The sequence below is a fragment of the Malus domestica genome, chromosome 11 (assembly GCF_042453785.1).
Source record: "Malus domestica chromosome 11, GDT2T_hap1".
Lineage (NCBI taxonomy): Eukaryota > Viridiplantae > Streptophyta > Magnoliopsida > Rosales > Rosaceae > Malus > Malus domestica.
The window spans coordinates 28,823,573-28,967,751 of record NC_091671.1 but is presented as its reverse complement, the minus strand read 5'-3'; the positions used below and the strand labels follow the sequence as shown (position 1 = coordinate 28,967,751).

General features: G+C 38.4%; 5 protein-coding genes, 2 long non-coding RNA genes and 1 pseudogene across 12 annotated transcripts; 4 read left to right on the top strand and 4 right to left on the bottom strand.

Annotated features, from left to right (window-relative positions):
- Positions 1 to 35,936: 35,936 nt before the first annotated feature.
- Positions 35,937 to 41,550, bottom strand: LOC103448356 (uncharacterized). 4 transcript variants are annotated; one of them, XM_029088878.2, is made up of 7 exons: positions 40,735 to 41,550; positions 39,742 to 40,135; positions 37,807 to 39,611; positions 37,567 to 37,680; positions 37,100 to 37,254; positions 36,660 to 36,783; positions 35,937 to 36,150 (listed from the first exon to the last, which is right to left on the bottom strand). In XM_029088878.2, the coding sequence occupies exons 1-6, from the start codon at positions 41,185 to 41,187 to the stop codon at positions 36,735 to 36,737; spliced, it is 2,970 nt and encodes a 989-aa protein (XP_028944711.1). In that variant the 5' UTR covers positions 41,188 to 41,550; the 3' UTR covers positions 35,937 to 36,150; positions 36,660 to 36,734. The 4 variants fall into 4 exon arrangements, with proteins under 4 accessions (XP_028944711.1, XP_070664297.1, XP_028944713.1 ...); XM_070808196.1 differs by having other exon boundaries at positions 40,759 to 41,548; XM_029088880.2 differs by lacking the exons at positions 35,937 to 36,150; positions 36,660 to 36,783; positions 37,100 to 37,254 and adding an exon at positions 37,373 to 37,474.
- A 7,899-nt stretch (positions 41,551 to 49,449) lies between these two features.
- On the bottom strand, positions 49,450 to 57,961 carry LOC103448461 (serine/threonine-protein phosphatase PP-X isozyme 2-like). The gene is made up of 8 exons (XM_008387723.4): positions 57,554 to 57,961; positions 56,752 to 56,904; positions 51,859 to 51,921; positions 51,695 to 51,780; positions 50,874 to 50,949; positions 50,507 to 50,775; positions 50,344 to 50,422; positions 49,450 to 49,945 (listed from the first exon to the last, which is right to left on the bottom strand). Exons 1-8 carry the CDS (start codon positions 57,692 to 57,694, stop codon positions 49,895 to 49,897), a joined length of 918 nt encoding a protein of 305 aa, XP_008385945.3. The 5' UTR covers positions 57,695 to 57,961; the 3' UTR covers positions 49,450 to 49,894.
- A 78-nt stretch (positions 57,962 to 58,039) lies between these two features.
- LOC103448355 (NADH dehydrogenase [ubiquinone] 1 alpha subcomplex subunit 2) lies at positions 58,040 to 60,433 on the top strand. Its single transcript, XM_008387606.4, has 3 exons — positions 58,040 to 58,181; positions 58,274 to 58,380; positions 60,120 to 60,433. The coding sequence occupies exons 1-3, from the start codon at positions 58,096 to 58,098 to the stop codon at positions 60,221 to 60,223; spliced, it is 297 nt and encodes a 98-aa protein (XP_008385828.2). The 5' UTR covers positions 58,040 to 58,095; the 3' UTR covers positions 60,224 to 60,433.
- Positions 60,434 to 61,373: 940 nt separating this feature from the next.
- On the top strand, positions 61,374 to 66,021 carry LOC103422962 (syntaxin-52-like). Of its 2 annotated transcripts, none has more exons than XM_070808834.1 (6): positions 61,374 to 62,049; positions 63,366 to 63,584; positions 63,897 to 64,099; positions 64,201 to 64,301; positions 64,423 to 64,467; positions 65,689 to 66,021. In XM_070808834.1, the coding sequence occupies exons 2-6, from the start codon at positions 63,370 to 63,372 to the stop codon at positions 65,818 to 65,820; spliced, it is 696 nt and encodes a 231-aa protein (XP_070664935.1). In that variant the 5' UTR covers positions 61,374 to 62,049; positions 63,366 to 63,369; the 3' UTR covers positions 65,821 to 66,021. The 2 variants fall into 2 exon arrangements, with proteins under 2 accessions (XP_070664935.1, XP_070664934.1); XM_070808833.1 differs by lacking the exon at positions 61,374 to 62,049 and adding an exon at positions 62,076 to 62,218.
- Positions 66,022 to 66,818: 797 nt separating this feature from the next.
- Positions 66,819 to 67,986, top strand: LOC139189704 (uncharacterized). Its single transcript, XR_011573557.1, has 2 exons — positions 66,819 to 67,123; positions 67,621 to 67,986. It is a non-coding gene; the product is annotated as an uncharacterized lncRNA (long non-coding RNA).
- A 259-nt stretch (positions 67,987 to 68,245) lies between these two features.
- Positions 68,246 to 105,393, top strand: LOC114819778 (transcription initiation factor TFIID subunit 6b-like; annotated as a pseudogene).
- LOC139189703 (uncharacterized) lies at positions 89,980 to 90,496 on the bottom strand. Its single transcript, XR_011573556.1, has 3 exons — positions 90,352 to 90,496; positions 90,183 to 90,263; positions 89,980 to 90,081 (listed from the first exon to the last, which is right to left on the bottom strand). It is a non-coding gene; the product is annotated as an uncharacterized lncRNA (long non-coding RNA).
- Positions 105,394 to 110,106: 4,713 nt separating the features above from the next.
- LOC103448353 (ent-copalyl diphosphate synthase 1-like) lies at positions 110,107 to 136,514 on the bottom strand. Of its 2 annotated transcripts, XM_017335491.3 has the most exons (15): positions 136,289 to 136,514; positions 135,681 to 135,758; positions 135,489 to 135,601; positions 135,089 to 135,401; positions 134,765 to 134,948; positions 131,933 to 132,147; positions 129,829 to 129,949; positions 118,735 to 118,847; positions 112,372 to 112,598; positions 111,993 to 112,108; positions 111,723 to 111,821; positions 111,417 to 111,632; positions 111,033 to 111,156; positions 110,641 to 110,847; positions 110,107 to 110,536 (listed from the first exon to the last, which is right to left on the bottom strand). In XM_017335491.3, exons 1-15 carry the CDS (start codon positions 136,380 to 136,382, stop codon positions 110,318 to 110,320), a joined length of 2,439 nt encoding a protein of 812 aa, XP_017190980.2. In that variant the 5' UTR covers positions 136,383 to 136,514; the 3' UTR covers positions 110,107 to 110,317. The 2 variants fall into 2 exon arrangements, with proteins under 2 accessions (XP_017190980.2, XP_070664823.1); XM_070808722.1 differs by lacking the exon at positions 111,723 to 111,821.
- Between the last annotated feature and the right edge of the window lie 7,665 nt (positions 136,515 to 144,179).

Below are 144,179 nucleotides of genomic sequence, written 5' to 3'. Positions count from 1 at the left end.
ATGAAAAAGAACCGACATAGCTTTTTATGTTGATTCCCACAGACGGCGCCAAATGTTGATGCACAAAACCGGAGGTCTTAGAACAACGTAAATTCGACCGTGAATCTGCATGTAAATAACACAAGATGTATCGTGGTTCACCCCAAGGTTTGGGCTACGTCCACACTGATTGTATTGTATTTCTCTGAGAAGTGAGGGAGAGAGAAAGCTCTGAAAGTGAGAGCGTTGAGAGGGTGAGGAGCCTTAGGAATTGGCCCTCAGAAATGGCCTCCCCTAATTGTAAGGGTGAGGGGTACTTTTATAGAATAAGGACTCCTCACTTATTACATATTTGCCCTTTCCTTTACCACATAATTACATTTAAGTCCCTCGAGTATTTATACGAGGTCTAAATACGAGGCCCTAAATATGGTATAAACAGTTTTGTTAGGGTAAAAGTATTAATGTAAATTCATACTAACGCCATGAACTTCGTTGTCTATAGGGATATTATGTGTGATTAGCGATTGGTGGAGAACGATTTAGAAGGTATTTTCTTCATTTTATTTTTTAAAAATATAAAATTAATTAAATTATGTTGAAATTATGTTGTTATGTTTATATTGTGTTGTGAAATTATATCTATAATATGTTGTTAAATTTGTACTTAACGCATAAATATGTGTTGTGATGTAAGGAGTTAATTGTAATTAACTTCGTACTTGTTTTTTTTTTTTTTTTAGTAAAACTTAGTTTCCCGTTCAAGGATTAGTTGGATTTTGTGCATGGATGCGAAAGCATGACTGCAGTCCAATTGATTCTCAAATTTTCCCATTATTTGGATAGTTTGGGAATGCACAGTTATGGCGTGTAGTTTATGGTTGAAGGATTAGGTTTCGATTGTGGAGATTTTAGTGTCATCTTTGTACGTTCTTCGGGTGGCACATAGGTATTTCATATCTACGTCATCCATTTGAAGAATTGTACGGAGATGCTGCCGAAATTCCTCCACGTCGAAATCTAATTTGATGTAGCCATAAATTACGTGACATAACTTTGCATTCCTGAAAGGGATAAGGCCCTTACCAGAGGCATAAAGTGACAATATCATTTGTATGAAGTTGTTGTGATTGTTGTACTGTTATTATGGTTGCAGGAATTATGAACAAAATGTGGATACAAAACCCAAATAGATGCATGGACGAAACTTGGATGGAATCGAGGATTTTATTGACTTTGCACGTACACCCGAGTGCAACTAGAATCCGGTGTCCTTGTAGGAGATGTAACAACACATTAAGGGACACAATTGAAAATGTTCGATTTCATTTAGTAAGGAATGGAATGGTTGAGACAATAATTGGAACCATCATAGGGAACAATTAGACAATAATTTGTCTTCAAACGCCACAACAGTGGGCAATGTTGAACCTATTGTGGATCCTAATGAACAAGTCATGGATATTATAAATGATGCTTTTCTATTTGCATCGACAAACACCAATCAGGAAGGGGAAGATGAAGTGCCTACACCAATGGCCAGTGCAGAGTTCGAACAATATGAAAAACTATTAAAAAATGCCAACCAAGAGTTATAACCGGGTGCAAGAGCTTTTTGGTTCTCACGGCCATTGTGGAACTAATGCATGAAAAAAAATAAAGTATCATATGTCGAACCAATGTTTTGATTACTTTTTGGAGGTTTTCAAGAGAATGCTTCTAAAGGACAAATGTTTGCCGAAAGACCATAGACATGCGCAAAAGGTGTTGAATGGTTTGGGATTGGGTTATGAAAACATTCACGCTTACAAAAACAATTGTATTTTATTATACAAAGAGAATAAAGCATTGGATAAATGTCCTGTATGCAATGAGTCGAGGTTCAAAATGACATCTTAAAATAGAACGACTAAGATCCCACAAAAAGTCATGCGTTATCTGCCTTTGAAACCTAGGTTGCAGCGATTGTATATGTCAACACATACTGCCATTGACATGAGATGTCATAAGGAAAAACGGGTAGACGACAATGTGATGAGGCATCCTGCATATGGGGAGGCATAGAAAGAGTTCAATCGAACATTCCCCCAGTTTGCTGCTGATTCTTGGAATGTTAGATCGGGACTTGCCACTGACAGATTCACTCTGTTCGGGGTTCTAAACCAACACCACAACATTTGGCAGATTTTTGTATTTCCATATAATTTGCTGCCTTGGAAATGCATTGAAAAATAATACATAATGATGACTTTTTGATAACTGAGGATCTTGGTAGGTCAATCGATGTTTACTTAAAGTCGTCGATTGATGAGCTAAAGGATTTATGGACAAACGGTGTGGTGCGCACGTACGATAAGTGTACAGGGAAGATGTTCACTTTACGGGCAGCAATTATGTGGACTGTGAACAATTTTCCCACATATGAAATAATTTCTAGATGGAGCACTGGTGGTTATATGGCATGCCATGTATGCAAGGATGATGTAACATTTGGTTGGCACGCCAGAAAAGTTTGTTACCTTGGTCACCGGAGATGGTTGCCATGGGACCATGAGTGGTGGGAAAAGGATAAAGAGTTAGACGGGAAAACAGAGCATCACCTCAGACCTAGAGAATGGTCTGGTGATCAGATTTGGAACAACTTAACCGTTTGGATTTTGCTCTGTTCAAGAAAACAGTGAGTGGGACTAGACCTTCTACACATATGAACTAAATGCACATGTTTATGTTTTTTGAGCTCCCGCATTGGTCAAAACAAAAATTGAGACACAACCTCGATGTTATGTGTGTTGAGAAAAATGTATTTGACACATTGGTGGGCACCATTCTAGATATCAAGGGCAAGACAAAGGACACGATTAAAGCTCGTCTTGATTTGGAAAAAATGGGCATACGGAGGGATTTATGGATGAATAGGGTTAGTGATAAAGCCAAAAGGGAGCTTATGTTTTTTCCATGAAACCGAATGACAAAAAAAGGGTTTTTAAAGTTTGTATCGTCGATAAAGTTTCCCGATGGGTATGCTTCTAATATTGTGCATTGCATGAATGTTGACAGGGTAAATTTGTTGGACTAAAGAGTTATGACTACCATGTGGTTATGCAACACCTACTTCCTGTGGGTATTCAACACCTATTGCCGGAAGATGTTGTGAAGGCAATCATGTTGTTGTCCAGATTTTTTTCCTAACTGACGGCAAGAACATTGCGGAAGACAGACGTTAATCAATTATGCCATGACATTGTCCAAGTCTTATGCAAGTTTGAGATGATATTCCCACCAGCTTTTTTCACAAGTATGATCCACGTGATGGTTCACTTGCCGGAAGAGGCATTACTTGCTAGTCCTGTCAACCATCGCTAGATGTATCCAATAGAAAGGTATATAACCCTCATCATTTGTTTATTCATCATTAACCCATGCTTACTAATTTCTATCATATCATTTTATTTTGGCAGGCTTTTCAGGGAGTTGAAAAAAAGTGTTCGCAACAGGGCAAAGTCTGAAGGATTAATTATAGAAGCTTGGGTTCAATCTGAGTCGCTTACATTTTGTGGAATGTACTTAAAATATGTGGAGACGACTTTCAATCGTCCTCAGCTCAATAATGACGAGAGTGTGAGAAAGGAAAAACTTTTTGTTTTTGCCTAATGCGCACAACCCTTTGGAGATCCTATACGAGGCTAGTCGTTTTCCAAAAAATGACATGGAGGTAGCATATTGGTTCGTGCTGAACAATTGTGATAAGACAATGGCATACTTAGATGAGCATGAAGAGATGATGAAGCGAGAGCATCCATCACATTTGTATGCCAAGAAACACCAAGAATTGTTTCCGCAGTGGTTTCTCGAATATGTAAGTTATAAGTGTTTTGTATTTGACATATATATTGTAGCATTTAATTTTCTCAAACTAACAGGTGTATGTTTTTGTATAATGTTAGGTGAATCAATTGAAAGCATCAAATTCCCCCACTTACAAGTGAAGAGCTATATAACTTGACGTTCGGCCCAATTCGCGCTGAATTGTTCTTGGGTTGCCACGTTAATGGTGTCAAGTTTTTTAGGGCTGCACAAGATGAGAAGTTACGTACACAAAACAACGGTGTCCATATCCGAAGTAGAGGCGAAAGTACGAACATTGATTTCTATGGCAAACTAACAAGTATCGTGCAATTGCTTTACAAAGACCAATGCCGAGTGATCATGTTTAAGTGTTGATGGTTTAATACAAACCCAAATAGGCAGGGAAGTGTTAAAATCGACCATGACTTACTATCTGTGAACACTAATAGAACTTGGTACGATGACGACCTTTACATTTTGACAAACATGGCAAAACAGATTGTGTATCTAGATGGCCCTAAACCCAGGAAAGGTTGGAAAGTTGTTCAGAGATGAATCGGAGAAATGTGTATGCTATACCAGAACAAGACCTTATTGACAATGACGTCAACAATGTCGCTGACCAACATTTAGAATCTTCAATGGAAAATACTGCGGAAACACTTCAAGATACAAATCTTATTCAATACAAGGAGTGGCTTCAATCGAAATACTGATTAGTCAATTACAATTGACCTCGGTAATCTTCCGTGATACGATGGTGCAGTGGGCCTGAACGACGATGGTGACGTACCTATCAAGGAGGAGGATTGGGAGACGGAAAGTGATGATAGCGACGATAGTAAAAGTTATTATAGTTCGGATGATAAATAATGCAATTTATTTGTGACTTGCTTTGTAAAACATATTAAATGATTTCTTTTGTAATTTATTTATCTTATGTTTTAAATAAATTATTTTTATTTGAATAAATATAAATTAAAAAAAATTGACCCAGGTAAATTAAATTTTCAGCTCATTTTGCGACGAACATGAAGATATTCGTCACACAAATGCTATTTGTGTGATGATTAAATTCCTTTTTGTCGTGCAAGGAGTTGAAAATTTGACTTTCTTGGCGGGCACGAAAATAATTTCGTGAAAATTTGAATTTTTTGCACGACGAATATACTTATATTCGTCGTGCAAGAACCTCGGGATTTAATTGAAATCGCAAACACTTTCCCCTCACCTCTTCCTCCGACGGCCCTCTTTGTAAACCCTCTCTCCCTCTGACAACCTTTCTCTCACTAAATCTCTTTCACCCTCTCACCCTTTCACCCTCTCGGCCGCTCGCCATCTCAGACTCTCTCTTCTTCCTCCGACAACCGTCTCTCTTCCTCCTCCGATAGCCGTATCTCTGAGGTATATGCACAATTTTAGGAGTATTTCATGCTTTGATTATAATTAGGGTTCTAATCTACTTTGATTTTGTATATGCACATGATGGGAATGATTATTGACCTAGATTAGGGGTCTGTGCAATAAAGGTGCAATAAAGATCGAGATACCCTAACAAAATCGACCTAGATTAGGGTTATGGCACATTGGCCTGAATTCTCTCTGTTTGTTAACATCTATGTTTTTGTTTTCAAGTTTTTTTAGATGAATAAGTTCATCAGATTGTTCAGAAAAAATAAGAGGAAGAACATTATTATTTGTAAGTACTAAATCAGAAGGATATGCAAACAACATCATGTCTAAAAGAACAAAAATTGTTCACATCTCATATAAACCAAATTTTTTTTGTAGTAATAGTATATGTATGCAGTGATTATTCATTTTCCTATTCATACGTGTTGCAACTTACAAGTGTTCTCTATAGGAAACAAGTTCAGAAAATCTGCTTTATACTTAGAAATAAACCAAAAGGAGTGAATTGGGTAAAATTACCATATTCTGTATTTTCAGATTATTTGTAAGATAGTTGACTAACTCAACTCTAGAGACCCTATAGTCAATCTCCTATCTATATCTCCCAACTTGAGAAAATATTTAGTAGCTCTACTTGACTAGGGCAATTCTCACACGAGTGGAATTGCATAGGTATAGGTGCCTAAGTAATGACCAAGTCGTGCACTCCTACCCTCCTACTAATGCTATATGTGCTTGTTTCCCCTCAATTAAGAGTAGGATTTACTTAGAACTGGTTCGCTGCCACGCTGACATTTTGATATATTCACTTTGAAAATGAAAAAGCATTTCAAATAGTTTATACATTTCCCCTCCTTTCTTCTCTTGGACTTAGAAAGACAATTGAGCCTTTAGCTTTGATCACACACAAACATATAACCTTTAGGCAGTAAATAATATAGATAGCATTACCATTAGGCAGTAAATCCCCTTGAAACAACTGCTCATCGGATTCAGGCCTAATTTCATGCTTTGACCCATCGATGGCTCTAAATGAGACATAAGATTCTGTAGGGTACAAGAGGGTAAACATTGGGTGTACTCTCAGGCAGACCAGCCTGCAAAGAAAAAATTACAAAACAAATTATGCACGTGTATATAACTTATATATTGTTTTTAAAAGGAAACCAAATTTTATTGCAAATGACAATAAATTAAAAGGCATACAACTAAGAGGGGACAATGTTTACACAGTTTTTACTGGTTATATGTTTGTGTGTGATTAGAGATAAAAGAAAAGGGATGGGAAAGGAGGGGAAATGTATAAACTATTTGAAATGCTCCATGACCCAGGATTTCATAATCAGAAGGATATGTGAACTCATATGAATTTGAGAAAAACTAGTGAAGGATATGTTGCTTCAATATGAAGCATGTGTAATCACTTATGCCACTACGGGTTCTTTTGTTTGGCTTATCTATTTAGGGGTAAAAGCTCCAGTAATATATGCTGACACTCCATAGATCTCCAATTCAGAGGAACAGTATTGACCTAATTGGCTCTAAGTAGCGTATTTATTTGGTGGCTTATATCGGGAGACACAACCCTTTCCACAAGGACCACATAACATAATGGAGACTTTATGGAGAAGGTTTGGAGGCCTACACAAGGCAGCTGCTGCCCAAGCCAATTGGGTGGGGTGGGCTAGGCTACACTCAAATCCTTGTGTTTACATGTGTCACTGTGATTTGGCCATCTAAATATGTCAATCCAATTTCACGTGTCAACAATATAATAGTTTCTAGTTTTTACTTACGGGATGGTAATAAGTTTTCACTTTAAGGCTGAAGATGAACGATCATTGTGCTGTTTGCCACAGATAAACTTAATATATTTTTGTTTTCTTTTTGTTTAATTGAATGGGGAAATGCATATAGGTCAGTGGACTGGTTTTTTGTTTCTCCTTTAATGTAATGCATATATGTCAATGGACTGGTATTTTGTGACTAGGTCAATATTCCCAGTTTTTTTATAACAGAGAAAGAAAAAAACATATGATGATGTTATGGTTTTATGGTTTAATTGTCGATTTTATGCTTGATTTCAGATTTAGGGATTTAGGGATTAATTTAGTTAATGTTTAACAGTATATATATGGTTCAAATGCTTGATTTAGTTATGCATGGGGTTGGTGTGAGTGATAGTGATATGCCACATAATTAGGCATGTGATGGGATTTATGTATACTTAATGAATTTTTTTGTTTTCTAATTGTGCAGATGTAGCAGCTTATTAGAACTTGTAAGGCGGTGATGACTGCACCTCGTTCGATTCCCCCACCTCCAACTTCAGCCACCACTGCTTCAGTAGAAATGGACCCCAGGCTGGTTAAACCAGTTGTTCCGGTTGGTCCCCGTGTCTCCCAAGCGCAGGCATCATCAGCCTCATCAGTGGCGTTACATGTTAGCGCCAAGCGTGGTCACCGCCGCCCCCACATGCCCAACACGACATCAACATCCACTACTAATGCCTCGGGGTCACTACAAGGTAAAGTTAATTAACGCCCCGCACGCTGATAACTGTTTTTTTTGTAGTGTCTTGGCAATTTCTCCATATAGACTATTCTATGTGATATTGGATTGCCTAATGATTCTAGGAATGTGGTCATTAGTTCTTTGTAGGGAACGTGTCTCTGAAAATGTTTGTTCAATTTTTCTGCTTAATTACGAGTTTTACTAGTTTAATTTTGTTCAAAAATTGAGCTAGAGCTACTTTAAGTTCAATCTTTAGTTTGTTAGTTATGTAAGTTTTCTCTGCATGTCCTTTATATAAAGGATTCTCATCTAAATGATCATGGTAGGCGTTAGGCCGTTAGTCTTCAAGTATTGAAGCAATTCATAATAGCATTTGAATTTGCTGCTTAAATTCCCAAGTTCTACTATGTAATATTTCACTTGGCATCCACTATTGAAGCATTCAACTATTGTGATTGTTGTTGGATATCATATATTATTCATTACAATGTCCTGGGTTTGGGAATTGTTATAACTTTAGGGGAGGTTCTGCTGAAATTTCGATATAATTTGTAGTGTTTGTTTGACTATTTTTTATTTTTATTTTCAACAAAGAAAAATACCCAGTGACCTTGTCGCCGGTTGAAGACGGTGAAGGTCACCCGGGTGACCAACAGATGTATCACGATCGGATACAACGACCAGCATCAGGCTGCACCAACGCCAAACAGCATAGCACATTGGCCCACGACATTGGTCACATCGTTCGAACCTATTGCCCTATGCAATGGAAGTCTTGGAAGGCGATGCCAGACAAGATGAGGACGAAGGTGCACGTTTATTTTTTGGTAAGTATCCTGCCTTTTTATTGCTTTTCCTTTAAATTTTATATATTTATATTACTTAATGTATGTAATTAAGTTGTTACATTGTAGACGAACTACAATTTCGATGACATCAACAACAATATTTTGGCGTACGTCAATAGGCTTTTTGCTGAACGGAACAAGCAGTGGAAGGGCGACCTGCACCAATATTTTTAGACATTTGATGATCCGCAGGTCGCTCTTGAGGAGGGTTGCCTTAATGAGTTTGAGGACCGGGAATAAATTGGGTGTGGCTCTACAATCATTTTTAGGAGCCCGGCTATGTGGTACGTTTTTTATATTAAATCTAAAAGTATTATATGTTTCTTACTAATGTTTATTGATTTTTTTATATTTCATTTAAATTAGAACTAATATGTTTATTTTTTGTATAACAGAAGAAGGCGAAAGTCAACAAGAGCAATCGGGAGAAGAAAACTCTTTTCCACCATTCGGGTTCGAGGCCCTTCTCATATAGGATAGAGGCGCGGCGGCAATTAATAATAAAGCTTTTCATATTCAATGTTTAATATGTCAGTAATATTATTTTTTTTTCATACTAACATTTTTCTTATCTTATTCTATTCAGGGGGGGTTCAAAATTCCTAAAGATCGATGTCTTTGGAGATGTTTATGTTCGACCTGGGGATGAGTTGGTCGAATCCTTTCATGTAAGTATCCTGGGACGTATTGTAGAGGGATGGGGAATGCCTGGCAGAGGGAACCTAGAGCCTCTTCATTCTCGCAGTCGAAGGGTGAGGTGATAGCTTTGACAACAAATGTGGTCGACCTTAGGACTAAGCTCACCTCGATGCCACTGATTGTACAGGCCCTCAGTCAGTTCGGTATTCGTCTCCCAAATATTCGTCCCCCGTCGACGTCCAAGCCCCTCTAACCCGAGCATGCCCAGAACTTCGCCCTTTCGACCTCTGAGCATGTCCTCAACCCTGAGCCCTTCTTGCCCCAATCTTTCCAGCAGTATGCGAATGATGACCCTGTAGATTATTCAACCTTTTTTTATTAGTTGTTTAGTCCCTCACTTTTAAAACTTTTTCCTTGTACATACATTTTATTTTTATTTTAAATAAATTATTTTTCTCTTCATATTTTTTTATTTCAAAATTGAACCTAGAACAAAAAATATAATTTTAAAAAAAAATTTTGCGCGACGAATAGCTTCGTCGTGCATACTTTTTTGCAATAACTCACTTTTGTTACGCAAAGTTTTTAGAGACGGATATTAGTCGTCCCAGGTTTGTATCCTGGCATTTTGTGCGACGAATGGGGAACCGTCGCGCCTTATTTGCCGCAATCAAAAATCTTTCTTCACGATCTTTGCACGACTGATTCTACGTGATTAAGTTTTTGTCGCGCATACATTTACGCGACGCTATTAAGCTTTGTGTAACCAATTTATGTTCATCACGCTAAATTTTAAACGTGGTAGTGAGAGAGAGGGGCAAGGATTAGAAAAGAAAGGGGTTGAAGAAGATGGATCTAGACTCTGAATCATGAAACAAACATGATTTTGTTATCCTATGGCCTACAAAGCTTTGGAGCTTATCAAAGTAGTGGTTTCTTGTGTTATTATTACGGAGCAATATTTTGGAAATTAGATAAGGGAAATACGACAGACTTTTACATAAATTAATTTAATTAAATTTTGTGGAGTGCTATATTATTATTGATATTTGACTGACTAATTGGGATTGGTGACGAAGGATTTTGGCAAGATGACTAACAAAAAGGAAAATTGGGGTGATTGAGTTATAGGGGATTAATTCGTATAATAGAACATCTTAACCACCACTGCATAGGTAAATGCATGGTATGTGATTGTAGAAATCGAAATTTCAGGGAAATAAATGTTGATCAATAATTAAAATTTCAACGCTCATCTGTCACATAAATTTTACACGTAGCATGTGACTCAACAAAAAATCGAAAATCATCAAAAAAGTCATTAAATATGACACGTGTCAATACCTGGCAGAAATGATTTATTTCATCTAATTATTTATCCAAAAATCAAGTTTTGGAATTCTATAAATAGGAAGCCAAGGCATTCATTTTGATTCACCAATTCACATTACACCAAAACCTTGAAGCTTGAAACTTTAAAGCTCCCAAGCGAATCCCAAAGGATCAAGAAAATTCTCTTCGTTCTTCGTCAAATCTTCCTTCAAAATCAAGCCCCGACGGCTCTTGAAGAACTTCCACCAATTCAATATCAAGCTCCGACGGCCCCTTGAAGAAAGTGTTCATCATTCATCGTCCGTTCATCCTAAGATCAAGCCCCAACGACCCTTTGGATCAACAACATCAATAAATCCACACATCCAACCGTTCTTCAAGATCAAGCCCAAAAGCCCTTGAAGATCCGTTCACCCATTAACCTTCAAGATTAAGCCCAAAGGCCCTTGAAGAAATCCGCACAACCCTTTCTTCAAGATCAAGCCCAAAAGCCCCTTGAAGATCCGTTCGTCAACCTTCAAGATTAAGCCCCAACGGCCCTTGGATCAACAGCACAATCCATAAATCTACACATTACGAAGATCGAATCAGAGGCTAAATTTGTAGAAGAGATTGTAACCCCTAAATCATTAATACAAATATTATTTTGTATACGTGTTATTGTCTCATTCATTGCAGGAATTTCAGTGCTTACAAATTTGGCACGCTCGGTGGGATAATCTCTACCTCTCATCTCTATCTGTAAATCCATAAAAAGCACAAATGGCATCAATGAAGGCTCAAGTTGTTCCCGTAACCAACGTGAAGAACAAGAGCATCTTCGCCGCAGGCAGTGTCACTTCGAGCATCACAATCCGAAGCAAGGCAAGAGCTATTTCTGCCGTCTCTTCCACCTCTGCATCAACTCTGCCGAATGAACACAACCTGAGGCACAAGCCAGTGATCACCTTGGCCTCGCTAAGGGCGCCAAGGAAGGAAAGCCCGAGGAAGTACTCCGAGTCTTTGCTTTCCGATGCCGACTCGAGCGACAGCACAGCCATGCAAGTCATGGCTACCGAAGCAACTTCAATTGAGGAACAGCTGGCTCAAATGAATGAAGCGATCGCAAAACTCATACGGACTGTGAAGGAAAAAGACTTGCAAATCACCGCACTTGTCAACCAACTGGATGCAAAGCCCGACGTGAAAGTCGACCCAATGGTTAATCCATTAAAGAAAGAAGTCGATGAAGAAGAAGAGCCTCCAACAAAGAAAGTCGAAGAGAAGCTGGAGCCAGACCAAGCAATGGCATTCATGGGATTTCTCTCTATCCAGCAGCTGCAATAGATGATCAACAACACCATCAAGGCGCAGTACAAAGGAAGCTCGCATGACTCCATACTATACTCAAAGCCCTACTCTAAGAAGATTGACGCTTTGAAGATGCCGAGAGGTTATCAGCTGCCAAAGTTCATGCAGTTCGATAGAAAGGGAAACCCAAAGCAACATGTCACCCATTTCATTGAAACCTGCAACAATGCTAGAATGGAGGGAGATTACCTCATCAAGTAGTTCATGCGCTCACTGAAAGGTAACCCCTTTGACTGGTACACCAACCTCGGGCCCGAGTCTGTCAATAGTTGGGATCAGCTAGAAAGGGAATTCCTCAACCGCTTCTACAACATTTGTCGCACTGTAAGCATGTTGGAGCTAACCAATACGAAACAGTGGAAAGATGAACCTGTCGTCGATTACATCAATAGATGGCGTTCATTAAGTCTGGATTGCAAAGATCGGCTTTCTGAAACATCTGCTTTTGAGATGTGCGTTCAAGGCATGTATTGGGGTTACATTACATCCTCCAAGGTATAAAATCAAGAACATTTGAGGAGCTGGCAACTTGATCCCACGACATGGAGCTAAGTATCGCTAATCATAGGAAGGAGCCGATCACAGACTTCAAGAAGGATAAAGTGTTCTCTCCAAATGTAGACAGAACTGGAAAAAAAAACCTCAAATGAAGCTTTTACTGTCAACACCGCACCATCAAGACCTCCCCCGTGCCCATCAAGACTTCCTCCGCGCCTATCAAGATTCCTCCAAGACTAAAGCAAAGGAGATAAAGAGAGGTGAGCCTCCTTGCACCCAAGACAAGTACAAAAACACCTTGATGGAGCTGGAGCAAAAGACGTACCCTTTTCCTGACTGAGACATAGATGCAATGTTAGACGACTTACTGGAAAAGAAGGTGATCGAGTTATTAGAATGCAAGCACCCTGAAGAGATGAATCGCGTAAACGATCCTAAGTACTGCAAGTACCATCATATTGTGAGCCATCCTGTTGGCAAATGCTTCATCCTCAAAGAACTTATCATGAAGCTAGCACAACAAGGGAAAATCGAGCTCGACCTTGAAGACACGGCCGCAACACATACTCCTACAATTGCATTTGAATCCTTCGATCCTGTGCCCCTCTAAGTAACACCCGACAATTCCCGTCAATGCTCAAACTGCACGACACCTTCTGCACAACCATCACTGGGGGCAAGCGACCAAGATGCACATACCGATGACGAAGAAGAATGAACATTGGTGACCTACAAAAAGACAAGGAAACCAAAACCACAAGCCACAAGGCCAAAGGTGGAACAAGGGAAAAAGCATAATCGTCGCAATAGTAGGAAGCCCAAAAGAAACGTAAAAGCTGCTAAGTCAATGTACGCTGGGCAACCTATGGAGCAAGAGCCACGTATTCCTGTTTCCTTGCACGAGTACTTCCTGAATGACTTCTTCCAACGGTGCACTATCGTTGCATGTCACATGGTCGAAGTAAAAACTGAAGAACTTTCAAAAGGTAAAGTCATCGCCATCGAGGGAGAAATTACCCTCACACCCAAAGAAGGCCTGCCGACACACTTTAGCATTGAGAAAGCGCTACGATTACCAAAGAAGATACGAAGAGCACTAACAGCGGTCTTGGCAAGTCCTGACGACCATGAAGTGCAAGAAAGCAAGGACAAAGGCTTGAAACTTCGATCACATGTGTATGCCACTTGTTGTGATACCCAAGACACAATCCATTTCACCGATGAAGACTTGCTGCTAGGATCTAAGCCTCATAACCGTCATCTCTTCGTCTCTGGGTACATAAGGGAACATAAAGTTAATTGCATGATTGTGGATGGTGGATCGACCATAAACATCATGCCGAAGTTAACAATGACCACAATCGATATCAAGGTGGATGAATTATCCCTAAGCCGTTTACCAATCCAAGGTTTTAATCAAGAAAGACAAAGAGTGATGGCCATGATTCGAGTAGAGATGACCATTGGTGATTTGAGTAGAGATGACCATTGGTGAACTTAAATCAAGCACAATATTCCACGTGATTGATGCAAGAACTTCCTACAACCTGCTTCTAGGAAGACCTTAGATCCACGGGAATGTAGTAGTGCCATCTACCCTCCACCAATGCTTAAAATTCTACCGGGAAGGGGTAAAGGTAATCCAAGGTAATACCAAGCCATTCACCGAAGTGGAATCACACTTCGTAGACGCCAAGTTCTACATGGATGAAGACATAGTGCCTGAAGCTCTTCCAGAAAAGATCAAATCCACAGGCAAAGCAGCACCTAAAAAGCAAGAATGGCAATCTGTGCCATTTTTAGGCAAAAACGATAACGAGCCTGTTAAACTTGCAACAACCAAAGGGAGTAGGACGCCTTCAGAAGGACCGAACACACCCATATTCTGATACATCCCGATGTCAAGAACAAAGAATGGTCAATCCCCATTCAAAACTGGAGCAAGCAAAGCCAACACACAGTGGCACAAGGATAATGTGAAGTTGCTCAAGATGAATGCAGTTTTGCCTCTGACACAGCTAGGCAGTACTAAGGTTGCAAGACTACCACAAAGCTTCATAAAAGCTCTGCCAAAAGGGATGGAACCAAGCTTTCTTCCAACCAAGAAAACCGAAGAAGGTTTTGATCCAAACGCCTACAAGCTCATGTTGAAAGCTGGGTATAACTTCGCTTCCTCTTCGAATCCTGGAAATAAGGTTTCAAACATCATCAATGACAAAGAACATAACCTCACCAAGACTCAAAAGAAGTTGAAGAAGCATGGTTATGGAGTTGACAACAACAAAGCTGGGCTTGGCTTCACATCAAATGCACCCGTGAAGATTTTAAGCATAGCGAAAAACGCTAGCACTCAACACATCAGCGTGAGCGTTGAACAAAATCAAGAGAAGCCTAAGTTCGCTCATCGGACGTCAATCTTAGATAGGATGAATTGTTCAAGGCCTAGAATTTCGGCACTTGATCCCATTGGTGGTCAAGACCAAACCTCCGTTCTCAAGAGGCTTAACACACCAATATCCCAAAGCTCTATTTTTGAAAGGTTGTCAAAACCCAAGCAACGAAGCAACACGGCTAGCTCTCTTTCGCAATGGTCAGCGTTGGAAAGACTTGAAGACAACAAGAAGCCTTCTAGAAAGAGGGAAATGATGCCAAAGGAAGAAAAACTCAACAGTATAGCAAGAAAAATGATGTTCGAAGCTCTATTCCTTCAAGGATAAAACGCCAAGCAATCTTGAAGGTTGACACAATTGGATCACTGAAGGTGAGAAGGCGCACCATCATTCACACTGGCCAATCTTCACACCAACAAGCCCGAAAGGACAGCACTGAAGAGGAAGTCCAAGATGTCTTCCACATCACGATCCAAGAAGGCAAAGAGGACGAAATCCCTGAGGAAGACGTCACTGCCGCAACACCACAACTGAAGGATGGGAGGCAAGCCATGGTTGATGATCTCAAAGAGCTCAACTTATGCACAAAAGAGGAGTTGAAGCCTATCTTTGTAAGTGCGCTGCTAAGTGCGGATGAGACAGAAGAGTATTACCAACTGCTACTAGAGTACAAAGACGTCTTTGCTTTGACCTACAAGGAAATGCCCAACCTTGACCCTGTCATTGTTGTGCATCATCTTACAGTCAAGCCTAGAACGTGACTGATAAAGCAAACTCAAAGGCGATATCGATCGGAGCTCATCCCACAAATTGGGGCTGAGATTGACAAGATAATCGAAGCAGGCTTCATTCGAAAGGTGCAATACCCCAAGTGGATCTCCAACATTGTCATCATCCTTAAGAAATCTAGACAAATACATGTTTGTGTAGACTTCCGAAACATCAACGATGCTTACCCGAATGACGACTTCCCCTTGCCAATCATCGAAATCATGGTGGATGCAACCACTGGCCATGAAGCATTGTCATTCATGGACGGCTCTTCTGATATAAACAAATTCGCATGGCTCTCGAAGACGAAAAACTAACAGCCTTCCGCACTCCAAAAGGTATCTACTACTACAAGGTGATGCTCTTTGGTCTAAAAAACGTTGGAGCCACATATCAACGTGCAGTGCAGAAAATCTTCAATGACATGCTACACAAAAACGTAGAATGTTACGTAGACGATGTGGTGGTCAAAATAAAGAAAAGATTAGATCACTTAAAGGATTTACGAATAGTCTTCGAAAGGTTGCGAAAATACAACCTTAAGATGAACCCGTTAAAGTGCGCATTTGGCGTCACCTCTGGAAAGTTCCTCAGCTTCATTGTCAAGCACCGTGGCATTGAAGTGGACCAATCAAAGATCAAGGCCATTCAAAGCATGCCTGAACTAAGAAACTTGCACGAGCTGAAGAGTCTACAAAGACGACTAGCCTTCATCAGGCGTTTCATCTCCAACCTTGCAGGGCGTTGTCAACTGTTCAGTCGACTCATGAAGAAAGATGTTCCGTTTGTATGGGACGAAGCATGCCACAATGCTTTTGAAAGCATAAAAAAGTATTTATCAAGTCCATCTGTTCTGGGGGCGCATATGCCCGGAAAACCGCTCATATTGTACATCGCCGCTCAGGAAAGTTCAGTTGGAGCACTCTTAGCACAAGATAATGAATCCTAGAAAGAAGAAACGTTCTACTACCTCCGCCGAACTCTCACAGGTGCTAAGTTGAACTACTCCCCAATATAAAATATGTGCCTCACCTTGGTGTTCGCCATCCAAAAGCTCAGGCATTACATGCATGCTTACACCATCCACCTGGTTGCTAAAGCTGACCCAGTTAAATATGTCATGTCCAAACCAGTCTTGATAGGGTGTCTAGCTAAATGGGCATTGCTTCTCAATCAATACGAGATCATCTACGTCCCAGCTAAAGCCATCAATGGACAAGCGCTAGCAGATTTCCTTGTCAAACGACTTACCTGATGAGGAGGTGTTCTACATCGACATCTTCCCAACATGGATGATCTTTTTCGACGAATCTGCACGAACAGACGGAGTAGGGGCAGGAGTAGTATTCATGTCACCACATAGGCAAATATTACCTTATTCTTTCCAACTAAGCGAACTATGCTCCAACAACGTCGCTGAGTACCAAGCACTGATCATCATGCTCCAAATGGCGATCAACATGGGAATCATAGCCCTTAAGCTATATGGCGACTCCAAACTCATAATCAATCAACTCTTAACTGAATATGAGGTGATGAAAAATGATCTCATCCCATACTTCCGACTGGCAACCCAACTGCTACAAAAGTTTGAGATTGTGACACTAGAACATGTGCCAAGAAAAGAAAATCAAATGGCAGACGCTGTCACCACCCTAGCCTCGAGTATGACACTAGGAGAAAACGAAGTTGCAGACGTGCCAGTTTGCCAAAGATGGATAATTTGCTAGTTATTGAAATGATTTTGGATGATACAAACGTCATCTCGGTACTTCCAGTTGACGTTGAAGAGTGGAAACAGCCGCTGATCGACTACTTGAAGCATGGAAAGCTTCCAGATGATCCTAGACACCACTTTGAAATACGTCGACGAGCACCTCGCTTCCTCTACTACAAAGAAACACTCTACCGACGCTCTTTTGAATGAGTACTTTTGAGATGCCTAGGCGAGGAAGAAGCCAATCAAGCCATGGAAAAAGCATACTCAGGAGTATGCGAAGCACATCAGTCTGGACCAAAGCTACATTTCCAGCTCAAAAGGATAGGTTACTATTGGCCAAGCATGGTGAAAGATTGCCTGGAACATGCCAAAAGGGGCCAAGCCTACCAATTCCACGCCAACTTCATACATCAACAGCCTGAACCATTACACCCTACAGCTACCTCATGACCAGTCGATGCATGGGGATTGGACGTCATAGGACCAATTACGCCAAAGTCATCTGCAAGAAAAGCTTACATCCTAGCATCAACAGATTACTTCTCCAAGTGGGTTGAAGCCATACCTTTAAGGGAAGTCAAGAAGGAAATTGTCGTCCATTTCATCAAGGAACATATTATCCACCGATATGGTGTGCCTCGCTACATCATCACTTACAATGAAAAATAGTTCTCTAACCGACTTATGAACGAGCTCTGCGAGAAATACAAGTTCAAGCAGCACAAGTCTTTCATGCATTATGCTTCGGCTAACGGTCTTGCGTAAGCACTCAACAAAACATTGTGCAACCTCCTAAAGAAGGTGATCGGCCGAACAAAGAGAGACTGGCACGAAAGAATAAGCGAAGCACTTTGGGCATATAGGACAACACATAGGACTCCTACCCAAGCTACGCCTTATTCTCTCGTATATGGCGTGGAAGTTGTTCCACGGCTTGATAGTCAAATTCCCTCACTAAGGATAGCCATACAAGAAGGCTTAACGACGAAGAGAATGCAAAGTTATGCTTTCAAGAGCTGGAAGCGCTGGATGAGAAAAGGCTCGAAGCTCAGCAACATTTGGAGTGTTATCAAGCATGACTCTCCAAGGCCTTCAACAAGAAAGTTCGCCCTCGTTCTTTTCAAATGGGAGATCTCGTCCTTGCATTGCGTAGGCCTATCATCACAACTCACAAAACAAAAAGCACGATCAGATTAAAATGGGATGGACTTTATGTAATACAAGAAGTCTACACTAATGGCGCATACTTAATCATGGCAGAAGATGTCTTGAAGATCAGCCCCATCAATGGCAGATTCTTGAAGCGCTACTACCTCTAAAACAAACACACCAAATGCTCATTGCCCGCAAGAGCATAAATTGCGTACGACAAAATAAAAATAAAATAAAATGTATTTGAACTATGTCATGATTTGATCCCTCATCAACCGAGGGTATGTAGGCAACTTGAAACTTCAAAACTTCAAGTACAGTCACATCATCAATAAAAACGCAAACACTTTGAACAATAAAGAGCAAATTCAAAATGTGAATACTTTATTTCTTTAAAATGAAGGATTTGGCTACAAAACTTTATTACAATGATCAACAGCAAACAAGGCTTAAGGAAGATAACTAGAGAACTATGTCTCTAAAACTACGAAAACGATCCTCAAGCAGGCCTTCCAAAGTCTTCAAAGTCTCCACATCGGTGGGAGACAAGGTGGGCAACTCCATAGCCATGCCTTTCTCTTGCTCTAAGCATGACATTTCCTTCTGGTACTGAAAAATTGTAGCTTCCTGCTTCGAGATAACACCTTCAAGTCGTGATGCTTCGATTCCCAACTGCTCTCGCTCCTACTCCAACTCTTCTAGACACACTCAGATGGAAGCTAAAGAGGTCCTTGTAACTTAATAATCTTTCGAAACAGCTTGCTGAGAAGATCGGACTTGGGCAATTGATAAATCCATTGCCGCAAGTTGTTGAGCTCTAGCATCTGGACTTAACTTCTGCAAGGAAATAGCACGCAAGGAAGAATACTCAGTCGAGGTGGCCATAAGTTCGATAATCTGGACCCTCAAAAGCGAGGAATCAACGTTAAGGTTGTCAATCGCAGAAACAAGTTTCAACAAATCTTTTTTAAGCAACACAAGGTCTTCCCATGGGCACTTTGAAATCCTCTCCTCAATATGGCTTTTGACATCCATGGCTGCATTAAGTCTGATGCGATGGATAAGCTGCTCAGTACCATGAAGGTTCGGCCCTCTTAAAGAGACCTCAGAGCTAGCTAGCAAAGGTGTTGGATGCATGACGGGCCCTTGCATACCTTCACCGACACATAGTAAACTAGGGCAACTTGGCGGATTCGAAACAGGCTCTGCACCAGGCGGATTCCCAATCTCCCCTTCTGTAGGTAAGTTACCTTTAAATAGCATCTCCATATAAGAATGAACGCCTGTGTTCGCCAAATCAAAAGAACAAGAAGGCCCAGCCTAAACAAGACAAAAAAAGATGTTAGAAATAAAAGCTAAAACAATGAAAGCAAAAAAACAAAAAATATAAAAAAAACAAAAAAAAAAGTCACAAGAAAGAAGGAAATATGTACATCTTTCTCAAGTGACACACGACCATCAAATTGAGGAGGTCTAAACACTTCTTTCTTCTTATGATGAAAATTGACGTCGCAATCAGCATGAGCACCTTCAAGTGGTCGCTTGTTTATAATTTGTTGACGCTGCTGCAAAGCAAGTCCATCTTCGCACGAATCAACTTCATCACCCGCCTCTTCATAAGCATCCAGATGTTGAGGAGACAAGCATGGGCGCTGAGGAGCTAGAACCACAAGTCTATCTTGTAAAGAAGCTGCACTTGCACAGTCAAGAGGTACCAGCTGTGCAAGAATCACAGAATAACCTTATCTCAACGCATCTTTACGTGAGTAAGCAGAATTGGTACCACTTGTTATCCCCAAGTTTTCATAATGTACCTTTGACCACCAATTTATGTAAGCACAGGTCACTGGATTGTTCTTGAACTCATCATTAGCTGGCAAGATGATAGAAGCATTTGTACATGCACGGGAACAAGACTCAAAATGCGTATACACGGCTTGTAGAAACTCTGACTGGGCGTTTTCTTTCAACTTGCCTGGCACATGTTGGACAAAACCAAATTGTCTATTGAAATGGTGAGGACTATACGGCTAAATGATGCATTAGTCTCCTTGCCGCAAAGAAACATACCTTGAGCAAAGACTTATAAGATAAGACAAGACTGAGAAGCAAAGACGCGAATCATCTATGATGCCTCGCCGAGCCGAGTTAACTCTCGCTAGGTAGTCCATCCTCAAGCCTTCACAACTTCTGTATAATGCTTGCGTCTGCGAATCGTCGAGGCTCTTTGCAGAAAGCACACCAGAATACTTCGTCATTAAAGGCCCCAGCTTGACTAAAGTCAGTGAAGAAAACCTGGTTTGCCTAAAGTTGACATAGAAAAATGAGTGCCAAAGTACTCACCTAACCAACCATACACATAATGGTAGGGAAGTACCGCAGCGCGATCTTCAGTACTTGCCGAGTTCGAAACAACACTCAAGCCATAGTAAATGTTGGCTAAGACCGAAATAGCAAGGCTAAAAGATTCTCCTGCAACCATCTTGCTGCCAACTTTGAAGACTCCGGGGCAAATAAAGTTGACATAGTCTTTGGGGAAAAGAAACTTACAGAGCCAACAAGCTAAGAAAGCGGCTAGGTAAGATTCTTCCAAGTACTCTGATGTTATGCCAAGATCCTCAAATACCCTCAACTCGGCAGGGGTACAGTGTCCAGCTGGACCAATGACACCGGACGGATCCGAGTTTCCCTTAGGTGTGGTTATCTTGATGCGGCCACTTTTCTTCAAAGGTCTCTTGTACTTTATGACATCCCGATACCAAAATCGGATCCATGAGGAAATCTTCAGACCTAACTTACTCTAAGACTTCTGGAAAAGCTTATGGTATGCCCAAAACAAATAGCAACAGCTCGCAGGCAACCCTCGGCTGTTGCAATGAGAAAACTCCTCCGCGCTAGGAACAACCTCGTCATAAAACTTTCCTTGGATCTGCAAGCCTCCTATCTTATGGAGATCCTATAGTGAAATCAACATCTCCCCTTGAGACGTGTGACGTGTATTAGTTGCTGGACACCAATGCTCAAAGAATGCACGAAGGACGGAAGGATGGCGATCATAACTAAACAAAGACGCATAGACAGCATGATAAAGGCCCACATTGGTAAGTACATCTTTGGAGTGGCTCAAGAAATCTTCAAGCCACTCCCAGTAAAACTCAGCAAAGGCAGCTCCTCCAGTAGTCGACAAGGTGCTACTCCAAGTCACAGCTCCGTTGTGGATACGATCACCAAGAAGCTCAAACAAAGCCGAAGAATCATCACGCGTATGGTACGAAGAGTTCAAGATGAGAGTTCTCGATGTACACACATTTTTCTTTATATTTGGTCAATAAAAAATTGTCACCTCCCAAAATACTTCAGAAGACCATGACTTGATATGCATCGAGTTGTCTTTTGCATAAAGGGTAAGCGCCTTAGAGCCCATCAACGATGCACAAAGCTTCAACGTCGTTCCCCTATCTTGTGAATCACCTTCATTCACAAGAATGGTGATGGTGTTGCTCTTAAAACACTTGAAAAATACCATGGCTGCAACGGAAAGATCAGCCACAAAAATTGAGCAGCGCAACAATGAAGACTGCAACAAGCTCCAAGTAGCAGCAAGGGGCACGATGAAGTCACCACCGAGGAAAGTCGTGACCAAAAAGCACTACACATCATAAACTCGCTGTTGTCTTTTGCACAACCCCACACGGTAAAAGTGATGCACTGCAACAAGCTCCAAGTAGCGGCAACGACGAAGTCACCACCGAGGAAAGTCGTGACCAAAAGGCACTACACAGCATAAACTCACTGCAGTCTTTTGCACAACCCCACACAGTAAAAGTGATGCACTGCAACAAGCTCCAAGCACGGGCAAAGGAATCTCCGTCAAAACAGCAAAGAAAATCCACCAATGTAGTAAGTACCTAAAAAAAAATTAAAAAAAAATAGTCAAAATCAAAAGCCACGTGAACCATGTGTATGTGTGTGTGTGTGTGTGTGTGTGTATGCACACATGACTAGTCAAAATCAAAAGCCACGTGAACATATACATATATATATATATGGCCAGTCAAAATCGAAAGCATGAACTCTGTGTGTGTGTGTGTGTGTGTTTATATATATAAACATAACATTCTTTCGGTGCCCAAAAAAAAAAACAGCACAGTAAAAGGTGGTCAATGGTGGTCGTAGCACAACCTAAGCACTCTGCAACTTGAAGGAAATGGAATGGGGATCAAATATCTGTTAAAACCTTGCATAAAGGTCTTTATACACAACGGGAATTGAAGAACTTGATATCTGGCACGGCAACAAGCATCTGCTTTTCTCCAATGCTAAAGCATCTACTTTTCTCCCCAAAACAAGGAACATGGTCCCTTTATCATTGTTTTATTTATTAACCAAACGGAGTGGGAAACCGAAATTAGATTTGGAAATGTCAATTAAAAAGGTTGATATCCTAAAATGAGCAAACAAGACGGGGGGGCCTTGCTTCCATACATTTGGAATAAGTAATGATGGCATGTGGAAAGCAAATAAAATATATATATATATATATATAATAAAAATTAAAATTAAAAAATTAAAAAAAAAAAGAGTTGAAAGTAAAGAAAGTAACGATGGACATCATTACTTGAAAGATGGTGCCATGTGTGGATATATTTGTTATATACAAGTTGTAATTTTGTGGAGTTTGAAACTCACATGGCGCCAGTCGCATCGGCAGCTTAAAAAAAAAAAACAAAAAGTGATGGTGCCGCTATTGGATAGATATACCTTGAATCAAATAAAAGCTCATTTACTGATATCTTTGAAAATTTACAAAAAAATAAAAAATAAATATAAATAAATAAAAAGGAAAGCAAACAAGGAGCCTTCACAAAGGTTGATCAGGTAGTGCCTAATCACTCGGCGGAACTCCAAGAAGAAAAGGCGCCGGAGGTTGATTGTTTGGAGCCTTAATACTCGGTAAAACTCTAGAGGACGAAGGCAATAAGTGCCTCTGGAGTAAAGCCACAAACATCTGATGGTCACTCTGAATCAGACTTTCAGATTCCTGGAGTTGGTCAAGCTTTCTCTTCATACTCGTCGAGTAACTATTGGCAAGCATGTGCAACTCTCTGTTCTTGTGCCGGAACCCTCTAATCTCTTGCTTAAGACTCGCCACATCAGCCATCAGTGACTCAACTTGACGAGTTCGAGCAAGAAGGCGTTGGCCAATGTTCGATACAGAGCTTGCACACTGAACACTAAAAGCCAAATAGTCTTGAACAGCCAGCTCATCAGACCACTTGGAAAGGATCCTGTTATCCTTGGGGGTAAGAAGATTTCTAGTAACCACCGTGGCGATTATGTCGTTCTTCATCACAAAGTCCCCAATTGTAAGAGGACCGTTGGGGGATACGAAGGATGGGTGCCATATGTTCTCTTGAGAAGGCATGTTGGCATCTTCCCCAATATTCAAATCAAGACGACGGTCAAATAGGCAAGCCATTTTTAGAGATGTTGAAGGAAAAGAAGAGGTCAGATAGATCAAGATCTTAAAAGTGTAAAAGGGGAACTTCTACAAGCAACAAATCTCAAGTGTGCTTTTGAAACACAATTGTTGCCTCTATAAAAAAAATAAAAAAAAATAGGGGGCAACAGGGTTGTTTATTCAAAAATCAAAGAGGCGCTTGTTCAGAAATCGAAGAGGTGCTTATTTAGAGATCAATGAGGCACCGCTCTCCGAATTTCAAAAAGACCGGCTTTCCCGGATTTGTCAGCACCTTTCACACGCAACCTCAACTTTACAGAAATCACGGGCAACTTTGTCAAAAATTTCTGACAAAGTTGAAAACTCATGAATCTTACTGTTTCAATTACCCAGCAGTTGATGAAAAAAGTAAAGGAATAGTGCCACTACTGGCTATTGGGAAATTCCTATATATGTCGACCTTCTTCCTCCATAGCAAGGCAAACCTACAAAAATGCCCAACCCTTCCTCACCTCCGATAGTACACTCCCAGCAGAGCCTCTTGAAATACTCAGTTTTCTTCCTCTTCGGGAATACCTCTACAAACAAATGACACCAAAGCAAAAGTATCTCATATCACCAGGGTAGAAAGCAAGAGTATCTCATATCATGCTTTTTCCCTGTCTTTTCCTTTACCCTTGCCCTTACCTGCAAGATAAGGAGAAAGAAAGCAATCAGTCGAAACCTGAAATCAAACTTTCGATCTAGAACTGATTGCCCGGAACCTTTGCCTGGTTGCTTACCTGGCATTGCTCTCGAGTGCTCATCGCCGCTGAGAAGTAGTGCTCTGAAAGACCATTTAAATGCAAAGGTTGCATTCCAATCCTGCATCGAGGGCAAATACTGCAAGAGATTGAAGCAGAATGATCAATGATGAGCCAAAACATATCACTATAGCACGACGCCCTTCCCTGCAGAACCGTATAACCCAGATGGAGAAGTCTAAATCAAAGCTAAGCTCGGCATCATTGCCCTAATCAAAGAGCTCGGGAAACTTCAATAGCCTTTCGCTGGCACCTTCGCCGAATCCCAAATGATCAAGAAACCTCTCTTCGTTCTTCGTCAAATCCTCCTTCAAAATCAAGCCCCGATGGCTCTTGAAGAACTTCCACCAATTCAAGATCAAGCCCCGACGGCCCCTCGAAGAAAGTGTTTATCGTTCATCGTCCGTTCATCCTAAGATCAAGCCCCAACGGCCCTTTGGATCAACAACATCAACAAATCCACACATCCAACCGTTCTTCAAGATCAAGCCCAAAAGCCCTTGAAGATCTGTTCACCCATCAACCTTCAAGATTAAGCCCAAAGGCCCTTGAAGAAATCCTCACAACCCTTTCTTCAAGATCAAGCCCAAAAGCCCCTTGAAGATCCATTCGTCAACCTTCAAGATCAAGCCCCAACGGCCCTTGAATCAACAGCACAATCCATAAATCTACACATTACGAAGATCGAATTAGAGGCTAAATTTGTAGAAGAGATTGTAACCCCTAAATCATTAATACAAATATTATTTTGTACACGTGTTCTTGTCTCATTCATTGCAGGAATTTCAGTGTTTACAATGATATGCAAGCCCACGTGTTTTATTATATTAATTCATGGGTAGAGACGAAGAGTATTGTGTTGCATTCATGCATTGTTATTGATAATAAGTTGATATTTGGTTATATGATTTCATGACACTTAATTTAGTATTGTCAATTTACAGTGGTAAGGTTATGTTTCTACTGAGTTGTTGAAGCTCTCCCCTCTATTGTTATGCAAGTTTACAATTTAAACAGTCAAAAAGGTAGGCAGAATGAAATGAACTAGATGTGGACTAGAATTTGTATATATTTATTTTAGCCTTGTAAAAAATTCTTAAGTTGTTTTTACAAGAGGAAATTTTATTTTTCACTATGCTATTTCAGTTTCTTTATTTATTTAATTTTTAGCTCACGCATCGGATTGGGGTTCGAATTTTTCGCCAACCCCGAGTCCGGGGTGTGACAGGAACATATAAGCTATTTCATGGATGCTTTGGTCCTCATGCTGGTGACTACAACATTCGTCATAAGGAGTTCTACCGAAATTTAACATTCCTCATAAGCTACAAATGCTTGCAAGAATCAACGAATTATAATCATCAACATTTACTTTTACTAAGCAACTATACTATAAAACTAAATTCCAACCCCCTAAGGCCACACTTGACCTCTTCACACCACCCCCCCCTCCCCCCCCCCCCACCCCGGGGCTCCCAAGCCCATACCCAACCCAAAACCACCTCGACTCCAAATCTGACCCCAAGATCCACCCCCACCCCATACCTGACCCCAAACTTCACCTCATCCCCACTCCAAATCCGACCCCAAAATCCACCCCGACCCCAAACTTCACCCTCACCCCATACATGACTTCAAACCCAAAATAAACTCCAAAAACAAATATTAATGAAAACAATTTAAAAATTAGGGAGAATAATACCTTTTGGCAAGATTGAGAGAGAGAGAGAGAGAGAGAGTGAGTGAGAGATAGAGAGGGAGAGAGGATGAGAGAGGGGGGAGAGAGGTAGAAGGTTAAATTTGGAGAGAGAGAAAGACAGAGGAGAGGTGAAAGAATAGAGAGAGACATTGAGAAACTTGTGAAGGAGTTAATTTGGTTTCCAAATCCGTAGCACTTTGTGCGACAAAAGATTTATCGCACAAAAGGCAATACAACAAGTCATGACTCATGAGTAATAGACAACAACTTTGCACAATGTCGATCACATTGTATCACTTATACGTACAAGAACTTTAACATATAGTGCCATAACATTGGATATGTGAGATCAACGATTCCATATGCTCGATAGAGTCATTTGTAGATGTTAATAATTAATTAGTTGAATTATAATATATCACTTATACGTTCAACAATTTCATAAATAAAAATTTGAATTACACCATCCATGTCCCATCTAATATGCACTTGTATTGTCTTGAAGGTCATCCATGAAAAAACATCGTGAAATTTTGAAAATAAAAGAAACAACTTTATGTTATCAATATGTTATTTTTTTCAAATTTTTTTTATTTTCATAAGTTTTGAGACAAATATTAGAATTTCACCGCACAAAGTGTTTAAAAATAATAAATAATTCTTGTTTAAAAATAAATAATTTAATTTTGTGCGCCAAAGTATTTCAATTTTTTCCACAAAAGTTTATAAGACAGAAATAAGAAATAATTTTTTTTCACAACTTAAAAATATAAAATTAATTGCGACAAAAATTGGAGTTTGTTCGCACAAAATATTTAAAAAATAATAAAAATAATACTAATAGTTTTTGTTTACAACTTAAATATAAAATTAAATAGAAAAAAAATTTACTTTGCAACCCAAGTATTAGAATTTCTTACTGCAAAGTTTTACATAAAAATAAAAAATAAGAAATATTTTTCGTAAATTAAATAAAAAAGAAAATAAATTACTTTGTGTGACGAAAATCTATAGTTTCTACAACAAAAATTTTGTTATGCAAATTTTTATTGCATAGGAGAAATTAGGTTCTCATCCTTATTTTTATATTTTTATTGATTGAAATTTTATTCATTTTTAATTTGTAATCAAGGTCCTTTGATTTTTTTTTCTACGTCACTATTTCAATAATAAACTATTTACATGTCAGTGTATTTAGTTTTTATTTTCCAAATATATCCATTTGGTGTTAAAAATACATTTGGTATATTTATTTTTGTGGCTAAAATTTGTGTCATATATTTCTATTTTCAATTTGCAACCATTTTTTTTAATGTACCATTTTTCTTTCTAGTTTTAATTTGTACCTATATATTTATTTTATTTTTGTGACCATATTTTTAAATTTTTATTTGTAACATCTCACATCGCTCAGGGGAATTATACTTAAATTGATCCTTAAATGTATATTCACATCTCTACCTAGCACGAGGTTTTTTGGGAACTCACGAGCAACTTCCCAATGGGTCACCCATCCTAGGAGTGCTCTGACCTCCTTCTCGCTTAACTTTGGAGTTCTTACAGAATCCGAAGACAATGAGCTCCCAAAAGGCCTCGTGCTAGGTAGAGATGTGAATATACATTTAAGGATCACTGGCTTTTAGGAGCTCACTGGCTTCAGGTTCCGTAGGAACTCTGAAGTTAAGCGAGAAGGAGGCCAGAGCACTCCCAGGATGGATGACCCACTAAGAAGTTGCTCGTGAATTCCCAAAAACAAAACTGTACGGGAATGGTGAGCCCAAAGCGGACAATATCATGCTACGGTGGTGAAGCGGGCCTGATATGTGGTGGACTCGAGCAGGGATGTGACAAATGGTATCAGAGCCAATTGACGTCGGGCCCCTAAGTTGGGTGGATTGTAACATCCCACATCGCCTAGGGGAGTGATCCTTAAATGTATATTCGCATCCTTACCTAGCATGAGGCCTTTTGGAAGCTAACTGGCTTCAGGTTCCGTAGGAACTCCGAAGTTAAGCGAGAAGGAGGCCAGAGCACTCCTAGGATGGGTGACCCACTGGGAAGTTGTTCGTGAGTTCCCAAAAACAAAACCGTGAAGGAATAGTAAGCCCAAAACGGACAATATCGTGCTACGGTGATGGAACCGGCCTGGGATGTGACAAATGGCATTAGAGCCAATCCCTGGCCGGAAGTGTGTCGACGAGGACGTCGAGCCCCTAAGGGGGGTGGATTGTAACATCCCACATCGCCTAGGGGAGTGATCCTTAAATGTATATTCTCATCCCTACCTAGCACGAGGGTTTTTAGGAGCTCATTGGCTTCGAGTTCCGTAGGAACTCCGAAGTTAAGCGAGTGGGAGGCCAGAGCATTCCTAGGATGGGTGACCCACTGGAAAGTGGCTCGTGAGTTCCCACAAACAAAACCGTGAGGGAATGGTAAGCCCAAAGCGGACAATATCGTGCTACGGTGGTGGACCTGGCCTGGAATGTGACATTATTTGTACTCATAAATTTTTAATCCTTTACTTATGCCCCTAATTTATTTATAATGTACCCATTTGCATGAAAATCGTCACACTTTGTTATGTAAAATGTACCCAATTTTTTTTTGATGCAAAATGTACTCTTTTTTAATGTAAAATCTATTCACCTTTTTTTACTAAAATGTACCCATATTTTGTAATTAAAATAAAACATTTTATTTTTGAAAAAAATAAAACATCTTATCCGATTTCACACAGTTCAGATTTGAGGAAAATTTAAAAATCCTCATATGGTATAAACTTTGTATGATTATAGGGAGGAATTATAAATTTTCATTCTTAAATTTCTTAATTAATATTGAAATTTAACATTTTGTCTTTCAATCGAAGTATTCAAATTAATAAAGTTTCAATCCAAGATTTTTGTCAACTAGAAACCAGAACCAAAGTTTCTCTTTTTTTTATATACGTTGTGTGACAATTTTAAAAATCTTGAAGCGCAAAGCCACTTTGCGCAACGATGTGTGTTTTGTCGCACAAAGTTTTTTTTTACTAGTGTAAAGCCTAAGAGGAGAAATATATATATATGTATGTATGTATGTATGTAAGGTTCCATGTAGAGAACAGAACCACAACTCTCACAATTTTTTTCTTCTCTCTCTAAATTACAATATCTGGATATTTTTTATTTATGAGGATGTAAGAATCCTATGTGGACTCAACTAGTTAAAGATAAAGGAGAAATAATATGTTGGTAGTAAGAGTTTGGATACGTGGAAAGCTACATCATATAATTGAGGGGTATACTTTCATCGTGCATTTGAAAGTAAGCACTGATCACAACCACCTCTACACGATCAGGATTTGAAGAAATGGGAAAATAACCAACCCTCCACGATAGATAGGAGTTGGCTGTCATTGCTTCTATAAGTGCAAGAGTTCCCTGCTCACAGAGAAATACGTTCAGCGTTCTTGGCCCTATCACCATGTGAACATAAGGTCTCTTAGTGGGTAGAAGAAACTACTTAACATCCCTGGCTTCTCGAGGTTTGAGACTAACGATGTATATATAAATATATATGTATATTGAGAATTGTGATTAGAGTTTCTGTTAATTTACTTAAATTCCAACAGAGGAAAACCACCACTAATCTTGTATTATTCATCTCAACATCAAATATTCGAAAAACAAACGTCCAAAATAGAGACCCTGGAGAGTATTACCCCCAGAAAGGGAGACCATAGAAATTTGTTGAGCTACATTTTCTTGATACGCACTCTAAAAGAGAGTGGGAAAGCCAGGCACAATTTTCACAAAACGTAGTGTAATTAATCTGTAGGTGACCCTGATGTGCCCCTTTTTAAATTTGACTCTGAAGACCCGGAAACTGCTCTTGCTTTTGCTGATTGCTCTCTCAAATTCTACAACACAGCGTGATGGTCGCCGGTTGCCAGACCATTTCTTCTTCTTCTCCATCACCTTTATCTTTAACTTCCCAATTAACTACCCTCTTCTCTATATTTAACATTATATTTATAGCCATACATAGCTTTTGCTTTTATAATCCATAATTCACATTCCTCCCAATTAAGCCATGCAATATGTCCATACAAAGTGATTACGTACCCTCTTTTTTCTATCATGATAGTAAATGGATGTGGATATGACTACTCTTAATTAGTTTGAACTGATATTTTCCGTTGGATGGTCGGGTGACCTTTTATATCAATGGAGTAGTACTTGAATTAGTTCATTGTTATCTTGGGGGGTTTTTGAAGAAATGGGTGGGAAAAGTTAACATGTAGCTGAGTAAGAGTGGTCAAAAAAGAGAGGGCAGTAATTTTCTTTTGTTCTTGTGTTGTGTGTCATGAGTTTTTGGCTGCTATTCGCTATGGCCCCTCATATTGAGAATAGATCTTAGAAGAGGGTCTTTCGTGTCATGTTATCTTCAGTATTTTTCTGTCTAATATATCTTGTATAGGTTAAAATGAGTCCATACGAAATCCAAACGCAACCCTTTATATGTGTTGTAAGTGACAAATAATGTGACGCGAAAGTCTCTTAAAAAAAATCTCTCAACATTTAGATCTCGGTCTTTAGGTCAAGGCTTTAGAAAATAAGGAATTTTAACGAAAAGCTCCCGGTACTGTTCATTTTAACAAAAAACCACATTTTTACTCTAAAAAGTCAATCATGATACTATTCACTTACAACACATTTTTGTCCTTTTCGTTAAAACTCAAAGTTTTGAAGTCTTTTTCATTAGTTTTCCTTAGAAAATATGATAAGTTTATGATTGTTGCTTAAGGGGCGGCTCGTCTCCTACGGGAACAGATGGGACCAGTAATCCTATTGCCATCAATATAATATTTTCCCTTGCAAATTCATCCTGTACTTGATATATAGACACACACACAGAGCCTGCAGTTAGTGAGGGGTTTAATTGACGATCAGTATTAGCGTAGGTGGAGGACTTTCAACTGTTGTTGCATGCATGTGAATTGTACCGTCGTAACCAACAAGGATTAGCAATCGTATATGAAATATGAAGGTTCCATATATTTTTCTTCGCCAAAACGAGAAAACACAACCAGCGCTGCTACCTGAGCTTCTTACAAGTATGTCATCAAACATCTCATCTCTACTTTAAAGATAACATCAAAATAGGTAAGGCAAATTATGACAAGAAGTTGTTGCACGGGGGAGATAGATCTCACTTCTTACAATATATAGATCCGCCAGTGCATCCATGTACGTGTGAGCCTCTATCGTTAGCATATGTTTAATTGTGATTAATCGTAGTTAGGAATTAAGTAGTTAGACACTAGTTTGGGGTGTTTGAAGGAACTCCATTATATATTTGTAGGTAGATGATAGAGCATGAGAGCCTATAGAAACATTGGTAAAGAGGGCAACAATTTCTCTGCCAACAGGCAAATACAAACTAATAGTTAATTAGCTTCTAATTAGGGATTTGTTTATAATTAATAAACTCTCGAAATGTGATTTTGGTAATAGGCATGAGACGGCTACACATAAGAGGGAGTGCCACTGAAAAATGCTTATCCATTTACACCACCTTATCCAAGAAGCATAATTTTGTAACTCAATGGAGGAACAGCCTTCCCACAATCATTCAAACAGTCATATCTTGGTATTAATTTATGAGGCAAAATCAAACATGGTGTAGGGTTATATGACGACAAAGATAAGCCTAAGAGGTAGATATATATTCAATAGACATTTTATTCTTTTAGATTTGATTTCTCAATTAGTTTTTAATATGTTACAAATTCTAGAGTGGGACTTTTGCAATGCTTGATTGGTTTACAAGATTTAAAATGCACATCCCTATACACGGTTTTTCCTCCGATTGTGTGTCCATATAAGAAATAAATTAATATGGTTGAGAATTAGGTCAAGTTCCATATGATTTTTCTGTAAGGATAAAAGCGGCACCAAATTCTAATGGCACTAGCATCTAATTAAAATTTGAAAAGCAGATCAAAAAAAGAAGTCAATACCGACAGAGGCACTACGTAATTCTTAAAATGACATTAAGTCGTAATGAGGGGGTATTACATGGCACTATAGGGTTGCACTGGGACAATGTCCTTCTCAGAAAACAAATTTTATCCAAAGGGTGATATGGTGGTGACGCGAGGGACATAAAAGAAATTCTGAGTTGCTGCACTGTGCTTTGTGCTCTGAGTTAGTTTATGCATTAAGATATTTTATGTATGAAAGGGGTATGGGTTCTTTGGCTATAGCAACTAAACGGTATTGGGAATTGAAGGCCTGCATGAAACTTAGGGTTTTAGAAAATTTCTAATGAGATATATAGCAATCAATCACGAGAATCAAGCAAATAATTTTTTGTGTAGTGGTCAAGAATTTTGTTTCATTTTCACTTTAACGAAAAACCAAATTTTTATACTAAAAAGTCAATCTTGATACGATTCACTTTACATTTTATTTTGTCATTATCGTTAAAACTCAAAGTTTTCAAACTCTTTTTATTATTTTTACTTTTTTTTTTTTTTTTTTTTTTTGCTATGCTAGATGGTTGATAACGATGAAGCTCAAGGATTCGCTTTCAATTGTTTGGTTTATTTTACTTTGTAGGTCAAGTAGAAGTGCAGTACACTATTTGTTCAATAGAAATTATTTGGTGTATCGATTACAAGAGAGTTTCTCTTCTACGCATGTCTTTAGTTAATTTGAAGAGGTGCAATATGGCACTACGATGAGAGATGATAAGTTATTATTACTATAATCTAATTATGTAGAATATTGTCTCTTGTCGCGTTGTCTTCGTACAAGGATAAATCCATCCCTATCAAGATTCGGCTCAATTGAGTTTATCCATTTTGGAAATATAGAATATGACCAGAAACACTGCACCCCTTTAGTTTAAGGCCAGTAACATTTTACCACTCAGTACTACAGTCTGGTAGTATTCCTCTTCACTTGGAAGTTAGAAGTCTTAGGTTTGAATCTCGTGGATGGCGAATTCGATACCAAATTAGGCTGCTCATTGTGTGGCTTTATCAAACTCCCCCTCCCCTTAGTGTAAAAATATCAACGTATTCAAAAAAAAAAAGACCAATAACATGTTGGTCAATGTCTTTTGAAAATCAGGCATGGTGCTTAGAGCGGCCCCCTTCATTTACTTTCCGTCATTGGGTTCATTCAAGCCTAGGGATGGGTAATGGTCATGACGGACGGGTAATCGCGGTTATTTACCCATAACCATTTATGTTCATACTTGCATAACCGTTTATCTGTTGGGTAATTACATAAACGGTTATACTCATACTTATAACCGTTTATAAACGGTTAACCATACCCATAACTGTGTACCCATTTAACCATAACCGTTTACCCATTTAACCATAACCATTTACCCGTTTACCCGTTTATCATTTTTTTACCATTTACCCCTTTTCACCTGTCTACATGTTTTTTCTTTTAACAACTTGAAAATTACAAAAGAAAATTTTGTCATAATTTTCATTTTCTGACAATTAAACACCGTTATAAGTACATTTTAGCATGCATTTTTCTATTTTAATCATTTAAGTCATCATACAATTCCAATAATTGAAATAATAGTTTATGAATCATATTTTTCTGCTACACCCAAGCAAGGCTTTAATTATAATCCATATGATTACAAAGTAAAGCTTCTAAAAACAAAAAGTAGTCATTATCTTGAATACTAGATGATTCAAAACTCCAAAATATTCCAAAACTAAACACTTTTGAACACTAATGCTTTATCACGTTCAATCACAAAGTCTTATCGACTCGTTGTCACCAAAAGAGGCCTACAAAAGAAATGTACAAATTGAATTAGTATCCCATTTAGGAACACCGACACCAATTAGTATGAATCCAACAAAGGTAAGTGATCACAGAAGGTTTACATTGTACACTTAGTTATAAGAAGAAAAAAAAAAAAAAAAAAAGCAAACAAAAGTGGAGTACAAAATTAATTGAGTTAGTATCACCATTCATCAATATGCATAAACAAACGGTTTACATTCCATGATTTTTCACACACCCATATGCATAAATTGAATTAGTATCACCAATAACTCCAAAGTAAAAAAAAAAATAAAGATTTGTTTTTACCACATTCACATTAGTATCATCACCGAACGAGGAATCTTCAACACGAGGAGTAGAGTTTGAATCTGGTTCAATAGTAAAAATTAAAATTAGGCTAAAATAGTAAATTTTACATGTATTAAATTAAATGGGTAAATGGATACCCGTTATAACCGCGGGTAATACTCATAACCGCCCATTTAAATTTCACGGATAAACGGTTACCCATAATCATAACTGTCAACTTTTAAATAGGCGGGTAACCGCGGTTACCCAAACCCATGGGTATTTTGCCCATCTCTACTGAAGCCTCATCCTCAAATGTATAGGGTGAAAGGGAGGTGATTTTCACATTTTGTTTTTTTTTAACTTTTTACACACCTTTGTTTGATAAAAGAGGTGTGTGAGAAGCTAAAAAAAATGAAAAACACTTTCCCTGATGAAAAGGTCTTGTTGAAACTCTCGAACAAAGAAGATAGGTACCAAAAAATAGAGAAAAGTTGTTGATTGGTGAATTTACGTGGTATGTGAAATGTGGTTTTTCTAGCATAACTCTTTTGAGTTTTTAGCTGGACACTTTACGCTCAAGTTATAAATTCGTACACTATTGGCTGATTAGTTTGTCTAAATGTCAGATTATTTTTTAGAGGTGGCACTCAATTGATCAATTTTTTCGTAGCGTCATACTGATGACAAATGGTCTGGAAAGTCCTAATTGGACTATCAATAAGAACTTTTTTCATGTAAGCAAATATTAGGCTTATCGAGTGTCATGTAAAATATAGTACACTTCATAGTTCAGCAGATGAAGGGATCAATGATGTGAAAATATGTAGCTTCAAGTGTATGGAGTCCAATATTCTAGTGGATAAGATGTTCAAGTTCGAAACTCGTAATAGTTTCAAACTATCTCCCTTCCGCTTGTAATAGTAAAATTAAAAAACAAAAAATTTAAAATCTGCAGCTTCTAGTAGTAGAATGTCAATTTGAAAAACTACATGCCCAAAGTACAAGGGTATCCCCCAGAATATAATAAAGCGAAAGAAAATTTTGAAAAATTTCCCATATGAGAACAAAAAGTTGGGGTTTTTCACATGTACGCTCTTTGAAGCCTTTATTAGCCAATTTTGCTTCAGCCAAATACCACTACTATTTCACATTCTTGAAAGCACTTTCTTGTTGAATTATAAGTCTATAGCCGATTAGTATTAGTGAAATAAGATTAGTATTAGTGAAAGCATCGATGTATAAATAAGAAAAGGCAATACAACAAGTCTTGAGTAATAGACAACCCCCTCGGAATCCGACAGTTTCGTTTTCTTGAGAGCACTTTCTGGAAAAGCAGTGCAAAACGTTGCCCTTGCCTATAGAGCCAGTCCCAGAGAATGAGAGATTGTCAATGATATCCAAAGGATAGTAGACAACAGAGGAGAAAATATTCATTTCTAATTAGTAATACTAACACGATAACATAATAACAAGAATGAAGCGCCGCGTAGGGGCTTGGGCCTCAAAGATTATAGCTTGAATTGCTATTGCGACTACAATACAACCTACGGCTACAGCTACATATTGTACAGTACATGATTGTTGAAACTTCCTTTGCAGATTAGCTAAGCATGCCCCGTTTGCACTAGGCTACCTGTAATATATTGACACAATAACTAAGTACAGATCATTGAAACAGTTTGAGGAAAGTGAGAGGTCGCAAATTCAGAATCACATGGAAAAGAAAATGAATTGTTTGCCAAATTACAGATGTTCTGAAACAAGGGCACATCTATAAGGTCCTAACCACCACAAGCTCAAAAGGCTAGGCACCCAACAATAGCAGCACAAAAGAACTAATCCACATACTTATTATGTTTTATGTTTGTTGATATGGGAGGGTGAAAATCACACAAAATTCTCAGGTAAGTTACAAATAATGCTGTTTATTCGTCTTATAAACCTACTATGCACCATTCCAATATGAAGAAGAAAAAAAAAAACACTCCATGGGGTAATTGTCAATGTCATTTTTCAGCTAAATAAGTTATTCATTATCACATCCTGTTTAATATGTCCTATGAGGAGCCTACTCCAAATTACAACATAATAAACAAAAGCTATAATATATAATGCTGTAGTATCACAACAGTTGTCACCTACCTCATCAAAGAGAGCATGATCGAGTTTCCATAACCAAGAAGAATAACCACAGAAAAAAATACATGCATAAGTGGATTACTCAGGAACAGACTCCAATACCCCTTTAAACTCATCATAAATCCATCTGCATATAAAATAAGTAAAAAATAAGGTGAAAATATTAAGAAACAAATAACAGAATAACAAATAGAATTATCCTACCACATAATAGGATAAAAAACGGCTACTGACATTAAGCAAAGCCACTTGTGCACACATACATTGTGAGTGTGTGTGTGCGTGTGTGTAAAGAATCTAGGAATTTGTGGAGAAAACACACAGACGGCAACGAGTAAGTATCCCATATGATCCACACACTCAAAGAATTGCACTCTTCCATTAGAAGACACGTACAAAACACTTATTTATTTCTGTGCCATAAAAGAACTAAAAAGCCTTACTTGCAAAGGAAGATTGGCCGCAATTCATTATTTGCCTCTTGTTCTAACTGGCTCCTTCTTTCAGTTTCTCCACTGAACTTAGCAGGAGAAAGAACTTCACAAGGACCTCGAATCAAACCAGCCATTACAGTGCTATCATGATTAGATTCATAGACCTGCAACATAAACAAGGAAAAAATATTAAACTTCCATACGGATATTATAAATATTGTACATGTCAGGAGAGAGAGAGAGGCCTTTAGATCACCATAGAGTGTCAAATTAAATTGCACCATGCAAAGTATAGTACCTTTAGAAAGATATATCATATTGGTGCATGTGTTCGCAATCATGTGCATCATATGACAAAATCAGTAGTCCCATTCTACTTGTCAACTGATATGAACATTTTACAGAAGACATAAATACATAGCACAGTACTTTTTGGTCATCGCATAGAACGTATACGTACAGGAATAAACGTTTACCTCATTGCTTTCAGGTGTAGATGGGCGACCAACATTCTCTGGTAAGTCACCAGGAAAGTAGCACCTGTTGACAATTGCCCACTTTGACCCAGTTTTCCTATCCTCCCACATGGACTGTAATGAAATTACAAAGTCATGACAACCCTTCTAATAAAAAGAAAAAAAGCTCAATATAACCATAAACAGATGAAAATGTTTCTAAAACAAACAAGTGATTTTGCTACTTAAAAATTCACTTACCTGAAGCTTCGAGGGTATCAATTTTCCATGACTAGACTGGAAAAGAGCATGATCTCGCAGTTGATATGTTACCTCATCAATGCAACAAGTATGGTAATATATTTTTTCATCACCACCTTGAACTACATCGCCAATCCATTCAACAACTTTCAAGCCATCTGAACAAAATCTGAAATGCTCTAGAGCCCGACCACTAGCTACAGAACTTTCACCAGTATTTGCTTGTGCACCGCTTTGGTCATCCTGTTTGATGTCATATCTTAAAGAGGAGCCAGAGTTTCCTACCAAGTGAGAAGTATCTGGGTTTTTCAATGTAGAATTCTGGAATATCATTGATGGAACTTCTGAACAGTTGGGCAGCCCAGCACAGTCCACAACTTGTGTGTTGGAAGGGGGTTGGGAGTGATCAGACTTATCCACACCTTTGTTGAAAAAATCAGCAGAAGGTTCTGCTTTTGATTCAAAACGTATCTCTTCAACTCTAGATGATTCAGTAGTTTCTTGTGGTTCAACAGGAGGCTCTGCTTTTGAATCAGAAGGCCTCTCTTCAACTCTAGATGATTCAGTAGTTTCCTTTGGTTCACCATGAGGCTCTGCATTTGATTCGTCAGGAAGGTCCTCTTTTGATTCAGGAGGAAGTTCTGCCTTCGATTCAGAAGGTATCTCATCAACTCTAAATGATTCAATAATTTCTTTTGGTTCAGTACGAGGCTCTGCTTTTGATTGAGCAGGAGGTTCTGCTTTTGATTCAGAAGGTCTCTCTTCAACTCGAGAGAATTCAGTAGTTTCTTTTGGTTCAACAGGACGCACCACATTTGATTCAGCAGGAGGTTCTGCAATTGATTCAGAATGTCTTTCTTCAACTCTAGATGATCTAGTAATTTCTTTTGGTTCAGCAGGAGGCTCTGATTTTGATTCAGGACATCTCTCCTCCGATCTTTCTATCGATGGGTAACTTCCAGAAAGAGGTTTCTCATCCATATTTTTAATACTTGATGTGAGATTCTTTACTTGAGATTCTTTTGCATTTAAAATCTTTAGATCTGGTGCTGACTCAACGTGATTGCTGGCCCCACCACCTATACCAGCAATATTCTGCAAAACAGAACTTCCCTTTGCAGTTGTCTTCGGCTGATTGACCTTTAGATCAAAAGTTCCCAGTTTATTCTCCAAGGATGTTTGAACTCCAGCTGTGTTAGAAGGGACTTTTACTTGTATATTACTTCTCATCACACGTCCATACTTGGGAGGCAAAGGCTTTCCGTTGCTCAATGACAGGCATCTCATGCAGTGCCACTCACCTCTAGGAATTCCTCTCTGATTAGATGATTGTGCACACATTATGTGATATCCTCTCTCACAGGCATCGCAAATAAGAACATTGTCTACCTCATTGATGGTAAGCTGGCAACTCTGGCAAGCCAAAGACTTACTCATGTAATCCCTTGATGGAGGAATCCATGTAGGATGATCAGGAGGCTGTGGTTGCAATAATTTCTGAATAATTTTCGCAATTTCATTGTGATTGTTAGAAAGCGAATGAGCTTTAACAAAGTCCATCTGTTGCAAGGGCTGATGTACAATGGGTAGATTTCCAGAAGCTAATTGGGAGACAAATGGCTTGGTATTCTGATTCAGTGCAGCTACAGGAGTCATCTGTGGCATATTCATACCAGTACTTCCTTCAACTTTGACGGATATATGATTTGGCACCTTGTGTTCTGGTCCACTTTTGGCAGATTGAGTTTGCACTGACCAAGCTGGAGCATTCACTGATGGAAGTGGATGATTTGAGGACGAATTTGCTGCACATGGAAAAATATGGTGTAAATACTTACATATGCAGAGAGGAGACAGAGTCAGTAGTAATGACGCATAAAAATTCCATAAAAAGGATACCTTTTCATACAAGTAAAGTTAGAGGACATTAGTTACCTTGTACTTGAGATGCATAAGAAGATGCATTTGCATTTGGTCCTCCATCTGATCTGAACTGGGCTCTTTCAACTCTAAGCACTGTTGGGGTAGTAGAATCCCTGCCTAGATGGATGCTAGGAAAACCACTAGACACCATGGATGCTCTAACATCATTGTTGGGAAACTGATACTGTGTAGGTGTGGGAGTTGCCGTGGATACATGAACAAGAGACGGAGTAACAGGGAAACCTCCTGAGGAAATTGGTGCATGACTTGGTTTGCTTGTAGGAATCATATGAACAGTATGCGGCATCCCATGGGTTTCAGCTGCTGCATTGAAGCTTTTTTTAAATTGGTGAGCGGGATGCGTAGCAGGTTGAGCTAGTGCAGAGAATTTCTTGGATTCTTCCATCTAAAAAAGAATTTCAAGTTCAGAAAAAATAGTTTTACAGTCCAAAAAAATCCTAAACTGAAAGTTTGGCAACCCTTATATGCTGTAATATGGCATTAGCCATACACTGTCAAAGACAACTTCTTGGTCAAATGACTTTAGACTTCACAACTAGCTACTAATTCAAACACTGCCACACACGCTTACAGAAATCTGATACTTTTTTGAATAAAAATTAAACCTTTCAGTATAACCGAAGACTATCACTATGCAATGAACTGCATATATAAATTATAATGGTAAAAGGAACCAACAAACCCAAGATGTTCACATCGACTAAGCCAAATAGTTCCACCGTGACCAATTATGAAACCATAACAAAAAATGCTTTCACCCTTAATGTCTCAAAACCATACAGATATACCTTAAACGCATATAAAATCAAAACGCCAAACCATATGAACTATTTTACTATCAGTCCATTACCTACAATTTATAATTCAGAATCCAAAGCTTCCTTCTTTATTCATTTGCCTAACACGTTCCCATCAATCAAACAACAGATCGGACCAATTAAAAACTAAAACCTACTCAATAATCTCAAAACTCAAAAACCCTACCAAATCAAAAAATTGAGTCCTTACTTTCCTCTTCGTCTGCAAAAATTTCTCCGCAATCGTCAACTTGGGACCCCAGAATCCTAATCTCTGTTCCTTAAGCATAGCATTGAGCCCCGCATCCTCAATCACAGCCCCAATTGCATCCCTACCCACAATATCCTTAGGGGCCAACCCTTCACACAGCTCCACCAGCTTCGACCTAGCTTCCCCCATAAGCCTAATCTCCGGCTCCGTGGGCTTCTTGCCCCCTCGAATCTTGGCCATAGTCGACAAGGCCAGCACAATCTCCGCCACCCTCCTCAGATCTTTCTCCGAATTGGGTCCCAATCTGGGCTTCTTGTTCAATTGGGTCCCCAAATCTCCTTCTCCTCCGTTCCCAATCGGCCTCTTTTCCCCAATTGAGAACGCCGGCGGACTCGACTGAGTGAGTTGGGCGTTCAGAGGCGGATCCATAACTAAGGGGCTGACAGAGCGACGCCCCCAGACGACGCCGTTCAGCGCGTAGAGGAAGGGGAGCTCAGAGAGAGACACAGAAGAGGAGGGAGAAACCCTAGCTAGGACAGAGAGAGCCGGAGAGGCTTAGCCGTTGGGGGTTTGGGGATTTGAAAAGGCGAAATTTTTGTGAGGGAGAAAAACTAAAGCTTTTTTGGCGGGTAAATTTGAGGGGTTTTATTTGGGTGAGTGATTAAAATTTTGATAATGTAGTTGAGTTGGTTTGTGAGTTTGGGGGCGAGTGAGAGAGAGGAGAGAGAGGGAGTTTTGGGTTTCGATTCAGTGGGGGGACGAGTGGACGAGCAGTGCGAGTTTAGAGAGAGAGAGGGGGTTATTTCGTCTTTTAGAAATGGTTGCTCCGTGGGCCGTGGATTTACCATGACCGGTTTGTTAAGTTGCAACCGGTTACTTGACAACAAAAATAAAACAAGGGCCAGTTTGAGATTATTGTTTTTTTTTTTTAAATAAATTAATTTTTATGTGTTTTAAAAATAATATGTATAATAAAATGGTTAAAAATTTAAGAAAAAAGAGTTATTTCATTAGCACCTCATGAATTGTCGAATACATCTTACATCTACCTTTTAAATTACAATTCATCTTAATACATCTCATCAGATACATTCTAATTCTACCCGCACACCTCACACTTCACTATCTATATACATCCTATATTCTAGTATTACAGTTTAGTAGTTTTCTTTTTATCTGTAAGTTAGAGATTTTAGGTTCAATTCTCACCAAAGACGAATTTGAACCACATTATTACTAAGAGTAAACTCTATCCTCTATTCTTAATGTAAATAATAACAATTGTTAAAAAAAATAAAAATAAAAACTCGCGGTTCGTCCTACTTTCAATTCAAACAATAAGTAACTTTTTCCAAGGATGGATCAACTTACATGGATTTGTACTTGTAACAACTATACAGGAGATGTACACATTTTTTTAAGGTGCAATGGAGATGTACATTAATTAGGAAACGTCCTACAATAAGTTAGGATTTGTGTAGTACTGTAATGGTCTTTGAGGCGTTTGTTTACCCTCACTAACTGTTATTGGACTAGACTGGACTAACTATTAGTCTAGTCAGATGTTTGTTATCATTCGGGAATAGTGTTAATGAGACTAGCCCGGACTCGTCTACACTAAATGCTTCACTAAAGGTTCTTAGCGAGAGTCCCCGAAAATCATGAGCCTAGCTAAGACCTCTCCCAACTCTCTGTTTCACTCTCTCTTTCCTCTCTCCTCTCCCTGAATTCAAACCCAAAATTCGCCACCTTGTGCCTCCCCGCGTGCATCTCATGTTTATCACCAATCTCGTAGTCGAGAGGCAACACTTTTCCTCTACTCAGATCCTTAGCTTGCTCCTCTTCATCTGCCACGACACCGTCGCCAAATTCCATGATGCCCACCAAAATCCATATATGGATCTGCAAAAACCCAGAAAACAAAAATCAATTACAAAACCCATATTATATTCTTCAAGAATGCTTGAGTTGTGAAAATGGTGGAGTTTGATGATAATAGTGAAAAGGAATGGAGTTTGATGGTCTGCAATTTCAACATCCAAAAGATGGCTGTTTCTGATAATAGTGAGAATGAATGGAGTTTGACAATGAAGGGGACAGTAAAGAGAAAGTGCGAGGGAGTTGGAGTTTGACGATGAAGGGGATAGTAAAGAGAGAGTGAGAGGGAGTTGGAGGGGCAAGAGAAAAAGATGGAGAGCTTTCGAGAGTGGGAGAGTTTTCTAGAAAAGGGCAAAAAAAACAAAAAACAAAAAAAAATGTAAAAGATAAGAATTAATTACTATTTTGATTATTTTAGTTATTTAGTTTGATACTGCATCAAACACTTCATTAAATTAATCCAGCTTAATCTATTTTAAACCAGTCCAACTTAGTCATTAAAGTTAGTCCAATCCGAGATAGTCCGGTACAACAAACACACCCGAAAGATATGTTTGCAATTTAGTGTTAGAAAACACACTGCTTACACTCAGTAATCAAGAAAAAAATTCATTTAGACCGGAACACGGATGATACACCATGTATTTTTAGATAAGTAATTTTACTTTTAAAGTTATTATCTTTTTTACACACATATTTCACCATTTGTATAATGACATGTAATGTACCATTTCGTATTTCAATCATACTGAAAGATCTCTCCAATAACCAATGGTTGTCATGTTCTTAGTAGCAGTACCTGTAGAAAAGTGTACTTGGCCAGAATGAATTATTGTATTGAAAGTCAACCTTTAGGACTAGGATTGTATGTCATCCTCATCTCATACCCTTCTCATGCCCTCCTATATTTTGTGGTCACGGTTAAGCCACGTCAACATTTTATATTGATTTTTTTTATAGAAATAATAAGACAAAAAGTAATGGGAATATAAAATATTGATGTGGCTTAACCGTGATTACAGAAATAGGAGGGCATGAAGAGGGTATGGAATGAGGAGGGCAGACAATCCAAGTCCCAACCTTTATACGGAAGTTTCCCTACAAACTAGCAGCTAATCCAGTTATCTTGATGTACAAGAAAGGTAGGAAATATAATAACTAATCAATTGCAAATATTGACAGGAAATTTGATCCACCTAATCCATATTGACATGCCGAATGTATTCTCTGAATAATTTGAATTCCAATTACGTTTTAACATTTTTTCTCAAGTTAGAGAATGAATGTCAAGAACGTCCAACTTGCTCAACATGGTCGGAATTTATTCTTTGCCCAACGCTTTTGTAAACAGTTAAAAATTGTACGCTAGCTAACTGAAAGTCGAGGGTGCAGTGGTCATTTCTCCCTCCATGTCCCAGAATGCTACACATGATTTTGTAAATGCTTGATATTAATATTGTGGTGAATCAAAACGTTAATGCAAGATTTAGAAAATTAGGTTCACTTCCTTCTTTTTGTTACTCCATTGATTAAAATCCTATTCATTTTCAATTTTTTATCAAGGTCCTTAAGTATTAATAATGTCACATCCCGGCCCGGGGTGGATCACTTCCCGGGCCAGCTCCATCACCGCAGCACGATATTGTCCGCTTTGGGCTTACCATTCCCTCACGGTTTTGTTTTTAGGAACTCACGAGTAACTTCCCAATGGGTCACCCATCCTGGGAATGCTCTGGCCTCCTTCTTGCTTAACTTCGGAGTTCCTACGGAACCCGAAGCCAGTGAGCTCCCAAAAGGCCTCGTGCTAGGTAGGGATGAGAATATACATTTAAGTATCACTCCCCTGAGCGATGTGGGATGTTACAAATAACATCATTAATTATTTGAATAATAAAATATTTTTTATTTTTAAATATATTCCTTTAGTGTTAAAAATGTTACAATTAGTATATTTATATTCATGGCTAAATTTTTTATCATATATTTTTATTTTTAGTTTGTACCAATTTTCTTTTCATTTTTTATTTGTACCCATATATTAGTTTCTTTTTGTGCCCATACTTTTTAAAGTTTTATTTGTGTTTGTACTGATATGTATACCATCACGTGACATTGTATATTTAATCAATGATAAAAAAAATTACATATGGTATACTTATGTTTTATGCCTAAACTTTGTATCATATATTTATATTTTTAGTTTGTACCCACTTTTAATTTGCAACATAGTTTTTTTAATATGTTGTATTTTCTTTTTAGTTTTATTTTGTACCCATGTATTAATTTATTTTAGCGCCTATATTTTTAAAAAATTCATTTGTACTCATAATTTTTAATATTTTATATGTACCTTAATTTATTTATAATGTACTCATTCTTCTTTATTAATATACCACTTTGTTATATGTGAAATGTACCAATTTTTTTAACACTATGGACACATTCTTTTGCCATTTATTATTTCTTATTTTTACATAGTTTTTATCCATTTATTCAATCAAAATGTTTGAATTTTTTTATTGTAACCGTTTCTGACACACCCCGACCTAAATCAGGGCATGCTGGCCGTCACGTGAGGGTGATGTAGCCATGTGCACAGTGCGGAAGCAATAAAGATATAAGGAATTACGAATAAACAAAAACCAAATCAACTAGAGTACTAGATAAGATAAGGTTTAAGTGCAAGATTAAGTGTGAAATACACAATCAGAGCATAAATAGCCTAATTGCAGTCAGGCAAGACAAGTACTAATTATACAACACTTAAAGGTGATCCTACATTTATGATGTTCTGTCAGAACCACCGTCGAAATTCCCATGAGCCACCAAAGCACTTCTACCTAAAACTTGGAGGGGCGCAAAACAGAAAGTGTGAGTGGGCAAAAACAAACCTTTTCGAAATCATATCATTTCTCAAAAGTTCTAAACCATCGCCGTAAAACCTGTATAATTTCCCAGAAAATATAATATATGCTATATCATAAATCACGCTTAGGATGAAAGTCTATAGAAATATACCATGCCAAAGTATCTTAATGAAATGCTATAAGTAATCCAATTAAAATGTATCAATGCCAGATATCATATCAGCCAAATCCACCTATGTGACATGCACGGCTGAGTCTATAGCTCATAACCAATCTCAATCATATCGAATTCTGCACACGAGTCGGAACTACCTAAAGTGGTCTGTACAACAGGACTAGGTGTAAAATAAATATGCTCTAGTGCTACGATCACGTGAAGATTGTGCGAATGATCGCGGGTCACCTACGAGTCGAAACCACCTAAAGTGGTCTGTACGACAAGCATGTGCAGCTAACTTGAATCCAAGGTGAGCATATGGTGCGGGAGGTGAACATCACGTGAAGGACTGTGTCCTAACTTTGGGCGGGAGCACTAACACCGGGGTGCAGGTTTACGAACATCACATCATATCTCGCATAACTGAAGCAATCTCATATCTTTAATTTATGAACTTACCTGGCACTTACATGTGCGTCTGCAACACCAATCTTAAATATATGCAACTACTAATGCATAAATAAAATAGGCAGATACTTTGCATGGCATTTCAAAACGTATAATCATTCAAATTCATTTTCTGGGAAAAATCTCAAGTATATAGGTATATACGGAAAACCAAAAGTCCACTCACTGGTATCTCGAAGGGTCGTAGCCCCTGAGCCTTGATTGATGGCCCTCGTCCTCAGGATAAGTCTTACCTATATGCGAAATAACTGAATAAACGTTAATTAAAGCATATACACAAAATTAGGAAATAACTTCTCATACATTACTCAAATGGGCTATTAGAATATACCACCATGACCTACTCAACCTCAGGAACATCACCATATTTTTAGAAAAACATTTCACGACCCTACGCGCCGGCCAAGGCACGGCCAAGAACATGCCTGGCACAGGGGACGGAATAGTTAACGCCGTTAGGGAATATTCCGTTAAAAACTAGAATATGTCGTTAATTATACATGACGGCGTTAGAATATTCCATCAACTTTGACGGAATATTCTCCTCATTCTTCCTTGGTTTGATGGAGTCTGGCGCCGGTACCGCTGCGATCGCCGGAAACTGGAAAATCTTATAACTTCAATATCTTCTTCATTTCTCAACCAAAATTCATGAAATTTGTACCAAAATGAAGCTTACGACGAGTAGAACAAAACCTTACCAATTTTAAGCCCTAAAATCCACGAGATCTCGCCGGAGAAACCTTGATAATTCGGCCAAAACTTGAAACTTGCGAACTGGGACTTCCCGACATCCAAAACACTCCAACTTTCTTCCCCGAGCTTTGTGAAGACGTCCTAAAACTTCCTAGAACCTTTAAATTCGCTGAAAATTCCACGATCACGACTGCATGAACAATGCTTAAAATATGAGATTCTGAGTTCTCGGGCTTTCGAGGTTTTCACGTCCAACCACCACCACCATTCAACTGCTGAGCTTGCAAGGAGTCCAAAAACAGCAATCACAACCTCAATCTGTGAAGTTGAAAGGGTTTTGAGGGTTATCCATACAGGTTGTACGAAAATGGTAAGAAAATCCGAGAGAGGGAGGAGAGAGAGGTCAACGAGTAAGGGTGTGTGTGTGAGTGTGTGGTCTAGTTTGTCACCAACCAAAACTAGGGAAAATTTAGTTCTAGTTGGGTCCAAAAACTTAGGAACTTAACATATAGGTCCACAACCAAAACATAAACCACACAACACCACAAACATTCAAGGGTACATTAGACATTTCACACTGACAACAAAAATAATTCGGGATGGGTTGTGACATTTTCTAATAGTATTATAATGAAAGATTTTAAATTTATAAGATTATAAATATCATAAAATATCAAACAATTAATGTCAAAATTATAAAAATATAAATATTAATAGTAATATAATGAGGTGTACAAAGTCAAGGGACCTTGATCAAACTTTGAATACTATTAAGGTTTTAATCAAAGAATGTTAAGAATTAGGAACTGCATCTAAAGTATCCCTTTGTAATAATTGTTGATATGGAATTCGAATTTGGGTGCCCAGGTTAGTGGCGTCCATATGATTTTATGTCAGGAATGGGGACTGCAAATGACTTTAAGAGCTTGAAGAAAAATAATTTTAGGATACATGTTGACTTTGATTTGAGGTGTATTCATAAAATAGTAGGATTTTTTTTTTTTTTTTTTTTTTTTTAATGTTATGGGACTAAAATAGTCATATCATACCAAGGTATATGAGTCATTTAATAATAAATTTGTATGTGTGATGTATTCAACAATATGTGGGATGTTAGTAAAATTATCATTTTTAAAAGTATTCTTAATATGAAAAACAATGTAAAAGCATTTAGTAAATTTGAATGCAAGTGATATTATTCTATATAATAACAAAAATAGACATGATAGTGGGAGTGGTGGCAATGATAACGGTGGTGGCGGCAATGGTGGTCATGGCAGCGACAATGGTGGGAATGTCGTGGTGCTGCCAATAGTAGGGTGTGGTGGTTGGAGTGTAGGAGTAGCATTGTGGTGGTAGAGAGTGGTGGCGATTTGTGTAGTGGTAGCCTTCTTGGCGGTGGCAACACTGAGGGTGGTGATGTCCACGATGGTGTAAGGCTGATAGTAGTTGTTGTAGGTGGTGTCGACGATGGCAATAACAATGACGGTGAATAGTGGGTGTATAGTGACAGTGCCAATGGTGGTGTGTGGTGGTTAGGGTGCAAATGTAATGGTGATAGGGACATTTGTGACAATTATAAAAGTGGTGACGGCAACGATGATGGTGGCAAGAGTAATAGACTAATCATAATGCCACTAGTACTTCATGAAAAGACACTCTGAAGTCTTTGGAAAAAGCACTAAAAACAACTTAGGTGCACTTTTTGCCAAATATAATGTGAACCATTTTTGTTTATCAGAAAACACTTCTATCCTCACAAAACGCTTTTGGTCACCATGCTCGGTTCATTCTAGGGCTAACTACATTTACACCCTCAATGTTTGAGATGGTTTTCAAAACATCCCAATTCATTTATATTACACTACTTGAGTTTTGAAATTGTCTTAGTTTATACGTTTAAATAAAACATAAGACATGAATTGATATAGTTTCAATATCTAATAGTACAATATGAGAAAATTGAACAAACACGACTCACCCCAAACTTAGACTCTATGAAATGCACTGTTACCTTCATTTTTTAATTCCTTTGAAATATAGGGTATTAAAGAGTACGAAAAGTTAGAGGTCAGAATGTTGCAGAAAAAAGTTCAATGTAGTTTGTGATGTGGAACTAGAAGCCGATGAATATGTTCCAACCATGCCATGTTGATATTCCGGGATCTGGAACATGTAGTGGAGTCCGGAGATCAAGGTCGAGGACCGGCACCGCATGAACATTCGATGCTCAGATGCTCGGATGCTCGAAGGATGTCGCATGAACATCCAAAGATATCTACCCTGCAACTGTTGAGTCTGCAACTTTTAATATGCTAGTCAGTCATTTGACCACTTAATGTGAAGAGAACACTGGGGGGAAGAAATTCTCCGCCCTCTCTCTAACAGGTCAAACCAAGCTCTACATTCGTAGAACGTCCGATGTGAAGCCGGCATTTTCAGAAACGCATCTTGCCAGCCTGCTGCAACGCTCTCGATAGGGTAAAAGACTTCATCTGCTTATCGCCATCGTAACAGTTTATACGGGTGTAGCTTAAGACATCATTCACAAGTTCAAAGAACAAACGATAATTCCAAAAAAAAAAAAAAAAAAAAAAAAAAAAAAAAAAAAAAAAAAAGAACAAATGATAATAATAGAGAGCTTTTATTGCCCACGAGGACAAAAGTAATTGTTTACCCTTTGTCCCTAATTCAATCAAATCTTTCTACTCAGTTCCAACGGATAGAAGCAAAAGCGTCTGTTTCCGAGACCCTTTGTTTCTCCCTGCTCCGACAATCACAAGGAAAATGATTCAATAATTCGTACGACAGGCTAGCCAATGCACACTACTCTTACATGTACCAAATGAAAAATGGTAGAAGCAGCAGGCATACAAGAAAAGCAAACCCAACAATCCAAACCGGCGACGAACAGAAAAGAACAGCCTTCTCCGGTCGTTGGAGGAGTCAAACACAAACGCTCACCCGTAAATTTTTGTGTACCATGTGAGACATTCTCCATCCACCTTGTCTCTGTATAGATTGTTCACGAATTAGGCTCTCGGATAATAACAGGCAAGCTTAACCAGTCTCAGAGAAAGTAGTCTGGTGCAGGTTTCTTGGCAGGCGCCCCTCTTGATTCCTGCATTTTATCACCATCGTTTAGTGTAAAATACAAGGAAAGTGAGACAGCAGAAAAAAAAGAAAAAAAAGAAAAAAGAAGAAAAAAAGACAGTGGATACATTCACGGTCCATGTCACTGAACTAAGTGTTATTCTTTCATAAATTTAACTAATCATACTTGATGCTAATTATTTCCACATAATCCAAGTCATAGTCTGCATTTCAACTCTTTCCAGATTTTATTCACAATCATGTCAAGTAGAATCCTTCGAACAACCAGTGCATTTTTAATTTTTTTTACTGGCTGCATTAACCCACATAACACCAATTACAAGTGGACAACAAGTACAAAGTTTTACGGTGCTGCTCAAAATAAAGTTTCTTATTTTTCAAGAAAAATAAAAATTTTGTACACACCTGTGGGGCAGCATCAAAAACACGAAACTGCTTGTTAAGATTCTCATCCAGCTCAAGAATTGCAGCTACATTACCACATCTGAAACAGACCACCAATGACAACTCAATATAAACCTTCAAACTCCGGAAAAAGGAGAAACTTGATTGCAGACTGGTAACTTACCTGTAACAGTAATTTGGTGCTGACCAGACGGTTACTATCTGGTTATTAAACATCCATTTATACCCCTCCATTACCAACTGATGGGCACGACATATATAGTCAATGTTGTTTGCATGGTTAAATGAAGTAACAACACTGCCACCAAAGAGGAAGCCAGCACCACGTGGACTTAAACCCCAACCGTCCACGATATCTTCAGGATCTGACCATAGTAGGTCACACATGCCACCATCATGAGGTACTTCTTGCTTCCTATCAATTGTTCGTATCTGCCAAACAGAACATGTTGGTCGGTTAGCATACAAAGGAGAGACTAAAAACTAAATTAAACATAGTAACAATTCAAACTCATAAAGGATTCTCAAACCTGATCCAGAGTTGTAATGGCAGGAGAGAGACTACCATGTACGCTGAAAATCTTATTTTCAATGAGAGCTGACAGACTGCATGAAACCACCATAAAAATTCAAATTATATGTAAAGGAGAAACAAAATAATATGCCCGAGCCTCGGGCTCTATTGGAAGCAGTTTAAATGAAGACTAAATTAAACTGACTAATGGCCTGTATTGGGGTACAAAAAGTTTACTTTGAAGATGTAGTACTTGCTTCTAAACAAAGGATGCATAGATAAACTGAAAAACCAGACACCTACTGAGTTGAGTGTGGAGCGATGGGTAGTGTGCCAAAAAGAAAAGACACTGAGAAATATGGGAATCAAACAGTTGGAAAGATTTTGAGAAAATTAACGCATTAAATTAAGAAATTTCTAGCAATTAGTTGATATGGGAAATTTGTTAAAATGGTGTAGCGACAGTAAATGTTTTATGAGACTAAAATGGCAACATCCAGTTATAATGATCTCAACATCCAATTTGGATGAAATTTTAAAATGGATTTTAGTAACTTTTTCTCCTTTTCTATAGGTAAATTTGAATCCCAAGATCTATCACAGTCCTGCGCCACCCACCTGTTACCTCAACTAAGGCCTAGGGGATCCTTTCCAAAAGAAAGGAAGGGTAGTTTTGATAACTAATACAGGGTTTATTTCACAGATCATAATATCCTACGATCTCCTTCACAAGAAAATAAACTGTCATAACCCTTTATGAAATGAGGTTTCCACTACGAAATACTAATCTGTCCTAACCCTCAACAGAAAAATCTTATGTGATAGAAAAGGGCAAACCTCAGATAATCGAATATATCTGTGCAATATCTCCAAACATTGACGGATCCATACTTTCGTAGACATTCATCGTAGAATCCATACACCTGTCTAGAAAGGATAACTCAGTAAATATTCTGAATGGGTAAGCACTAAACAGTAGGCACCAGTAAAAGAGACTTAACCTGTGTGATCTGACGACTCTCGTGGTTTCCTCTAATAAGAGTTATCCGATCTGGATATCTAACCTGAAGTAATTAATTTGGGTTAAAATAGTAAAAAAAAAAATGAAATAAACTAATGTAACACGGGAATAAATGCACGAGCTATAGTTATTGTCAAAATCTAGCATCACTATTGTTGATGCACAAAACCGGAGGTCTTGGAACAACGTAAAGCCGACCGTGAATCTGCAAGAAAGTAAATAACACAAGATGTATTGTGGTTCACCCCAATGTTTGGGCTACGTCCACACTGATATTGTATTTCTTTGAGATGTTGAAGAGGGAGAGTGAGCTTCTCTGTTATCCCGTGGGATGAGAGCTTTGAGAGGATGAGGGGGCTTAAGAAATGGCCTCCCCCATTGTGAGGGTGAGGAGTCCCTTTTATAGAATAAGGGCTCCTCACTTATTACATATTTGCCCCTTCCTTTATTACATAATTACACTTAAGTCCTCCGAGTATTTATACGAGATCTAAATACGGAGACCCTAAGTATGGTACAAACAATAGTCCCCCAAGTCTTCAGTCAAGAGAGTCTTTTGGCTACAGACTTGAAATTCAGTCCATGTGTGGGCCGAAGTAACTAGATGTCATCTAGGACTGATACTCGATATGAGATGGTGCTCAACTAGAAGTAGCACATGTTGCGAGGCTGCTCGGCTTGTGGCTTATGTTGCCTTGGTTGGTTCGGCTTGTGGCATTGAAGGTGAGAGAGTCCCTTTTATAGAATAAGGGCTTGCTCCTCAATACATAAATAGGGGCTAGAGTTGATGCTCGTGACGAGGCGGTTGCTCAGCTGGCGATGATGCTCTCTAATGAAGGTGAGGAAGTTCCTTTTATAAAATAAGGGCTCGCTCCTCAATACATAAATAATGGGTTAGGAGTGATGCTCGCGGCGAGGCGGTTGCTCAGCTGGTGGCGATGCTGTCTAATGAAGGTGAGGGAGTCCCTTTTATAAAATAAGGGTTCGCTCCTCAGTACATGAATAATGGGTGTTCTTTAATGAAAGTGAGGGAGTCCCTTTTATAGAATAAGGGCTGCCTCCTCAGTACATAAATAATGGGCTAAGTCCCCAAGTATTTTTCATGAGGCCCAATATATGGTACATAGTGTAGTCCCCCAAGTCTTCAGTCAATAGAGGATGTTGGCTGGAGACTTCAAATTCAATTCATGTATGGGCCGAAATGGTGGTTGTTCGGAGGTGGTCTTTGTAGACCATGCACTGAAGCTTTGTAAGTTGAAGCTTTGAAGCTAGAGCTCTGTAAATGAAGCTTTTGAAGCTAGAGCTCTGTAAATGAAGCTTTCGAAGCTGGAGCTTTTGTAAATGAAGCTTTCGAAGCTGGAGCTTTTGTAAATGAAGCTCTCGAAGCTAGAGCTTTTGTAAATGAAGCTTTTGAAGCTAGGGCTCTGTAAATGAAGCTTTTGAAGCTGATTGACATGAGTGATGCTCATGAATGTTTATGTTGATTGACATGAGTGATGCTCATGGATGTTGACATGAGTGATGCTCATGGATGTTGACATAAATGATGATCATGAATGTTTATGTATGATTAACATGAATAATGCTCATGAAATGTTTATGTATGATTGACATGAGTAATGCTCATGTATAATTTTGGAGTACTGGGCGTACTTTTGATCACTTGGTTGGTGATAATAGCGACAGGCTGCCGAATAATTTTGGAGTATTGAGCGTACTTTTGATCACCTGGTTGGTGATAATAACGACAGGGTGCCGAATAATTTTGAAGTACTGGACGTATTTTTGATCACCTGGTTGGTGATAATAGCGGCAGACTGCCGAATAATTTTTTGTAGTACTGGACGTACTTTTGATCACCTGGTTGGTGATAATAAAGGGTCTAGCTCTTTTGAGCACAAGGGCCTTTGCCTTCCACATAACACTCCAGCCCATTATGTTGGGCTTGACGTTTTTTTTTTTTTATTACCCTCTGATGGGGTTTATACAGATATCTCCGAAAGGTAAGAAAAATAAATCAAATCATTCAAAAATAAGAAAAGTAAATCACATCTTTCTGGGGGGGGTGTTTATTCCTTGCTTTTGTAGTGTCCCCATGTGCCTCCCTTTTGCTTTTGTGTTTTCTCTGCAACTTTGAAGCTTGCCTCGCTTGAACCAACGAATAGGATTCATTGGTGACAGCTTGCACCTCCCTCTTTTGCTTTTGTCGTTCTCTTTTCCACCGCACCTCTTTTACTACATTTATTATTCTGTCATTGAGGTCCAGGTGCATTAGCCCTGAGAGGCTCTATTTTTAGTGAAAAAGAATTCTATGAGACAAGTAAAGTTCTTTATTTTACTTTACTTTGCAGATGGCAGACAAAAGTAAAGTTCTATTTACTTTGTAGATTGCAGATGGTGGGGGCATGGACTTGTCTTTCTTCATTTTTCCTCTTTACACACAGTCCCAAAGGATGCAGTGTGGAATGTGGTCAGGTTCTGAGAGAAGCTTTTCCCACCAGTGATTATGGTTTTGCCCTTTCATTACCGATGAACATCAAGTTGGTCTTCTTCCTCAACAGATCCTTTGCCGCTGGCGATACAGATCGGAAGACCTTCGGCGGAAATCTCAAATTCCCTTGCAAAACCGCCTGGAAGATCTCCGTCGCCGACTTGCCGTAAAACGGCGGAATCCCGCCGAGCATTATGTACATCATCACGCCGGCGCTCCAAACATTGATCTTTTCATCGTACTCCCTGCCCATCAGCGCCTCCGACGCAACGTAGTACGACGTTGAATTGCGCCACCACGACCTTCAGGACCTCGTTGCCGATGGAGGGAAAGACCTTCTTGTCATATTCAAGCCCTAAGGTTTTGAAGATCTGAGGGAGGCGAGAGACCTCGAGGCGCGAGAGTACACGGAGGGTAAGATTCACCATCTGGAGATCCTTGGTGCCGGAGATGGAGGAGGTGTGGGGTCGAGTGCGGATGTCGAAGATGTAGGGCTTCTGGAGCCATGGGATCAGGAAGTGGGTGCCTTCACCGATGGTGTCGTCGATTACTCCGCAGAAACGGTCGAAAAGGACGGCGCGCCGACTGCTGTCGATGGTGTAGAGCGAGGAGTTGAGGATTGTGGCGCCGGCGCCGAGGCCGAAGGCGGCGTGCACAAGGTTGGTGAGGAAGGACACGACAGCTTGGTTGCTTCCCATTCTGGTGACGATGAGAAGATTCGAGAGAAGGGAAATGGGTTTTTGCGGAGTGAGGGGGTGTAGGGTTTTTTTTTGCTGAGCCGCCGAGCTGGGCCTGCCAACTTTAGCCCATCATTCGTTGCTTTTGCTCGAGAGCTTCTCTGTGTGAACGTCAACTTGTTGAGTGGTCTCGTACGGTCCGTGTGAGCAAAAGTGACCGACTGTTTTTTCATCGATGCCGCCGTGACCGGGAGCTAAAACAGAAGACATGGGTGTTGCAGTGACTGTGCAAGTGTTTGGTTCTTGGTTTTTGCAGATTCACGGTGGAGGTGAAAAAATGAAAGAGAACCGACACAACTTTTCGTATCGTTTCCCACAGACGGCGCCAAATGTTGATGCACAAAACCGAAGGTCTTGGAACAACGTAAATCCGATCGTGAACCTGCAAGAAAGTAAATAACACAAGATGTATCGTGGTTCACCCCAATGTTTGGGCTACGTCCACACTGATATTGTATTTCTCTAAGATGTTGAAGAGGGAGAGTGAGCTTCTCTGTTATCCCGTGGGATGAGAGCTTTGAGAGGATGAGGGGGCTTAAGAAATGGCATCCCCCATTGTGAGGGTGAGGAGTCCCTTTTATAGAATAAGGACTCCTCACTTATTACATATTTGCCCTTTCCTTTATTACATAATTATACTTAAGCCCCCTGAGTATTTATACGAGATCTAAATATGGAAGCCCTAAGTATGGTACAAACAACTATCAATTAGATATTCTTATACAAATTCAGGTTGGAAATTTGTAGCCATAACCTTATATGTACTAGCTTGCAGTTTACAAAAACCTTTACAACAATTCAACCACCAAAGACTTGTGAGTGAAGTAAGATAAGGCATTAGAGCTTGTTTGGAAGTGCCTTTAAAATGGCTGAACGCATTTCTGGTGAAAATGTTTTTGGAACCAATCCTTTGTAAAATGCAATTGAATCCTCGAAAAGCACATAAAGTGCTTCCTGCAAGAAGCACCAGTTATCTGCTTCCTGCACAAAACACTTTAAGTGCTTTTAGAGCCCAAAAAGATTTTCGCTAGAAGTGCTTTCAGTAATTTTAAAGCACTTCCAAATGAGCCCTTAATGTAGTTGTATCATTGTGGAACAAGTTCTATCATCTATAAGAAACAAGAGAGGCAGGAAAACAGAAAATATAATAGTAAAATACCAAGTATTAAAGAAATTTAAACTTTTAATTAACCATTTAAAGACATTGCGTGCTCTTAAGACAAAAACAAACAGACTCTTAAAAACTTGACAGACTCTTTGTAATACTTGACAGTATCTTTCACACTAACAGTTTCACTTATTTAGCTATTTTTATTCCATCTTTTTATTTTCTGATTTTTGCACTATTGCATCGCTGTGTGGTTTACATGGCAGGAGATCCATGATATGGAATTTAGTGTACTTTATACAAACACCAATCTACTGAAAATGAACAGATCCTACAATTTTAAAATTAGGGTTATGTTTTCAGGCAATAGAAACAACAATTGTCCTAGAAACTTTGAAGAATGTGTCGAAAACTGCAAATGCAGTACACACAAAAAAAATAAAAAAATCAAGCGTCTTCAATGATATAAATAGCAAGCCAAGGATCTTCAAATGCCCAAGAAATCAGGAAAAAGTAAAGAGAATATAAGCCTATCACCTTCAGGGCAAGTAGGAGTAGAAATGTCTCAACAGAATAAAATCCTCTATCAACAAAATCACCAAGAAACAAGTAGTTGGTCTTTGGGCAATCACCTCCTACTTTGAAAAGCTCTTTCATGTCATAAAACTGCCCGTGGATGTCACCGCATATCTATTCATCAAAACGCAAAGAACAATAACAATTAATTAGCCTGAAGCCTGCAACGTTCAGGACTTGAAATTCATATTTTAAAGCACCATAAATTCAATAAGAAGAAATAGTTCCACTAGCCCTATTTCCCTGCTAAGCTTTCTTATCACTGCACCACCTCTGAGTAGTTCGTAACATCAAGTAATAAGCATGAATTATAGGAAAATAGGACTGCTCGTCAATAAAGTAAATGGTAACTACTGATAATGCTATATTTCGCTCCGGACCCCAAACCCGGGTCTACACGAAATTCTACAACCATTTGATTATCCAAGTAAAAAAAGGAAACCCCAATTGAAATATCATTCTAAAACCCTTATCTATTTCCTAGAATCCAATAGCAATTGAAGCTTTTTCCTTCATAAATTCAGGTAGCAAATGCACAAAAATTGAAATTAAAGACAAACCCACTTGTCTGAATCGAATTAAACATCGAAAAACATAGCCAAATCAAATCCATAAACCAAAACAATCAACGAACCCCCAAATAAATATCATAGTACTACTTCAAAGACTACCCAAAAACCCACTGAGCTCGCAATTACAGAGATATATATATATATATATATATATGTATATGTATGTATATGTAGAGAGAGAGTGAGAGTACAGTGACAGGAGCATCGACTCTCTGAACGTTGCTCTCTTCGACGAGGATTTCCATGGCTTTGAGGCAGAGAGCCTTCACCTCCGACTCTTTGAGAGGCTCGCACTTCTTCAGCTGTTCTATTTGCCGGTCTAGGTCTGACATCTCTCCCTCTCCCTCCCTCTCTCTCAACTTTCTCTCTCTACCCTACCCCCTCTTCACCCCTTCCTCAGCCCTGCACCGCCACCACTACCACCCCCAACCCTCTCTCTCTCTCTACTGTCCTCCACAACCTTTTCTATCACTCTCTCACTTCCTTTTTTCTGCGGGCTCCTCTCACTCTCAGCCCTCCAGATTTTTTTTATTTCAGTTTTGCCCACTTCCAACTTTATCGTTGCTAAAATGCCTCCGCCTCAATTTCAATTTTTAAAACAGATCACACGACAAGTCGTTCGACCCGAAAGTCACCAAGCGAATAAAAACCTTGTAAGAAAGAACCTGAACTTCTGCATCCTTGAGCTTGCGAGTTGGAGAGAGAAAGAAGAGGGAGAGGGTAGAGAGAGAAAATGGCATGGAGAGGGAAGCTATCTCAGAACTTGAAGGAGCTTAGGGTTTTGCTCTGCCAATCGTCCCCTTCAAGCGCATCCACCAGGTCCATTCAATCACTTTTTCTTTTTTATTGTTTAAATTAATTATTTTTTTTTTTAATTTATAGAAAGAGTAAATCTTTGTTTGAATTTGCAGAGCATTTGTGGAGAAGAATTACAAGGATCTGAAGAGTGCAAACCCCAAATTGCCCATCTTGATTCGTGAATGCAGAGGGATTGAGCCTCAGTTGTGGGCTAGATATGGTATTCTCCCCCATCCTTCCTAATTTTTATGGATTTTTATTTTTATTTTTACATTTTTCAGTGCTTTTTAGAATTGGAAATGCTTAATTTCATGATCGTCATTGGTTCGAGGTAGATATTAGCTCTCACTACATTTCCTTACAATTTATGATGTGTATCGTCGTTGTTTTAAGGTAGATATTAGCTCTCACTGCATTGCCTTATGATTTTATGAATAATTCCGGAATCCAACTTATGACGGCCGCTCGTTTGATTGCTATTTCGATTCTGGTATTTTCAATGGTTCATAAGATGAGCACGCACGCACGCACGCGCACGCACGCAAAAGTATATGTATTGGAGTCTGCTAATTTTAGGGCCTTTTCGATAGCATTTCTTAGTTTTGTTTTCGTTTTTAAGTAAAGATAGAGAAGGGAAAATAAGAGAATAGTGAGAACAGAGAAAATAAATCTGAGTGAGTAAGTGAGTAAGGAGAAAATGTTTTAGAGGGGATGATAATTTCAAAAAATTTAGTTTTAGTTTTATTGGGAGCTGATCAACAAGAGGAACTTGAGATTTATAAATCTCGGAACACTTCAAGATGTTTGTATTCTAAACTTGCAATAATACCCTTTTATTATAACTAGAACTATGTTTCACTTCAAGATGTTTGTGAAAACTGTTAAGTAGCGGAAAAAGAGATGCAGCAGTATCTTGGACAAATGCAGTGAACATTTTATAATTGATTGGTTAAAACTATTTACCGTGTTTTTTTCTTAAGTTCAATGCGGAACATGAGTTTTTATCTTTAATTACAAGTGATTAATAAAAAGTTTGAATATGGACTGGTCATGTGCTTGTTTTCTTCACCGGTATCATATATATGAACGAAAATGTGTATTTAAAGCTTTAGAAAGTTCTAATTATTTTGATAATGGATAACTATTGAAAATAAGTTAATTCCTAACTTAAAGTTCCAAGTATGTAAGGTTTACTCAAACGTTACCATATAGATGTCGTCTCTGTTACTCTGATGCGCTGAGTTTCAGTCACTGTTATGACATTTGTCACCAAATTTATGTATCTTGTTTAAGTTGAAGATACCACCAGAGGTCAGAAGAGAGAATTTAGGTTTCGGCACTTAGAAGAGCATGATTGCTAGCAATAGAAGATGTCTTTTTCAGGTGGCCAAACTATGATAGTTCTAGCTAGCCTCTAGCAAGGATTGTTTAGAGTTGGAGGCTAAAACTTTTATTAATTTCCTTTTTCAATTCTTCTGTACAGAATGCTTTAGAAATCCCAAGGTTTGGCTTTGCTTTCTGTTTTCCAATATCGCACATGCTATGGATATGCATAGACTAATTTTAATAGGCCATGTTAAAAATTGTATTTCAACTATGGTGAAATTTTCAATAAGCGACCTTAAAGGCGTAGGGACTCGAGTCTGCCTGCTTTCACCCTATTGGATAACAGCTTTATCTGTCTAGTCGTCATTTTGGGTGGGGATTAACAGCAAAGCGGGTTTGGGTATGTCTACTTGACGAATGGTAAACAACATTCTCTCTTCACAATAAAGTGCCTGTACTTAACGACACACATTTTGCCACACTATGTCCTGGACTCATGGTCTGATATTTTTCATTCTTGATGTACTTTTATTCAACCTATGTGTGTTCTTTTATTGGTTCTTTTGTCGTGTGCTGTTAACTTGAATTTTGCACCATATTGCTCCGTCAACTTAACCTTTGATTATTTGACAGACATGGGTGTTGAGAGGGGCGTTCGACTGGAAGGTTTGACAGAGCCACAGATCTCGAAAGCACTAGAGGAACTGGTTACAGTGGGGGAGTCTCTAAAGGCCTGATAATCGACAGTGTGAAATGAAATAAATGTACATTCATGGGAAATTCTTTCCTATGATCGCCTGCCCTTTGTTTAGCTCAGGTGTTTCTTGTGTAGGATGATTCTTCGGGTTGATTATGCGCAGCACTGCATGTGTTGTAGTTTGAATAATTCATGTATTTTCCGTCTTCCATTGAGAACAAATCTTCTGGAAATTGAGTTCTTTGGTGCCTATGCGCTTCCTTTTCGATTTTTCCGTCTATTGGCCTAGTTAGCAAGATGCAAACAAAGCCAACGTTGTGAGTTGCAAAATAAATTGCACCACCATCTATATCGCCATCTCCCTTGCAACCATCTTCACCACCGTCACCCTTGCCATCATTACTCTCCCACACAGCATTCATTGGTCCTCCCAACCGTTGCCACCACCTATACCCACCACAGCCATTGGCACCACCATTATTGCCACCAACGCCAATCACTATTGCTGTCACAACCCTCAACCACCGCCGTTGGAACCACTATCCCCACCACAAAGGCCACCATGCTAAAATATATATAACAAAAAACAGTCTCCTTCCATTGAGGGACACCTTGTGATGCTCAATATATGATGGATTCGACGATCTGATTGTTGAATTTTTTATCCCTTAGTTCTATCAAAATATCACTAAGATAATTTGTTGTAATGGAAAAAAAATAGGCAAACATAGTTTTTTCAATAAACAATCAAATGACTACTTTCTAATTAAAAGGTCACATGATTACCGATTTTGATGATTTTTTTCATAAAAGATCTATGAATTAAGAGATGAATATTCAACAGTTGAAACGTTGAAATTTATTGTACATTGAACGATCATCAACAGAAGTGGATTGTTACAAAAATATTACAACCAACATAATTTTGTTAATTGTTATAAATAGGCGAAAGTGAGAGATAACTTTTGCTAGAGATAGAAGCGGAACACGTGCAATGTAACGCACAAATGATATAGGTAAAGAAAGGAGGGGATAGTGGTATTATTGCTTTTCACTTTTGATCTGGTGTGTTGTTTGATTATATGCTGATGCTCTTTATATTGAGCCTTTCACGTGCATACTTTTACAAGGCAATTTAAGGCATGTTGAAAAACCATGCTATATAAGTTGAAGATCATGCCATCCAACAATAGTAAATCTGACAACACCACCATTTTAGTCAACCTTACTTTTTAACTTTTGACTAAACTATATAGGCATTCAAATCCAGCTTTTACAACATTAATCCTTTTCCTTGATACCACACACTTTCAAAGTTTTTATCTCGCAACAAATATCTTGGATTAAAGGACCAAACGCATTTTCAAATTATAAAAGTAAAAAAAAAAATATTTGTCGTTTCCATTTTGCAAAGTAATTCTTCAAAGATTACTAAATAACTAATAATTATTTAAGTAACTTCACATTTACTTAATTGAACGCGTAATTAATTGTGATAATCTCGATTAGCAATGTAAACCATAGACGATAATAGGACTTGGGCGGATAGACCGATGGAGAAGCCTTTGGGAACCACGACAATAACGACGCCGTATGCGACACACAGCCACCAGCTAAACAAATTATAATTCCGACGTCGGGGTCGGACAAAGATTCCGCCCTCCCTCTCTCTCTCCCTCTCCCTCTCCCCTTTGTTGTTGGTTGGTTGTGCCGCCGTACGGCGTCGTCTCCTTTCGTTAAAGTTAAGCCTTTTCCATTAATCAAATCAAATTTAATCAAACTGTCTCCATTCTCGTCTCTATCCCGATACGACCCCGTTTCGATCTCCCCATTCTCCACGACCCTCAATCGTAATCCCTAATTCAGGTAGTTACGATCGCCTCTATTTCAATCCTGTTTCTCCCATATATATATATGCTCTGTATCCAAATTTTCTTCCTTTCGTTTTGACATTTTCGATTAGGTTTTAACATTTTAGGGTCAATCGGCATTTTTTTTTGTTTTGGCGAATTATGGGTTATGTGGGATCGTTTAGGTTTGTGCATGTTGTTTAATTAGTTTTTGTTTGTTTAAATTTTTTATTTAGCATGGATTTTATCTGGGCATGAGTTGCTTTGATTTAATATTTACTTGAATTGGTTCAAATTGTTTTACTTAGCTTGAATTATGGAGTTTTCTTTAATCCAAAGGAGCTCGATTTGCATCTTTTTACTTTGATAATTTTCCTTTTACTTTTGTTGCTCTCGGGTGAGCGCTATCGATTGAGAAGACTTGGTGGAAGAATGTTTCGTGTAGTCCACTTAACTTACTTAGAATTAGGCAAATTAAGAGCTTAGTTATGGCCGGTGTCGCTGCATTGGGGAGTAAACGAGACAAGCAGGATTTTTTTATGAGCTGATGCAATGTACTGTTTAGCTGTATGTCTTGAATTTATCCGAGTTATATGAGATAGTGGGTGTAAGCTTGTGGTCCTTTATATGGGGTTGGATATTTGTGATCGAATTATGGTAGAAAGTGGAGTAGTTACTTTTTTGGAAGTGGGAAATGCTCATGATGTATATTAATGTTTTGAACTAAATATATAGAGATATTGAGATCTTGTAAGTGGAAGTTTACGCTCCAAAATATGGTGGTGTAACCGCTCTCAGCTGGATATCCATTCTCTGAGAAGTTTCTTGGTTTGCAGTCGGTCAACACAGCATTTTATTGTAACAAAAAGTACTTAGTAGTTTGGGCCGAATTTATAGCTAGGTGACAATGCTTTGGTATTGATAGGTTTAAATTAACTGGAAATTAGCTGCAGGATTACATAGAAGGAACTGCTGATTTTGATGCGAATTTATTATTGTTTCTTAAATGCTTATCAACCAAACAAGTACTGCTAATGCTATGTTATTCTTACCAAACAAATCCTTTGTCTTTTCAGCTTACTGTCAAAGATATGGTGGGTTGATAAAGTTCTTGGGGAAAAATAAAAATTGTGCTAACCAGAAAGATAAAATATCCTTACGTGATGCTATTCTAGATATAATCTGCTGCCTGTGGTTAACCTTGTAATACTTGTCATTTGATTGTTATGAGCCTATGCAAGGCCCAAAGATATCTAAAGATATTGTGTTCATTTGTACAAAAGCAATCCCTGAGTATGTTACTGATGAATTAGTGTGCCCTTTTTATTTCAGTACAATGGCATCTTCTTCGGACTCATGGATGAAGGAATATAATGAAGCAACAAAACTTGCCGATGATATCAATGGTATGATATCTGAATGGAGTACATTGCCCGCAGGTCCAGACACTCAGCGTCATGTCTCTGCTATACGGCGGAAGATTACAATATTGGGGACTAGACTTGATAGCTTACAGTCCCTTTTGTCAAAACTCCCTGGAAAACAGCATATGTAAGTCATCATAGACTCATAGTTGACTTGTTTTAATGCATGTGTCAACTGCCGTTAGAGTAAAATATAGGAACTGAACAATGTTGTATGCTCTTCTTTCATTTCCTGCTTCTATTGGTCAATGCTGCATGTGAAGGGGTTTATTCCCAACTTATGAGTTGAGTTAGTATTTCATGCTATCACCGTTTGTGATAAAACCTCATGAAACTTTTGATCAAACATGGTTAGTGTAAGATAGTCCTTTATAATGTTAAAGTGACTTCTGGCTATCATTATATAACATTCTTTTATGCTGCCAATTTTGAAACTCAGAACAGAGAAAGAGATGAACCGTCGGAAGGATATGATAGGAAATTTAAGATTGAAAGTTAAGCAGATGGCTTCAACATTGACATCCAACACTGCCAACCGAGATATCTTGCTGGGATCAGAAATAAATAAAGCTGATGCCATGGGAAGAACAGTTGGCCTAGACAACTACGGCCTTGTTGGTTTGCAACGACAAATTATGAAAGGCAAGATCCTTATTCGGATATAACGATTTTGTTGTCCTGTAATCTTTGCACATGATTGGTTTTCACAGTATTGATCTTTACATGGTATTCCTATGAAGCAGAGCAAGATGAGGGGCTCGAGAAATTGGAGGAGACTGTAGTAAGCACAAAACATATTGCATTGGCAGTCAATGAAGAACTTGACCTACACACTAGACTTATTGTACGTCCTTGCATTCTAGTACTTGTGTCTTTGAATCTTCCATCCAAAATGTAATTACTTATTTATCTAAAATTTATTTGTACTCTCAGTTTAACTTATTTCTTTCTGGCCCATTGTGCAGGATGACTTGGATGATCAAGTGGAGGTTACGGACTCCCGGCTACGGGTAATCATCTAACTCATGTATTTTAAATTATTGTGAACCCTTGTTTAGCAAATGACTATTGCACAACTCTTTCTTCCCTCCTGTCTGAATTCCCGGAAAGCAAGAAAATCAACAAAAAAGAAAAAAAAAACGTGTGTACCATGACACAACAGAAGTGTCCCTGGTGGAAAATTTTGAGCATCTTGTCGTTCATAAGTGCATTTTGATTAGTGTGGGCTGTAGTTAATTCTTTGCTTGGTATTTCTAAGAAAAAATTATTATTAAAAGTAAGGCTGACAGGAGAAACAGTAGATGCTGTCGAGTGAAGAAAATTATGTTACTTCAAAGATGTTAGGAATTGATAGGGAGACTGAAGGAAACAAAAGTAATGGGACTTAAGTGATAAATTTTTTAATTCTACTTAATTTTTTTTTTCTCATCTTTTTGGCTGCCAGTGGTTCATGTTTTTACATAACTTTAAAGTGAGGGTTTCGGCTGAGATTGTGAGGAATAACTTAAGATTTTGGATAACTCTTAGGTTTAAATCTTAGCTATAAAAATTATTTATTGGGAAAACTAGATTCTGTGCTAGGAACAGGAGCTCTTAACCTGAACTAACTTTAGCACTAAGATATGTCCTTAAATTGTATTGAGAAGGCTGTACATGAGCCCAATGTACTAGATCAATGGATTTTATCAGCCAAAAAACTTCACGATCAATTTAAATCAATGTACTGTTGTACAATATTTGGGAGTCCAAATTGCATCACATTATGCCTACTAGAATGGGCTTTAATTTGCTATTCTATTGGTTGACTTTTAGGAAAGGGAAAACTGAAAGAAAATGCTTGGTTGAGTGATAAGAGAAGAAACTTTTCACTTACATTTGTCAGTAAAGTAAACTTAAATATTTGCTGCTGCCGCTTTGGGTGGCGTTCAATTTATTAGAAAAGAAAAAGAACCCAATAAAAGAGGATGTGCATTCGAGTTTGCGACTCCTTATTGTGAAAAAAAGGGTTTGCAGACGAATTAGAATCATATAAATTAGATTCCAGATTTGATTTGAGGTCTGCTGACGAAGCTTTTAGAGCATGTTATAGTATCTGTGGGGTACTGCGATTCCTTACTGTCGCTGAAGTTGATTGTTTTGATCTTTGTTTTGTTTCCTTAAGAATTGCAATGTTTTAATGGGAGCAAATATTAATCACATACTATTTTGTCTACCCGTTAATGCCAAAACAGCGGGTGCAGAAAAACTTGGCAGTTTTGAACAAGCGCACAAAGGGTGGTTGCTCCTGCATGTGCATGCTTTTATCTGTCGTCGGGATGGTGGTTCTGGTTGCCGTGATATTTTTGTTGATCAAATACTTGTAATAATAGCAACTATAAGTCTACACCGAGTATGAAGATCTCCTGTTTGTGTGTTTTGATGTTGCTGCCGTGAATGACTTGGTGTGTTTTCTTGCTTTGAAGCATGTTTTTCAAGGCTTTGAAATGAGGTGAAAAGAATCAGTCACTAAGCAAAATTGTTGACATATTCCTTCGCCTATGAATGCATCACATGAACGTTATACATCCTTTATTGTTTCAATAGAGGGACGAACTTGACCCAACGATTTGTGGGGAATGTCGTGTTAGATACAATTGGAGCAATTACATCGAATCATATATTGTGATTAACGTTTGAAGATGTGAATTGAAATCGTGACCTTGTGTGCAACGATTAATGCTCTCACCCGCTTGAGTTGCAAGCTACTTGCTTTTGTTCATGAGAGGCAAGTAGCTGGAGGAATTGGCGATGAGTATGGCATTTTATTCATGCATTGGGTCACCGATAACAATAATTATACCAGACCATAATATTAGCGACACGGTTGCCTCTTTCATTCAGTTCAACCATACATATTTTCTTACTGTTGAAATATGTCTGAAGTTAGAATTATATAATATAAAAACAAATAATCGCCCTCGCAAGCCAAAAATGACGGTTTGGGCCTAATTGATTTATAGGCCCATGGAAATAATAAGCCCAGCTTTTGAACCTGATAATCATGTCTCTAACTTTATCACATCTATCATTTACATGCAAAACTAAATGTTTCACCAATAAGAAATAAACACGGTTATCAACGTTTAAGTAACAATTCAATTATTAACCTTTATGTCATTTAGTTTACAAAATTTTGTCAACCAATTTAGTCCTTTTAACATTACTCATATATTCTATTAAACTGCATGTGTGAAATATGGATTAAACTGCATGTGTGAAATATGGATATATATATATATATATATATATATTGCTCCACATATACAGTTATATATAATCGTGAAGCTGACGGACCCAGATGAGTTTTTGGCACTTTCTTTCTGCTTAATCTCGTTTCCCTGCAAATTTTGCTACAAAATTTCATACCCAATAGGCCAATTTCGTAGCTTATTAGGGTTTTTCTTATTAATTCGATAATTGCTTTCCAGAACCAGTGGGGTTGGTCATGATGCAAGAGGGTTTATGTAAAGAATTAAGCGAAAAAAAATTTGTCAGATCAAATAAAGATGAGCAATGTGCCGAAAGAAGCTAAGAGATCGTAGCACAGAACTTGGCATTTCCAATTTGTCCCCTGATGTTGCCCTTGCTCTTACCCCGGATGAGTACCGGGTTCGAGAGATCATGCAGGTATTTGCTTTGTTAATGCAGTTAACTTTGTTCAGTATAATTGGGCGTTTCTGTAGTTGTCGATTGATTCAATATTTTATTTTTGCAAAAAGAAATTTTATTTCAACTCATCTAACATCTTCTTACACCCAATTTACTCTTTATATTCATATTATTTTTAATTAAAGAATTAATATATCTTTAAATCCAAATTTATTACTAAAATACCTACCCAAACCTAATTAAAAAGTATATTTATCTTTACCCCATTATAATATAAAATCTCAAAGAAACTCGAAAGTGAAAAGTTTTCTGAGTCCTTTGTCTTCCCTCCCACCTTGAGCTCTTTAGAAACAGAGCTTTTTGTTTTTCAAATTTTTCTCTGCATTTTTTTTGCTTCACTGCATCTTATTTGATTTTTTGGTAAAGTTTTCTACTGGAGCTGCGTACAACATTGTAGCATTTTCCGTGGCTGCTGTTTTTGATTTATTTGTGTTTTTGTGCTTGTGTGTGTGCAGGAACGGAGCTAGACATTTCTTCTAGTGGGGACATCCGAAAACAATTAAGAAAACCTTATTATAGTATGATTGATACGCAATATGATATTAAGGATGATTTCAAATGATGATGCATCACAATTCCAATGTTACACAAATTTCAATATAGTAGTGGAAAGTGGCAAAGTGATGAGAAAAATATAAGTACATGAGAGGAGGAAGAAGGGTTTTTCAGTTTGAATTACAGAACAAGAGCATTATTGCTCATATAATATTTGATATGAAGTATAAGTAGAATGAATGTATGTTGGATATTAGATACATATATATTCTTAAAAAATAACCCGTGTATATTATATAATTGTAGTATGTAACTAAACAAATGAATTACTTGAGTGAGGGTATCTGTCCCCAGTGAGCCTTCATTGGCTCCGTCCATGTGTGTGTGTTTTTTGTTGCAATTATTTAATTTTATTTGATAAAACAATTTATCTAACATGCACTCACTAACATGCACTATCCCAAGCAATTTATTAGAAGGAAAACAAATATCAATCCGGACGGCAACAAATTGTAATATGAAGTTGAAGTGAAAGGGTTTCGGATGGGAGTGACAAACTAGGACGGCAACAACTTCCGTGATATAATGAGAATACAAGTTGCCCACCTCTACAAGATATACCCCAATAGGCCCCATTTGTACTTGGTTCCCAATAGTGGGGGATTTTGTGACATTTATGTGATAGGTACCATTTTTCCTCTTTGTGACTGCTCAGCCCAAAGCCTTGAGTATTGTCCAAGGTCGTGCTGCAGGAGGTATTCAAAACCTTAATCCAATTATGAAATCCCTTCTCTCCCACTTCACACCTCGGCACACACTGTTCTTATATTTATAATACAGAGAGAGATGTGGGATCATTTTATTAAAAAATGATATTATAATACATTATAGAATGGAAATTATAATTTGAATTATAATTTGAATATCTATTGTGTAAAACCCTCACGTTCTGCTCTGATTAACGATGATATTTTCCCTTTCTAATAATTTACTTACAGTTTGCAATAATCATTGTGCTGCGTTCCGGAGTATGACCAATTTTATTTGAAAGTTAACTTTACCATCAATACTAATTTGGAATGCCATTATGCTTTGCTTTGTAGCACTCGCGGCATACTCTGATGTCAAAAAATCTGAATACAAGGAAGAACGACTTCCTGTAGACATTAAATTGCCTTTTAAGCATGTATTGTCAAGGGAACTTCACGTATTTTCTTGCCCATGTTCTGATGTTCTTTGTGCACTTCACATAAAATAATATCTAATGCCAATTTCTCTGTGGTTGCCACTGCAGCTTTACTTTGAGAAGATTACAGAGCTTATTCGCAGGTCTAGTTCCACCCTCTTCAAAGAAGCATTAGTGAGCTTTGTTCCATGCATTGGTTCCATGCTTCACATGCTTTGTTGCCGATGAGGTAGTCATTCTAACTTAAACTGGGACCAATTGCTTTTTGTTATGCATTGTTAGTGACTTTTTCCTGAAATTGTCTCAGGTTACACGGAATTTGAATACTTTCCCTCTTCTATTTGCTTTGATGCGTCTTCTTCTTCAAAATCCTCTCATACATATTGAACCTTATGTAAGCAGTTCATTCTATCAACTGTTGAAGTACATAGATTTTGTAGCCGTATAATCTTCGATCTGATATTTCAGAAGAATTTATAGTTTGTCTATCTGCTATTTACAAGTTTCATTTCAAGTTAGATTTTATCTATATCTAATTTTGTAATTTGTTCCAGCTACAACAATTGATGCCATCTGTTATTACCTGCCCTGTTGCAAAAAGATTAGGGAATAGATATACTGACGATTACTGGGAACTTAGAAACTTTACAGCAAACCTGGTTTCTTCAATTTGCAAAAGGTGAAGACCTTTTTGATTTATTATTTGTTAAACCTATTTCTTTGTTTAAGGAAAAGATGCATGCAACAAGTATAACAATGTTGCACATTATATGCATTTGAAAAATACTGGCAATATATGTGTACCAAAAAGAAGAAAAAATTGATTATTATTTCAATTTGGTTCATCATGTCTCATCCAGTGGACACTGGAAAATCTTGTCTATATAGTCTCCAGGCCATTCTTGTAATGTACAATTTACATTTATGCAAAGTACTAAGCCAAAGGCTGGAAAGTGTATGCGGCATTATTGAATGGTTGTATGCTTTAAGTACACGTGCAAGTGTACATTAAAGTCAGGACTCCTTTTCCATAAATCAAGAACCATGTTCACTAACCTCGCTGACTCGGTCCGTCAGGTTTATAATTTTAGCAACGCTTAATCTGCCATTGTGACCAATTACCTTTGCAGACGGATCATGAGTGTTTAAAAATAATGAGATCCTGGGTGTTTTAAAAGTCTAGCCTTACGTCAAGATATTTCTATATTTATTAGCAGTGTGTTTTGGCAGAGATTTGGGCATGCTTATCACAATCTTCAACCACGTTTTGACAAGGACTCTGCTTCATGCTTTCTTGGATCCAACAAAAGCATTACCTCAGCATTATGGTGCAATTCAAGGCTAGCAGCTCTTGGTCCCAGTGTGGTACGCTCTCGTGCATGCTTTTATGTTACATGATTTTTCTCGTAAGGCTGCAGTCTCTTTCGTTTTGAAAATATTTTCTTAGCACAGTTGCATTTAGTTTTGGGTAAAGACTGTTTACCACCCTCATGTTTTGTGGTTTTCAACATTTAATACATCAAATTTTTTTCGTCTCAGATTCATACCTAAAGTGTAAATTTTGGGACAATCTCATACATCTATTAGTCAAACTATTAAATTTACTGTTAATTGTGACATGGCGCCATGACTGGGCGCCACGTATCATCCACGTTTTTTTTTCTTTTTTTCTTCTTTCTTCTGCAATTTTTTTTTCCTTCCTCCTTCTCCTTCTTCCTCCCTCCTTCCTCCTTCTTCCTTCCCCTTCTTCTCCTTCTTCCTTCTTCTTCCTTCTCCTTCTCCTTCTTCTTCCTCCGAATCTGGGGAAGGCTTTTTTTTTTTTTTCCTTTCTTCTTCTTCTTCCTCATTTTTCCTCCTTTCTTCTTGGTCCCAGTGTGGTACGCTCTCGTGCATGCTTTTATGTTACATGATTTTTCTCGTAAGGCTGCAGTCTCTTGCATTTTGAAAATATTTTCTTAGCACAGTTGCATTTAGTTTTGGGTAAAAGACTGTTTACCACCCTCATGTTTTGTGGTTTTCAACATTTAGTACATCAAGTTTTTTTCGTTTCAGATTCATACCTAAAGTGTAAATTTTGGGACAGTCTCATACATCTATTAGTCAAACTATTAAATTTACCGTTAATTGTGACGTGGCACCATGACTGGGCGCCACGTATCATCCACGTTTTTTTTTCTTTTTTTCTTCTTTCTTCTGCAATTTTTTTTTCTTCCTCCTTCTCCTTCTTCCTCCCTCCTTCCTCCTTCTTCCTTCCCCTTCTTCTCCTTATTCCTTCTTCTTCATTCTCCTTCTCCTTCTTCTTCCTCCGAATCTGGGGAAGGCTTTTTTTTTTTTCCTTTCTTCTTCTTCTTCCTCCTTTTTCCTCTTCTTCTTCTTCTTCTTCTTCTGAATGCAACCTTTTTTTTTTCTTTTTTTTTCTTCCTTCTTCTTCTTCTTCTTCTAAAAAAAACCTTCATCTTCCCCAGATTCGAAGGAAGAAGAAGAAGAAGAAGAAGGGGAAGGAAGAAGGAGGAAAGAAGAAGGAGAAGAAGGAGGAAAAAAAAAACCTTCATCTTCCCCAGATTCGGAGGAAGAAGAAGGAAGAAGAAGGAAGAAGGAGAAGGAGGGGAAAGAAGAAGGAGGAAGGAAGAAGGAGAGGGAGGAAGAAAAAAAAAAAGAAGAAGAAGTTGCAGTCGGAGCAAGAAGAAGAAGAAGAAAGAGGAAGAAGGAGGAAGAAGAAGAAAGAAGAAAAAAGAAAAAATAAAAGAAAAAAAAATCCTCAGATTCGGAGGAAGAAGAAGGAGAAGGAGAAGGAAGAAGAAGGAAGAAGGAGAAGAAGGGAAAGGAAGAAGGAGAAGGAAGAAGGAGAAGGAAGAAAAAAAAAGTTGCAGAAGAAGGAAGAAGAAGGAAGAAGAAGAAAGAAGAAAAGAAAAGAAAAAAAACGAAAAAAAAAAACGTGGATGACACGTGGCGCTCAGTCATGACGCCACGTCACAATTAACGGTAGATTTAACAGTTTGACTAACGGATGTATGAGACTGTCCCAAAATTTACACTTTAGGTATGAATCTGAGACGAAAAAAACTTGATGTATTAAATGTTGAAAACCAAAAAACATAAGAGTAGTAAACAGTCTTTTACCCTTTAGTTTTAATTGTGGCTGCCTTCATTGCATCGTTTTTTTCTGCTTTTCCTACTAGAAACATCTTTTGTGTTGGTTTTGAGCGAATTAAGATCCTTCTCGACGTTGAACAGGTTCGTCTACTCATACTTCCAAATCTCGATTCATCTATGCAACTTCTTGACCCAGAAATGATACTTGAGAAGCAAAAAAATGAGATAAAGAGGCAAGAAGCTTGGCGTGTCTATGGGGCTTTGCTGGTTGGTCATATATCAATCTGATTTTTGTTGTTATGTCCATGGGTTTGCTATTAAATTGACTATGGCATGGTATGCTACTTCCAGAAAGCGGCTGGCCAATGTATGCATGATCGGCTCAAGGTGTTCCATATTCTGTTGTCTCCTCCAGCTCATGCCGTTTGGAAAAGCAACGGAAAGGTTACAACAATAATGACAAGTATGCCTTCCTTAACCCTTTTACTTGCTATGCTATATTCCCTGAACATCAGTGTTTAAAAAAAGGCGCCCCGAGGTGTGCCTAGGCCGTTTTTGGAGGCGGAGCAGGAGTGATAATGCCTTTGCCCAGTGGGAGTAGGCGAAAACTCGCTTAGACGTGGTCGAGGCATGACTAAGTTGCTGAGTCGCGCCTAAAGGCAGTTGACTAGCGTTCCCAAATCCATCAGCGACCTAAAATCGAAGTTGAAGGGTTTTGTTGTCTAGGTAAATTGAAGTCGAAGGCTTTGTTGTCTAGGTTTAGGGTTGCAGTGTGCGGCGGCGTGTTCACTAAGGAGACACCACAACGACGTGTTCACTAAGGAGACACCACAACGAAGAAGGGGATTTTTTTTTAATAAGACTTTGGCCCAAAACGATGTCCAAGTTTATTATTTTTATTTTTTTTAAAAATCCAGTCCCTGTTTTTTTTTCAATAACCTACAACAGTTCCCTATTTTTTTTTAATAACTCACAACAATCTCCAATTATTTAGATTCCGTAAGGCTTTGGCTCATGCTTCAAGGCGTTTGCCTAGGCAGGATTATCCATGAAATGCCTTACCGACACCTTTGCCTTATAAAACATTGTTGAACATACATTGATCCATTCATACTGTTTTGTGCATGTGGTGTGATTCGTGTCACAGTATTCATGGTCATGTGTATCACACACACACATATATACATTATGTAGTAAAACTTAAAAAAAGGGGATGTTTTTCATAAGATAAGGAATTGCATAGCGCAGCTCAATGCAATCCTATGATCCAAACTGTTCACTTGTTAGGTACGTATTCGAGGTTGTCTTTACAAAACAACAACTAAATCAGAATTCAGTTAGTCATCTAACTGTGATAAATATACGGTTGAACATAATATTCGCGATGACCTCTACATCATCATGATAATCTACGGTGTGGAATGAGCCAATATCATATTTGTGGCTATATTAAAAAGATAACTAAAGATTTTTACAAAAAGATATTTGTGGCTAGTAATTGTCTGCCTCTGGAGGATGGTTGAGCGCGGGGAAAGGTCATGTATGTGCTATGATATAGAGTATGTAAACCACCCACTAACTGAGGTTGATATCTCATACCAAGAAGAATTGGAATAGATGTGTTTGGTGCCCAGTTCGTTGAAAAACGACGCATGCCCTACTAACGGGGGAATCAGATGTTGGTTTTAAATATTATTCTGACAGAATCATTGTTGGGTTTTTGTTACACCCCACCCCCAATTATATGTATAATTTTGTTTTTCCCAAAAAATTAATGGAATTAACTATTAAACCTTTAGCTTTTCACCCAATCAGGATCTGAAAGTGGGATTTTTCTTCACCCTCAAACTGCCACGTGGTAGCACCCCAACACTCCCCACTTTTCTCTTTCTTTCCCCCACCCCGAGATCTCTCTCTCACTCTCACTTTCAACTCTCTTTCTCTGCACTCTCTCCCTCTCTCGAAACCACTTATTCCTCTCCCTTTCCTTCGCCCGTGAGCACCCAAGTACACCCACACCCATACCATCGTTTCGGTGTCATCATCATCATCACCGTCAACATCTCGTTTCTCTCTCCTTCTCCCGTCGCTGCGAGGACGACGAAACCCAGAAACTCTTCGGCAAGATTTTCTTGTTTTTCCGGCTAGGTAAGCCTCAAGATTTTCTCCCTCTGTTTTAAGTTGATGTTTGAGTTCGATTGTTGAGAGATTTTCATGTGGTTGGCAAGGTTTAACACGAGATCAGCTCGAGGAAATGAAAACCCATCTTCGGCGAGCCCGTGAGTGTCGAGAGTGGTTTTCTGACCATCATCGACTGTTTCACGGCGAACCAAAGGTATCAAATTACTCCTCTCACCTTGTGCTTCCTTTTGGTACTTAGATCGGAGCATATGGTTCATATTTGCAGTTGGCCAGAGCTAGGGAAGCTCCTGCATTCACCCCCGTCGACACCCAAGCCTTTAGGTCGTTTCAGGAACATCAGGCTTTAGGCCTGTTATGAACCAACCCAAAACCCTTACCTGTTCCCTTTTTATTTTTATTTAAATTCATTAAAACCCAAATACAATCGGGCTAGAACTATAAGCCTAGCCTAATTGGAAACCTTGTGAACTCGGACCCGTGTGAGTAAACCAGGGCTTCAAACCCTTCTAATCAGGCCTTCGGGCCCTGTGAGAATCAGGGTTTTCGACCTGTTTGCCTAAAACCCTAAACCTTTAGGCCAAGAACCCAAGCCCTAAACCTGGTCCAACCCTCAACCCAGACCCGTTTGACCCGGTCTGACTGTTGACTCGGTCAATGTTGACTGTTGACTTTGACTTTCAAGTTGACTTTTTGAGTTTTTGTCTGGGACCTCTCCTAGGCTAATTTCAACGTCCTGGACCCGTTTTTTAAGTCCGTTTTCCCTAATTAATTTGTTTGAGTAGAGTTTGACTAAATGTACCCTTTATGTACATAGGTGCAATTAATAGCGACAATTCCATTATTCCTTTTTGGTACGTCTTTGCACCAACGGTGTACGGTGAGTGGACTCCTTAAAAAATGCATGTTTTAATAATAGAAATGCATAAATGAAAAGCATGATTTACTGATTCTGTTTTATGAAACGCTTTGAGATAACATGCTTACTGATGCTATATTGAATTATTACTATTTTTCCTATAACCAGTGTTCTTGTAGAATATCTGATGGATGACAATATGATATTTAGAACATGTTTCAAACACCTCTTTATAGTATAGATGATGGATGACTTTATGCTATGAAGTTGTTTTTCAAGATATATATGGTCAATGGTTTTATATTTACCTAGTAGTCCTTATTCCGCTACGGGACGTAGGGATAGTTTCCAATCCATCCCGAGCGATGGTTATGGTGTTGGCATAGGGCCTGATGTCTTTTTCCTCTGGCTATTAGCACAGGGATGAGGAGCCGGCATGTTGCCTGGGGGTTATCAGACATTCTCTATTGATTATTATACATACAAGTTATGATTTAAGACATTGCACGACATCCTAGGGTTCAGAAAACCTATTTTATCATGTTATTTGTGTTTTCATAAAACCTGGGGGTTAGTACGTTGATGACTGTTTTAGTGTGTGTGTGTTTATATATATATATCAACTTGGTCCACTCATGTTTGTTTTGCGCCCCCTTCAGGACCTAGGAACGAGGATTTCGATCTGAGCTACGAGGCATTCCCCTACCAGTGATAACTTGCTATATTCTCTCTACTTCGACATATATTGTAATGGCACTTTTCTATCTTAAATTTCCACTTGTACTCTGTAATAGACGTATGCTTTGAACATGTCATGCATTATCTTAATGATAAATTGTTAGCAATTGAATTTTAGTTTGGTGTTGTTCGTTCCTATTGCATGTTTAATTCCAATATTTATGCATGTGTCACATGTTCGTAGCTTTTGCATAAATTAAATGGCTTCCGTCACCCTTAGTGTGTCGGCCAACACGTGACCATCTCGATGTCCCTAGAACATCGGGATTGGGACGTGTCAGATTGGTATCAAAGCATGGTTAGTTTAGAGCATACTTAGGATTTCATTCCACCATTTGCTAATCATAATTCTCATCATATCCTTAATCTCCAATTGTCCTAAATCTTGCTTGTCTTTTATCAGAATTATGGACCTCGCTGGTGGGAATGTACCTCGTCGAGCTCGTTCTGGTATAGGGGGAGGAATCCAACAATTGACCAACGTTTTACGGAATGTCCTTACTACTGGTAGTAGATTGAATCGCACCTACATTGAGATTGCTCGTAGTCATGGTATTTCGGATCTTCGAGTAGTTGGAGCCTGTCCGGAGGCTGAGGAATGGTTGGAATAGGTGGAGGACACTCTGGAGAGTATGAGATGCCCACCAGGTGAATAGACAGAGACCGCAACTTATTGTCCACAGAGTACTACGATGACTTGGGCTGCGTTTCGGAGAATTTTTAGTGCATATTTTCTGAGCCCTAGTTATCAGTTAAGGATGAGACAACAATTCTTGGAGTTTCACCAGGGCGATTTGAGTATCACTGAGGTTGATAATACTTTTTGGCGTCTATCGAGACATCATTCAGGCATATGGGAATCCGAGTGAAATGATGATTCAGTTGCTGATTTGCTTAAATCCAGACTATCGTGAAGCAGTGGTAGCACATAGGCATATAAGTTACGAGGAGATGATCGAGACTTGCTTGAGAATCGAGCAGTCTAGGTGGGAGACTAATAATCAGGAGCAGTCATAGTTTTAAGAACCACCCTAAAGTCAGTATTGACCTCGGAACCAGAACCAAAGGGGTCGTGGTTTTTTATCGTGAAGCCTGAGGGAATCTGCTAGCTCTTCTAACCCCGTTGGCCTTAGACACTCTTATTTCTTCAAACGTCAGGGTCATAGTTTAGGTTATTCTGGCGAGGGCTCATATAGTGAATCAGGGAGACGATCATTCAGTCACTTCAGATCACCAATCACGTGTCACAGGTGTGGAGGCACGGGGCATATTGCCAGATATTGCTCTTCGGCCCAACCAGCCGAGAGTTATACTTCTGTTCCGAGGTATAGTGGATGGGGTAACCCGAGTTCTAGTTATGGTGGTAATTATACTCAGAACTATGGCGGGAGTGGAAGCCAGAATACTCAGTTTTCCATGTAAAGACAACCGCAACAGTTTAGTGCAGCTTCGGGTAGTCGCACTCAAGGGAATCGAGTAGGCCGTAACAACCAGAGTTTTAAGGCTCGAGGTGGCCATAACGATGGTGCAGAGGACATCAGTTCCATGGACGTATCAATAGGCTGATCAGGACCCCTAAGTTATTACTGGTATGTTACTTATTTGTGGTAATTGGGCGAGAGTTCTAATTGATCCGGGTGCTACTTTTTCATTTGTGTCGTCATCATTTGCATCGAATTTAAATTCGCATCCTACACCGCTTGGCTATGATATGCTTGTACAAATGTTTCATGTGGATTTGTTCTGTGCACAGTTGGAGTATAAAAATTGCCCGATAATAGTGGAAGGGGAGATGATGGAGGCTAATTTGGTTTCTTTCAATTTGGCGGAGTTCGATGTTATTTTGGGAATGGATTGGCTATCCAGGCACCGTGCTTATGTTGCATGTTGGGAGAAATCTGTGACGTTTAATCGGCCTGGACGACCGTCGATCACGTTTCAGGGTGAGCGACGAATCCTTTCTAATAGTATTATTTCTGCTATCCAGGCGAATAAATTGTTGCATAAGGGATGTGTGGGATTCTTAGCTCACGTTGTGACGAGGGATTATCCTTCGTTGAGTCCTAAAGATGTGCCAACGGTGAAGAAATTCACCAATGTATTTCTGGAGGATTTACCAGGGTTACGACCTACGAGGTAAATCAAATTCACAATCGATGTACTTCCAGGTACAGACCCTATCTCTTTACCACCTTATCAAATGACACTAGTGGAGTTGAGGGAATTCAAGATTCAACTACAGGAGCTAGTGGATAAAGGTTATATCCATCCTAGCATGTCTCCATGGGGCGCTCCTGTTTTGTTTATTAAAAAGAAGGATAGGTTGATGAGACTTTGCATCGACTATTGATAGCTGAACCGAGTGACGGTGAAGAACCATTATCCTCTCCCTCAAATTGATGACCTGTTTGACTAGTTGAAGGGTGCTTAGGTGTTTTCTAAGATCGATCTTCGCTCAGGTTATCACCAGCTGCTAATTTGGGAGGAAGATGTACTGAAGACTGTCTTTCGCACTAGGTATGGACACTTTGAATTTCGTGTCATACCTTTTGGATTAACGAATGCACCTGCTGCATTCATGGATTTGATGAACAGAGTCTTCAGACATTATCTGGACCGGTTTGTGATAGTGTTCATTGATGATATCTTGATCTACTCTAAGAATGTTGCCAAGCACAAGAAACATTTGAGGTTGTGTTGGAAAGGTTGAGAAGTCAGCAGCTGTATGCTAAGTTCAGTAAGTGTCAATTCTGGCTAAACCAGATCATCTTTCTCGGACCTGTAGTATCTAGTGATGGAATTAGTGTAGATTCTCAGGAGGTTTTGATAGTATCTACATAGGAGCAATCGAGGAATGTTACGAAAGTGATGAGTTTTCTTGGTCTGGCTGGCTATGACCGAAAATTTATTTAGGGTTTCTCAGCAATTACCCTGCATTTGACTAAGTTGACTTGGAAGGAGGTCGAGTTTAAGTGGGATGAATACTGTGAGCGGAGTTTTTAGAAGCTGAAGAAACGTCTTACTTAAGCTCTCATCCTTGCCCTTTCGGAAGAAGGCAGTGAGTTTGAGATTTACACAGATGCATCTCTGTCAGGTTTGGGTTGTGTACTGATGCAACATGGGAAAGTCATTGCCTATGCTTCCAGGCAGCTCAAGACCCATGAGAGAAACTATCCCACTCATGATTTGGAACTTGGCGCAGTGGTGTTTACTCTAAAAATTTGGTGACATTACCTGTATGCGAGAAGTGCCATATCTTCACTGATCATGAGAGCCTCAAATATATCTTTACGCATAAATATTTGAACTTGAGGCAGAGAAGATATATGGAGCTCATCATTGATTATAACTGCATGATCGAATATCATCCCGAACATGCCAATGTAGTGGCGGATGCACTTAGTCGGAAATATCACGGGCAGCTTACATCCCTTCGAGCTATCCATGTTCCGCTACTATTTTCTCTTCGAGAAACGGGCGTTACTGTGAAACCGAGTGATCAGGGAGCTTGGTTGGCAAACTTCCAGGTTAAATATGTTTTAGTGGATATGGTCAGAGAAACCCATGAACTTGATAAGAAGTATGCTGACATAAAGAGACTGGTTTTGGAGGGAAAAAGGAAAGATTTTAATATCCGAAAGGATGGAGCCTTGATGTTGGAAAACAGGTTGTACGTGCCTCAGGATAACGAAGCAGTGAAAAAGGAAATCCTGGATGAAGCGTATATTTCAGCATATGCTATGCATCCAGGAAGCACCAAACTATATCGCACTATCCGTCCGTTCTATTACTAGGTTGGAATGAAGCAGGATGTGGTGGATTATGTGAGTAGATGCATCATTTTTCAACAGGTGAAGGCCGAGAGACAACGACTTGAAAATGGGAAGACATCACTATGGATTTTGGGTATGGTTTGCCGAGGACACAGTCAAGATTTGACGGCATTTGGGTAATTGTAGATAGGCTCACTAAGACCGCTCACTTCTTGCCTGTTCGACAAACTTATTCACTAGAGAAGTTGTCGAAGTTGTTCATCGATAATATTGTCAGACTTCACGGTGTACTCGTCTCTATCATTTTAGACAGAGATCCTAGGTTTACTTCTAGATTTTGGAAAGCTTTTAATATTGCCATGGGTACTCATTTACTGTTTAGCACTGCCTACCATCCACAGACCGATGGTCAGTCTGAGCGGACAATTCAGACATTGGAAGACATGTTGAGAGTGTCTGTTCTCCAGTGGAAGGGTAGTTGGGATAGCTATTTGCCCTTGGTTAAGTTTGCATACAATAATAGTTATCATTCGAGTATCGACATGGCACTTATGAGGCTTTGTATGGGAAAACGTGTCGAACGCAATTGTGTTGGACAGAGGTCGGCCAAGGAGTGTTAGTGGGACCAGAGATTATGGACACCACCAATGCTAACATCCAATTGATTAAGAAAAATCTAAAAGCGCACAAGACCGACAGAAAAGCATTGCGGACAAACATTCCAAGGACTATGAGTATAAGGTTGGTGATTTTATGTTCTTGAAGTTGTCTCCCTGGAAGGGGGTAGTTCGTTTTGGTAAGCGAGGAAACCTGAGTCCTCGATACGTTGGTCTCTACCAAATTACTAAGAGAATTGGTGCAGTTGCCTATAGGTTGGAGCTACCATCGAAGTTGTCTTTGATTCACAACGTTCTCCATGTTTCTATGCTTCAGAAATATGTACCTGATCCATCTGATATCATTTAGTTAGAGCCGTTGGAAGTAAATCAGGATGCTAGCTATGTCGAAGAACCAGTGGCTATCCTTGACCGATAGGATAAAGTATTGAGGAACAAAATGATTTCGTTAGTGAAAGTGCTTTGGAGGAACCATGCTGTTGAGGAAGCGACGTGGGAAACATAGGATTTGATAAGGAGTCAGTATCCGTTTTTATTTGGTTAAGGTTGTAAATTTTTGGGACAAAATTTTTATAAGGGGGGTAGATTGTTACACCCCACCCCTAATTATATGTATAATTTCGTTTTCCCCCCAAAATTAATGGAATTAACTATTAAACCTTTAGCTTTTCACCCAATCAGGATCTGAAAGTGGGATTTTTCTTCACCCTCAAACTGCCACGTGGTAGCACCTCAGCACTCCCCACTTTTCTCTTTCTTTCCCTTACCCCGAGATCTCTCTCTCACTCTCACTTTCAACTCTCTTTCTTTGCATTCTCTCCCTCTCTCAAAACCCTTTTATTCCTCTCTTTTTCCTTCACCCATGAGCACCCAAGTACAACCACACCCATACCATCGTTTCGGCTTCATCATCATCATCACCATCAACATCTCGTTTCTCTCTTTCTTTCTCCCGTCGCTGCGAAAACGATGAAACCCAGAAACTTTCTGGCGAGATTTTCTTGTTTTTCCGGCTAGGTAAGCCTCGGGATTTTCTCCCTCTGTTTTAAGTTGATGTTTGAGTTCGATTGTTGAGAGATTTTCATGTGGTTGGCAAGGTTTAACATGAGATCGGCTTGGGAAAACGAAAACCCATCTTCAGCGAGCCCGTGAGTGTCGAGAGGTTTTCCGATCATTACCGGCCATTTCATGGTGAACCAAAGGTATTAAATTACTTCTCTCACCTTGTGTTTCCTTTTGGTACTTAGATTGGAGCCTAGGGTTCATATTTGCAATTGGCCGGAGCTGGGGAAGCTCCGACGTTCACCCACGTCGACACCGAGGCCTTTAGGCCGTTTCAAGACCATCGGGCTTTAGGCCTATTATGAACCAACCCAAAACCCTTACCCATTCCCTTTTTATTTTTATTTAAATTCCTTAAAACCCAAATGCAATCGGGCCAGGCCTATAAGCCCAACCCAATTGGAAACCTTGTGAACTCGGAACCGTGTGAGTAAACTAGGGCTTCAAACCCTTCTAGTCAGGCCTAGAGGCCATGTGAGAATCAGGTCCTTCAGCCCGTTTGCCTAAAACCTTAAACCCTTAGTGAGATTTTGATACTTTGAATTATATTTCTAATGTAAGACATTCAACTTCCTCTTGAGCATTCCAAACGGACGAATTTTGGATTGATTCCAATTGGAGGATGTTTTTGTGCCTCTCAACTTGTTCGTATCAAAGTCTCATAATTTTCTACCAAGCGGTTTAATTATGGTGATGAAATAAAGGAGCAGCGCGCAGTGCTGTCAAAGTGACGTTTCAGGCTTATATGGGCTTTTTGGCATCCAAGATGATGTCTTTTGGTTTCAAGGCCTTCTGTAATTATGTTCGGGAAATCTAAAGCTTTAATTCTAGCTGTTTTGGGCCTGTTTTTTTGAGCCCTAAAGATCCAGAAACGTGGGATTCTTTGTGGCTGGGCAGATTTCCCAAAGGTAAGAATATAAATGTATTTCCTAGTTATCTTATTCTATTATGTTTCCTATTTTTTAGAAAACATTTTCTAGTAGTATAAATAAGGCTATTTAGCCATTAATGTGAGGGAGAAAACGCACGCTCTAATTTAGAGAATTGCCTTTGACAATTCAAGTTTATTTTCAAGGTGTTTTCTTTCCATGTTCTTAATTTTTTTCTGTTTATGGGTGTTCGTAACTAATTTCCATTTGCTAGGGCGAAGCCACGAGCCTTAGCATGAATATGTAGTGTTTATTCAATTGCTTATGATATTCTGCATGCATTCTTTGAATTATTAATCACTGTGTTTAAACTGTCTCTATATCTTAATGCTTAGGTACCATTAGGATGTTTAGATAAGTAATTTGATGCAATTCAGTTGGAATATCATTGGAGGATTGAGTATGGCTTCTTGTGGTTAATAATTGTAATTTCACTTAATGCAAATATCATGCTCTTAGGGGTTGGATGGTTTTTCAAAGGGTTTTAACAAAACTTAATTAATCTTGCAGGTTCATATTTGAATTGAATATCACAGACGGGTTGCATGTTAGATATACATTATTGCTTGAATATCACGAGGAGAATATGCATAAGGAAAACCTAACCTTCAAAGTTGCATGTGTAATTCATTAGTAATTGGTAAAACTACATAGAATTGTTAAGGTGACGGCAGAACACTAGGCTTTTACAATTTGGTTTTCAAATGTTTCCTTTTGTTTTCTTTATTTTACTAATTTATTTAATTGTTTTAATTTGAAATTCGTTTTTAATATTTTAGGTCACAAAATCAACATTTTCCAAACTTTGTTTTAAATAATTAATTAATAATTGGTTTTAAACACAAATTATTCATTTAATCCCTGTGGAAAACGACCTTACTTGAGCCGTTTATATTACAACCACCTTGTTCTCTTGCACGTATTTTTAAGTGTTTTTATTCCTACTTTTGTAGGTGGTAAAAATCCTATCAAGAAATTGGCGTCGCTGCCGGAGATTGTTTGGATTAATTTGTGTTATCATATTCTTAGTTAATTATTTTTGTATATAAAGCATTGAAACAATCCCTATTCAGAGTTCTACACTTTAGGTTTGAAAAATCATCTTTATTTTATATGGGCATGTAATCAATAGTATTTTGAGCAATCTGATCTGTCACAAGAGCTTTTGGTGGAAGACAAAATCACTATATTGTTGGAATCATCTAAGTTGTACATTGAAGGAAGCACTCAAGAATTTCAAATTCAAGCATTAAATTGTGGGAACAACTTTGATGATCAAGAGAAGATTGATGCAAGAAATGAGGAGCCACTTGCTGATCGCGAAATTACTTTCCCAGAATCTATCTACTCCTACCCAAGTCCATATGTCGCACATGTACTATCAAGGGGCTTGTTTGCTCCCTAAATCCACCATGGGGCCTTGCGGGCAAGCCGGGGATTTGCTGCACATACGAGATTGGTGGGTGCGGGCGTGCCACTACTAGATGCCGCTAGTAGACGGGTTTTTAATGATTGAGGTTGCGCCTGAGTTTGACTTTGAACTAAGAGATTGTGCCATTGAGTGGGAGTTGCTCAAATTAAGGTTCTTTGTTTGCCTTGAAAATAAGGACTTTACTTATATGGAGAGATAGAACAATATGTAAATGACAAGGTTGCTTGGAAATATAAATGACAGAGGAAAGTGACTAATATTGCAGATTGCTTGTAATTTATCTGACTGGAAATGAGTACATAAAAGCTACAAATGAGATTGATACCGCAAGTGAGCAGTAGAGCTAATAAACTAGATAAAAGAAGGCTTTTGGCAAATCTGGTTTGAGCAGAGTTTGTGCTTTTGTTTGTTTGTTTGAGTGTCCATAATCCTTGTGCATCTGCTCCTTTTTATAGAGGTTTGGAGGAAACCCTCCTGCTGAGGTTTTGTACTTGCCCGAAAGAAGCTTGGGCAGCTTGCATTTCCTTACTTGGGTAGCTTGCATTTCACTTGCCAACTTGCATGGAGAAGTAATATTAAAAGGGGAACTTGCATTTCCACCACATGCTTTCATCACATGTTTTCCCACTTGTAATAAACTAACATTAAAAATAAGCAAGTTGGCTTCTTTCACATGTTCCTTGCCTGAAAGCTTGCTGATGCCTTTCCATCTACTTGCAATACATGCATGTTCCTTGATTAAACAAAGGCTAGACAAACCTCCACCACCCAAACAAATAGGAGAAACAATATTATAGTGTCCAACCCCTCTACTTGCATCTAAATATCTTTCCAAGTTAGCTTTCTTGCATATTAATCCTCCAAATGCCATATTTTACCCAAATTGCCCAAATAAGTAAAAATGGGTATATTTTGAGTGCAAATAGGGTTGCAGAGCAACCCAATAAGCTGCAGGAATGCATGGAAACTGTTGTTCATACGAAGCTTGACTTTCATACACCACATGATCAGTTCTTTAGCAATCTGAACGATTTGGATACTAGACAGATGACTACTGATACAGTTTTTGTTGCTGAATTGGACTGTCCAGCAACACAACGCAACAAATTTAAAGAAAATCATGGTCAGCTTCTTGGCAGCCAGATTCTTTGTAGAAAGATTCAAAAAGATTCAACCATTACAAAAATTGTGGGTGTTAAATACAAGGTGGAAGTCAGTTCATCGAAGATGTAATCCTCGTTGGAGGGGACTCTTTTTTATTACAAGAATTCATTCACATAGAAGGGGCAATATGACAGCTTAAACAAAATATGAATGTATAATTGATAAACATCAACATATCCCGTACTTACTATCATCTTATGATGCCTACTAAGGAGTGGTTAATTCTAAAAGAATAAGTGATGTGATCAACAATTCGTCCCGCTACGTCAAGCTATAGACGTTAACTAAACCGCTTATTGGGAGACAACCCAATTTTTCTAACTCTTTATTTTTTTTGTTTTCGTTTATTTCATTTTCTGGCTTTTATTTGAATTACAAAAATCATAAAAATAAAATAAAATGAAATAATAAAAAATCAGAAAATTGAACAAAAAAAAATGCAATTTTTAATTCTTGTTATTTTTCTTTGCTTATCTAATTAGGCTTTTGATTTGTGATTGCAGGTTGCATTCGAAACTGATTTAGCCTAATCTCAACTACGCGTGGATTCATACATTCACCGATCATTAACCTTAGCATTCATTCATTCACCTCAACAAATTGATCAGCATACATCACAATATGGCATCCAACATCAAAGTGCAGCAAATCAAAGGAATGCAGAGTACAGTCAAGTTTCAAATACATTTACAGTGGGGATTGCCAAGACCTCAATGCTAATTGGATCTCTTTCACTCTCTCTCTCACATTTCATTACAAAAAAAAAAAATATTTTACATACATTTTTGGGGGTGGGATCCAAGTAGCATGAAGGACATAGTATTCCAACAGAGACCAGATTCAGTATCATGCACATAAATTTATCAGACATTCATCACATGGTACATGCAAGCACATGGGAAAGACATAAGCATATAGAAATTCATTGATCTAAAACATGTAGGAATAGATTGAAGAAAAGGGGGGGGGGGGTCATAAATTATACCTTTAGCTTTGGATTCGAACATTTCTTGTTTTGTTTACCAGTGCATTGCCGGATTTGATATGTTGTAGCAATTCCGTTGTCTCTTCCATGGTACTGATGTTAGCTCGAAGTTCCTTGCACAGATAAAGACCACATGCATGTGTTGGTTCTGGTTTATTTTACTGCAATGCACAAATTGAACTGAAACAAAGAAGTTTAAGGGAGAGTTTTACCTTTGCACCTTTCAGCTTTTGGATAGGATGGAAATGAGGCCTGCAACTCTGTATGCAGGAGTGATGAACTCCATGAACCTCTTTGTTGTGTTGTAGATGAGTAAGAGCGCGAGAAAGATCTCTCATCTTTGGAGAAATATGGAGGCTAGGGTTTGAGAGCCCACACGGCTCTAGGCTCGAGGTGGAGAGTCTGTAGCAGTGTGAGAAATGAGAGCTAATCACTTAGATTAAGAGGAAATTGTAGCAATGGTCCCTTAATTTTAACTCAATTGGAGCGATGGTCCCTCAACTTTATTTCCATGATCATTGGTCCCTCAACTTGTCAAAATGTGCAGCTATGTCTTTTCCGTTCAATCTGTCAATATTTCCGTTAAACTCAATCACGTGCGTGGCATGTGTAAAGGCAAATAAGGAAACATAATTACGCGAGGGTTGAAGTTGATGAAAACAGCAAAGCGGGCTGGGGTTTATGAAGAAAAACAACCCAATGGAAACTTCCTACGTGCCTAATTGAAACTTTCTTCATCCCCAACCCAATCTCATATTCTTGAAAAACCTCTATGTATTGCAATAATCCACTGGAAGTTGATATAAAATTTGTCCAAGAGTAAAAGACTGCCAAAAAATAGAATTACATTCCCTTTCCTATACTCTCCATGCTCTTATTCCTCCTTATCAGCTGCCTTCCAGATAGTTGACGTTGCTCCTGGGTTTAGTGAACCTTCTCCTCCATGCCTTCTCTTATATATTAGTGTAGTAAAGCCTTCTCTTTTTCCACACTACATTGTCCATACCCACTTCGAATCCACCGATATTTTGCAGAAAACTAGTCAGCTTCTGCTGTTGTTTTTCTTCACAAAAAGATGATTATTGTCATATATGGTGGGAATTTGAAGAATATGAGGTTAGGCATGGAAGAAGTTTCAATTGGGTTGGGAGGAAGTTTCCCTTGGGGATGATTTTCTTCGTAACCCCTAGCCCCCTTTACTGCTTTCATCGACTTCAATCCTCGCGAAATCATGTTTCCTTATTTGCCCTTACACATGCCATGAACGACTGAGTTTAACGGAAATATTGACAGAGTGAACGTAAATGACATAGCTGTATATTTTGACAAGTTGAGGGACCAATGGTCACGGAAATAAAATTGAGGAACCATTGTTCCAATTAGATTAAAGTTGAGAGACCATTGCTACAATTTTCTCCTTGGATTAAATAGGCGAAAGCTGGGGTTTTTAGCATGAGTGCATTTGAGAGGCTTAGAGCTTATGGTTCATGCTTCGAGGTCTTGGGCTCGAACCATCCCAAGTCACTAGTATAAAAAAGACTTTGCGCGACGTAGGACTGTCGTCGTGCAAAGTCAAAAATACGTCGCCCAAAAATTAGCCAAACGAACCTTCGTCGCGCAAGAACCGTCGCGCGAAGGCAGTGAAGGAAGGGTTTGCGCGACGCAGTGCCTACCTACGTTGCTCAAAGTAGCTTTGCGCGACGTAGGTAGGCACTGCGTCGTGCAAAGTAGATTTGCGCGATGTAGGTCCTGTGTTGCGCAAAGTAGCTTTGTGCGACGTAGGTAGGCACTGCGTCGCGCAAACCTTTTTTTTTTTGTGTGTCATTTATATTTTTTTATTTAATTTTTAATAAATATTATAATTAAATTCTAAACAATAATTAATAAACCAAGAAAAATTAATTAATTATAGAATATATGAAAATGTACGTTTGTCCGAACAAAAAAATAAAAAACTACAAGTCTTATAAGTTTAATACATCATGCTACTCGGTATCGTCTGGGCGAAGTGGCTGGGAAGTCGAAGGTGGAGCAACATTAGGTGCTGGCATCGTCGGGATTTGGAGACCAGACATCGCTAAGGCCTGAACAATCATATTCATCCTCTTGTCCCGAGCCCTAATGTGGTCGCCCTGGGCCGCTTAGGGTTGTCACTTCCTCCTTCAAGGAATTGACCTCTCCTGTGGACAATCTGGAAGAAGAGGCACCCGTTTCACGAACCCCCGCCTTCCCCGTACACTGAACAACTTACCATGACGACGACCGAACTTCTGATCCAGGACCTCAGTCACGATCTGAACATCTGCATCTGATGCGAAATAGATAAGCACACAAATTAAACCCTCTTTTTGTCAAATTGTAGTAAAGATGTAAGTAGGGATCGTTCTAGACCGGGGATTAGGAGGGATTGCTAAACACTTGGAAACTGACTTAAAAACTCAAAAACAAAGTTAAAACACTAAACTAGACTCAAAGAATGCAAAACTAAAGTTTAAAACACTTAAACAAACCTAGAACTCAAAACAGCAACTAGAAGACTCAAAACTGCCTAAAAACCACTTTCTGGGCAGTTTTGAGCACCTACACTAATTTGGACGAAATTGGATGAAAACTTGAATCAAAACACTTAGAAACACAAATCAAAACACTTTCTAACTAATCTAAGACTTCAAAATAAAGGGGGATTTGTTTTGGACGAAAATTGAAAGCAAAACAGAAACTTTAACTAGCACAGATTGTAAAAACGATTTTGGTGAAATAGATGGATAAAAGGCTAGTTAGGAGGTTCTTCTCCACACATGTCACACTTGCAAACAAAACGATTTTCAGTTGTTCTTCCAATAAATTATAAATACTCAACGCCCCAAATTAACCGTGAATTGCACTAATTAACCCTCAGTTTTTCCACGAGTTATTAAGTTGGATGATTGCATGCGACAACCCAAAACATTCCCTACAAGTTCCCTACATGAATTGCATAATAGAGATACAAGCAAGAATCATTAAGTTCTATGAAAAACATAAGCATTGACGAAGCATTCGTTACTATGAATTGCATGAAACTTATGCTAAGAATTCATTCAACGCGATCGTTTTCAAGCGACCTTCACTACTTGTGATTATAAGATTGTAACTATTAGGTGAAACTCCCTCATAATCTAGCATCATATTCATGTATGAAAACTAAGCGTGCACTCTCAATCAACATACACAATTAAGTTATCAATCAAGTAGATGAATGAATTGAATTCACAATTTATGAAATAACAACTGAATGAAATCGAATCAAATTGCAAGCATGTACATGGTTTCGAATTACCCCCAACTAAGGGGGTTTAGTTCCTCATACTCACAACAATAATTTTATTGAATTGAAACATCGAAGACGTAAGAAAGATTACACCTAAAACGCCCAAGAATTCCACTTTGAATTTTTGACTTCAAGCTCCTCTTTCTTTTTCTCCTTGCTGCGGCAGAGAGGGTTTTGGGTGTTTTTGGATGTGATTTTGGTTTTAGAAGGGAATTAGGATGGTATGGTGGTGCGGCAAGGAGTGGGGATGGTGTATGGAGGTGTAGGATGGTGGCTAGAGGTGTAGAATGGTGTATGGAGGTGGATGAAGGCTGCGGCAAGGATGGGAAGTGGCTGGAATGGATGAAGGTGGCTGCGGCAAGGTGTGGGAATAGGGTTTAGACGATTTCTGAATTGTGGAGAGGGGGAATCGTGCGGCTAGGTGTAGAAACTAAATATATATGCACTTAAAAACACTAACAAATCAGATTAAAACAATGGGCTAGGGTTAAGGTTTGTAAAATAGGGCTTCTAGGATGGAAAGGTGCGGCATTGGGCTTAGGGCGACTAATCAGATTTTTGCATGTGAACAAGGCCTAGGTGCGGCTGATTAAGTGGACTAAGGTTAGGGTTTAGGTGCGGCATAGGTCCAAGAAGTAAGGATGGGTCATCCAAAAGCCCAAAGCCGAGAATAGAAACTAACGAAAATGGAAACCTCCAAGAATAGAAACTTCCAACTTTAGAAACTTTGGTTGCCAATTCCGATTTAGGAAAGATCAACCCAAAATGGAAACTTTTAGGCTTAGCTTTCCTACTTCAAGTAGGAAACCTCAAATCTCGAACTCTTCAATTTCATCCCAACCTTGTGTTCCAAGCATGTCCTTTTCATTCCAAGCTCACTTTCGGCTCCAAAAGCTCCAAATTGCATCATTTCATGTAATATGTCCTTTAAACCTGAAAACACATGAAAGTAGCTTAAAAGACTACTTTAACGAAGAAAACATAACAAAGATGCATAAGAACTAGCTAACTAAGGCGCATAAATATGCTCCTATCAGCATCCTTGGGTACAATGACGTCCTCGATCGGGGTCTCTGGGGGAAGCTGCGATGTTGCTTCTTGGAGAATAGCAGTGCTCTTTTCCACCATATCACCCTGTAATAATAAAGAAAAAACATATAATGTTTAATAACAAAACATAAATAATATTTGAATGATTCATAAAAATAAGAAAAATAACAATTACATATACTTACATAAAGCTGGTCACTGTTCTCATTGTTGGGATGAACGTAAACATGCTTGAACAGGTCAATCTGTGGGAACTTAGAACCCTCCTAAAGAAAAGAAAAAACATTAAGAAAATTTTATTAATCAATAATAAAAAATAAATTGTATAAAATTTCAAAATTAATATACTTTTACCTCACGTCGTGCCTCAACCCTATACGAAAAGGGCTTCGAACCAGAATGGTGGAGAAGTGTCTTTGAGTCCCGAGCTTTCTTGCCAACAACAGATTTCTTCTGTTAAACATACAATATACATGTTAGTGCGACTATTTGAAAGAAATTATTAAAAAAAGCTTAAATAAAATAACAAAAACAATAAATTATTATTAAAGTATTATGTACATGCCACAAATTTTGGATCCGTAAAATGTGTGCAGAGCCATTCCCAATCCTCTCGCCGCTCCTTATACTCGAGTGGGCAACCCTGTAGGCGCAATCTCCGAAGATTTCCCATAGCTGAAAATGCTTGTGAAGAGTGCTCTTCCAATCTTTGTACCGGCTTGCTAAGGTCTCCTCTAAGTAGGCACTGACCTCAGGGGATATGTCCTCCATTTCAAAAACGACCTACAAATATGAAAAACAAAATGACAAACAAAATGACCATGTATCAGAATAATTGACAACTAGTTTATAAGATATTGATAAAGTTTGTCGGTTTACAATAATAACTAGAATCTTAATTTGTTAGGAAGCAAACAATATAATGTTTATATTCTGAAAGATCTCAAGAGTGGGGTTCTGATCTCCCATGCGAGCCTCTTTCCACCGGTACAGAGACCAAAGGTGGAAATTCAACATTTTATAGAGAGGTTGTAACTGCACTGACTGTAACTCAAGATCAACTATTCCAGTAGCATGTTAAATGATTTGTTAGGATGTAAGCCAACTACTATTATATATACTTTACCTAAAAAGAAAAAAAAAGTCATGCATGTACAATTGAATGCAATTCCATAAAGGTAACCTATTGCATACAAGCATTTCATATCCCACTTTAACAGTCAGTTAATCACGTTGGCTTCCAAATAGCTGTTACTAAGGACATGCTCTAATATTTACAACCAAAAACCAATTTACCCCTTAAGATGTGAGCTTCGTTAAAGTAATTTACATGGAAGTTTGTAGGCGATCATGCGTCTGCTCTCTTATTATTTGTCCTCTTTCATTTTCTTCCTTGTTATATATATATATATATAAAATTTTTCTCTAACAAATGATATTATCTACATTAAAAGAAGGCCGCTAAACCTCACAATGCTATTCCTAGTAATTTCTTAGGCTGTGCTCAGTGGCTGTTGAATGATTGAAGAGTAAGACGAATATCTGCACCATTCATATCTGCAATAGCTTGCATAATATCAGAAAGACTGCAACTTATCAGAAAACCATGTCACCTATCACGGATTCACTTATTGTGAAACTGTTAGTAAGACAAGCACCATCATTAACCTTACGTAAGCAGTAGCTCTTGTTCGCGTACCTAATGTGAGTACCAGCTGAGGAGTGACTTTCCTCCAGTCATCGGAACTGCTGGTTTTCTGAACCAAAATATGGTAAAGAAAGTAAAAACACAATGTCTCCAAGCCAAATACAACCTACAATTATGAAATTCTATGCAAGTAGTGAGTGTATTTTCAACGTATTGGCAAGTAGGCGACACGAATACCAGCTAGGCAACATCAGCTTGACAAATTTGATGTAATTAAACACGACTAGTTCACTTTTTTGACAAATGAATAGATCAATTCAATAATATGTACACAACATGAGAAAGATATAAGCATAATTTATTTCCCATGAATTTGGATGAATTTGCAACTGTTGAAGTTGGTATAGAATCCGAGAGGCGTTCCTAGCTGAGATAGGAGTTCTAATTGTAATATGTATGAGAAACTTGGACGCAAGTTTCAGATAGGTTTAGGATTCCAACTCAGTTTAGGATTAGGTTTGTAACTAGTATAAAAGAACCTTAACGTTAGGGTGTGTAGAGATGAGAGTATAGTGTGAGAGATTTATGTGGCAAGGAAACTATTGTGTGAGTGTGAGTTTTCTTGTAATACTTTATTAAATCAATAAAGTGAGCTTCCATTGTTCATGTTTGGGTGATTGTTTTGGTTTGATCGAAGAGTAAGTTACAACAAGTGGTATCAAGAGCCATAGGTTGCGTGGTCAGATCAAAACAATGTCAAAAACTGAAAGTGGAGATGATAGGGGTACTGAGGTAACCAAAACTTTGGTGCAAAGTGCTAGATTTGAGATCGAGAAATTTATTGGGACCAATAACTTCGCTATGTGGCAGTGCGAAGTTAAGGACGTACTGATTCAACAAGGTTTACTGGCTGTGCTTGGAGATATGCCTATGATGATGAAGAAGGAGGAATGGCAGCAGCTGAATGCACATGCATGTTCCACGATTAGGCTATGTCTTGGTAAAGCACAAAAATATGGTGTGATGAACATCTCATCAGCCAAAGAACTATGGGATACATTGGAGTCGAAGTACTTGAAGAAGAGTGCAGAAAATAGACTTTATCTTAAGAGTAAACTGTATCGCTTCCAGTACAAGGAAGGAACCAAGATGATTGATCATCTTGAAGAGTTTAACAAGATGGTTGCTGAACTACTGAACCTGGAAGAGACGATCAAGGATGAAGATAAAGCGTTGATTCTGATGAATTCCTTACCTGAATCCTACGAGTCGTATGTTACGACATGGATTTATGGTTGAGAAACTATTAAGTTTGATGAGATCTCAAGCGCAGTGATGAATCATGAAGTTCGAAATCTAGATAGACAAGAGAGGAACAATTCTGAAGCACTAATGGTAAGGGGAAGATCAAGGGACATAAAATCTGCAACGCAGAAGAAAGGCAAGTCACGCTCGAGAGGTGTCTCAAGCAACAGGAGGTTTTTGGATAAAGATGAGTGCGCCTTCTGCCATGAGAAAGGGCATTGGAAAAAGGATTGTCCAAAAATCAAAGCCAAAAACAAGGAGAAAAAATATGAAGATTCAGAAGCAAATGTTGTTGAAGCTAACGATGAAGATTTCGTCTGTGCCCTAACAACATCAGAAGGTATCGACTATATGAATCAATGGGTGCTTGATACTGGATGCACGCATCATATGACCTCTCAACGTCATTGGCTTTCTTCTTTCAAAACCCTCACTGGAACGGTGTATATGGGGGATGATAACCCATGTGCAACGAAAGGAATTGGCAGTGTTAGGATCAAACACCATGATGGTGTAGTCCGAGAGCTACAAGGGGTAAGATATGTCCCAGATCTTAAGAAGAATTTAATCTCGTTAGGCACTCTTGAATCTCAAGGTTGCAAATTCTATTCGGAAAAACAGACATTGAAAGTAGCTAGATGAGCATTAGTGATAATGAAAGCACCTAGAAAGGGTTTGCTCTATTTGTTAGAAGGCATCACTATTGAATCTTAGATAGCTATGGTGGCAGCGAGTGATCAATCAGATACATCTTCTCTATGGCATATGAGGCTAGGGCATGTGGGAAACAAGGCATTGTAAGGATTGTGTACACTCGGATGTCTGGGGACCTGCGAAGAATTAATCTCTAGGAGGAAAGAGATGGTTTGTGTCATTCATTGATGATTATTCACGTAGAGCATGGATTTATATGATGAAGCACAAACATGAGCTGCTGGATATTTTCTTAGAATGGAAAAACACAGTCGAAAGGAAGACCGGCAAAAAGTTGAAAGTCTTAAGAAGTGATAATGGGGGAGAATATACGTCTGATCCCTTATTTGAAATCTCAAGCAGGAAGGTATAACACGACATTTCAGTGTTAGGGAAACTCCCCAACAAAACGGAGTTGCAGAACGGTTAAATCAAACACTATTAGAAAAGGTCAGATGTATGCTGTCACAAGCAAAACTGCAAAAACGTTTTTGGGCAGAAGCATTGAGTTATGCATGTCACATTTTAAATCGTCTTCCTTCTTCAGCCTTAAACGGAAAGACTCCAATGGAAGTATGGTCAGGCAAAATAGCTCAAGACTATGAAAGACTAAGGGTATTCGGATGTGATGCTTATTACCATGTGAAAGAGAATAAACTGGACCCGAGAGCAAGGAAAGCTATCTTTCTAGGGTTTAATAGTGGCGTCAAGGGATTCAGATTGTGGAGTACAGAGCTCAAGAAGGTTGTAATAAGCAGAAATGTGACGTTTAATGAAACCCATATGAAACTGAGAGAAGATAGAAAGGTTGTTCATGAGGTGGAGCTATCAAAGGAACAGACTGAACAATCAAGTATCGCAGATAAAATCGATAATGAAGAACAAAACTGTGTCGATCAAGAAGAAGAGCAAGAAGAAGACAGTATGGTTGATGATGTCCAAGATCAAGAAGAATGTATTGCCAAGAGAAAAGGAAAAAGAAAGGTTGTGCTTCTTGCTAAATTCAAAGATTGTGTTTCATGTATGGCATACACATTGCCAGTAATCGAAACAGATATTCCTACAAATTTTACAGAAGCAGCAAGTAGTGAAGAAGCAAAGAATTGGCATGAAGCTATGGATGATGAAATGTTGTCACTGAAGAAGAACAAAACTTGGGATCTGGTGGAGCTACCTAAGGGAAGGAAGGCCATTGGATGCAAATGGGTATATGCAAAGAAAGATGGAATAAATAATGCAAGTCCAGTAAGATTTAAAGCCAGATTAGTAGCTAAAGGCTACGCTCAGAAGGAAGGAATAGATTATAATGAAATCTTCTCTCCTGTGGTAAAACATTCATCCATTCGAATTCTACTTGCACTAGTGGCACAGTTTGATCTCGAGTTAGTACAAATGGACGTAAAAACTGCTTTTCTGCATGGAAATCTGTCTGAAGAAATTTACATAAGTCAACCTGAAGGATACGAAGAGAAAGGAAAGGAGAATCTAGTCTGCAAGCTCAAAAAATCCCTATATGGTTTAAAGCAATCACCGAGGCAATGGTACTTGAGATTCGATAAGGTTATGAAGGATTTTGGCTACACGAGGAGCCAATACAATCACTGCGTGTATCACAAGAAAGCAAGGGGAGGTACATATGTCTATTTACTGATTTATGTGGATGATATGCTTATTGCCTCCAGTGATAGGACAGAGATCTCAAAGCTCAAAACTCAAATGCAAAATGAGTTTGAGATGAAAGATCTCGGCGAAGCAAAGAAGATTTTGGGGATGGAAATCACACGGGACAGAAAGAAAGGGCTGGTATGTTTAGTGCAGAAACAATATTTGGAAAAGTTGCTACACAAGTTTGGCATTCTTGATGAAACCAAACCTGTAAATACACCTCTAGCCCCTCATTTTAAGTTGAGCACGCAGCTATGCCCTAATTGTGATAAAGAAAGAACTAAGATGAATGATGTTCCTTATTCCAGTTTGTTTGGAGGGTTGATGTATGCCATGGTGTGTACTCGGCCTGATATTGCTCATGCAGTTGGATTAGTGAGTAGGTTTATGCATAATCCTGGTAAAATGCATTGGGAAGCTGCTAAATGGATACTAAGATATTTGCATGGAACAAGGAACACCGAAATCTGTTTTGAGCGAAATGATAGAGGAATCGGGAAGTTCTCTACTGGATATGTGGATTCTGATTTTGCTAGTGACTTAGACAAACGAAGATCTACCACAGGGTATGTGTTTACCATGGTGAATGGTCCTATATGTTGGAGGTCAATACTACAACCAATCGTTGCTCTATCAACCACAGAAGCTGAATATATGGCAATGGCTGAAGCTATTAAGGAGGCTATTTGGACACTTGGTTTAATAGCAGATTTGGGAGTAGAGCAATGCAAGATGGACGTGCATTGTGATAGTCAAAGTGCCATTTACTTGGCGAAGTATCAAGTGCATCATGCAAGGACCAAGCATATAGATGTGAGATATCATTTTGTTCGGGAGATTATAGCTGAAGGTGAAACTCTTGTAAAGAAGATTGCTTCGGCTGATAATCCTGCAGATATGTTAACAAAGGTAGTTGGTGCATCAAAATTCAAACATTGTCTGGATTTGGTGCATGTGAGAAAAGTTTAATACTTGGAAGTGGTGGAGCAGTGGAAGCAGATGAAGTCTCTAGATGGATTTCTTACCAAGGTGGAGTTTGTTGAAGTTGGTATAGAATCCGAGAGGGGTTCCTAGCTGAGATAGGAGTTCTAATTGTAATAGGTATGGGAAACTTGGACGCAAGTTTCAGATAGGTTTAGGATTCCAACTCAGTTTAGGATTAGGTTTGTAACTAGTATAAAATAACCTTAACGTTAGGGTGTGTAGAGATGAGAGTATAGTGTGAGAGATTTATGTGGCAAGAAAACTATTGTGTGAATGTGAGTTTTCTTGTAATACTTTATTAAATCAATAAAGTGAGTTTCCATTGTTCATGTTTGGGTGATTGTTTTGGTTTGATCGAAGAGTAAGTTACAACAAGTGGTATCAAGAGCCATAGGTTGCGTGGTCATTGAATCCTTATTTTTGGATCGCATGCAAAGAATGATACATGAGTGGTGGAGACATAAATTAACCATATACAGTAGGAATATAACAATTGATTAGTAGCTCAAGATGACAATTCTACTCTTAACGTCGTGAGCAAACCATTTTCGTCATCTCGATGGGTCTAACTTCCCATTGCCAATAAAATCTTCCAACATGTTGGAGACATCATGAATTGCTCCGATGGACTGGACGCCAATTTCTTATCCATACATATACGGTATTTTGTCCTTCTTAAAAATAGCTAACCGGGTACTTCATCAAGGACATACCCATCATCATTTAGATGTTTTTACTAAAGACCAAAATTGCGCATGTATGGAGTCCTGGCAAATTGACATCTAGGCCTCACAATGCTATTCCTAGTAATTTCTTAAGCTGTGCTCAGGGTCCTCCTCACCTAGATATAAGCCTATTTCTCTTCCCCAACTAATTTATCACCTTTGCTTTTATGTACGAACAAATAAGTCGCTACAGAAAGAAGAGATCTGGTGTATAGAGAAAAAGAAAATCAGCAAGATAGTTATCTCCTTTGATTTTGCAATTTCAATTTCGTAAATGAATCACATGAAGGATCTACATATTATTAATTCAGTTTACATCATGTTTAAGAGCAAAGGGGAAGGATTGCAATCGAAAAAACACAAAGAATTGATATCAATTCAAACTTCAAACCTGATCTGGTAGACGGTTTTGAAGAGAGAGATGGGCGATGGAGGTAGCTGCTGCAACTGGGTATGCAGTTTCTGCCTCCCAAACTGATCAAATGAAAACAAAAAAGTTGTTGACTTTGCGCGACGCATCCCCACCTACGTCGCGCAAAACAACTTTGCGCGACGTAGGTGGGAATGCGTCGCGCAAAGTTGGGAAAAAGCGGTAAATTCTTTTGGTTTGGCGCCAAAAGTTTGCGCGACGCCGTCCTTCGTTGCGCAAAGACGTTTTGCGCGACATACGTACACCTACGTCGCGCAAAACGGCTTTGCGCGACGTAATTTTATGCGTCGAGCAAGTTTTCGTTGCGCAAACATGTTTTTGTACTAGTGAGTGTGTCAAATCCCTTTTCTTTTCTTTTATTTGTTATTTTATATTTTTTTTCTTTCTGTTTTTATTTTTCCTTTCCTAGTATATTTTATTTGCCTTTGTTCGATGTTTTTAATTTGTTGCTCTAGTGCATAGTTCTTTTATTTTATTTTATTTTCCACACTTTTGAAGACAATGTGTGATTAAAGTTTGAGGGTGGAAAATAAGAAATTTTAGATTTTTATGTTTTGAGTCCATTAAATTTTTTTTTTTTAAGTTAATATCCATAGATGATTTTAAACGTTAGAACAAATAGACATGGTGAAGATTAATCCTATAGTAGAGTCTTTTCTATTTATTGTTGTTAGACACTAATTTATGAGTAATACTTTGAAAAATTGCAGTGTGAAGTGTTAAATAAAGAGGACGAGTGGTAAGAGTTTTAGTTGAATCTCCTTAACTATGTTGGTTCACTTTACACCAATGTAAGTTCATGAATTCTTTTCTAATTGATTCTAAATAGCTTAGACTCTGTGGTGGGATTAGTTGGAGCTTTTGAAAATATGTTCTAATTTTTAACGTTTTCTATGGATTGCAACTTGAAGGTGAAATTTTGTCTTAGTTAAGTTTCATTAAAGTCATTAGTTTGTTAGTTTTTATTTTTGTTTTTGAGTTTTGTTTTGCTTGAGGACAAGCAAAAAGCTAAGTTTGGGGGTGATGAGTCGCTTTTATATTAGATATTTACCCTAATCTTAGTATTAATATATTGATTATTTTGGTGAGATTTTGATACTTTGAATTATATTTGTAATGTAGGACATTTGACTTCTTGAGTAAAAAGTATTCAAAAGGACTAATTTTGGAGTGATTCCAATTGGAGGATGTTCATGTGTCTCTCAACTTGTTAGTATCAAAGTTTCATAATTTTCTACCTAGCGGTTTAATTATGGCAATGAAATAAAGGAGCAGTGCGTAGTGCTGTCAAAGTGACGTTTTGGGCTTATTTGAGCTTTTTGGCACCCAAGATGATGTTTTCGGGTTCTAGGCCTTTTGAAATTATGTTCGGGACATCTCAAGCTTTAATTCTACCCATTTTAGGCTTGTTTTGGAGCCCTAAAGATCTAGAAACGTGGGATTCTTTGTGGCTGGGCAGATTTCCAAAAGTTAGAATATGAATGTATTTCCTAGTTATCTTATTCTATTATGTTTTCTAGTTTTTAGAAGACTTTTTCTAGTAGTACAAATAAGACTATTTAGCCATTAGGGTGAGGGAGAGAATGCACTCACTAATTTGGAGAATTGCCTTTGACAATTCAAGTTTATTTTCAAAGTGTTTTCTTTCCATGTTCTTAATACTTTTTGTTTATGGTTGTTTGCAACTAATTTTTGTTTGCTAGGGCGAAGCCATGAGCCTTAGCATGAATATGTAGTCTTTATTCAATTGCTTATGATATTCTGCATGCATACTTTGAATTATTAATCATTGTGTTTAAACTATCTCTATATTTTAATGCTTAGCTACCATTATGATGTTCAGATAAGTAATCAGATGTAATTTGGTCAGAATATCACCGAAGGATTGAGTATGGCTTATTGTGGTTAATAATTGTAATTTCACTTAAAGTGAATATCACGCTCTTAGGGGTTGCATGGTTTTTCAAAGAGTTTTCACAAAACTTAATGAGTCTTGCATGTTCAGATTTGATTTACAGACGGGTTGCATGTTAGATATACATTATTGGTTGAATATCACGAGGAGAATATGCATAAGGAAAACTTAACCTTCAAAGTTGCATGTGTAATTCATTAGTAATTGGTAAAACTACATAGAATAGTTAAGGTGACGGCGGAACTCTAGTCTTTTACAATTTGGTTTTCAAACGTTTCCTTTTGTTTTCTTTATTTTGCTAATTTCTTTAATTGGTTTAATTTAAAATTCGTTTTTAATATTTTAGGTCACAAAATCAACATTTTTCAAACTTTGTTTTAAATAATTAATTAAGAATTGGTTTTAAACACAAATTATTCATTTAATTCCTGTGGAAAAAGACCTTACTTGAGCCGTTTATACTACCTTGTTCTCTTGCAAGTATTTTTAAGGGTTTTTACCCTACTTTTGCAGGTGACAAAAATCCTATCACCTATAAATGTGTGGATCAGATGTTGGCTTAAAAAATAATTATGGCAAAATCGTTCTTGGGTTTTAGATTTAGCATTAGTTTTTTATGGTCATTGTCAGCGTTTGCTTCTGTATTTGGTGTGTGATTTTAAAATTGACAAGAAATAGAGCGTGATTAATGGAGACTTCATAATGGTATTTGTTGGTTGTTTACCATGATGAGTTATCCTAAGCCTATTAGGAAAATTAGGAAAAATTTGAAATAGGTCCAATTTTATAAACCTACTTTTGAAATAGGTCCAATTTTTAGTGACTTTTGACTTTTAAAATACGTTTAATTTTTAGTTACTTTGAACCCATATCAAAATACCCCTAGGAATTATAGTTTTAAGGTGTGTTTGTTTGGGCTCACTAAGTGGAACTGGATTGGACTGGACTACATACTAATGTAGTTCCATGTTTGGTCTGTGCTGGGACTAGCTTAAATGAGACTAAAGGGGACTCGCTAAGACCATTTCTAGTTCTCTGATTTGCTTCCGCTTCGCCCCTTGCATTTGCTTCTTCTTCCCCACTTCCACATCCATTTTCAAAACTGGCTTCTTCCTCCTCCCTGCTTCGCCCCCCCTGCGAGTTCTGGGCTTCGTTCTTTTTGAATCTCAGATGGCATTCGATTCGGATCTGGAAATCATTGGGAGGAAACGGGCGTTGTGGCTACTATATGCTTCCGTCGTTGTCGTGATTACCATGGATGTTGAGCTCTTGCAAGCTTCAATTCCTAATGCTTCAGCTCATAACGCATCAAGGCCTCCAATACCCACTCCCAATTTGATCTCCCCCACCATTTTTAATACGCCTGAACAATTTTATTCCGATCAAATCCGTCAAGAAAACTGCTCATCCTTTCCAAGTTTCTTCTTCTTCTTTTGCAACCTCTCTCATCACTTTTTTTTTAATGGGATTTAGCATTGTCTGTGCATTTTTTTTATTTTTTCACTGCAATTATTTGTCAATTTGGCCTTGTATATTGGTGCAACTCAACTCTTCGATGGGAAAGATAGAAAATTCAAGATTTTGATTCTTTGGTATTCGGCATAAGATCTGATTTTTGGCTTTGTTTTTATTTATTGGGTGTATTCTAGTTTTTCAGACAAGAAAGTGGAAGTTTTTATAATTAAAAATAAAAAATAAAAAATAAAAATTTAGTCCTAACTAGTCCAGCACTGCACCAAACATTTCACAATTCTAGTACTACTTAGTCCATACCAATCCAGTCCAGCTTAGTCTCTGAATCTAGTATGAGATAATCCGGTGCAACAAACGCATCCTAGGGGATTAAACTGTTTTTCCAGTTGAAGTTGTTTTCCCAATTGGAGAAAGATTCATAATTAGATTTCAATTAGGATGAGTAATCCTTATTGAAGAAGATCTTTTTTATGTTAATATAAAGGGGCTATTGCAATAGTTTTAAAGTGGTGTAAAACAATAAGTTGTATACCACTCAAGGAGTCAAGAGTGAGAGAATATTGTGAGGGCAAAGTGTGTGCGAGAGAAAAGAAAAGACATAAGTGTGTATTTCTTGTTCTTTAGAGGCTTGGCAAGATTATTCGTTGTCCTCATTATGATATAATGTCGTTGCACATAGCCGAACCACATATATAAACTCTTGGTGTGATTTGCCTGGGTTATTTGTTTCCCATTTCCGAGTTTGTTTTTCGCATTCTTGAAAAGATTATTCGTTGTCCTCATTATGATATAATGTCGTTGCACATAGCCGAACCACATATATAAACTCTTGGTGTGATTTGCCTAGGTTATTTCCGAGTTTGTTTTTCGCATTCTTGAACTCGATACTCACAAAAATATAAATTATACTCGCCTGTTGAATGGTTTTGGCTGTTGGAAATAATGTCCTGCATAGTGTTTGTTGTTTCAATCTTTCAACGAACATAGTAAAGGTGAAATTATAAATCTTGGATGATTACTTGATTCTTCTTAATTGGCTCTTTTAAGTTCCCCCCCCCCCCGGATGATTACTTGATTCTTCTTAATTGGCTCTTTTAAGTTCCTCCCCCCCCCCCCCGGTTCAATCTTGATAAACACAAAGCAAGCACAGACAACATGATGCAGCAACCACCACTCAGAAAACTATTAACACAGAGAAGCTATGAAAAGCAATGGATACTAGAATTGAATACGAAGATGATGAGGAAAGATAGAGAGGAAGAAAGAGGAAATGTATTAAAGCTTTCAGAAATTCTTACAATACTTTCTTACTCAAATGAGAACCCTATGACCCCTTATATACCCATAAGAACTAATTACAACAATACCCTTCTTCCTGTATTAACTAACCCATCTTCTAGATAATGCCATGTGACAATTCTGTTATACATGTGGCAATTCTGTTATTCTGTTATATTGGTTATTACTCCCCCCTCAAACTGAACAGGGAGCTGCCAAGTGAAGTTTGAAACAGCTAAACACCTGAAACCAGATCGAAAACTGAACCTGAAACAGCAAGAGCAAGGTGTCTGCAGTGCTTGGCAAACACAGGACTATGCAGGCCTTTGGTGAATACATCTGCAACCTGTTCTTCAGTAGGTATATATTGGACGATTAAATCACCCCGTTTGACCTTTTCACGAACAAAATGATAGTCGGTATCAAGATGTTTGATCTTCGAGTGAAAGACAGGATTCGAGCTTAGAGCTAAAGCACTCAGATTGTCACAGTGAAGTACTGGAGGCACCAAGATTCGCTGATGTATGTCTTTGAGGAGAGATCGAATCCAAAACAAATCTGCTGCAGAATGCGCTAAAGCTTTGTATTCAGCCTCAGTAGAGCTGCGAGATACTGTGGATTGCTTCTTAGACTGCCAAGAAATGGGATTATCGCCCAAGTAGATCACAAAACCAGTTATAGAACGTCGGGTGTTTATGTCTGCTGCCCAGTCTGAATCAGAATAGGCAAGCAAATTGAAATCCAAGCTCATTTTGTAATGCAGACCATACTCAAGTGTTCATTTCAAGTACCTTAAGATGCGTTTGACAAGATGCATATGAAGATCAGTCGGGAAAGTCATAAACTGACAGACCATGTTAACAGCCTGAGCAAAATCTGGCCGAGTAAATGTCAAATATTGAAGAGCCCCTACCAAACTTCGATAATGACTTGGGTCAGAGAGAGGAGCACCTTCTTGTTCAAGAAATTGTGCATGGGGCTTAGATGGTGTTGATGTAGGCTTACATGTCTCCATTGCTGCCTTCTTGAGGAGATCTTTAGCATATTTCGATTGACTTATAAACAGTGATCCATCATCTTTATACTGAATCTGCAATCCCAAGAAATAAGATAATCTGCCCATGTCCTTGAGATCAAACACTTCTGCAAGGTCACTGATCACTGCTTGAACTGTTGTAGGATTGGAACCAGTGAGTATAATATCGTCTACATAAAGCAATAAGAGGACAATATCCCCTTTATCTACTTTAACAAATAAGCTTGTATCAGATAAGGAAGTTGTGAAACCAAGGGATGGAAGATAACTTGTAAACTTTGAGTTCCAAGCTCTCGGGGCTTGTTTCAAGCCATAGAGAGATTTAATGAGTTTACACACATAACTTGGACAGGAAGGATCCACAAATCCTTGAGGTTGCTGCATGTAGACCTCTTCCTCGAGATCACCGTGCAAAAAGGCATTTTTAATGTCTAGTTGTCGCAGATTCCAACCAAACTGTGCAGCTAAAACAAGAATTAATCGAACAGTAGTGTGTCTAACCACAGGACTGAAAGTCTCTGAGTAATCCAGGCCTTGTTCTTGAGTGTACCCCTGAGCAACTAACCGAGCCTTATACCTTGATATTGTACCATCTGGATTTTTCTTTATTTTATACACCCATTTACTACCTACAATTGTTCTGTGAGATGGAGGTGGAACTAGAACCCATGTACCTTGAGCCTTTAATGCATTATATTCGTCTTGCATAACATGTTGCCATTCAGATTTACACGATGCTGCTCTAAAAGTTTTAGGTTCGTCAGGTTCTGTGATATCATCTAGAAATGAAAACCCTCCAGGACATGCACTAGTAATGGACTTAGAACATGACATATCTGAGCAATACGCCAGTATTTGTAATGAACGTAACTCAGGGAAAGTGGCCAAATAAGCTGCATAATTCTTTCTGGAAATAGCACCTGTTTGTAATCTAGTTTGAATCCGAGGATGAAGTGGGTCTTGTACAGGTAATACATAGGAAACAGTACTAGAAGAGTGCTCAGACAAAGGTAATAATAACTGAAGTTGAGTAGCTTCTGATGGTACGGTGGGAGCAATGCCAATGAACTCCATGCAAGTTGACGTGCAAGGGGCTGCAGGTGGATTCTCTGTAAACGTGAGTCTTTAAATATAAGTATGTAAATATATTGTTAATATTAGGAATCCTTTTTTAGGAAGGATTATTTGTTGTGTACTTTTTTTAATTATAGTTTCCTTATAGAACAAGGATTATATTTGTATATATTTCAAGGAAGTAATACAATGAAATTACCCCGTAAAAATTCTATTTGGCATCAAGAGCTAGTGTTGTCGAAACCCCAATTTTTCCGCTGTGCTTGGTTGACTGTTTTTCTGCAAATCTTCTGCAGAAAACAGTGTTGCCGTGTGTGTGTGTGTAATCTTGCTGGTGTGTGCAGCAGTGTGGGTGGTGCTGTGTCTGGTTGACTGGTTTCTACACAATGTACCGTGTGTGTCTGGTTGATTGGTTTCTGCACGGTGTGCCATGTGTGTGTGGTATTGCCGCATGCGCAGCAGTGGTGAATCATCAGTCAGTCTTGCTGTTTTTCTGTTTTTTTTTCTTTTGGTCAAGCCGAATGGCATTAGAAGGAGGCAGTGGCGTGTTGAAGTTGGAAGGCAGTAACTCAACCAATAATCCAGTATTGAATCCTGTCGTTATTCAGAGTGATGCGTCTGCTTTACCAAACACTGTGAAATTAAATGGATCAATTATGATGCGGTAGGAAGGGCTTTGTGACTGGGAGTACCAAGGAGCCTGCTGAGAATAGTGCTGAATATATGACATGGGAGACAGGGAATGCAATAGTAAAATGGTGGTTAATCAATTCCATGGAACCTGCTATCATGGGATTTTTTATTCACCTGCGTACTGCTAAAGAAGTTTGGGAAGAGGTGGCTCAGACCTATTATGATGGTTCGGATATTTCTCAAATTTATGAATTGAAGGTTAAATCCTTCAGACTCCGTCAAGAGGGCCGGCCAGCTGGTGTGTATTATGCTGACCTCAAGTCCGTTTGGCAGGAGTTAGACCAAAAGAGACCAATCAAGATGAAGTGTGCTGTGGATCTCAAGACCCTTCGGGAAGAGATTAAAATTGATCGTGTGTATGCTTTTTTAGCGGGTTTGGATGATATCTTTGATAAGGTACAGAGTGATATTCTACGTATTCAACCCTTACCATCTGTTGAGGAAGTGTTTTCTGTTGTTCAGCGTGAAGCACAATGACATGCTACTATGATGGGTGAAAGTAACAACCAAGGTGGGCCGCCGTCCATGGCCATGATTTCTCGGCTAGCTGCTGTCCCTCGTTTTAATAATTATTCTAATCACTCTTTAAATTCTTATCCCTTCAACCGAGAAAATAAAGATGATTTGAAGTGTACTTTCTGTGGACAAACCCGTCATAGTGAGGATACGTGTTTTGCTAAGCATGGGGTGCCTGATTGGTTTCCAGAATTGAAGAAGAAATTGCGTGCAAAGGAGCATGGAAGTGTAGGAAACAATGGAGGCCATGCCTCCCTAGCTACAGCCCCACCAACAGCAAATGAGGCTGAAACTCCTGGTAATGACCTGAGTCAAACCTTGCTGACTTGTTTTACCTATGGTGGCTCGTCCACCACCGCAGGTACTGTAGGGCATGGTCTTTTGGCCACCGATACCAAGCATCACACAGGTTGGATTCTGGACTCTGGTGTAACGGATCATATGACATATGATAAGAATATGTTTCAATGTCTGACAACATCTCACAGGGAATATATTGCCACTGCCAATGGTACCCGTGCTCCTGTTATTGGTGCTAACACCGTGTATCTCACGGCCTCTCTCCCTTTACACTGATGTTTACTTGTTCCATCTTTATCACATCATTTACTTTCCATACCACATGTTACTGAACAATTGGATTGTGTTGTTCTAATGTATCCGTCCTTTTGTCTACTTCAGGATATTCAGACCAAGGAGATAATTAGGCGTGGCACTAAGAGAGAGGGGTTATACTATATGGATGATGTTGTTCCTGGTAGAGCTCATGCAGTACGAGTATTCCATGATAGTAATCTACAAGAAGTATGGTTATTGTATCGTTGATTAGGGCATGCATCCTTTAGATATTTAAGGCATATGATGCCTAGTTTATTTAGTGGAATAAATGAATCAGACTTACATTGTGATGTATGTATTCTTGCTAAAAGCCATTGTGCTTCGTTTCCTCCTAGTATGAATAAAAGACATTTTCCGTTTGATCTTGTGCATTTCGATGTTTGGGGGCCTTCTCCAGTTACTACTCCTTCGGGAATCCGGTGGTTTGTTACATTTGTTGATGATTACACTCGTATGACATGGCTTTATGTGTTGAAAAATAAAAGTGATGTTAGTGCCATATTTCGGTTTTTTGCTCAGCTAGTTCAGACACAATATTCTTCTGTTATCAAGGTTCTTCGTTCTGATAATGGCAGAGAATACATCAATTCTGAGTTGTCGGGTTTTCTATGTGATCAAGGGATCCTCCATGAAACCACATGTCTGCATACTTCGCAACAAAATGGGGTTGCAGAGCGTAAAAATCGCCACATTTTGGAAACAGCCCGTGCCTTGCTCCTTGGGGCTTCTGTTCCTCCGCGTTTTTGGCCTGAAGCAATTACCTATGCCTTGTATGTTATTAATCATATGCCTTATTGGGTGGTTAGTTTCCAAAAACCTTTTCAAGTCCTCACATAACATGCTCCCGTGGTGTCACGTAATACTCTCACCCATCGAGTCTTTAGTTGTGTGGCTTATGTTCATATTTAGAAAATACATCGAAGTAAATTGGATCCGTGTGCACTACGGTGTGTCTTTCTGGGTTTCTCTTCTCACCAAAAGGGGTATCAGTGTTACCATCCTGAAACCTGGCATATGTATGTAACCATGGATGTGACCTTTTCTGAAATAGAATATTTCTACACTTCTGTCCCTTCCATTTCAGATCACCAGGGGGAGAAGAACATTGTTGGTAATTTGAGTCGGTTTGATCTAAGGGGAGATGTGATTATTGAACAGCGTGTAGGACCTGGAATTGTTGGCGTCGAATGTACAGTGAGTACCGAGTGTGTTGACAACTCAGGTGATGGTGGTGATTTGATCAAACCCATAAGAGAGCCTCAGCTAGCTGTTGCTGAGGAATGTCCTAGTGCTCAACAGTCCCTTGCTGAGCCCACTACACTTGTTCTTGCTGAGTCTAGTACGCCTTTTCTCTCTAGTTCCAACGTGCTGCCCAATACGTCTTCTCTGAATATGCCTGAGGTAAGTATTGTAAATGATTGTGTCATTGATCCAAGTAATAATGTGAGTACTTATAAATTGCCACCGAGACAAAATCGAGGTGTGCCTCCTGTTAGGTTTTCTCATGAAGGGAAGGTGAAGTATCTGATAGCCAATTATGTATCATGTAACAAGCTTGCACCAGAACGTCAGACCTTGGTGAGCAATATGGAGTTTATTCAAGTACCAACTCGAGTGGAGGAAGCTCTAAAAGATCCAAAGTGGGCGAAAGCAATGGATGAAGAGATGTTAGCATTACAAAAAAATAATACTTGGGAGGTGATGATGCTACCCGCAGGAAAGAAGACCGTGGGATGCCGATGGGTATTTACAGTTAAATATAAGGTTGATGGAACGGTCAACAGATACAAAGCAAGCTTGGTGGCTAAAGGGTATACTCAAACATATGGGGTGGATTACCAAGAGACTTTCTCCTCGGTTGCCAAGATGAATACGGTACGTGTTCTTATCTCTTTAGCTGCAAATATGGACTGGCCATTAAAACAGTTCGATGTGAAGAATGCGTTTCTCCATGGGAATTTGGTGGAAGAAGTATATATGGATTTTCCTCCTAGATATAGCAATGGTGGGAATACTGAAGTATGTCGATTGCATAAGTCACTTTATGGGCTTAAGCAATCACCTCGTGCATGGTTTGATAGATTTACTCAAATGATGAGAAGGAATGAATATCGTCAGAGTCATTCTGATCATACGTTATATGTAAAACGTAAACAAAATAAAGTAACAGCCTTGATTATCTATGTAGATGACATGATTATAACAGGAGATGATGTTAATGAGATGTCCAAGTTGCAAGGAAACCTTGCGGCCGAATTTGAAATGAAGGATTTAGGAGATTTGAAATATTTTCTGGGAGTTGAAGTTACTCGCTCTTCTAAAGGTATCTTCTTGTCTCAACGTAAGTATGTGCTGGATTTATTAAAAGAGACTGGTATGTTGGGATGTAAGCCAGTAGAGACTCCTATTGTTGAGAAGCATCATTTGGGTTTGAATCCAAGTCAGAAACCGGTTGACAAAGGTAGATATCAGAGGCTTGTAGGGAGACTTATTTATTTGGCTCATACTTGTCCTGATATTGCCTATGCTGTAAGTGTTGTGAGTTAGTTCATGCATTCACCAAATGTGGATCATAAGGCAGCTGTTATGCGTATCTTGGCATACTTGAAGTCGACACCTGGAAAATGAGTATTGTATGGGAAACACGAGCATTTGAGAATTGAAGGGTTTACTAATGCAGATTGGGCAGGTGATGTAACTAATAGACGGTCTACTTCTGGGTATTTTACCTTTGTTGGAGGGAATTTGGTGACATGGCGAAGTAAGAAACAGAAGGTGGTGTCACGATCTTCAGCTGAGGCCGAATATAGAGGAATGGCTCAAGGAATTTGTGAAATCCTTTGGCTACGAAAACTTCTTTTAGGACTTGGGTTTAAACCGGAGGAGACTATGAAGTTGTGTTGTGACAACAAGTCCTCAAGAGATATAGCTGATAATCCAGTGCAACATGATAGAACGAAGCATGTGGAGGTGGATCGACATTTTATTAAAGGGAAGCTTGAAAAGAAGATTGTATCAATACTATTTGTGAAGTCAGAGGAGCAACTTGCAGATGTTCTTACTCATGCAATGTGTGGATGAAAGTTTGGTGACTCACTTGTCAAGTTGTGCATGTGTGATATCTATGCACCAACTTGAGGGGGAGTGTAAACGTGAGTCTTTAAACATAAGTATGTAAATATAATGTAAATATTAGGAATCCTTTTGTAGGAAGGATTATTTGTTGTGTCCTTTTTTAATTATAGTTTCCTTATAAAACAAAGATTGTATTTGTATATATTTCAAGGAAGTAATACAATGAAATTACCCCGTAAAAATTCTATTTTCTCCACTTCTGTATCGATGTCCCACCAGTTACCAAAGCAACACAATTTAGGAAGAGAGGTCAGTGGGAAAAGGGTAAAGGGGTTTACGGTTCTTGCTCAGGCGTGGAAAGAGGAGACAGACACATGACATCTAATGGCATCGTTGTTCTAATATTTTGGTGAAAGCGTGTTCTCCTTTACACCCAAACCAGAGCTCTCCTTCTTGTGATTAAGTTGTGGTCATTGGTATTTAATGTTCATAAGAATGTGTATATCATTTGTTTAACTCCGATTCTTTTGTTTTAGTAAAAAGAGTACTATAGGTTATCCACTTGTAAACATACAAAAGTTATTCGGATTTTACATTTGAAGAATAGACGGATTTTACTTACAGACGTTGCTCGGAATTTTAGCCCCATTCGTTATAAGCGATAGTGACCCTAGAAGCGCCTGATTGATGGTAGAGATATATCCACAAAGAACCACAATCGTGAAAAGAAAAGTAACAAAAGTGCCATAAAACAGTTGTTTTGAGCAAAAGGTTATGTGCTCTTGAATGGTTGTTTTAATGTTTCCTTCTCTTTTCTCCCTCCCCCCCCACAATTTTCTGGAATTGTACCTACCTCGTAATCCAGTGGTGGTTATATTACCACCCGACATCTATTGAAAGCACCTTTTGCTTAAAACACCTTCACATACTTTGGATTCATGTATTATCTACTAGCCAAAGGGAAGTGATTTATATATCAAGTTTTTCCCCCAACACATCTGTTTATTTCTGGTCTTCAAGTTTAAAGAAATCAAAGGAGAATCAAGAATATACATCAATAGGGGTGTGCGGGAAATTACTTCCCTTAACGAAAATCACTCATCAAACAAACGTGCCTTACAACAATCTTTCATCCTCCATAAACATAACCCACAATTTATATATAATTTTCCACCAATCCTATACAGAAGGATCAAATTACTCTCTCGAATAGTACTTTGGTGATGTGGTGGTTGATGGTTTCAGGGTCTGAGTATGCACAATAGTAAAAGCTCCTCGCAACTATGAAAAAGGTTTGCTTGGTCGAAGATTCTGCACCGTGCAAAGGCTTTTGGAGCACCATTTGCACGAGTTGCTGCATGTCTGATTCGATTTCCTTGGTTGTTACGATGTAGCTGCCGTTTTTATTCACCTGAGAAAAATAACAAGAGAACAACTATATCAAAGACGCCCCATAAACAGAATCTGGAGAAAGTATAGCTTACCCTAATGCAGAAATAGGATTAAATTTCTAACCTTGTGCTTTTGGTTTTGGTAGCAGGGAAGTCTGTTGCAAACTCTGTTGGTGATCTTCAAAAGTTGGTTATGGTCTAGATCATTGGACAACAACGGCCCCTCTGAAAGCGAAATGCCAGCGATTTGATTTATCGTTTCCACCAGCAGCGCGGCTTCATCTTGGTGCATATCTCCTTTCTCTTGCCACTTCAGAAGCCAGTTTTCCCACTGTATTTAATTAATGAAACAAAACAGAAAAAGCCAAATTATATTTTTGGGATTGTGAAGATGTGAAAAATTATCACACGTCGAAAGTTGAACACTCATTGCAATGGCTTATAGGAGTTGGTCCATTCCCTCTGTTGCCAATTGATTTTAGGGTGTTACTTTATGGTGTTTTGCTAGGGACTCACAGCTTGGCGGAGAGGGTGGCTGATGTTTTGGCTATGCGCTGCCATTGCGTCCATTGAGAAGTGGTGTATGGTTGCCAGCAAGGTCTCAATAAGTCCCTGCCGTTTCTTGTTTGTATTCATCTTCCTGTAACACAGGGCATAAATTAATGTCTCATCCAATGTACGTACATGTGCACAAATTTTTCCTACCGCGATACTAACGAGTACTTATGCTGTCAGATTGTTATTTACCTACAAATAATTAAACTATAATTCTAGTATTTGTCTTTTTTAACAAATAATCTACACTAAATCTTTGCTCGGGGAATTGGTGTCCATGCTGGAGGCGAATATATACATAAGATACCAAGAAGGACCAAATTAACAACGGTTGTATTTACGTACGTAGTTCTGAATTCATGCACAAATGCCCTCCTTTGTTCAGGAGTTTCCTCCTTGAAATGAGACCCAATTGTCTCAATTAAGGAAGTCGATTTAGCCCATGCAAGCCGTTCGTTGGATCTTTCCGGTTCAAAAGTACTGGCCGCAGCAACAAAATAGGCCAAGAGGAGGCTTCTTCTACTCAATCCATAGTCTTCAAGTTTACATTCTGCGTACCCCCTGCATTTAATTTGATACAGTACAAATTAAAGTTCCCAAAATTGACAATATACAATTTGTAACAATAAAACAGTTTTTGTTTGGTTTTACTTTTGAATGTTGTCCCATTCAATCAGATGCAGTGTTTGGCAATTGTTGTAGTCCAGTTTTGCCAGCTCGAGATACAAATTATTGTTCACGTATGGCATCCTAAAGCCAATCATCGTTAGAAATAGAAACCAAGTTAAAATGATTGGAAAAGATAGTTAATATCCTAGATCGATGCTGTCCCCTTACAGGGGCATATACTTTGTTGCATTATATAGCGGACGAATCTGAGGATTCAAAAATGGTGAAAACATAATTAAATAAGTAAAATACCTGTAGAGAACCTTGCCAATCCAAACGTCATCTCCTCCACCGTACTGTTGGATGTAGAATCTAGCCTCCAGTCGAGGTAAGCTCGCATACCATGGAACATCCAGTGCGTACTCCACCTGTTTATTGGCTCTCTCTCTTTAGAATATCCTTATTTATTTCTGGACCTCAATGAATCGGTTACTGGAGAAAATTTACTTATGTGGCAACCTTTGTAACTGTTCTTGTTTTATTAATGGAATACTGCTACCGTTTCTTGTCAAAATCTTAATATAAAAATTCTTCGCGACCTAATGGAATGGGGAAGGACGTAACTACATCCCGGCCGGGATGACAGCCCCACCTTGAAATGAAAAAGAAAGAGGCTGGCTGGGATACATACCTCGCCGGGCAAGTCCTTCATGATGACCCATTTGTCTATCAGCTCATTGGAAGCTTGTTTTTCTCTGAGAAATTTTGTGGAAAACTCCTTAGCCTCCTCAAGGATCGTCTCTCCTGGGAACAACACCTGACTAGCCCTAAACAAGTTGTACGTTCCAGTCACAGCTTGTGTGCTTTGTCCAGCCAAGCAGATGAACTCATTGGCCTTCTTGAAATTCTTGAACACATCTACCCACATTACGCAAATTATATTAATTAAACAAATGAAGTTAAAAATATTTACTTTTACCTAGCACAGATTATTACTCACTATTTGCGCGACGATGATGAGCTACTGAAGCAGCTCCATGTAAGTTTTTGCCATTCTTAAATTTATAATTAGTATTAATATTAATCATATTTTATATAAATATTAATTAGTTTGTTTTTTTTTGTTATAGGCCACTATGGTGGAGAAGAGCCAAGCTGTTCTACAGGAGGCAGCTTTGCAGCTTCTCCTGGACACCTTGATTGAGGCCGTCATTCCCACCCAGAATGCGTCCCTTCACATCATGATAGATACCTTTGATTAGAGCCTCGGTCGTAGGCCGGGGGATGTTTACTGGGGCATGGGAAATGCCTGTCATTGTGAGACGACAACCTCATCTTTTAACATGAGCACGAGATAGGTCGCAACATTGACGGTGCAAGTTGCGAACCTGGAGTAGCAGTTAGCAGCCTAGACTGCCCACATTGAGGCCCAAATTGCGGCCCAGGAGACTAGGATAACCTAGATCATAGACACTCTTCGGTTGTCCGGCTTCCAGTTCCCCGCGCTAGCACATACAGAGCCTTTCATGCAGTGGATGGAGTTTTGTGCGCAGAATCTTCCCGTGGTGGTTTTTGAGCTTTGGTTGATGCTGATTTGGGCAATTTGGAAGCATAGAAATGAGGTGTTGTAGACTGGGACTAGTTTGCCACCGTAGGAGATAGTTTTGAGGATTGAAGGTTGGTTGTATGAATTTCATAGATGGCACAAACCCCTTACCCTGGGGGCGGCTCGGGTGTTTCAAAAATGGAAGAAACCTAGGGTGGGATGGATTAAATGTAATTTTGATGGTGCATGGAGAAAAGGTGGTTCTAGGGGGGTTACGGTGTAGTGGTTAGAGCTCATACAGAGGATTCTTGGGAGCTACGCCGGGACCTGTTGAGGGGTCGACGTCGACTCTGCATTCAGAGCTAATTGTTGCTCGTCATGCAGTGGAGTTCTTTAAAAGGTTTTGGTCACCTGCAGTCAAGGTCATATTTGAAGGGGATTCATCAGTTGTGGTTGCTGCAATGGCAGGAAAAGGGGACGATGATTCCTGTTTGGGAATGATTATAAATGACTTGAGTTCTTTCTTTTTGGAGCTGCCTTATGTGGAGTGTGGTTATATTTAGAGGGAAAGAAATTCAGATGCGCATCGCTTTGCACGGATGGGCACCAGTTGTTTCCATGATATACTGTGGTTTGAGGAACCTCCGGATTTGATCCACGATCTTTTGTTTGAGGAAGGCATGTAATTTCAGTTTCTATTGTACTGTTAAGGGTAGCTCTTTGTTTGTTCACGATGCTCTTTTCCTTAGACCGGGTTGAAAGTCCCGACAAAGTTTTTATCGAGGCCCACTTAGCACACTACCCTCAATTTGTACGAATTCTACGTTATGTTAATGAATATCGTACTTGTTTCAAAAAAAAAACTATTGTTTTTGTTGATGCACAAAACCGGAGGTTTTGGAACAACGTAAATCCGACCGTGAATCTGCATGAAATGTAAATAACACAAGATGTATCGTGGTTCACCCCAAGGTTTGGGCTACGTCCACACTGATATTGTATTTATCTGAGAGGTGAGGGAGAGAACGTCTGTAATATGAGAGGGGATGTGAGAGGGGTGAGAAGGCTTAAGGAATTGCCTCTCCTCATTGTGAGGGTGAGGGGTCCTTTTATAGAATAAGGACTCCTCACTTATTACATATTTGCCCCTTCCTTTATTACATAATTACATTTAAGTCCCCCGAGTATTTATACGAGGTCTAAATACGAGGCCCTAAATATGGTATAAACAGTAGTCCCCCAAGTCTTCAATCAAGAGAGTCTTTTGGCTGGAGACTTGAAATTCAATCCATGTGTGGGCTGAAGTTACTAGATGTTGTCTTGAACTAATGCTCGATATGAGGCAGTGCTCAATCTAAAATGATGCTCAACTAGAAGTAGCACACGCTGCGAGGCTGCTCGGCTAGTGGCTTATATTGCCTTGGTTGGCTTGGCTTGTGGCTTTTGAAGGTGAGGGAGTCATTTTTATAGAATAAGGGATCGCTCCTCAATACATAAATGATGGGTTAGAGTTGATGCTCTCAGCGATGCGGTTGCTCAGTAGGCGGCGATGCTATCTAATGATGGTGAGGGAGTCCCTTTTATAGAATAAGGGCTCACTCCTCAATACATAAGTGATGGGTTAGGAGTGATGCTGGCGGCGAGGCGGTTGCTCAGCTGGCGGCGATGCTCTCTAATGATAGTGAGGGAGTCCATTTTATAGAATAAGGGCTCGTTCCTCAATACATGAATAATGGGCTAAAGTTGATGCTCTCTAATGATGGTGAGAGAGTCTATTTTATAGAATAAGGGCTCGCTTCTCAATACATGAATGATAGGCTAGAGTCCCTCAAGTATTTTTCATAAGGCCCAGTTGAGGCCCAATATATGGTGTATAGTGTAATCCCCCAACTCTTCGGTCAATAGAGTCTGTTGGTTGGAGACTTCAAATTGAATCCATGTATGGGCCGAAGTGGCGTTTGTTCGAAGGTGGTATTTGTATACCCTGCATTGAAGCTTTGTAAGTGAAGCTTTGCAAGTGAAGCTTTGAAGCTAGAGCTCTGTAAATGAAGCTTTCGAAGCTGGAGCTTTTGTAAATGAAGTTTTTGAAGCTAGAGCTCTGTAAATGAAGCTTTTGAAGCTGGAGCTCTGTAAATGAAGCTTTTGAAGCTGATTGACATGAGTGATGCTCATGAATGTTTATGTTGATTGACATGAGTGATGCTCATGGATATTGTCATGAGTGATGCTCATGAATGTTGACATGAATGATGGTGATGAATGTTTATGTATGATTGTCATAAGTAATGCTCATGAATGTTTATGTATGAATGACATGAGTAATGCTCATGTATAATTTGGAGTACTGGGCGTACTTTTGATCAACTGGTTGGTGGCATGAAGGAGAGTACGGGTTGTACATTTCATCACTTGGTTGGTGGCATGAATGGCTAGTTGCTAAATGATATTAGAGTACGGGTTGTACATTTCATCACCTGGTTGGTGGTAATAGCGGCAGGTTGCCGAATAATTTTGGAGTACTGGGCATACTTTTGATCACCTGGTTAGTGGTAATAGCGGCATGTTGCCCAAAAATTGTGGAGTATTGGGTGTACTTTTGATCACCTGGTTGGTGGTAATAGCGGCGGGTTGCCGAATAATTGTAGAGTATTGGGCGTACTTTTGATGACCTGGTTAGTGCTATTTTAGGCTTATGGGCCTTCGCTCTCCACACAACATTCCAGCCCATTTATTTTGGGCTTGCAATTTTTTTTTTGTTTTTGTTTTTTTATTTTTTTTACCCTCTGATAGGGTTTATACAGATGTCTCTGAAAGATAAGAAAAATAAATTACATCATCCAAAAGGTTTCGATACAAAAGCTTTGACAGTTGCAGATCGTTGATGCGTTGCTTTTGCTTTTACTTTTGTTTTCTACTTTGCTTTTGCTTTTGCTTTCGTTTCTGCTTTGCTTTCGTTTCTACTTTGGTAGATGGCAGACAACGCCAAAGCGAAATAATGAATTATTATGAGAACATGAATCTTATCTTCTGCCTGGTTTTCCACTAGTGCTCGTGGTTTTCGCAGGAGATGGGATCTGGGTCGGCGACTACCCAACACTTTGCCCTCATACATAATAGCCTGATGTCCCACTGCCATCTCCATACTGAAAGGTGTACAAACACTGGTTATTCTGCGTGGAACAAACAGAATCCAATTGAGATCTAAGACTGCACCTTCGATCTGAGCAAGAAATGAATTGTGATGTTGACAAATTTCCAAGATCAAACAAATTGAGCTGAATCGGGAGTCCACTTGTTTCCGGGCAACCGTTGCAGGAATCGCAACTGACCCACAAACATCACTTCCGCTATCAATCTGCACATAATAATCCCTTGGAGGAGATCCCAATTGCAGCTTTGTATAATAAAGCCCAACGTGGAAGGGGTTGTAAATTCCCTCGACGGGGAAATCAGCGACGCCATTGGAGGACTGAAGCCTTCTCCCATGCCGGACTCTGTCCCGGGCTCTGAGTTGGCTCAAGCCCACTCGGTGGTTCGAAGGAAAAGTTCTCTCGAGGGTGAGGGTGGCCTGAAAAACTGCACAGAACCACGGCCGCCGACATTAGAATGGCTCCGGCGATGAGAATCCCAGCAGGAAAGACGATGTTTGTGAAGGGATTACTGAGACGGACAGAGTCAAAATAAATCTTCACTTCCATCTTCTTCTTCCTCTTCCAAATGCGACGCCTTCTTCTTCTTGACCCCCATCTTCTTCTTCTTAGCTCCCTTATGTCCCTCTGACCCGGCTTTCTACCCATCCAAACCCGACCCGGCGTGATCCGGGCCGCCACCCTCACTATTCACGAACAAGCTTGCCTATTTGGAAGAACCAGTGGGCAGGATCTCCACTAAGATTTTATGGGGCGGATCGTCGAAATGGGTCGTGTTATTTTCACGGGCCGTTAGGCACAGGCAGGTGACTTGGACAGAGCTTTGTGATTTAGGGAGAAGATCTACGACGGGGAAGTGAGAGGCGTAGAGGCGGAAGGAGCGGTCTAAGAGGCTGGTGAAGGAGAAGGTGGCGGCGACCAAGAGGAGGGCTCCGATCTGGTATGTGCGGGTGCAGAGAGGCTGCTGGTGGTGCTGCATGCTGAATGGTCTGGGGGACTATAACCTGGATGAGCACCCATTGCAAGGTTAGGAGACGGGCCAGGAGCATGAGAAGGAACGGGAGCAGAATGTTGGGCAGATACTGGGGCCCAACGCGCTTAGACACGGCCTCTGCTGAACCAGAAGCAATTTTAATTAAAACCAACCACTTTTGCGAAGGATCACAATTATCTGATTGTTTTTCTTTGTGTGATTGAAATATACAGTGTAGATTGCACCTAAAAATAAAAGAAGGCAGACATAGAGTAGGTTTTTTTGTTTCTGGGTTTTTGTGATTTTGCAGATTCATGGTGGAGGTGAAAAAATGAAAAAGAACCGACATAACTTTTCGTATCGTTTCCTACAGACGGCGCCAAATGTTGATGCACAAAACCGGAGGTCTTGGAACAACGTAAATCCGACCGTGAATCTGCATGAAATGTAAATAAGACAAGATGTATCGTGGTTCACCCCAAGGTTTGGGCTACGTCCACATTGATATTGTATTTATCTGAGAGGTGAGGGAGAGAACCTCTATAATATGAGAGGGGTGAGAAGGCTTAAGGAATCGCCTCTCCTCATTGTGAGGGTGATGGGTCCTTTTATAGAATAAGGACTCCTCACTTATTACATATTTGTCCCTTCCTTTATTACATAATTACATTTAAGTCCCCCGAGTATTTATACGAAGTCTAAATACGAGACCCTAAATATGGTATAAACAGTTTTTATTTTAATTAAACTAATTTAAATGAAATATCAATTATTTGTTAAATTAAATTCTAAACAATTAAAAATAAAAAATAAAAAAAAGTTTATGTGACGATAAAACTTAATCGCACTAAAGTAAAGGAAAACAAATAATTCGTTGTGCAAAACACTCAACAACAAATTACTTATAATTTAATAATTTTTAAATTACTTAAAAATGATAAAATATCATTGCGCTAATGTTTGGACAACAACAGTATTCGTTGCGCCAATACCTACTTAAGGAAATGTTTCATTGCCATTACTTCAAGGTAACAACATCTTTCGTAGATTTGAATCTTGCGCCAAAAAGGGCATTTTCCCTTAAAACTTAGTGTTACAAATATCACTTGAGTCGCGCAAATACAACTTTCATGTCTTCGTCGTGCAAACCCTAACTTTATGAACTTTGCGCGACAGCATGATGGCGACATTTTTTGTGCGACGTAATTCTACTTTGCGCGACGGCCTTTATTTTGTCATGGTAACTGTTAAATTTAGTAATGACTTCACATTCTAATTAATTAACCGACAAAGGCATATAACTCAAAGAGCTTTCACTCCTACATTCATGATCTTGAATTTGATTCTTTACTCCCCTAAATAAAAAAGTAAAATGAAAAAACTTACCAGCATATACTTGGTGGCCATACAACCTGAGTAGTCTGAATCCCATGGATGTGTCATCAATATCCCGAATCTCCGAATTTCTGACCCAACCTATTCCTTTCTCAGTCCAATATCTATAATTAACGAAAAAATAATGTCATAAAAAGATTATAATTAAGTTTTTACACTATTTGATGGTGAGAGAAGAATAACACTTGTATCCCCATAAGGGGATACACATTTTTTTGTGTAACGTATTTCTGCAGTACACATTTCATATATAACCGGAATTATTCAATTTCTTAATTTTCATTTGAAGATCATCATATAGAATCCCAAAATATCTTCTTCTGTAGCAAACTTTTTATTGAATGAATAATAATTACAACAGTGTTGTATCTATACATTTGTGCTAAGGTGCATATTTATAGAATTGTCCCTAGAACTTCTAACTAATCACAACTACAAGAATAACAAATACATTATACAAACAAACATTATGTAAGTGTGGTTTCCTTGGAGCATGCATGAACTGACAAACTTGGTTCACTGCAAAGGAGATATCAAGCCTTTTCCAAGTGAGGTATTGCAATCCTCCAGTAATGGACCTATAATCAGTAGGATTGGACAATAGAGTGCCACTGTGATCAAGTTTATGTGCACTTACTGGAGTGGAGCAAGGTTTGGCTCCTTCCATTATAGTTTTCCTAAGAAGATCAAGAAGATATTTCCCTCGATGCAAAAAAAGAGTATTAGTGGATCTATGAACTTCAAGTCCCAAAAAAATAGTGTAAAGGGCAAATATGTCATCTACGTACACAAGAACAATAACCAACACTGGTGCCTTGAAAAAAAAAACAGTGATCCATAAGAGGAAGATTGATTAAAATTAAAGGAGTGAAGAGCTTGAAAGATTTTATCAAACTAGGTTCTAGGGGCATGTTTTAACGCATAGAAAGATTTCCTTAGTTCGTAGACATGAGAAGAAAAGTTAGGATCATGACATCATGGTGGTTGCTCCATTAAAAAATCTTCCTTTACGTCACCATGTAGAAATTCATTGCTAATATCCAACTGATTGAGTAACCAATTGTATTGAACAGCAAGGGACAACAATATCATGATTGTAACAGGCTTAATAACTGGACTAAATGTCTCCTGATAATCTAAGCCAACTTGTTAGCAAAAGCTTTTAGCCACCAGTCTAGCCTTATATATGTCAATAGAATTTCCTTAGTTTGTAGACATGAGAAGAAAAAGTTAGGATCATGAAATCATGGTGGTTGCTCCATAAAAACATCTTCTTTTAAGTCACCATGTAGAAATACATTGCTAATATCCAACTGATTAAGTGACCAATTGTATTGAACAGCAAGAGACAAAATATCCTGATTGTAATAGGCTTAGCTATTGGATTAAATGTCTCCTGATAATCTAAGCCAACTTGTTGGTAAAAGCTTTTAGCCACAAGTCTAGCTTTATATCTGTCAATAGAGCCATCAAGGTTCTTTTTATCTTGAAAATCCATTTACAGCCAACCATATTTTGATTTGAAGTTGAGGGAACCAAAGTCCAAGTTCCAGTGGATTGTAGTGCATTGAACTCCTCCTGTATAGCTTTCCTCCAATGGATAAACTTTGGTTCTTGAAAGATAAGTACTTGGAAGATAGTTATCAACAGATACATGCAATGGATGTTTAGTGGTTAAGTAGGCTTTAGGTTTATAAAATGCCAGCTTTAGATCTAGTGACCATGGTATGAATATTTCTAGACAGAGGTGTATTTGCAGATGCAGAGGATCCAATAGGAGTAATAGAGGACACAAGACCTTCAGGAGGAACTTGAACTGAACTTGAAGATGTAGTGGGTTCTGAAGGTGAGCATGATTGTGTATCATCTACGAAAGATGATAACTTTGATCGAGGAAGTGAAAAGTGAAGACCCATAAGAGTAGCTGAATCATGAGAAGTAACTGATTTTGGAGTAGCTGGATCCAATACTAAGATATGAAAAGGAAATGTTGGTTCATCAAAGATATGTCTAAAAATATGCGACCTCTTTGTATTATGATCAAGGTACCTATAACCCTTGTGCTGAGTATTGTACCAAAGAAATACACAAAGTGTACTTTTGCCATCCAATTTAGATCAAACATATGGCTTGAGCCAAGGAAAACAACTGCAGCAAAAACCTTCAATCTTGAATAGTTTGGAGAAGTCTTAAAAAGCAATTCCCAAGGTGTTTTAACATAACCAGAAATTGGTAGCCTATTAATTAGGTACATGATAGTAGAGAAGGCTTCAACCCAATATTGATGAGGAACTTTGGAAACAATCAGTAAATTCCTAGCAGTTTCAGCTAAATGCCTATATTTTCTCTCTACACAACCATTTTGCTTAGGGATGTGTGGGCAGCTAAGTTGATGAAAGATGTCATGAGATTTAAGAAATGATTGAAATAAATTGATAGTAAATTCACCTCTTGAATCTGATCTCAATATCTTTATCTTATTATCAAGCAATTTTTTTACATAGTTTGTGAATGTAACAAAAGTATAATACACTTCTGACTTATACTGTAGTGGAAAGAATCAACTGTATTTGCTAAAGTCATCAACAATTATGAGATAATACCTATAACCACTCACAGACATAGTAGCAGTAGGTCCCTATACATCATAGTGAAGAAGTTGCAAACTTGCAGGACTGCTAGATATAGTCTTGTGAAATGGCAGTTTATGATTTTTGGCAATAGCACAGTCAAAGCAAAAGAAATCCATATAAGTTTTACCATGCAACACAAGTTGATTACCAGACATTATTCTTCAAAAAATGGAAGAGGAAAGATAACCATGACGTTTGTGCCATACACGAGTTGAAACGTTGACACTCATTAATGCATAAGTAGAGGATGCAGAGACCTTTGAAGATTATGGAGACCTTTGAAGACTATGGAGAACTTTGAAGAAGATACAATCCATCAGAATCAGAATCAAGTGTTAAAGAACAATGATTATCTTTTAGAAACTGATATGCATACAGTAAGTTATACTGCATTTGTGGCACATGTAAAACATTGTGCAAGTTAAAAGAATGATAGGGATTATGTAAAACATATGAGCCAATATGATTTATTGACAAACCTTTATCATGACCTATGAAAACCTTGTCTTGACCTTGATAAGGAGCAAGAGATTGGATGTTAGAGATATCATTGGTGATGTGTGATGTGGCACCAAAGTCAGTAAGCGAAGGTGGAGTGGGCTTAGAACTATAGTGGTGTTGTAGGGGGGACGGTGGCTAAGATTGAACAAAAAAGGCATTAAATAGCTCTTATGCACTAGAAGAAGGATTCTTTTTACGACGGGACATAGAGAGCTCATTTGTGAGCAATAGACCGTGCAATTCATCAATTGAAGTAGAGGATAGGTAGAGCATAACCAACTCAATGAAAGACTTATAATCTTTAGGCAATCTAACAAGAGTTGTTGTAATGAGATTGTTAGTGTATAAGCATTGAGCTAATCTAAGTTTAGTAAAATAAGCCTTGTGTTTAGTTGTGTATCCACTTTGGTTATTTTCACCAAGTGTAGGGCTCATATTGTAATTATGTCTAAGTGACATGTGTAAAGATCCTAGAACTTAGCTAGATGTGTGGCTGGGATCATTTCTTGATGTAATGGTGAGAATCCAGTTGCATAACAAACCATTATGCATTGCTGTGTGTGTGAGTGTGTGAATACAGAAGAGAAAGAACATTCTTTGTGATTTTGCATAGAGTGAAGCACTCATATCCATCTTCATTCTTTCTATGATTTCTTCTTCTTCTCTTACAAATTAGCACACTCTAAATCAAACTTCGTCATGGCCTCAGAGCCAGGTTACGATCATTTGAAATCTAGGTGTAAACTGTGAAGCTAATGTCATCGACGTTGAAGCAATTGAGCTACATTCAAGCTCATTTCGATTCAGGTGAAGTCGCCGAAACTCCATAGAACCCGATTTCGGTTTGTGTTCGTATCATCTAAGCTAAGAGATGGCTAGATTGTTGGAAGTATGCCCACAAAGCCACTCATTTGATGTAATAGCTTTTGGAATACTTAATGTATTAAACTTTTATATGTTTAATGAAGGGCAAAGCTTATTGTTAATCACTATTTATTGTATCTTGTGTTTAAGCAATAAGGGAATCCAAGGAATGTATTTGATCTAAGAGATAAGTGATTTCAGTAAGTTAGATTAACTAGACCTTTCTCTTATGTTCATTCCTAAAACGTTCCTAGCCATAGGATTGCCAATTGGGCATTGACAATCCGCTAAGGTTAGTATGTGTTATGTCGACTCAAGCGCGAGTATGATAAGTCTCAAGTCATTTAGTGTTGGACACTAAGACAAACACATAGGTGCTCAAAAGAGTAATCGAGTACACTGAACAACGATCAAAAGAGAGTTCAAACATACATGTCATGTAAGAACTCGATAGTTGCAATATGCAAAGTAGTCCTTTGACCTGAGGCATCATAGATGTCTAATGGTTAGGTCCTTGATCTTTGATCATGTTAAATGGCATTCCATTGGAGTGTCCACGGCATTGTTGGGATCAAGCTATCTAGTCATGTAGGCATATGAATGTACAACAAGGGATCTCTAACCTTCCATGGTGGAAGGAGAATACTCTAAGATATGATTCGGGAGTCTTTGGCCAAAGCATATGAATATGACTTAGGAAGTTTGTTCCAAATCATGTTCAATTGAATCATATAGAGAAGTATCACATTGGATAGTAGACATGAAACAAACTATCACTTAAACAATGTGATTAAGAGTATTGTATTAGAGAAGGACCGTATTGCATTGTAGTTGTAATTGGATAGGTTCTCCAACCAATTCTACTTAGCTTAGGTACTGCTAGGTGTCACTCATGGTTTGTGGAAGCCCTAATGATTAGCAAACACTAATTTTAAGGGAGAATTGAAATGTGGTTTCAATTCACAATCGATCGTTAAGAGTAACAATCGCCCACTACCTCGTTGAATGGAACCTAATGGATCGTACACCGAGTAAGGATGATAGTGAAGAAATAAATAAGATGGATATGCAATTAAATTGTTTAATTGAAAAATGGTCAAGATTAATTAATTAGTTAATTAATTATACGAAATGTTCGTATTAGGCTTTTAATTGTTTTGGGCTTCGGGGCCCAAAAGCGTTTTGGTCCACAAGGCCCATTATGTTTAAGTTGTATGACAACTAAAACAAAATGGGCAAATTAGCCCAATAACAAGGTAAGGCCGGCCATAGGGTGAGGGGTTGCAAATTTGGATTAATTACAAGTTTGCCACTCACTTGAAATGAAGTATAAAATCAACTTTATAGCTTTATTTCTTATTAGGGTTTTTCTTGGTGAAATGAGGTGAAACACTTTCTCTCATTTTCTCTAAAGAGGCCGGCCACTTAGAGGGGATTTAGCTAGCAATCTTTTCTTCTCTAAGTCATCCATTTTCATCTTCACACTTCATCCTTGGTGTGGAGACTTAGAGACATCAAGCTTTTGATGTTTTGGAGAACTAATCCTCAAATCCTCAAAGAAGAAAAGGAGCACTAAAAGGAGGAAAATCACAAGGAAGATCCAAGGAGCATGGAGGTGACTTGAAGGCCCTCCACTTGGGTGAATCCCTTGTGTAAACAAGGATGAGCTTCAAGGGTAAAGAATCTCTAAATTCTTAATTCTCTTTAATGTTGTTAAAGAGTTTTTTGGTTCACCATATACTAGGCTTTGAAAGTCATGGGTTTTATGAATTGTTTTGAATGCATGCCTACTTTAATGTGTTAATAGTTTGCATGTGTATTCAAATGTTCTTATTTGTTCTTAGCTAGGACAAAATTTTAACTTCATGGCTCTCGAAGTTCTGAGGTGAGAACTCAGATCTTCTCCGGTGAGAACTACGAGTTCTGGAGAATCAAGATGGTGACGATCTTCAAATCTTATGGGTTATGAAAATTAGTTGAAAAAGAGGTTACGACCTCAGATTCAAAGAAGAAGAAGGTTGAAGGAAGCTCAGAAGAGGAAGATGATGAGAAAATAGTGGCTGCATATATGCAAGATGCAAAAGCTCTGGGTATTATCCAGAGTGCGCTCTCGGATCAAATATTCCCTCGAATTGCCAACGCTGATTTAGCAAAGATGGCATGGGATCTGCTATATGGAGAATACCACGGTGGTGATCAGGTACGGTCGGTTAAACTCTAAAATCTTCGACGTGAATTTGAGTATACTAGAATGCGTGATGATGAATCATTATATGGGTATCTTACACATTTTAATCAATTGATTAACCAAATGAAGACGTTTGGTGAAGTGTTATCTAATGAAATACTTGTGCAAAAGGTTTTAATCAGTCTTAGCAAACCCTATGATCCCATTTGCCTTGTGATTAAGAATACAAAATGTATAGAGACTGTTGAATTACATGAGGTTCTAGCAATCCTTAAAAGCCAGGAACAACGTTTTGACTTGCACACTGTTGATGCTACTGATAAGGCATTTGCCTCATTCTCTGTGAGTTCGAATGGGCAACAAAATAGGGGTAACTCTCAACCCAGTGGTTTTAAATCTCAAAAAATCTGGAATGGAAAAGGCAGGAAGTGGGATTCAAAGCCTAAGTTTTAGCAAATGTCATTTATGGGTATTTGCACATAGTGCAAACTCTTCATTTTCCATGAATCAAGAAGTGACAAAACCTCAGTGCAAAGTATGCTCAAAGTTTCACTTTGGTGAGTGCAGTTATAAGTGGATATCCAAATGTCACAAGTGTGATAAATTTGGACATTGGGCTAAGGAGTGCACTACAGGTAAAGCTATTCAAAAGGCTAACTGTGCAAATCAAACGGAGGTATCTGGTAATCTATTCTATGTTAACTGTGTAACTACTGAAGCAAAGGTGAATGGAAATTGGTATATTGACAGTGGATGCAGCAACCACATGACAGGAAATGTCAATCTTCTTGTTGATGTGAGAACCAATGTGGCAGGAAAAGTGCAAATGCCAACTGGTGATCTAGTTAATGTGGTAGGAATGGGATCTCTTGTGATTGATACAACCAAAGGAAGGAAATATATCAGATAAGTGATGTATTTACAAGGGTTGAAAGAGAACTTGCTAAGTGTTGGTCAGATGGATGAGTATGGATATTACTTGCTATTTAGAGGAAAAATGTGTAGTGTTTTTTATGGACCATCACTTGACAGTTTAGTTATAAAAGTGAGAATGAAAGAGAACAGATGCTACCCTCTGTCTTTGATGCATAATGATCAGATTGTGTTAAAGACAAGCATCAATCCTTGTACCTGGACTTGGCATAAGAGGCTGGATCATCTCAATTTCAAGAGCCTTAAAAAGCTTAGAGAGAATGCTATGGTGCATGGTATTCCACATCTCAAAGATGTTGATGGCTGATGTGAAGGATGCTAGTTGGGAAAACAACATCGAGATTGGTTTCCAAAAGAGCAAGCTTAGAAAGCAAATAGTCCACTGGAACTAATACACACTGACTTGTGTGGTCCCATGCAAAATGAATCAATTACTGGGAATAAATACTTTATGCTTCCTATTGATGATCACATAAGGATGTTATGGGTTTATTTCCTAAGACACAAATATGAAGCCCTAACTTGCTTCAGAAAGTTCAAAGCAATGGTGGAATTACAGTGTGGTTTCAAAGTGAAGTGTTTAAGAAGTGACAGAGGGGGTGAGTTTGTGTCAAATGAGTTCGACAAGTTCTTAGAGACTGAAGGAATTCAAAGGTAGTTATCTATAGCCTATACTCCACAGCAGAATAGAGTAGTGAAGAGAAAGAATATAACAGTTGTAGAGATGGCTAAGGCAATGCTTCATGATAAAAGCATGCCATATTTCTTATGGGAAGAATCTGTACATACAGCTGTTTACATTCTAAATAGGTCACCTACAAAAGCTCTTGGCGATCTAACTCCATTTGAGGCCTACAGTGGCAGAAAACCAAGTATTGGACATTTAAAAGTGTTTGGATCACCCTGTTATGTTCATATACCAACTGAGATAAGACAAAAGCTTGATGCAAAGAGGGTCAAAGGTGTATTTGTGGGATATGCAACATGTGGGAAGGCGTACATAATATTTGATCCATGAAAAAAGAAGTTGATTTTGCCTAGAAATGTAGTTTTTGATGAAACCATGTTCTGGAATTGGAAGGAAAACTCTGAGAATTCTGTTGCTATGACATATATTCCAAATCTATCTATGTGGATGACATAGTATATATTGGAAGCAATAAAGAGATGTTGAATGAATTTAAAAAGATATGAAGGTGAAATATGAAATGGCAGATTTAGGACTCTTTCATCATTTCCTAGGAATGAGACTGATACAAACTGACTCAAGCATTTTCATTCATCAAAGGAAGTATGCTTCTTCCTTGTTGGATAAATTTGGCTTTAAAGAGTGTAAATATGTCTCCATCCCTCTTGTTGCCACTCAAAAATTAAGCAAGGATGATGGAAGTGGTGCAATAAATGAAGAGCAATATAGGAAGATTGTGGGCAGCTTATTATATCTCACTGCAACAAGGCCATATATGATGTATGCAGCTAGCTTACTAGCTAGATACATGCATTGTCCCACAAATAAGCACTATGGGACAGCCAAAAGAGTTCTCAAATATGTCAATGGGACACTGGATTGTGGACTGAAGTATGAAAAAGGAAAGATTGGATATTGTGACAATGACTGGGGAGGTTGCATCGATGATAGCAAGAGTACATCCGGTTATGCATTTTCTTTTGGAAGTGGAGTTTTTTCGTGAGCATCTGTTAAGCAAAATTGTGTTGCACTCTCAACTGCAGAGGTAGAGTATATCAGTGCATCAGAAACCACAACTCAGGCTATTTGGCTCATATTTGTTTTGCAAGATTTTGGGGAGCTACAAACTGAAGCAACTCCTTTGCAGTGTGATAACATATCTGCAATCTCAATAACTAAGAATCCAGTGTTTTATCAGCGGACAAAACACATTGACCGAAGGTATCACTTCATCAAAGATGCCTTGCAGCAAGGAATTATTGATCTAATCTATTGTCCTACCAAAGAGCAAGTAGCAGACATCTTTACCAAAGCTTTACCAAGGGAAAGGTTCAACTATCTCAGAGATAAGCTTGAAGTCATATCAGCTCAAAGCTTAAAGGGGGTGTTAGTGTATAAGCATTGAGCTAACTTGTGTTTAGTTGTGTATCCACTTTGGTTATTTTCACCAAGTGTAGGGCTTTTATTGTAATTATGTTTAAGTGACATGTGTAAAGATCCTAGAACTTAGGCAGATGTGTGGTTGGGATCATTTCCTGATGTAATGGTGAGAGTCCAGTTGCATAACAAACCATTATGCATTGTTGTGTGTGTGAGTGTATAAATACAGAAGAGAAAGAACTTTCTCTGTGATTTTGCAGAGAGTGAAGCACTCATATCCATCTTCATCCTTTCTATGATTTCATCTTCTTCTCATCAGAGATCAAGATCAGAGATCGCAGCACCATCAACAGTAAGAGAATCAGAAATCTCTTTAATTTGTTGCAAATAGTTAGAGATTGGTTGAGTTCCTTTTTGCAGTGATTGAAGGCTAGAACGTAGCTGATGAATGTGTACATCAGAAACACCACCAAAGCGTTGTTCAAGCTTGATCCACAGATCACGAGAGGAAGAGACACCAACTGTGAAAAGGATGACCTTTTCAGAGAGTGTTGAATTCAGCCAAATCAGAGGATTTTGATCTTTCTCATACTAAATCTCAAAAGGCTGGGTTGAATGATCGATTAGGAAGAAAAAAGGCTAAAGGCAAGGTTCTGTGCCTTTGATGATATGTAAAAGCTTGTACCGTTTAAAGATTGGAGTAAACAGTGCTCGTCATGGAAGGTAATTAGACCTCTTAAGCTTGGAACCATATTGTCGATGTTCTGAATTGTGATAAAGGTGTAGGAGCTTGATGAATTGGTAGTTGAAGAAGAGGAATTAGGTTTGAAAGTTTCACCGACTTAATCGAAGACGAAGAATCAAAAGGAGATGCCATCGTAAAGATATGAAACAAGATTTGAGATGTGCGATGAAATTGGAAATCATAGAAGCAAGGTCGGAGATTCACCGACGATCAAAGAAGAGCGAAAGCAATAAGGCTCAAAGAAGCGGTTAAGCAGTTAGCGAGAGATACCATATAGAATTCCAAAATAACTTCTGTAAAAAACTTCGATTTCATAGAATGAATAATAATTACATCAGAGTATTGTATATGTTGATGCACAAAACCGGAGGTCTTGGAACAACGTAAATCCGACCGTGAATCTGCAAATAATGTAAATGAAACAAGATGTATCGTGGTTCACCCCAAGGTTTGGGCTACGTCCACACTGATTATGTATTTATCTGAGGGAGAGAGAGCTCTGAGAGTGAGAGCTTTGAGAGGGGGTGAGAGGGTCTAGGAATTGGCCTTTGAGGGTGAGAATGAGGCCCCTCCCCATTGTGAAGATGATGGGTCATTTTATAGAATAAGGACTCCTCACTTATTACATATTTGCCCATTCCTTTATCACATAATTACATTTAAGTCCCCTGAGTATTTGTACGAGGTCTAAATACGAAAACCCTAAATATGGTATAAACAGTATATATACATTTGTGCACGCATTTACCAAATTGTCCCTAACACTTATAACTAATTACAACTGCAAGAATAACAATTATATTATACAAAGAAACATTATGTAGGAGAACTCTCTTTGCATCCCACCATAATCATTCAAATAAGAGATTATTTAGTCATTCGAATGTAGGTGCGAGTACGAGGTAACATATTTCATAATGAACTTTTTATTTATTTGATACACTTCGATGACTAAACAATTTTTTATTCGAATTTTTTTTTTTGGATGATTTTAAAATGAAGAAGATAAAAAAAATTAAACAATTCCGATTATGAAATTTATACGGCTAAATACTTGCAAATGGCGAAATATGTGTATTTCCGAGGAGATGCAAATATCATTAGAGTGGAAAGCACACTCAAAAAGCACTTAGACATGAGTTGCCAAGCATACCTATTTATGTAATCAATACATTGCTTAAGTTGTGGCTCGAAATGTCTAGAGATTCCTAAGCGCTGCAGTCGATCCACAGCCCATACATGTTCGAACAAGTCGACTGGGTATACATTAGGGACTGAAAGGAAGAAGAAAAATAGTAAAGATATACATGTGCACAGACACTTTTAAGGGAAGAGATTTCAATTTTCTTCAAAGTAATAGGGATTAGTTGTGGGATCCATTTTATATCGGATTTCAATGATCCGAACCGTATATTTGTTAGTCTCGATTTATAGATCTATGCAAACATTCAATTTAATCTGAAACTATTTGCCCATTTAATTGTCACGATGAACTTTCAATGCTTCTGAGAGTGTTTGTCAATTTCTTTGAACTTAATTAGATACTTCAAATATTTTCTATTTGGCTAATATTTTATAAGGATGATATATGACATGTGATGAGTAGATTTTATATTATATATTTTACCCTAATCTTAGTATATTTTGGTTAATATTTTGGAAGAATTTTAATACTTTGAATTGTATTTTCAATATAGGACTTTCGACTTCCTCTGGAGCAAAACAGGACCAAATGGACGAATTTTTGAGTAATTCTAGTTGGAGGACGTTCGTGAGTCACTTAGCTTGATCGTATCAAAATTTGGGATTTTTCCACCAAGCGGTTATTTTCTGACAATGAAATAAAGAAGCAGTGCGTAGTGCTGGAAAATGACGTTTTTGGGCTTAAATTGCATTTTTGGAGCCCAAGATGACCTCGGATGGGTTCGTAGCCTTCTGGAAAAGTGTTCAGAATATTCCAAACATTAAATCCAGCCATATTGGGCCAGTTTTGGAGCAGCTTATGGGTCCAAAACGTGGCTGTTCAGATTTTAGGCGAATTTTACCATTTAATTTAGGGTTATGTTTCCTATTTTATTGGATTATTAATTTTAGTTTCCTAGGGTTTGTGTGGAGGCTGAGCAAATATATTTGCTTGGCCGTCTACCATATTTCTCTACGCTTTCTTTTATGCAATTTTGGAGACAGAGAGAATTGTTAGGGTTTTGGAGACTTTTTACTTGAAGGTGCTTTCAATCATTTTCTTGAATATATTTTCTATGATTTCAATTATGAATATGCGGAACTAATTTCTTTTGCTAGGGCGAAGTCTTGAGCCTTAGCATGAATATGTAATTTTTATTTAATTGCTTATGATTGATTGTATGCATACTTTGAATTGTTAATCACCGGGATAAAAACTATCTAATTGTCTTAATGCCTGATCACCATTAGAATCTTTAGAAAAGTAATTTGATGCAATTTTGGTCGGAAGGTTCCCTGAAATTGACGCTGGCTTCTTGTGATTAATAATTGTAATTTCACTTAGGATGAATATCACGTCTTAAGGATTGCATGGTTTTTCAAAGGATTTTCATAAAGCATAATGAGTCTTTCATATTCAGATTTGATGCGAACGTCCGGATGGGTTGCATGTTAGATATACGTTCTATGTTGGAGGTTCCAAGTAGAATATGAATTAGGAAAATCTAACCATCAAAGTGGCATGTGTAGATCATAAGTAATTGGTAAAAATTCATAGGATTGCTAGGTGATGGTGAAACCCTAGTGCTTTCTTAATTTTATTCTCCCAAAACTGTTTTCTTCTCTCTAGCTCTAATATTGCAGATTGTTTATTTTAATTCATTAATTTCGTTTTTATTTTAATTAGGTTATAAAATCAATCACCTAAACTTCTACTTTAAAATAATTAAATGGAATCTGATTAGTTTCGAATTATTTAATAGTCCATGTGGAGACGACCTTGCGAGATCCGTTTATACTACAATAACCTTATGATTCTTGCAAGTAAAATAGGAAATTTAAGCCCGTTCACATGAGTAGTAAAAATCCTATCAACATGCAACTTGAAAAATAGACGAAGATTTTAAAGTGTTGGTCCCAGAACTAATTCCAAATTTGAAAAAAAAAAATAGAAAACCCTTCCCTTAAAGAGTCTACATGTATAAAACAAGTACTTTGAAAAGGTTTGAACAAACGGCATGCATGCAGTTAAAATGGATGGTTTTTTATTCAAATAAAAGGAAGAGAAGAAGAACCTCCGCCGTTGAATTTGTGAACGACCTGGGCCAAATAAGCCAAGCAATTTGGATCTCTGGTCTGCATGAGGGCATAGGCAGTGGAAGCCGGCGACATCATGAAAGAGCCATCTTGGGACTGCAGTTTTAGAAGCTTTTCCCAGTCCAAATCTGCCATTCCTTCCAAGCTGTAGAGCAGTGTTGTGGGCACTTTGTGCAATATTTCCCTCGGTATTCTATATATCCCACACCCACCATTAATTAAATGCCATGTAAAAACAATTTTTGTAGAAGTTTTAGCTTATTAAAATGCCTTCTGAATAATCACGATAGTATATCATTTGACTACACGCTTTTGTAACTGTAATGGATTATTATCTCTGTTTTTTGTTTAGGCATCATCTACAGGTGATTTTTTTTTTTTGTTAAAACCTACTGATAATTTTGACATCTCTAAATTAAAATAATTAAAAAAAAAGTTTAAACTTCTCTCTTTCTCTCTCTCTCTCTCTCCACTCTCATTCTCTCTCCCCACTCTCACTCTCTTCCTCTCGTCTTCAATTTAAAAAAAAAAATATATATATATATATATATATATATTACAATACACCTTGTGTGTGGGCATATACTAGTGTATTTTTATTACCCTAGTTTGCCAACTCCATTTATTAACTCATTAACTTTTGATTATGGGTTGCTCGATAAGTCGTTAATATGTCATCTGTATAATTGACCTAAACTACCATCTTTTCATCCAAAAGTGGGTGAAAATACTATTAGTCTTCTATCACAATAAAAAAGTTCAGGGCAATAACATAATTTTACAAATCAAAATTTTGCTGTTTTTTATTTAAGCATCGCCTACAAGTGATTTTAACATCTTTAATTTTAAAAAAAAATTAGAAAAGAAAAGTTTAAACCTCTCTCCCTCTCTCCCCACTCTCACGTTCTCTCTCATTCTCTTCGTCTCTTCTTCAATTTAAAAAAAAATAAAAAATTTCACATACACCTTCTGTGTGGGCATATACTAGTGCATTTTATATTACCCTAGTTTGCCAACCCCATCCATTAACTCGTTAACTTTTGATTATGGGATGCTCGATAAGTCGTTAACATGTAATCCGTGTAATTGATATCATGTCGTTACCATGGAGCAAAATTTACAGTACGTCAATGAACTGAGACGGACTGGAGTTATGGGATTATGTGAGATGTAAAAAATGATACTTTCGTGATAGTTCATGTCACATTTTGATATATAGTAGACTTATTAATTGAAATATCCCTTAAAACTGTCATTTAGTCTCAATTACCCTTGAAATTGGTTTTGTCTCACTTTGCCCCATGAAACTAACATTTTCAATTCTTTTGGTCTCACTTCACCCCATTTCATTAAAAAAAAGGTTAAATTCAAGGATATTTTGAATATTTCACTTTTTACACACCTCTTGGAATATGTAAGTTAAGGTCGAAATTGTAATGAACCTATTGCCAATTGGAATATGTGACTCAACAATGTGAAATTGCTAATTGTGCACATTTGCTTTAGACGACTATTTCGGTTTTGGGGTTTGCATAGGAAGCATTTTGGACAGATAGCTTAATGGTTTTTTTTTTAATTTTTTTATTATTATTATACTTTTTACAATTGATCTGAGATTATTTTATATGGGGTAAAACTTGTGGTTAGGCTGATCATGTTTCATTTCTGTCGTAACAAATATTTTTCAAGTGCAAAGTTTACATTGAGCCAGTACATGGATGTCTTGCAAGGGCCATGACTCTAGGACAAAATTGTAATCCTTATTTTGGTTGATATAATGATTTTGTTGCTAGGAATTCTTCTATTGACTGAATCAATTTTTTTTAAAAGGCCCAAAAGTCATGGATTTGAATTAGAGTTGTCAAAAATGAAATAGAGATTATTTTAGAGTGTAGGCTAGAGATAAATAGATGTGTAAAAAGTAAAATATCCAAAATACCCTTGAATTTAACATTTCTTTAACAGAATGTGGTGAAGTCAAACAAAAAGAGTTTAAAATGTTAGTTTTAGGAGGTAAAGTAAGACAAAACTAGTTTCAGGGGGTAAATTGAGACTAAATGGCAGTTTCAAGGGCATTTCAATTGATAAGCCTTAATAATAATACAATATGGTCATTTTGATTCTGGTCGCTAGTCAATCTAATGTTAGAATGAAACCTTATTTGTTTAGATAGTTTGATCAAGGTCCCTAGCATCATTTAAGGGACTTAATTCATGCATTTATGCATCCAATATCCCAAGAATTATGATATTTAAACAAATTCAAATAATATTTTTACTATATAACAATTACTTAAAATCAATAATAGAGTAATATTGTTCTTCACATAGTTCTAGCAAAAAAATAATGTATCCATATAATTATTAATATAGTTTAAGAAATAACTATTGACTTATTTTAAACATAAAATAAATACATATAATTAGCATGGGTACATTCACAAAAAAAAAAAAAAATATGGGTACATATTAAAATTCAAAATTATGGATACAAATTAAAACTAAAAAGAAAATTGTCAAAATAAAAAAAACAAATTATAAATAAAAATATATGAAAAAGTATTAAAAAGATATATTTGAAAATGATTAATAAGTTTTTCATTTTTAAAATTGACATATAATAACTTGTAAATAATTTAATGTTCAAATAATGACATGGAGAAAAGTGAGTAAAGAGACCAACATAAAAAATGAAAAAGGAATAAGATTTCAATTAATGAGAAATAAAAAAGGGAGATGAGAATCTAATTTTTTCTAAACAATTAACAAACAGAAAAAAAATGCAAAAATAATGATGACTCATATGCTTACTTTTTGAGCTTTAGATTTCTCATGGCATAAATCTCATTCAACACAGGACTGTCATCAGGTACTTCCAGGTTTAAACTCCGAGCTACTTCAATAATTGAAGGAAAAACAATTTCAAACCCGATCGGCATGTGCTTAGCATTCTCGTTCCCAAGATTACTTATGTTCTTCTTGAAATATGCCATTCCTACAACAAGATTATGGAATATGGTCACAGTAAAACAATTAAACGTTTTCCTTCAGTTGATTAGTGATCTGTCGAGATCACATCATGGGAATTAAACATTGTGAAGTTGGTCAAAACGAGTATAGTTAGTACCGTATTACCTTTTTTGCATTTGTCAGGATGAACGTTCCACGATTTGAGTGCTACAACGCAAGCTATGGTGTTGATGATGCGATCATGAGCAGTGAAACTTTCACTATCGCCCCAAGAGCCATCTAGGAGCTGATTGTTGGCAATCCAATCGAGGGTGGATGGAAACTGAGGCAGACCACTTCCCTCACCCTCAACATCGTCCACTAAAGCCACCCATGCGGTGTCGTATGCCGAGATTGATATCTCCCCGTCCTCCATCGAAGCCAACATTGATCTAATGAATTCAACATGTTCCTTGATCTTATTAATCAATTTAAAATCCTATCGAAAAAAAAAAAAATCAGAAAAGATGAAATTGTAAGAAAGTTAAAATATTACTGAAAATAGAAGTATATATAGAGCACTTACCATAGGAGCTGCTTCATCTCCTTCTATGTCGTCCTCTGCTTCATCTCCTTCTATGTCGTCCTCCACACTCTCGGGCCGCTTCAGAAGCAGATCATTATTTTGTAACACGAGATCTGCATAGGTATGCTACCGTGAGTAAAAGAGTATATGTAAAATATCAATGGAAAAGGTAAAATAATATAGAAGAATTACCTTGAGTTCGGGGTTTTGAAACCGTAATGCTTTTGGAGCGAAAAAATCTTTTATCTTTAGCCCCGAATAGCCAAACTCCTAGAAAGGGTAGTGCAGTCAAATTAATTACTGGTCTCTAGTGTTAAAAGTTAGTGTGAATTTGACTACCGAAAGGTAAGTAAGTTTTGAAAAGACAAGAACTAATGCTGGTTAGCGGAAGAACCTAGCTAGGTCGCAGTTTTATGCGTGGTAAAATACATAGGTTCTAGCTAGCTCTGAATCTAGGATACATGAGAGAATCTCTCTTAAATCAAATCCAGCTAAAATAGATTACTAAAATTAAATTGAGAAGATATATTTTTCTGCAAGCAACTTTCTTGACGCTGAAAATTAAGATCGTAAGTGTCAATGTTTGGATGTGGAATATTTTACATCTTCAATAGTTTCTGTCCACAACGATCCATGACAGAAAGAAAAAAATTGAACAAGGCTTCTTGAATTTTCTAGGAAAAGAAACGGGAAAGAAAATGAAAAGAAAAGCAAGATCCACGATCTTGGAATGGTGCAAAGTGTGCCATGGAGGGAGATAAATAGTAAAAAGTAATTGAAAGGTGACATTGGGGACTTACGCGGTGATTGATTAATAATGGAAAGAGAAGAGGAGGTGGTTCGTCGAAGAGATGAGAGTGCAGAGAGAAAAGGCTGGGCGGAACCAGAAGACATTTTGTTGTTTGTTGCGTGGAAGAAGCAGCAGGCGCACAGTATAGAAATGAAGAGAGCTCTCGAGGGATTTTAAAGACATAAAATTATAAAATAAATATAAAAAAAGCATTAATAATTGAGTTTAAAGACTTGTGTCAAATGACAACTGAATCATCCGTATATGCTTTTGTCTTTGTTTCTTTCATGTCTCCTTCTTTCAACTTCTTTGTTGGTGTCAAAATTTAGATGAGAGTAATGCTATTCATACTATGTTTTTGTACCATATTTTTATACTATCTTAGATGGCATATAATGTGGACAACCACATCATTTGAATTAATCATATTTTTAAATTTAGTTTATTATTTAATAAACTAATAATTAAGAAAAACTAGTTAATTAAATGATGATTGTGGTATACGATGAGTCTTTCTCCTTCATTTCCTTGGATTTTGCAAATTTTTCAAATGATATGACTATCCACATTAGATGACACCTAAAGTGGTATAGGAATATGGTATAAAAACTTGGTATGATTAACACGAAACGAATGAATGGTTCGTTGCTTTTAGTCTGTGAGAATGCAAGTGAAGTGTCCTTTGGGATGTTGAGTTGTATGAATGTGCTACATCCTGCACGGCACTTAATACTGAAAGTCCAGCACAACCAACTATTTGATAATTGACCCAAAAAAAAAAAAAGCAGCCAACCTATTACTTGATTTTTTTTTTTTTTTTTGTGGTTTTTTTTGTTGGGGGGGGGGGCCAACCTACTACTTGATTTTTTTTTGTGGTTTTCGTTGGGGGGAACCTACTACTTGATTTTTTTTTGTGGTTTTGGGGGGGGGGCCAACCTACTACTTGATTTTTTTTTTGTGGTTTGGGGGGGGAGGCCAACCTACTACTTGATTTTTTTTTGTGGTTTTGGGGGGGCAACCTACTACTTGATTTTTTTTTGTGGTTTGGGGGGGGACCTATTACTTGATTTATTTTTTTTTTTTTTTTTTTTTTTTGTGGTTGGGGGGCACCTTTAATTTTTTTTTTTGTGGTGGGGGGGCACCTTTACTTTTTGGTTTTAAAAATCGTATTACTAAATTTCCCGCTTCCCATTTTTGGTGCGCCTAAATTTTTAGAGTTTTGTGCGACGTGTTGGTCGCGCAATGTCACATCCCGGCCAGGGCTGCCACCACATCCTGGGCTTGACTCCACCGTAGCACGATATTGTCCGCTTTGGGTCCCAGCCACGCACTCATTGTTTTGTTTCTGAAAACTCACACTAGAACTTCCCAGTTCACCCATCCTAGGAGAACTCGCTTAACTTTGAAGTTCCTACGGAACCCGAAGCTAGTAGGCTCCCAAAAGTACTCGTGCTAGGTAGAGATGAAAATATACATACAAGGCTTACATGATCCACTCCCCTGGGTGATGTGGGATGTTACAATCCGCCGCCCTTAGGGGCCCGACGTCCTCGTCGGCACACTTTCGACCAGAGATTGACTCTGGTACCAAATTGTCACATCTCGGCCTAGGCCCCCACCACATCCCGGGCTTGACTCCACCGTAGCACGATATTGTCCGCTTTGGGCTCTGACCACGCCCTCACAGTTTTGTTTCTGGGAACTCACACGAGAACTTCCCAGGGAGGTCACCCATCCTGAGATTGCTCTCGTGTGAACTCGCTTAATTTTGGAGTTCCTACAAAACTCGAATCCAGTGAGCTCCCAAAAGGCCTAGTGCTAAGTAGAGATGTGATTATACATATAAGGCTTACATGGTCCACTCCCCTAGGCGATGTGGGATGTTACACGCAAAGTCTTAAATTTTTTTTTTTTTAAAATTCCCGAATCCCATTTTTAGCTCCTGCCCAAATTTAAGGATTTTGTGCGACGAAATATTAGTTCGTAGCTCAAAGAAAATAATAAAAAATAAAGAAATTATTTTGTTTAACAATATACAAATAATAAAAAATAAACAAGGTTTAGGCAATGAAATATTGATATCCGTCGCGCAAAGTTTTTTAAAAATAATAAAAACTTATGAAAATAACTATATTTTAAAATTTATAATATAAAATTAAATAAAAACGAAAATAAATTGGTTTAGGTGACGGAATATTTGGATTACGTCGCGCAGAGATTTAAAAAAAAATTATTTTATTTATTTTTGTAAAAACTTTGCGCGACAAAGTTTAAAGTTTCATACTAGACACATTTATGAAACATGACCAAGAACTAGGCACTATTTATGAAAGTGGATTAATAACTAAGCACTATTTATGAAACTGAACCATGAAATAGACTATTTATGAAATTGTACCAATTACTATACACTATTTATGAAACTAAACCCAATAACTAGGCACTATTTATGAAACATGATAAAAAACTAGGCACTATTTTGTAAAAGTAGGCCAAGAACTAGGCAATATTTATGAAATTGGACCAATAAATAATGTAGTACCATTTAGTTTCATAAATAGTATAGTACTGTTCAGGTTTCATAAATAGTACAGTTTTGTTAAGATTCACAAATAGTGTAGTATTGTTCAGTTTCATAAACAGTGCCTGTAATGGACGCACGGGTCCCGCGCGTCAGGTTTTTTTTTTCTTTCTATTTTTTTATATTAAAATTGTGTCATTTTCATTAAAATTTAAGTTTTTTTTGTCCTTTTTATTAAAATTTAAGGGTTTTCATTAATATTTAATTTTTTTCATTAAATAAAGTTATACCATGGTTTTTTGTTAAAATAAACTTGGCTCAAGTCATTTTCATGAAAGCTCCATTTTTTGGCATATGTTTTCTATTTGTTAATTTTGGTATAATTATCAAAATATGATATGAAAGTATCACTGTTATGTATCTCACATAATCGCATAACTCCAGTCCGTCTCAGTTCATTGACGTACTGTTAAATTTTGCTCAACAATATCGCCATGACATCAATTATACAAATGAGATATTAACGACTTATAAGCATCCCACAATCAAAAGTTTACGAGTTAATACCTAGATGGAGTTGGAGAACTAGGGTAATAGGGTAATGGTATAGATATACTTTTGTGATTATACAAAAGGCATTTTAATAAACTAAAACTTCCCCAACTTTGTTTTTACATGGTATGTTATTAATGGTGGGTGTGGGATATATAGGATACCAAGGGAAATAATGCACAAAGTTCCCACAACACTACTCTACAGCTTGGAAGGAATGGCAGGTTTGGACTCGGAAAAGCTTCTAAAACTGCAGTCCCAAGATGGCTCTTTCATGACGTCGCCGGCATCCACTGCCTTTGCCCTCATGCAGACCAGAGATCCAAGTTCCATGGCTTATTTGGCCAAGGTCGTTCACAAGTTCAACGGCCGAGGTTCTTCTTCTCCTCTTTTTAATAATAATAAAAAAAAAAACCCATCCATTTTAACTGCATGCATGCCGTTTGTTCAAATTACCCTTATTAAACTACTTGTTGAAAGAGGTTTTAAAATCTTCATCCCTTATTTATATATATGCAGTTGATATGTTTACTAGTTTTCTTCTTCCTTTTCAGTCCCTAATGTGTACCCAGTCGACTTGTTCGAACATGTATGGGCTGTGGATCGACTGCAGCGCTTAGGAATCTCTAGATATTTCGAGCCACAACTCAAGGAATGTATTCATTACGTAAATAGGTATGCTTGATAACTCATGTCCAAGTGTTTTTTTAAGTGTGATTCCCTCACTAATAATATTTGCATCCCCTGGAATGCACATATTCCACCATTTGCAAGTATCTTCACCGCATAAATTTCATAGTCGGAACTGTTCAATTTTGTTAATCTTCATTTCTGATGCCTTGGTACTTGCACCTACTTTGGATGACTAAATAATCTCCGATTCGAATGATTCTTATGGTGAGATGATCTTCAAATGAAGATTAAAAATTTAAACGGTTCCTATTATGAAGTTGATATGATGAAGATATGTTATTTGCAAATAGTGGAATATGTGCATTCCCCTCTTTGGGGGATGCAAGTGTTATTCTTCTCTCACCATCAAATAGCCTCAAATGTTATTCTTCCCTCACCATCAAATAGCCCACAGCTTTCAGCCCATTCTGGATTACACCCGGGAGCTTTTCTCTCGTGTGCATATGTGTTGTCCGCATGGCATGGGCTGCGCATGTCCCAATTTCATTAATACATACAGCGACTCGAACGACGTAAACATGATATTGCAAATGAATATCAACATCATATTAACAATGTGAGAGAGTATAAACCCAACCATACAAACGCCATATTACAATGACAAAATTGATCTACATTCCTAACAATATATAGAGGGACGAATGACAAACACGACTATGTAAAGTTGTTTTTTTTAATTTTATTACAAACGATATTACTACTGTAATTTACAATGAGAAGATGAGTAAAGTTTGAACCCGGAACCCAATAATTTGAAGAAGAAAACTTTGTAGACATCAAAATTTCGGTGAAATAAATGTTGACCAATGCATAAAAATTTCAACATGCCGAGGCATATATGTCATGTGCCACGTGTCGCACAAATTGTACATATAGCGTGTGACTCAACAAAATCAAACGAGTCATGAAGATGGACACGTGTCAACACTTGACATAAAGGAATTATTTGGTTCTAATTTTATATTCAAAACCAAGCCTTGAAAATTTTTATAAATAGGAGGCCAAGGCATTCATTTTGGGGGGACCAATTCACTCATTCATTCTCTACACCCAAATTGGAGGAGAATTCACTCCACACATAAAAAAAAACCCTTGAAGCTTTGAAACTCTAAAGCTTTCAAACATCCAACCTCCCAATTCATTCATTCTTCATTCTTCGCCAACACTTTTGAAGAATCAATAAGCACCGCTACACATGCCGGTTCTTCCTTTGCTACAAGCCAAATCCTTGAGGCAACCATTCATCCAACATCAAGTCATTGCGACCCCTAGATCAACAACCCCTACATCACAAGAATCAACAAGCACCACTACACGTGCTGATTCTTCCTTCACCGCAAGCCAAATCCTTAAGGCAATCGTTCATCAAAGATCAAGTCATCGCAACCCTTGGATCAACACATCCACACATCTACACCTTACGGAGATTGAATCAGATGATCAAATTGTAAGAGAGATTGTAACCCCAAATTCATTAATACAAACAAATTTATTTTGTACATGTGTTCTTATCTCATTTGTTGCAGGAATCTTCGTGTTTACAAATTTGGCATGCCCGGTGGGGTAATCTCTGCCTCTCATCTTTTTCTCTATCTTCAAACCCATAAGAAACACACATGGCATCAAGAAAGGATCAAGCTATTCCCGTAACCAACGCGGAGAACAAAAACATCTTTGCCATAAGGGTGGCACTTTGGGCGTCACAACCCGAAGCAAGACAAGAGCTCTCTTTGTCGTGCCTTCCACCCCTACATCAATTCTATCGGAAGAGCAAGAGCAATGAGGCACGAGCCCATGATCACCCTGGCCTTGCTAAGGGCGCCAAGGGAGGAAAGCCCGAAGAGATACTCTAAGTCGTTGATTTCCGATGCCGACTCAAGCAGTAGCTCGTATCCCGTATCCATGCAAGTCATGCCTACTGGTGCGACCTCAATCGAGGAGCAGCTGGCTCAAATGAATGAAGGAATTGCAAGGCTAATAAGGATTATGGAGGAAAATGACTTGTAAATTGTCGCACTCGTCAACTGACTGGATGCGCAGCATGACGAAAAAGCTGACCACAACCTAAAGGTTGATCTACAAAATAAGGAAATCGACGAGGATGAGGAACCTCTGATAGAAAAATTCAAGGAGAAGCCACACCAAGCAATGATGCTCATTGAATCTCTCTTTATCCAGCAGCTGCAAAAGATGATCACTAGCACAATCAAGGTGCAGTATGAAGGAAGCTCACACGACTCCATGCTGTACTAAAAAAGCCATACTCCAAGAAGATTGACACCTTGAGGATGCGAAGGGGTTATCAGCCGCCAAAATTCATGCAATTCGACAGAAAGGGCAATCCTAAGCAACATATTGCCCATTTCATTGAAACCTGCAACAATGTTGAGATGGAGGGTGACTACCTCGTTAAGTAGTTCGTGCGCTCGTTAAAAGGTAATGTCTTTGATTAGTACACTGACCTCGAGCCCAAGTCTATCAACAGCTGGGATCAGCTAGAAAGGGAATTCCTCAACTGCTTCTACAGCACCCGCCGCACTGTAAACATGCCGGAGTTGACAAGTACGAAGCAATGGAATATTGAACCTGTCGTCAATTGCATCAATAGATGGCGTTCATTAAGTCTAGATTACAAAGATCGGCTTTTTGAAACCTCTACCATTGAGATGTGTGTTGAAGGCATGCACTAGGGGCTACATTACATCCTTCAAAGCATAAAGCCGAAAACATTTGAGGAGTTGGCAACTCGTTCCCATGACATGGAGCTGAGTATCGCCAATCATGGGAAGAAGGAGCCGATCATCGACTTTAAGAAGGACAAGGTGTCTGATCCAAAGGTGGACAATCATGGGAAGAAGCTCACCAAATAAACTTTTACCATCAACATTACCCCCCATTAAGACATCCTATGCGCCAGTCAAGAGAGATAAAGAGAGGTGAGCCTTCTTTCACCCAAGACAGGTACAAAAACACCTTGAGGGAGCTGGAGCAAAAGACGTACCCTTTTCTTAACTTAGACATGGCTGTAATGCTAGATAATTTGCTGGAAAATAGGTGATTGAGTTACCGAAATGCAAGCGCCCCGAAAAGATGAAACGCGTTAATGATCCCAGATACTGCCAGTACCATCGTATCATAAGTCATCCTGTTGGCAAGTGCTTCGTCCCCAAAGAGCTTATCATAAAGCTGGCCCAACAAGGGCGAATCGAACTTGACCTAGAAGACACAGTCGCAACATACACTACTATGATCATGTTTGGTTCATTCGATCATGTGCCTCTCTAAATAACGCCTGACCACTCCTGTCAATGCTAAAGCCACACGACATCTTCTGCACAACCATCGCTGAGGGCAACTGACCAAAATGCATTCACCAATGATGAAGAATGATGGACATTGGTGACCTATAAAAAGACAAGAAAGCCAAGACTATAAGCCATCAGGTCGAAGGTGGAACAAGGGAGAAAGCACCACCGCCACAACAGTAGAAAGCCCAAAATAAACATAAAAGTTGCTAAGCCAACTTACAATGGGGAACTTATGGAGCAAGAGCTATGTATTCTCGTCTCCTTGCACGAGTACTTCTCGAAGAACTTCTTCCAATAGTGCACTACCGTTGCTTGTCACATGGTTGAAGTAGAGATAGAAGAGCCCTCAAAAGGCAAAACTATCACTACCAAGGAAGAGAAGACTCGCATGCCCAAAAAATGCCTGCCAACATACTTTAGCATTGAGGAAGCACTACTATTGCCCAATGAGATGCGAAAAGCACTAGCAATGGTCTTGGTGAGTCCTGACGACCACGAAGTAAAAGAAAGCAAGGATGAAGACTTAAAGCTACGACCACAAGAATATGCCACATGCTGTGCCGCCCATGATGCAATCAATTTCACTGACAAAGACTTGCTGCTAGGGTCAAAGCCTCACAATCATCCTCTTTTCATCTCTGGGTACGTAAGAGAGAACAAAATCAACCTCATGCTTGTGGATAGTGGATTGGCCATAAACATCATGCCAAAGTCAACAATGACCACAATCGGCATCAAGATGGATGAACTATCACAAAGCCGCCTCCTAAGCCAAGGTTTTAACCAAGGAGGACAAAGAGTAATGGGCATGGATCCACGAGAATGGA

Coding starts and splice junctions, on each gene's coding strand:
- LOC103448356 (XM_029088878.2), bottom strand. CDS start 41,187: ATGGATCCGCCTCTGAACGCCCAACTCACTCAGTCGAGTCCGCCGGCG. Junction 40,136..40,734: donor GGACTCAATTTTTTGATTTG/GTAGGGTTTTTG, acceptor ATTCTTTTTTAG/ATGGAAGAATCCAAGAAATT. Junction 39,612..39,741: donor TTATGCATCTCAAGTACAAG/GTAACTAATGTC, acceptor TTCCATGTGCAG/CAAATTCGTCCTCAAATCAT.
- LOC103448461 (XM_008387723.4), bottom strand. CDS start 57,694: ATGTCAGACCTAGACCGGCAAATAGAACAGCTGAAGAAGTGCGAGCCT. Junction 50,776..50,873: donor CCATTACAACTCTGGATCAG/GTTTGAGAATCC, acceptor TCTGTTTGGCAG/ATACGAACAATTGATAGGAA. Junction 50,423..50,506: donor GCACCAAATTACTGTTACAG/GTAAGTTACCAG, acceptor GGTCTGTTTCAG/ATGTGGTAATGTAGCTGCAA.
- LOC103448355 (XM_008387606.4), top strand. CDS start 58,096: ATGGCATGGAGAGGGAAGCTATCTCAGAACTTGAAGGAGCTTAGGGTT. Junction 58,182..58,273: donor CCTTCAAGCGCATCCACCAG/GTCCATTCAATC, acceptor TTGAATTTGCAG/AGCATTTGTGGAGAAGAATT. Junction 58,381..60,119: donor TCAGTTGTGGGCTAGATATG/GTATTCTCCCCC, acceptor ATTATTTGACAG/ACATGGGTGTTGAGAGGGGC.
- LOC103422962 (XM_070808833.1), top strand. CDS start 62,196: ATGGGTTATGTGGGATCGTTTAG. Junction 63,585..63,896: donor CTCCCTGGAAAACAGCATAT/GTAAGTCATCAT, acceptor TTTGAAACTCAG/AACAGAGAAAGAGATGAACC. Junction 64,100..64,200: donor GCAACGACAAATTATGAAAG/GCAAGATCCTTA, acceptor CCTATGAAGCAG/AGCAAGATGAGGGGCTCGAG.
- LOC103448353 (XM_017335491.3), bottom strand. CDS start 136,382: ATGTCTTCTGGTTCCGCCCAGCCTTTTCTCTCTGCACTCTCATCTCTT. Junction 135,759..136,288: donor CATTATTAATCAATCACCGC/GTAAGTCCCCAA, acceptor TACCCTTTCTAG/GAGTTTGGCTATTCGGGGCT. Junction 111,822..111,992: donor ATTGGCAAGGTTCTCTACAG/GTATTTTACTTA, acceptor GATTGGCTTTAG/GATGCCATACGTGAACAATA.